We start from the raw sequence: 127,621 nt of genomic DNA, 5'->3' as shown, positions 1-127,621 counted from the left end.
TAATTTAATTTAATTTAATTTATATACCGCCCTTCTCCCGAAGAACTCAGGGCGGTTTACAGTGTAGGAATTTAGCACCCACCCCCCTCCTAGAAGAATGAAATATTTTAGAAAATATTTAAAAAGGCAGAATATATTTCCCTGGATGAGAAATGGAGAAACATGTTTTAAAGACAAAGCAGTTCCCTGCAACTTCCTGCCACCCCCACCTTTGTCAATGGGCCATTAAAGCCTCAACCAAGCTCACTCATTTCCCCCCACCTTTGTCAATAGGTCAGAGGTAGAAACTCATTCTCCCCACCTTTGTCAATGGGCCATCATCTGCAACATAATAGGACCCATCTAGCAACAGAAACTCACCACATGACACCTGGGAAGATTACATCAGCCAGCAAGGCTAGCTAAGACCCCCACCCTCTGGGAGTCTGACAGCCAATCAGGGTACTCTTCTTGTGCCTCAGGAAATTCAAAGCTCAGAAAAAGCATAAAGCTAGGGAGTGCACAGGATCTCGCCCCTTTTCTGTTCAGGAACTCAAGCCATGTGATCCTGACCACCATTAAACCATCTTTCCAAGCAGTCTCCATTTTTCCAGTGTCTTTGTCCTCACTTGGAACTGAACCCAGATGGATATTTCTTCCAATAACAGCCAGGGTAAAAGCACAATTCAGAAAAGTTTAAAAAAAACATTTAAAAACTACTTAAATTAAAGGCTAAAGAAATATAAAACTATAATAAAACCCCAATAAAAACTTCATTAAGCCAGCCCTGCACGATGAAATAGAAAAGTCTTTAGCTCGCAGCGGAAGGTCTGGAGGTCAGGAAGTTGACGTATCCTCAGAGGCAACTCATTCCAGAGGGCAGGAGCCCCCACAGAGAAGGCTCTCCCCCTGGAGGTTGCCAGTCTACATTGTTTGACCGACGGCACCCTGAGGAGACCCTCTCTATGGGAGCGCACGGGTTGATGGGAGGCTATTGGTAGCAGCTGGTGGTCTCATAAATAACCCGGTCCTATAAAATATAGGTCCTATATAAATACCACAATAACAGCATCATGACTCCAACAACAATCTAACCTAATCCACACAACCGCTGTTATCTTACAAAAAGCCCCATCAAAGGGGTTAATCTACCTACCAGATACATCCTCCAAGACTTGCAAAATTCAGGGTCCAACCAATTGGGGAGAGGGGAGTTTTTGATGTTCCCGGGTGGAGGAGGGGGCTATTATTTTATGTTAGATTATCTTTTGGAAACACACATGCCTATCTGATCATGCCGGGAAAAGCTGAATAAATTTAATTGATGGTATCTCTCTGTGTATGTGTGTCTGTCTGTTTGTGCAACTCATTATTTGGCTGTTCCGAAAGAAAGGGAAACCTGCCTGTTAAACCTCAAATCATAACTATGCTTATCCGTTTCCTGTAACGTGCCTTTCTGCCTGATGCAAGTTTTTTTTTTTGCCAAGAGGTAAGTGGACTGAAATAATATTTGCTCTTAGGTTTGGCACTAAAGAGAACCAGCCGTAAATGAGATTACACAGAGGAGGGAAGGAACAAGTATTTCGCTAGCAATTATGAGGAGGAGAGACGCAGGGATGGGCTGCTCGGGGTTTACAGGGGTTCGGGAGAACCTCTAGCTAAGATTCTGTGCAGTTCAGAGAACCCCCAAATCCCACTCCTGGCTGGCCCCGCATGCCCTATCCTGCTCCTCCCAGGAGTCCCCATGTGGCCAGTTTTGGATGCAGGTAAGTGCAGGGTGTACGTGGAGGCTTGGGGAGGGCGAAACATGGGCCTAGCTTCCAGAGGGCCTCCGGAGCCTGGGGAGGCTGCTTTCCACCCTCCCGGAGGCTCGAGAAAAGCCTCCAGAGGCGGGGAGGGCAAAAACACCCCTCCCCCTGCCGTGGTCCAGGAGGCCGACTAGGCCACACCCACCATGGCCACGCCCACCCATCAACCAGGCAGAGAACCTCTTGCTAAAATTTTTGAAGCCCATCCCTGGCGAGAAGGATAGCACAGGTGCAGTAATCCTCGACTTACGACCAGCATTGAGCCCAAGAGTTCTGTCGCTAACAGTTATTAAGTGAATTCTGTCCCATTTTACCACCTTTCTTGCCACAGTTTTAAGCGAATACTGCAGTTGCTATTTATTTTATTTATTTATTTATTTTATTTAATCACATTTATATACCGCCCTATCTCCCAGGGGACTCAGGGCGGTTTACAGCCTAATAAAAACATGCATATAAATACAGAATAAAACACCAATTTAAAAAACTTATTTAAATAAGGCCGAATGTTAAAAATTGCAATAAAAATAATAAAACCCCATTAAAACCAAATTAAAATTTAAAATTCTAGCCCAGTCCTGCGCAAATAAATAGATGTGTCTTAAGCTCGCGGCGAAAGGTTCGAAGGTCGGAAAGTTGATGAAGACCTGGAGGGAGTTCGTTCCAGAGGGTGGGAGCCCCCACAGAAAAGGCCCTCCCTCTCGGCGTCGCCAGTCGGCACTGCCTGGCTGACGGCACCCTGAGGAGTCCCTCCCTGTGAGAGCGAACGGGTCGGTGGGAGGCAATCGGTGGCAGCAGACGGTCCCGTAGATAGCCCGGCCCTATGCCATGGAGCGCTTTGAAGATAGTTACCAAAACCTTGAAGCGCACCCGGAAGGCCACAGGCAGCCAGTGCAGTCTGCGCAGGAGAGGTGTCACATGGGAGCCACGAGGGGCTCCCTCTATCACCTAACTTGTTAAGTTAGTAACATGGTTGTTAAGTGAATCTGGCTTACCCACTGACTTTTTGCCTATCAGAAGGTCGCAAAAGGGGATCCCGTGACCCCAGGACACTGCAACGGTCATAAAAATGAGCCAGTTGCCAAGCGTCTGAATTTCGTGACCGTGGGGATGCTACAACGGTCATAAGCGTGAAAAACGATCATAAGCAAAGGTGGGGTTCAAATAATTTAACAACCGGTTCTCTGCTCTAATGACTGGGTGGGTGGGCGGGGCAATGGTGGGCGTGGTCAGGGGGTGTGACAGGCATTACTCGGCCTCCTGCACCCCCTGGGAACAAAAATGGTCAATGGAGGAGACGCAACACCCCCCCCCCCGTTTCGGGTCTAGGAGGCCTTCCTAAAGCCTCTTAGACTCGAAAACGGGGTGTGGGGCCCTCCCTGCACTTACCTAGGAGCCGAAACGGGGCAGGTGACGACTCCTGAAAGGGGTGAGGTGGGAAGCGGCAGGGCCAGCTAGCAATTTAACTACTGGTTCGCTCGAACGATCCCGAACGGGCTGAATCCTACCACTGGTCATAAGTCACTTTTTCAACGCCGCTGAACCTCTGAACGGTCACTAAGTGACTACCTGCATTAAAGATAGGAAGCAGGGAGGGAGGGGGGCAGCAGGGTCTAGGGGAGGAAAGGTCAAAAAAAAAGTCAAGGTTGTCGCAACCGTATAATGAAAGCCTGTAATGGGTTGTGGGAATGGCCTTGGGAGACAGGAGGAAGAGCTGCAGTTTAGACAATTAACATAACATAACATAACATAACATAACATAACATAACATAACATAACATAACATAACATAACATAACATAACATAACATAACATAACATAACATAACATAACATAACATAACATAACATAACATAACATAACATAACAACAGAGTTGGAAGGGACCTTGGAGGCCTTCTAGTCCAACCCCCTGCCCAGGCAGGAAACCCTACACCATCTCAGTCAGACGGTTATCCAACATTTTCTTAAAAATTTCCAGTGTTGGAGCATTCACAACTTCTGCAGGCAAGTCGTTCCACTTATTAATTGTTCTAACTATCAGGAAATTTCTCCTTAGTTCTAAGTTGATTCTTTCTTTGATCAGTTTCCACCCATTGCTTCTTGTTCTACCCTCAGGTGCTTTGGAGAACAGCCCGACTCCCTCTTCTTTGTGGCAACCCCTGAGATATTGGAACACAGCTATCATGTCTCCCCTAGTGCTTCTTTTTATTAAACTAGACATACCCAGTTCCTGCAACCGTTCTTCATATGTTTTATCCTCCAGTCCCCTAATCATCTTTGTTGCTCTTCTCTGCACTCTTTCTAGAGTCTCAACATCCTTTTTACATTGTGGTGACCAAAACTGGATGCAGTATTCCAAGTGTGGCCTTACCAAGGCATTATAAAGTGGCACTAACACTTCACGTGATCTTGATTCTATCCCTCTGTTTATGCAGCCCAGAACTGTGTTGGCTTTTTTAGCAGCTGCTGCACACTGCTGGCTCATATCTAAATGGTTATCCACTAGGACTCCAAGATCCCTCTCACAGGTACTACTTTGTCGTGCAAAACATTGTCTCAGCCCATGGAAGGAGGGGGAGGCGTGGGAAGTGTTCCACAAGGGACCCTCCCTAGTTTTCCAGAGTGCATACAAAGAGGGAAAGGGAAAAAATACTGTCAGACTTGCACTATTTTATTCGTGAAACCTTGCAATAAAAACAGAGCTAGGATTTATAATTGGTGCTCGGACGACCTCGCAGGGCTAACAATGCCCCCAGCTCTATTTCATGGATGTTGCAGCAACTGCATAGTTGTGGGTGGCATCTTGATTTTTTTTTATCTCCTCCTTCCTCAGAGGCAGACCTGGGAGGGGGTCCACTTTAGTTCTCCAAACCTGAAGGAAAACAGCTGGAATAAGAAAAGCGGGGTGTGTGTGTGTGTGGAGTAATGCAAGTAACGCTGGTAGAGAAACAGAAGCCGGTTTTGGATGCCGGCTTCTAACAGTGCATTCGTTGGGCAAAGTGTTTGCTTTATATCCGTATTCTTGTCTGCTCCGTTTGTTTGGCTAATTATCTTATCTTCGGTCAATAAGGCCAAAGGCTGCAGTATGAAACTATAAAGTGAATTCAAGAGACTCTCTTTCTTTCTTTCTTTCTTTCTTTCTTTCTTTCTTTCTTTCTTTCTTTCTTTCTTTCTTTCTTTCTTTCTTTCTTTTTCTTTTCCTTCCTTTCCTTTCTTCCATTTCCTTTCCCTTTATTCCTCTCCCTTACCCTCCCTCCTTCCCTCCCTCCCTCCCTCCCTTTCTTTTTCTTTCTTTCCTTTCCTTTCCTTTCTTTCCTTCTTTCTTTCCTTTCCTTCTTTTCCTTTCTTCTTTCTTTCCTTCTTTTCTTCTTTCCTTTCTTCCATTTCCTTTCCCTTTATTCCTCTCCCTTACCCTCCCTCCTTCCCTCCCTCCCTCTTTCCCTCCCTCCCTTTCTTTTCTTTCTTTCCTTTCCTTTCCTTTCTTTCCTTCTTTCTTTCCTTTCCTTCTTTTCCTTTCTTCTTTCTTTCCTTCTTTTCTTCTTTCCTTTCTTCCATTTCCTTTCCCTTTATTCCTCTCCCTTACCCTCCCTCCTTCCCTCCCTTCCTCCCTTCCTCCCTTTCTCCCTTCTTTCCTTCCTTTTTCTTTCTTTTCTTTCCTTCCTTCCTTCTTTCTTTCCTTTCCTTCCTTCCTTCCTTCCTTTCTTTCTTTCTTTCCTTCTTTCCTTTCTTCCATTTCCTTTCCCTTTATTCCTCTCCCTTACTCACCCTTCCTTCCTTCCTTCCTTCCTTCCTTCCTTCCTTCCTTCCTTCCTTCCTTCCTTCCTTCCTTCCTTCCTTCCTTTTTCTTTCTTCCCTTCATTCCTTTCCTTTCTTCTTTCCTTCCTTCTTTCCTTCCTTCCTTCCTTCCTTTCTCTCTCTATCTTTCCATTTGGTGAATATTTTCTTGCGCTGCAGACAGATGCCCTGAGGGACGGTGATAAGAATAAAATGCAGAACTGCCTGTCTGGTTCCAACTGGAAGAGCAGCCACTCCTTCCTGTCACAATAATTCATTCTATCACTTCCAAATCTCAGGGCAACTCTGCCCCCCTTCCCCCGCCCCGTTATGAACACTCCTAGAACCCAGGCAGAAAATTCCCACAAATCGGGGGAACAACCGAACCCACCTTTGTGTACAGTTGCCTTCTGGGACAGTTGCTTTTTACAGGTCCTCCTTGACTGATGACCATTTGTTTAGTGGCTGTTCAAAGTTTCAATGGCAAAAAGTGCCTTACACCTGGTCCTCACAATTATGAGGATCGTAGCAAAATGCAGGCAACGGACATCTAGTTACGACAGTTGCAGCATGCTGGGGTCGTGTGATTGCCATTTGACACTTTCCCAGCAAGTTCCCGACAAACAATGTCTATAAGAAAAAATAATTGCTACCAACCTGCCTTCCATTGAGGACCTGTATACTGCACGAATCAAGAAGAGGGCCGTGAAAATATTTGCAGATCCCTCACATCCTGGACATAAACTGTTTCAACTCCTACCCTCAAAACGACGCTATAGAGCACTGCACACCAGAACAACTAGACACAAGAACAGTTTTTTCCCAAAGGCCATCACTCTGCTAAACAAATAATTCCCTCAACACTGTCAGACTAAGTACTGAATCTGCACTACTATTAATCTTCTCATAGTTCCCATCACCAATCTCTTTCCATTTATGACTGTATGACTATAACTTGTTGCTGGCAATCCTTATGATTTATATTGATATATTGACCATCAATTGTGTTGTAAATGTTGTACCTTGATGAAGGTATCTTTTCTTTTATGTACACTGAGAGCATCTGCACCAAGACAAATTCCTTGTGTGTCCAATCACACTTGGGCAATAAAAATTCTATTCTATTCTATTCTAAGGGACGCCGAGTTCACTTAATGACTGCATCATTCACGTAACACCCATGGCAAAAATGGTCATAAAATCAGGTGCAACTCACTTAACAACAGCCTTGTTTAGCGATGGTAACTCTGGTCCCAACCTGCACTCATTGGGTTTGAGACGGTTTAGAACAATGTTTTTCAAACTTGGCAACTTTAAGATGCGTAAGTTTCAACTCCCAAAGCAAATCAATAAATCCCTATAAAACAATTACTATTAAAAACTACACAAAGTATAAAAAAAGGGCACAAAACAAGAGACAATGAAGTTTAACCGCAGTCAGGGAACCGTAGTATGTTAAAACCTAACTTACAATATCAGCAATCAAAATAATTTCGATTCATATTAAAAGATTAGACTCTTCATATCTAGAAGTTTGCAATCTGGCACTGATCTTTGCTGCTGGGTATCACCATCGTAAATCTTTCACCTTCCATCATATACGAACCATCCTGTATTAGTCATTGCTTTAAGTTAGACCGTGTTGTTTGAGAACTGCCTAAAGTCCTTTGAAGCAATCAGATCTCCATAAATTATTATCAAACTGTTGTCTTTAAAGGAACAATAGGGGAAAATTAAATCTGTGGGTAGAGATTAATCAAGTCAATATTAGCAATAGCACTTAGCAAAAGCACTTTTGCTATAACAATATTATAGCAATAACAATAACAATAGCAATAACAATATTAGCAAAAGCACTTAGACTTATATACCGCTTCACAGTGCTTTACAGCCCTCTCTAAGTAGTTTACAGAATCAGCCTGTTGCCCCCAACAATTTGGGTCCTCATTTTACCGACCCCGAAAGGATGGAAAGCTGAGTCAACCTTGAGCCTGGTGAGATTCGGCCTGCCAAATTGCAGGCAGCCGGCAGTCAGCAGAAGTAGCCTGCAGTACTGCATTCTAACCACTGCACCACCGCAGCTCTTTCTTTCCTTTACTTTACTTTTTAATTCATTGGAGGTGTCCCCTGCTTTAACCCATGGCCGGTTCAGTTATGTTTGTTAGCTAAGAGATGACACAATATACTAGTGTTTCTCAACCTGTAACACTACAGGTTGTATAGACTTCAACTCCCAGAATTCCCCAGTCAGTTATGCTGGCTAGGGAAATCTGGGAGTTGAAGTCCACACATCTTAGACTTGCCCAGGTTGACAAAGACTTGAATATACTAACCTCCAAACACGGTTTACAAATGCCGATGGCTGATTTTATGCATCATGCTCACCCGGAACGAGACAAAATGTGCTTTGGCGTAATTTCAGATCAGTATTTTTTCTCAGTTTGCCCTTCTGGTGGTCAGCTTAAAATATATCCAAAAACAACATGGGTGGAAAAAAGACACAGATGGCCACAGGAAGGGCGTTCATCTCCTGTTTTATCCATGGACACCCCCAAATCCCATGTTTTCTGCTTTGATGATATTTTCAGACCTTTTACTGGAGTTTCCCTCCAAAGCTGCTTCACGATAATTGATAACAGTCCTGCAATGGATGCCAGCTGTATCTTCTCCTTTGGTAGCTTAAGATAAGCATTTCTCAGTGGGATCATTTCCTGCCTGATGTACATTATTAATCTACATCTTTGGCCTCCAGCTAACTGGATCTAAAGGCCTTGTGGACATGACCTGTTCTTCTCTTCTAAGATCCCAGCTGAAATCTGACTCACAGTTTGGCATGTATTAAAGTTGTGTTTCCCAATCTTGGCTGGCTGTCTGTCTGTCTGTCTGTCTGTCTGTCTGTCTGTCTGTCTGTCTGTCTATCTATCTATCTATCTATCTATCTATCTATCTATCTCTATCTATCTTCTATATCTATCTCTATCTATCTATTTATCATCTATATCTATCTATCTATCTATCTATCTTCTCTCTCTATCTCTCTCTATCTATCTATCATCTATATCTATCTATCTATCTATCTTCTCTCTCTATCTCTATCTATCTATCTATCTATCTACTATCTCTATCTATCTATCTACCTATCTACCTATCTATCTATCTATCTTCTATCTCTATCTCTATCATTTATTTATTTATCTATCTATCTATCTATCTATCTATCTATCTATCTATCTATCTATCATCTATCTCTATCTATCTATATCATCTATATCTATCTATCTATCTATCTTCTATCTCTATCTATCTATCTATCATCTATATCTATCTATCTATCTATCTATCTATCTATCTATCTATCTTCTATCTCTATCTCTATCTATCTATCTACTATATCTATCTCTATCTATCTATCATCTATATCTATCTATCTATCTATCTATCTAACTATCTATCTATCTATCTTCTATCTCTATCTCTATCTATCTATCTATCATCTATCTATCTATCTATCTATCTATCTATCATCTATCTATCTATCTATCATCTCTACCTACCTACCTACCTATATATCTGCCTGCCTGCCTACCTCTATCTATCTATCTATCTATCTATCTATCTATCTATCTATCTATCTATCTATCTATCTATCATCTATCTAATTTATTTATTTATCAAATTTATTGGCTTCCCATCTTACCACCGGGTAGCCCTGGGTGATTAAAAAAGATAAAATTGTATAACTGTATACAAAAATCTAAAAATACAAAGTGCAATAGCTAAAAGATGGGGCAGGAGGGAGCAGGATGAGTAGGGAGGGGGGCAGGTGGGATCTGATATTAATTTATCAACTGCCCTGCACATGAAGCCTTTCCTTTGGAGTCCCAAGCTAACTGGTAGAGCCAGGTGCTTTGGCTCTTGTGAAGGGTTGGAGAAGATTTCAGCTGCCAGAATTTTATCAATGCCCATGCTGGCAGTGGAATTCTGGGAGTTGAAGTCCTCACACCCAGAAATTGCCACGGTAAGGAAACACTTACACATATTTGAATATTTGTGAAGCTCTTCCTAATAAGAAACCCTCAAAGAGCTGGAATATGCTCTCACCCCACCCTATGAAATTCATTGAGGGCCGAAGTATCTTCTGCTGCATTTTCTAAGGAGCAAATATTGGCCATGGAGGTTCTCCTGCTCATTTTCTCATTTTCTCAACAGTATAGGTGGTACCTTGCTCAATAGTAGTAACTGTGAGAGGGATCTTGGAGTCCTAATGGACAACCATTTAAATATGAGCCACCAGTGTGCAGGAGCTGCCAAAAAAGCCAACACAGTTCTAGGCTGCATAAACAGAGGGATAGAATCAAGATCACGTGAAATGTTAATGCCACTTTATAATGCCTTGATAAGGCCACACTTGGAATGCTGCATCCAGTTTTGGTCACCATGATGTAGAAAAGATGTGGAGACTCTAGAAAGAGTGCAGAGAAGAGCAACAAAGATGATTAGGGGACTGGAGGCTAAAACATATGAAGAACTGTTGCTGGAACTGGGTATGTCTAGTTTAGTGAAAAGAAGGACTAGAGGAGACACGATAGCAGTGTCTGAATATCTCAGGGGCTGCCACAAAGAAGAAGGAGCCAAGCTATTCTCCAAAGCACCTGAGGGTAGAACAAGAAGCAATGGGTGGAAACTAATCAAGGAGAGAAGCAACTTAGAACTAAGGAGGAATTTCCTGACAGTTAGAACAATTAATCAGTGGAACAACTTGCCTGAAGAAGTTGTGAATGCTCCAACACTGGAAGTTTTTAAGAAAATGTTGGATAACCATCTGTCTGAGATGATGTAGGGTTTCCTGCCTGGGCAGTGGGTTGGACTAGAAGACCTCCAAGGTCCCTTTCAACTCTGTTATTCTGTTCTAATGGCCATGGGCACAGAAAGCCAGAGGAGCAGAAGTGGTGCTGAGGGACCAGGCCTGAATGTAGGACAGCACTAATCAACTTTGGCCAATCTAGAAACATTTGATGGGACTTTGATGGGAAATCACCAAGAATCCCAACAAAAACACCCTATTCTTCCTTATTTCTGAGGAAGCTCCCTAAATAAGTATGTAAAGTCCCTAGGAGTTGAACTCAGCTCCAAGGACTTCTCCTTTTACACTTTCCTTCCCCCATAATCACTTTCTGAGATGAGTCACTTTCAGTTTCACGGCTCCGGAGATTTTTAATCATCCAGAGTCATCGTCCCAAAAGTGTTTTTTTCTTCAAAAGGCAACTGGACTTTCTTGGGGGGGGGGTTTCCTCCTTGAAAACGTTTTGCTTCACATTCCAAGAAACATCTTTAGTTTTGACTGAATGGTGGGGAATAGAAGCATGTGTCCTTTCACCAGTCCCAAGAAGTTTCCACACTCATTTGCACGCTAATTTAGAGGATCCTGAAGGTACAGATAAATCCCTGAATGGCCTCAACGACTATAGAGTAGAATAGAGTAGAGTAGGAGTAGGAGTAGAATACAATACAATCCAATGCAATCCAATGCAATGCAATACAATACAATACAGTAGAATAGAGTAGAGTACAGTAGGAGTAGAATAGAATGGAATGGAATGGAATGGAATAGAATAGAATAGAATAGAATAGAATAGAATAGAATAGAATAGAATAGAATAGAATAGAATAGAATAGAATAGGAGAGGAGAGGAGAGGAGAGGAGAGGAGAGGAGAGGAGAGGAGAGGAGAGGAGAGAGGAATAGGTATAGGAATAGGAATAGGAATAAGAATAGGAATAGGAATAGGAATAGGAACAGGAACAGGAACAGGAACAGGAATAGGAATAGGAATAGGAATAGGAATAGGAATAGGAATAGGAATAGAATAGAATAAAATACAGTAGAGTAGAATAGAGTAGAGTAGGAGTAGAATACAATACAATACAAAACAATAGAGTAGAGTAGTGTAGTGTAGGAGTAGAATACAATGTAATAGAATAGAATAATAGAAGAGTAGAGTAGGAGTAGGAGTAGGAGTAGGAGTAGGAGTAGGAGTAGGAGTAGGAATGGAATGGAATGGAATAATAGAAGAGTAGAGTAGAACAGGACAGGACAGGACAGGACAGAAAAGAATAGAACAGAATAGAATTATTTACTGGCCAAGTGTGATTGGATACATAAAGAGTTTGTCTTCAGTGCATTATCTCTCATTGCACTTAAAGCTATAATGACCAGATGACTGTGAAGACTATAAATCTTTCCATTCCCCACCTTTCTCCGGTCAGAACTGAAGAAGCTTCTTAGGTGAGAAGTGAAACATTTTCATTCAACCCTGAAATATTCAAATATTTTTCTTCTCTTGACATTCCCTCTTGGTCGCAGTTAACGTCCAAGTTTGAGGTTGTTGTGGGCATGTATGTAGCGCACATTTTTTGGGTGTCTAGCCTGTTTAGAAGGTTGTGAGGATAATAGAGGTAGAAATTAGGAGCGGGGAAAAAGTATTATTATATAAGAAGAATGAGCCAGACAATACGCTGTTTACTAAGCATCTATGTATCTACCAGTTTGCAAATGTGAGTGCATGGGCCACCTCCACGCATGTGCAGATTGTCAAAAACGGGACATGATGACGTCCGGGGAGGTGGGCGGAGCCTCCTGCAGCTGCTGCTACCAGTTCGTCAGAATCAGATAGAACCAACTGAATATCACCACTGTCACCCATGCTCCATACAACCCACCCTCTCATTTTCCCATAGTAGGAAATGTGGCAGATCCAAGGAAAAAGATGGCTAATAATTTAATTAATAAGTTAATAATTAAAATATATGAGGGGAATTCTGAGAAATACTTTCAATAAATGGGGGAAAGATCGGGGTTGTCTGGACACCAAAGTGAAAAATACTGAATTGAAAATGAATACAGCAATAGAGAGAGATAAGAAGGAGTAGAGAGATGGAAGAAAGGGAGAAGGAGAGAGAAGAATAGAAGAAAGGGAAGAGGGGTGGAAGAAAGGGAGGGGAAATAAGAGTAGGAGAGAAGGTTAGATAGGGAGGAAGAAAGGCGGAGGGGAAGAAAGGAAGGGGAAGTAGAGAAGGAGTAGGAGAAGAGAGAAGAAAGCAGGAAGGTTAAAAGAAGGGAGGGAGAGGAAAGAGAAAGAGAAGAGAGATTGCTGTAAAACAAAAAAGTTGAAATGGAAGAAAGGCAACCCCGAACATGTCTGAATGTATCAGGAAGATTGAATTATTTTTAAAAAATAATAGAAGAGAATATATATTAGTAAAAATGGAGAAATTAGAGCCCAAGGGCGAAAGAAGATGTGTTTTATATAAATATTAAGATACGATTAAAAATATGGAAAAAGAATACCTTGGCAGAAATTGCAACTAAGTAAAATGTATTTGGATATGATAAGTTGTATAAGATATGATATGGCCAATACTCTGTTCATAAAATATGTGGGGGGGGGGCAGTGGTGGGTTTCAATTTTTTTTACTACCGGTTCTGTGGGTGTGGCTTGGTGAGCGTGGCATGGCTTGGTGGGCGTGGCAGGGGAAGAATACTGTAAAATCTCCATTCCCTCCCCACTCCAGGGGAAGGATACTATAAAATCCCCATTTCCTCCCGATCAGCTGGGACTCGGGAGGCAGAGAATAGATGGGGGTGGGGGCCAGTCAGAATTTTTACTGGTTCTGTGGGTGTGGCTTGGTGAGCGTGGCATGGCTTGGTGGGCGTGGCAGGGGAAGAATACTGTAAAATCTCCATTCCCTCCCCACTCCAGGGGAAGGATACTATAAAATCCCCATTTCCTCCCGATCAGCTGGGACTCGGGAGGCAGAGAATAGATGGGGGTGGGGGCCAGTCAGAATTTTTACTACCGGTTCTCTGAACTACTTAAATTTCCGCTACCGATTCTCCAGAAGTGGTCAGAACCTGCTGAAACCCACCTCTGGTGTGTGCGTGGGGGGAAAAATCAATAAAAATTGATTCAAAAAAAGAAAAAAGAAAAAGATGGCTTCCAGGCCAGACACAGGGATGGGAATAATGCCAGTAGGCTGAAAATTAATTATTTATTTTTATTTATTTTGTCACACAGTATATATAAGCGTAAGCATGAAATAACTATACGATATATAAGCATATATATAAGCATGAGTATGAAATAACTATATTAATTGGATATAATGAAAGGAAGCAATAGGACAGGAACGGTAGGCACGCTTGTGCTCTTATGCACGCCCCTTACAGACCTCTCAGGAATGGGGTGAGGTCAATAGTAGACAGTTTTTGGTTGAAGCTTTTGGGATTTTGGGAAGAGACCACAGAGTCAGGTAGTGCCTTCCAGGCATTAACAACTGTTTCTGAAGTCATATTTTCTGCAATCAAGATTGGAGCGGTTCACATTAAGCTTAAATCTATTGTGTGCTCGTGTATCATTGCAATTGAAGCTGAAGTAGTCTTCGACAGGAAGGACGTTATAATAGATGATTCTATGAGTTAAAATTAGGTCATGTCGAAGAAATGAAGAGCTTTGCCCCCTCCCCACTTCAAATGGGGAGACCTCCACGGATGCTTAGCTTCTGCTGAGTGATCACCTGTGGGAACTTCCAGGCCCGTGATAAAAATGAAGTGGTGGGAAAGTATCTTCCCAGCTTTGGCGTGGAGAGACCACCCTTGGCAAGTTGCACAAACGCAGCACCATCTCCCTGTCTGGTCTGTGGGAAAAAGCCGTTTCTCACACGCGCGCCTGGCTGGGCTGCCAATCAAAACATGTCTGATCGTGTCAGATTCCCCTGTGTTTACCTGTCTTCTATCCATTCCCTTGGGAAATTTCAGTCTACGCTGGGAAGAACGGACGGGATAGGATGGGGTACAGGATGTTTCACCCTCTTCGATGTCTAAAAAAAAGGTTTTTTTAAAAAAAAGAGAAGCCGTCCTGAACATACAACCATTCGTTTAGTGACGATTCGAAGTTACAACGGCACCAAAAAAATGTGTCTCGGGACCATTTTTCACACTTAACGACCGTTGCAGCATTTCCTCCCCCCCCATTGGTCATGTGATCAAAATTCGCCCGCTTGGCAATTTGCGGTTCATATTTATGACGGTTGCACAGTCCTGGGTTGAGGCGATCCGCTTTTGTGACCTTCTGACAAACATCACAGAAAAGGGAGCAAGGTGAAAGTTGGAAGTTAAAAGGTGATTAATAATGTATAAACAAATCGTATTTTTTTGTTGTTGATACATTATTTTATACATTATTATTATGTATAATGTAAAAGTGACCCAGACCAGGGGTCTCCAACCTTGGTCCCTTTAAGACTTGTGGACTTCAACTCCCAGAGCAAAGCTGGCTGAGGAACTCTGGGAGTTGGAGTCCACAAGTCTTAAAGGGACCAAGGTTGGAGACCCCTGACCCAGACAATAGAGTTTACTAAGCACTAATGTATGGTATAGAAAAATGTATAAACAAAATAGATATAAAAAAGAAAAGGGAACAAGGATGTGTTTCCCATAAACAGGGCCCTGAACGACAATTGTGTCAGGGACACAATCAAAGGACAAAGGGTAAAACTGGTGATAACAGAAACTTTAGCCTAGCAATGCTCTAAAAAAATTGGGAGGAAAGTCCAAGCATTTGAGGAAAACAAGGATTAGATCTAGTCCAGAGTCAGCACAGGTTTTAAAAAGGTTCGTGTCCAGAGGTGGGTTTCATATAATTTTACCACCGTTTCACCGTGCACCGAAAATGTGAGCTTGCACGCATGCGCGCGGCTTAGAAAATGTGGCTAAATAGGACGGCATAGCACTGGGGCAGGTGGGCCTGTGGTGGGTTTCAAAATTGTTTACTACCAGTTCTGTGGTTGTAGCTTGGTGGGTGTGGCATGGCTTGGTGGGTGTGCTTGATGGGTGTGGCAGGGGAAGGATACCGTTGTCAGACCTGGAAACCATACTAGACTTTAGGGTTCCAGACGCTGCCACATTTTTCCCCTGAGGGGAAGAAGGGGGGTTGAGGGGTATGGTAACATTCTTCAAGCGGTCAAGGTCGGATGGTGTTCACATCTACAGGAGGAGTGGCGAGAAGATATTCGAATGAACTGGGAGAACGTGGGACCATGTGACCAGCAAAGGGGTTAGGGGGGTGGGACTCTTGGGGTTTGTATAACTGGGAAAAGAATCCGGAAGTTCAGTTTTGGAATTTCACTCATCGTGTGCCAGTTTCCTTATGCTAGTAAAGAACTCTGAGAGACAATGGCTTCTGAGTTTTTTTTTATGCAGAAGAGGTTTTTCTGGAACCTTGACAACTGTAAAATCTCCATTCCCTCCCCACTCCAGGGGAAGGATACTGTAAAATCTCCATTCCCTCCCCGCTCCAGGGGAAGGATACTGTAAAATCTCCATTCCCTCCCCGCTCCAGGGGAAGGATACTGTAAAATCTCCATTCCCACACACTCCAGTGGAAGGATAGTATAAAATCTCCATTCCCTCCCCAATCCAGGGGAAGGATACTGCAAAATCCCCATTCCCTCCCTACTCCAGGGAAGGATACCACAAAATCTCCATTTCCTCCCGATCAGCTGGGACTTGGGAGGCAGAGAATAGATGTGGGCGGGGCCAGTCAGAATTTTTACTACTGGTTCTCCAAACTACTCAAAATTTCCGCTACCGGTTCTCCAGAACTGGTCAGAACCTTCTGAAACCCACCTCTGAGGTGGGTGGCCACCCGCAGGTCGCCAGTACCGGTTCACCTGAACCGGTCCGAACTGGCTCAATACCGCCAGTGTTCGTGTCATCTATGAAAAATAGAGAGCAACCACGTACCCTCCAGATATTTGAGGCTACGGCCGCCATTATTCCCAGCCATCATGGCACCACTAGCATACAAGCACTCTTCGACTAACAACCACAATTGAGCCCAAAATTTCCATGGCTAAGCAAGACAATTGAGTTTTGCCCCGTTTTGCAGCCTTTCTTGCTTTGTTGTTAACTGAATTGCTGCAGCTGTTAAGTTAGTAACAACACGGTTGTTAAATGAATCTGGCTTCCCCACTGACTTTGCTTATCGGAAGGTCGCAAAAGGGGATCATGTGACCCCCCCGGATCGTCATAAATACAGGCCAGTTGCCAAGTGTCTGAATTTTAATCACGTGACGATGGAAGGGGCGGGGCCAGTGGTGGGATTCAGCCGGTTCGCACCACTTCGGGAGAACCGGTTGTTAACTTTCTGAGCAGTTTGGCAAACTGGTTGTTGGAAGAAATCATGAGGGCAGAGAACCGGTTGTTAAATTACTTGAATCCCACCACTGGGCGGGGCTACAACGGTCCCAAGTTTGAAAAATGTCACTTTTTCCAGTTTTTTTTTTAATTTACATTTATATCCCGCCCTTCTCCAAAGACTCAGGGCGGCTTACAGTGTGTAAGGCAATAGTCTCATTCTATTTGTATATTTACAAAGTCAACTTATTGCCCCCCCAACAATCTGGGTCCTCATTTTACCTACCTTATAAAGGATGGAAGGCTGAGTCAACCTTGGACCTGGTGGGACTAGAACCTGCAGTAATTGCAGGCTGCTGTGTTTTAATAACAGGCTTCTTACAGCCTGAGCCACACCGCGGCCCACACTTTTTCCAGTGCTCTTGAAACGTCAAACGGTCACTAAACAAACTATTGTTAAGTCGAGAACTATCAGTAAAACTGCTTTTTATAACCTACACATTGAGGCATGGAAGGAAAACTTTGAATTTGAAAGGGTTTTTTGGTGTTTTTTTAAGTGGACTTTGTTTTTCCAAGATGTTTTCTTTGGGGGGGGGCAGAGGGAAAGATGGAGTTATGCAACATACTTGCTTCCAGAAAGGAAAGATTGTTCTGAAAATGAATTTTTTTTAAAAAAAAAAAATTAAAACAAAAATTAAAGATGGATTAAGTTGCTTTCAATTCCAGCGAGAATATGTTCTGTTCACTTGCAAAGAATGGATATAGATGTGGCTGAATTTATTTTTTTATTTATTTATTTTGTCACAACAATATATATAAGTATCATACAAAAAAGATTATATAGTATATAAACATATATATATTATATATATATATATATAATTATATATTATAATATAATTATATATATATACATATATATAATTAAAGCACAAGTTGTTGAGGTTCCTGGAACGTCTTCATATCGGGATCATCTTGAGATTTCTCCTGTAACGTGGAGCTTGGTCTCCTTTCGGCTTTCTTTAGGGCTCTCCACTTGATGTCCCATCATCCTCAGCCATCAAAGAGAATCAAACTTTTGTGAAATGCACACAGCAGCTTTGCTGCCAGTGGATTGAATTTGTAGTGTGCAAATCCTGCCCTCTGGAGGTTAACGCTTGAAACTACAGCTCTTCCAGCAGGTACTACAATGGCCGTTCTTAGCGATTCACACTCTTACACTAAACAAAGGAGGGTATCTTACCCCAGAGAGGACTCATATGGTGTTCATAATTTCCATGAAACCATAACTGGGTTAGTAAACCCAGCTGCAGATAGTCCTCGACTTAACAACCGTTAAGCATAAACAGAGGGATAGAATCAAGATCACGTGAAGTGTTAATACCACTTTATAATGCCTTGGTAAGGCCACACTTGGACTATTGCATTCAGTTTTGGTCGCCACGATGTAAAAAAGATGTTGAGACTATAGAAAGAGTGCAGAGAAGAGCAACGAAGATGATTAGGGGACTGGAGGCTAAAACATATGAAGAACGGTTGCAGGAACTCAGTATGCCTAGTTTAATGAAAAGAAGGATTAGGGGAGACATGATAGCAGTGTTCCGATATCTCAGGGGTTGCCACAAAGAAGAGGGAGTCAAGCTATTCTCCAAAGCCCCTGAAGGTAGGACAAGAAGCAATGGGTGGAAACTAATCAAGGAGAGAAGCAATTTAGAACTAAGGAGAAAATTCCTGACAGAACAATTAATCAGTGGAACAACTTATTATTATTATTATTATTATTATTATTATTATTATTATTATTATTATTATTATTATTATTATTATTTTTTATTGAATTTTTATACCGCCCTTCTCCCGAAGGACTCAGGGCGGTGTACAGCCGGAGATAAAATACAAAATATGTACAATTAAAACAAATTAAAACATATCAAAATTACAAAAACGGCTAATAATTAAAATTAAATTTAAAATATTTAAGAATATTAATAAAACCCCAATTTAAAATCAACTATTATGCCAGTCCTGCTTGAATAAATAAGTATGTTTTTAGCTCACGACGGAAGGTCCGAAGATCAGGCACTTGACGTAGGCCAGGGGGAAGTTCATTCCAGAGCATTGATGCTCCCACAGAGAAGGCCCTCCTCCTGGGGGCCGCCAGCCGACACTGTTTGGCGGACGGCACCCTGAGGAGACCCTCTCTATGAGAGCGTACGGGTCGGTGGGAGGCATAGGGTAACAGCAGGCGGTCTCGTAAGTACCCGGGTCCTAAGCCATGGAGCGCTTTAAAGGTGGTAACCAAAATCTTGAAGCGCACCCGAAAGACCACAGGAAGCCAGTGCAGACTACGGAGCAGTGGTGTTACATGGGAGCCATGAGCGGCTCCCATTACTACTCGCGCAGCCGCATTGTGGACTAACTGCAGCCTCCGGGTGCACCTCAAGGGCAGCCCCATGTAGAGAGCATTGCAGTAATCCAATCGAGACGTAACCAGAGCGTGAGTGACTGTGCATAAGGCATCCCGGTCAAGGAAGGGACGCAACTGGCGGACCAAGCGGACTTGGTAAAAGGCCCTCCTGGAGACGGCCTTGCCTGCAGAAGTTGTAAATGCTCCAACACTGGAAGTTTTTAAGAAAATGTTGGATAGCCATTTGTCTGAAATGGTGAAGGGTTTCCTGCCTAAGGAAGGGATTGGACTAGAAGACTTCCAAGGTCCCTTCCAACTCTGATATTATGATGATGATGATGATGATGATGATGATGATGATGATGATGATGATGATGATGATGATGATGATGATGATGTGACCGCTTAGTGTAAGTAAGTGTAAGTAACAACCGTTAAGTGACTGCTTAGTGACCGTTCAGTTATGAGAGACCTCCCCGGGAACTACTTATGGCCCAGCTTTGAAGCTGAATTGGATGAGAGCGTACATTGCTTAAATGTGTTTGCTATGGAAATAAATAAATACAGGATCAGAAAGTTAAATAAAAAAATAGGAAACGGGCCAGTGACCCCTTCGTCTACCTCTGGATTTTGACCCTCTTCCCAAACTTTACTAAAAGTATTAAATCATGTTCCATTCACTTCCCTCCAGTGGTGAAATCTGAACCGGTTTACTACCGGTTCGCTGGCTGCTCATCCACACTGTGTGCGTGAATGCACAGGTCGCACCACGCACCATATGTGAGGTGTGCGCGCGCAGTACACGCCAAAAGGAGGCATGAGATAAGTAGAACAGCGCGGGGTGTGTGCGTGTGATCAGCTGTGGCGCGTGATCTTTTATTTTACTTTTAAAAGCATTTTTTTTACAACCTATTTGGCCAAATAGGTTGTAAAAAAATGTTTTTAAAAGTTAAAAAAAAAAGGCTCTGACGATCAGGCAGGTCAGCTGGGACCATTTTTTTATCTTTTAAAAGCATTTTTTAAAAGAAGCGGCAAGTGGGCAAGCGGACAAGGGGGTGATTGGGTGGGCAAGGGTGGGGAAGGGCCAGGGATTTTTGTTACCGATTTTCTGAACCACCCGCCACCATCACTACCAGATCGTCCCATCCGATCCGATCCGAACTGGGAGCATTTTACCCTTGTTTCCCTCCTTCACAAAAGCTTAATTTGGACTTGACTGCAACTGCGTGTAGGTGTTGACGTGGGCCTACGTTTGTAAAGAGGTTGGTTGATGGGTTAAAAAGCGTTAGGTGGCAGACCTCCCAAATCTCAACTACGCATTGTGGGGAGATGTGCGACCTGCATGCTGATCGCTTGATCCGACTTCCTGTCGGGAAATTTTCGGTGCTTTGTCGTTTGAGCACACACACACACACACCCAGCCCAGGGGTGTCAACAGGGGTGGGCTTCAAAAATTTTAGCAAGGGGTTGTCTGCCTGGTTGCTGGGCGGGCGTGGCCATGGTGGGCCTCCTGACCATGGGGGGGCATTTTTGCCCTCCCTGGGCTCCGGAGGTTTTCCTTGAGCCTCCAGAAGGGCAAAAATGGCCTCCCCAGGCTCCGGAGGCCCTCTGGAGAATGAACCTCTGGGCCTCTGGTGGCTCAGACTGCTAAGACAGTCTGTTATTAACAGCAGCTGCTTGCAATTACTGCAGGTTCAAGTCCCACCAGGCCCAAGGTTGACTCAGCCTTCCATCCTTTATAAGGTAGGTAAAATGAGGACCCAGATTGTTGGGGGCAATAAGTTGACTTTGTATATAATATACAAATGGATGAAGACTATTGCCTGACATAGTGTAAGCCGCCCTGAGTCTTCGGAGAAGGGCGAGATATAAATGCAAATAATTTTTTTTTAAAAAAAAACTTCTGGTAGGCCTGTTTTTCGTCCTCCCCGAGCCTCCACACATGCCCTACACTTACCTGCGTGGGGTCTCCTGAGAGGGGCAGGGCGGGGTGGGCGGGGCCAGTCAGGAGTGGGATTTGGGGGTTCTTCGAACTGCACAGAATCTTAGCTAGAGGTTCTCCCGAACCCCTAGCAGCCCACCCATGCATGTCACATTCAAGGCCCGCAGGTCCTGGTCTACCCGGTGAAAAGAGGAAAGATCAGGCCAGCTTAGCTTCGGCCCGGCCTACCCAGTGGGAAGAGGAAACATGGCAGGAGTTTGGGGAGTGGCGTCAAGCTAGCCATGCCCATGCAGTTGGCCACACACACACACACACACACACACACAAGGTCAACTACAACCCTGATGCAGCCCACAATAAAATTGAGTCTGACACCCCGTCCTAGCCAAAACATTAACATTTGCAGAAGTACCTTCCAAACAAGAGATACCTGCGTATCAATAAAGGAGAATATTTGTAGCTCAGGGTTGAAATGAGAAGTCCTTGGTGCTCTCTGAGCTTGGTTGTTTTCTTGCAAACATTTCATTACCAAGCTAGGTAACGTCATCCGTGCTACTGACAAGATATGTTCCCCAACATGCAGTGCTCAAGTCTAACCCAGGCTTAACAATTATGGTCCCTCCTCCCAGCCTCCCTGCCCCAATGTTGACTTCCAGAAGGTTAAGAAACAAAAGTGTTTTATTTTGTTTGACACAGAAGGCCAGCTCTGTTGAGTTTCAGTCATTCACGGCCCAAGAACGGCCGTCAGATGTTGGAGGAAAAGACAGCTTCAAGTCTCCAAACAGAACAGCCTTGAGAGCCAGGCGCAGTGCAGATCTGAGGTGAGGCCAGGAGTGCCAGCCGTTCTATTCGCTAATGAAGATATAACTAAATTAAAGCGAGGAAACTGGAGTTATAAGGCGGGTCCATCTTCATTTTGGAATCAGTTCAAGAACTGGAAGCGAACAGTTGCATTTTGGCTGTTATCGTCTTGCACTTGCCGTCTTGCACAAGAGTGCAGAAGTGACATTGGGGGGCTTTCTAGTTGCCCTGAATGATTGTTGATCCTGAGAAAGGAGACATGCCTTAAACAGGTACATCCTGGATTCCGCATTTGAGGTTCGCAGGAACTGCAACATCTGGGAAAAAGAAGAGAATGGAAGCATTAGCACGAGCCGCGGTGGCGCAGTGCTTAGAGTGCAGTACGGCAGTACTACTTCTGGGAGTTTATTTTATTATTTTATTTTATTATTTTTATTATTTGCATTTATATCCCGCCCTTCTCCGAAGACTCAGGACGGCTTACACTATGTTAAGCAATAGTCTTCATCCATTTGTATATTATATACAAAGTCAACTTATTGCCCCCAACAATCTGGGCCCTCATTTTACCTACCTTATAAAGGATGGAAGGCTGAGTCAACCTTGGGCCTGGTGGGACTTGAACCTGCAGTAATTGCAAGCAGCTGCTGTTAATAACAGACTGTCTTAGCAGTCTGAACCACCAGAGGCCCTTCAGCTTTGTTTGAAGTCCACAAGTCTTAAAAGAGCCAAGTTTGCAGACCCCTGCTCTAGAGGTTCTTCCAGAAGACCCATTAATATGGAGCAGATAGCAGTCCGGAAGTGACACCCCCCACTTCCCACTCCTGCTCCTCGAATAACAGAAGCCAGTCTCACCGATCTTTTTGGGTTTGGGTAGGTTCAGATTGTTCATAAGCTCAACGAAACCCTCCTTAGACAAGATCAGACGAGGATTCAGAGTTCGCTCTTCCTCCACCGTAGATACCGTCTGTCCTGGAACGGAAGGAAGAGGAAAGAGAACGGATGTTATCACGCACGGAATACGGCACTCATTTTACGTTTTTTTAGTTCACGAGGCATGACGCCGTAATAAACCTGGCGCATCTACGTCCCAATTCAGAATGTTGATCGTAAAGAGTAAAATCTAATGCAAACTAAAGATTTTTTTTAAAAAAAAGAAGAATAAAGAGTTAAAAAGCGCTCACCAACTCACCTGTGTAGTCGTGGGCAGGATAGATCAGGCAGTCACCTGGAAGGGTGAAGATTTTCTTGTGGACGGAGTCGTAAAGAGTTTCCGCAGAACCTGGAGAGGAGAACGGAGGCTGTAACCATCACGCAGATTATTATTTTTTCTAATACAGAGGTTGGAGCAGTGGGGAGGGTCTATCCCCAACTCCTATCCTGATAAACCACCTCTTGTAACCTTGTAGCATAAGTCTCCTTCACACAATCAGAATCTCTAGGCCAGGGGTCTCCAACCTTGGCAACTTTAAAACTTGTGGACTTCAACTCCCAGATATCCTCAGCCAGCTTTGCTGGCTGAGGAACTCTGGGTGTTGAAGTCTACAAGTCTTAAAGTTGCCAAGGTTGGAGACCTCTGCTCTAGACCAGGGCTGTCAAACTTCCATTTCACTGAGGGCCGCATCAGGGTTGTGTTTGACCTTGGTGGAAGGGTGAGGGGGTGGCCAAGGGGCGTGGCCAGCATGACATCACTTCTGTTGGGAGGTGCCTGTGGTGGCCCGAGTGCTCTGTCACCAAAAACGGGCTCCCAAGCTCCGTTTTCGGCTGCGATGGCCTCCTGCAATTCACCGTCAGCAAAAACGAAGCTCAGGGGGACCACATGCGGTCCGCATGAGCTCCGTTTTCGGCTGCGATGGCCTCGTGCAACCCTCTGCCAGCAAAAATGGAACTCAGGGGGGGGGCCATATTCGGTCCTCGCGAGCTCCGTTTTCGACTGCGACAGCCTCCTGCTACCCTCTACCAGTGAAAACGGAACTCAGGGAAGCCACATGCAGTCCTCATGAGCTCCGTTTTCAACTACGACAGCCTCCTGCAACCCTCTGCCAGTAAAAACGGAGCTCTGTGGGGGGCCCACATGTGGTCCTCACACACTCCGTTTTTGGCTGTGACGGCCTTCTACAATCCACTGCCAACGAAAACAGACCTCGGGAGAGCTCCGTTTTTTCTTGCAGAGGCCATTGTGGGCCAGTCCTTCGCTATTTCCAGGGCAGCCCCGCGAGCCAGATCTAAGCACCCTGCGGGCCAGATGCGGTCCTCAGGCCTTGAGTTTGACACCTCCTGGTCTAGAGCAAGTAGTGTTTTGGGTCATCTGGAAGAAATAGGTATGCATAAATCCAGTTTCAAAGCGCATCAGAGGGAAAAGGTTCCTCTTCAAGTGGAAAATGACTTTTTCTTTAAAAAAAAAAAAAGAGTGGACTTTGCTCACCCTTCGGGAGGCCTACGATGTTTACACGTTGTGCAGAATAAGGAAGTCAAAGCCAAAGGGGAAGAATTCTGAAGTCTCCTTAGAGATTCCGACCAGAACAAAAAAAAGCTTTGTCCTACTACAGGTAATCCACAATTTTACGACCACATTTGAGCCCCAAAATTTTATGTCGCTAAGTGAGAAATCCATTCTGCCTTCATTTTACGACTTTTCTTGCCACTTTGGTTAAGGGGATCGCCGCAGTTGTTCAATCCGTAACAATCCGGTCGTTAAGTGAAGCTGCTTTCCACGTGGACTTTGCTCGTCGGAAGGTCGCCAAAGGGGATCACACGTGACCCCGGGAGACTGCAAACCATCGTATCTGCGAATTGGCTGTCAAGCATCCGAATGCAAATCACGCGAACGTGGGGACGCTGAGACGGTCGGTGAGTGTGAAAAATGACCCAAAGTCACTATTTTCCGTGGCGTTGTGACTTTGAATAGTCACTAAGCGAACTGTTCTAAGTCGAGGACTACCTGTATAAAAATCTCCACTCTCTCATGAGCTGCAAAGCTGAAATAGGGTTCATAACCAGATCCCAAAGGGTTGTTGTAGTCCGCCAGCAGCCTGCAGAGCTGGCAAACGGAGTCGGACAGCGATGAGGCTGAGGAAGAAAATGGGCCAGTCCTGGAGGCTGGGGAAGGCCCAGATGAGGGCTCTGCGTCGGAGGCTGAGGTGAGCCAAGGGCCATTGGGGAGTCAGGTGCGGACTCCAGAGCCTCCAGAGCCTGATAGTAGTGAGACAGAGGAACAGGAGGAGCCTGTTCCTAATGCATGCATAAGAAGAGTTGCCAGAAGGCAAGAGAAGCTCAAGCAGAGAGGACAACTCGGGAGTAGGGCCAAGAGATGATTGGCCCCACCCATAATTCTTAAAACAGACCAGCCACGGCGTTTCAGCTTTGCCGGAAAACAATGTTGTAGCTGCGTCTTCTGCTTCGTATACGTCTTTGTTTTTGTGGCTTCTGGGTGTTTGCCAGGAAGGGCCTTTGGCAGTTTGCCCTAATTGGACCAAGGTTTGCGATAGGACCGAGGAATTTGTGTTGGGAGGAATTTGCTTTAATTTGAGTTGAACGACGCTGGGAATGAAGTAATTCTCAGCTGTTCGAATAAGGTTTGTTTGTTTTTTCATGGACTGAGTTTCCTACTACCTACTTGGGCCTGAGGTCACAACAAGTGTTCCATACCTTGTTGGAAGTCTGTCCTGCCACATCCCCGGATCAGCAAAGCATCGCCCGTAAAAGCCATACTGTGGTCATTCAGCACATAGGTCAGGCAGCCATCCGTATGGCCAGGGGTGGCACGGGCATGTAATACCTGAAACCATAACAACATGTCACTAATATTCCTAGAGCCTGTCTCACATTTTATATTAGCATTCTATTCTTCTTCCCCTCGCTAAAGTAAGTAAAGTAATGGAGGCAGCAGGGTGGAGTGCAGGAAGTGATAAACACGTTATTTCTAAATGAGAGGAACTAGCAGCTTCACTCCGTTGTATGCTGGGCAGGCTCCCTCTCACATATCGTGTCTACAATTTATGAAGGAGTCAGAAAAAAACCGGACAAATTCAGAGAAAGGGAACAAGCATCAAGAAAGAACAGGCCCACTTAACAATTGCGGCATTCGCTTCACCACCACCACAACAAAGGTCATAAAATCGTGTCGGTCATATGACCAACATTCCACGCTTATCTCCCTCAAGGCTGTCTCCCAGGGATACCTGCAGCAGTCGAAAGGGAGTTGACCTCTACAACCCTCAAAATTGCTCTGTTGGCGAATGTGATTGATGACACACCCTGGGGGGAGGGGGGGAAACAGGGTCATAATTGGAGTGTAAATTAAATAGGGTCAGAGCTGGCTTCACTTGGGAACGTGCAGACGTGAAGCTCCTAATAAATACCTGGATTTCTTTTGAAGCTCGGCTCAAGACTCATGATTTAATTAGAGGTATCCGTTGGATCCCTGACAGACAGTCCATTACAACCATAAGTCAAGAGCTATCAATAGCCAAGGTGAAGGAACCTTAATCCAGTTCCTGTTTATGCTACTTATTCACCAGGAATCCGTTCACAGACTTACAAAAGCTCCAAATTTGAGGTGATGGCCTTCCTGGATCAGGAGATCAGCAGTGGCCCCGCTGTCCTTGGAGATGACACTGCGGCAGCCCGGAAGGAGCTGCTTCAGGAATCCCGTGCCAGAGATATGATCAGCGTGGCAATGGGTGTTGACTAAGAAGAAGGAGGAGAAATGCATGGTTGTTTCCTTAAAGACACAAGATCAAGGATCTAACCCAGGTTTTTACAAAATGGCCACCTTTCAGATGAGTGTATTTCAATACCAGTAGTCTTTAACTTACGACCATTCGTTCAGCGTTACAATGGCACGGGAGAAAAGTGACTTATGGCCAGTACTCCTACACTGTACAGTAGTGGCCAAAATTGCAGAGACCTTTTGGAAAAAGTGTATTCTTGAGGTTTGATGGCACCGGGTGCGCTTCAAGGTATTGGTGACTACCTTCAAAGCACTCCATGGCTTAGGACCGGGATATTTACGGGACCGTCTACTGCCACCTTCTATCTCCCAGCGACCGGTGCGTTCTCACAGAGAGGGACTCCTTAGGGTGCCGTCAGCCAAGCAATGTCGACTGGTAGCCCCCAGGGGGAGAGCCTTCTCTGTGGGGGCTCCTACCCTGTGGAACGAACTTCCCCCTGGACTTCGTCAACTATCCGACCTTCGGACCTTTCGCCGCGAACTTAAAACCTATTTATTCCGTCTAGCTGGACTGGCTTGATTTTAAAAATTTTTATTTGCTTTTATGGGTTTTAAATTTTTGTAAATTTTTATAGGGTGTTACTGTATTTTAAAATTTTTGGCCAATCGAATAAGTTTTTTAAGGGGTTGTTCTTAATATTATATGTACTGTTTTCTTTGTATTTTATTCTGGCTGTGCACCGCCCTGAGTCCTTTGGGAGAAGGGTGGTATACAAATTAAAATATTATTATTATTATTATTATTATTATTATTATTATTATTATTATTATTATTATTAATAATAATAATAATAATAATAACACCACTTTTTTGGGGGAGAGTTTCAAGATAATCATAGTCCACTGCTGAAATGGCCTGGGAATAGCCCAGACCAGGGGTCTGCAAACTTGGCTTCTTTTAAGACTTGTGGACTTCAACTCCAAGAGATCCTCAGCCAGCTGGCTGAGGATCTCTTGGAGTTGAAGTCCAGAAGTCTTAAAAGAAGCCAAGTTTGCAGACCCCTGGCCCAGACCAATTGAAAATCGATGGAGCCGACTAAAGAAACTTGTTAGTCAGAAGCGACCCAGCAATAAAACCTAGTGAATAGAAGCCATCATTCAATCTTGGTTTCACATTATAACAGCTGCAGAACTCAAAAACTTGGCTCACTCCATGGGAAGACGTGGTAAGGCCGTAATTCATGCTAAAGGTTACCCAACTAAGTATTAACTGACATATGGTGATCATTTTTGTATATCTCATTTTTTTCTACGTGTTTCACTTTTCTTCTTTATACTGTAACTGCTATTCTAGTAGCAAAACCTTCACAAAAGTTATTGCATTACATTCTTGATTAAATTATTTTTCCACTGATATAGAATTTTATGGTATTGCTCCAGAAAAAAGTGGTGTTATTAGCTAGTTTTAGAAAACACACATTCCCCAAAAGATTTCTACCATTTTGGCCACTACTGTACTGTACATATGACCATCATAGCATCTCCAAGGTTATGTGATCAAAACTTGGATTTTGGGCAACCGGTATTTATTTACGACAGTTGCAGGGTTCCAGGGTCATGTGATCTCCATTCGCGATCTTCCCAGCTGGCTTCTAATCAGCCAAGTCAATGGGGGAAGCTGGTTTCACTTAATGACGGTGTGATTCACTTTAAGAACGGCGGTGAGTTGCTTAAGAACTGTGGCAGCAAAAGTCATAAAATCAGGCGCACCTCATTGCTTAAACCAGAGGTCTTCAAACTTGGTCCCTTTAAGACTTTTGGACTTCCAACTCCCAGAGTTCCTCAGCCAGGACTCTGGGAGTTGAAGTCCACAAGTCTTAAAGGGACCAAGGTTGGAGACCCCTGGCTTAAGCAACCGCCTTGCTTAGCAACAGAAATTCTGGCCCTAATTTTGGGCATAAATCGAGGACTATCTCTACCCAAGCTCCAAAGTCAGCATGGTTGGTACGGAACATCCTTGGAACTGAGGCTCCCACCCATCCGGAGGGCGGTCCTAACCTAACCCATCCTCTAACCCATACCTGAGACTGGGGGTGGGGGGGAGGGGGATATACAGAAAATTGTTCCCCCCCTAAATGTCCCAAATGTGCTTTTTTTCAAGAGGCAACTGGACTTTCTAGGTTTTTTCTTTGAAGACATTTCGCTTCTCATCCAAGAAGCTTCTTCAGCTGTGACTGGATGGTAGGCAATGGAAGGATTTATACTCCTTGTAGACAGCTGGACATCTGCATTTTTTTAGCGTTTGCTCCACCTAGAACAGTGATGGCTAACCTTCTTCTGCCGTGTCCCAAAAGTGCACAAGCGCACACGCACGACAGCACATGCGTGTGCTGGCACCCATAATCCAATGCATGCGCCCCCCACGCATGTAAGCATGACCCCCCCATGCTCCTCTGCATGTGACACCCCCCCCCGTTCTTGGTCTAATAGGCCTCTCTGCACCTCCTGGGCCCAAAAATGGGCTGGGGGGGCAGACTGCACCCCCCTGTTCTGTCCCCCCTTGCTTCCATCCGAGCAATGGCTTAATTAGCCAGCACTATCAGCTCTGGCAGCAAACTAGCGAGTGTCTGGCAAGTGACTCTGTTATCTCCCTTGAGGCCGATGAGTCACCCAGGAACAAACAGTACTTTAGCTCTAGTTAAGCAGCTGATTTGCCTGCTACGAAGAGGCATAGCAGCCCTCACTGGTTTTATATCCTGTGGGATGTGGCTCCATGACTCAGCACTTCCTAGGCCTCCCCCACCCTTGCTTCTGTTGTTCCCTCGTCTCCTGCCTACGAAACCTAGGGTCCAGCCAGGCCTGATTGCCATCAGCTGGGTCTGGAGGCATGGCCTGGGTGGGGAAAAGAGTCAGGGGACGGAGGCCTCGTTATCTCTTCCACCTGGCCTGCCTCTGGCTCCTGAAGCTGAGCCAGGGAAGCCGGTGCTCCCTAGGTAAGTCCTGATGGCCCTTCCCCCTCACTTTCCAAGTCACTTTCTGGCAGGAGGCCCGGCTCAAGGGGCGCAGACACAACACTCCCTGCCCCCCGCTTTTGGCCTAGCAGGCCTCCCTGCAGCTTCCTGGACCCAAAAACAGACTGGGGGGGCCCCCGGCCCCCCGCACATGGGCGTGCGTCTTCTGCATGCGCCCTGCCTCCCGTGCGTCCCGAAAATCAGCTGGCTGGCGGCAGGTGCGCGCACATGCGCGGTGGAGCTGAGCTGGGCGACGGCTCATACCGGCCCTTAAATTTATTTTCAGTCTAAAATCTGTTTTGTTAAAAAGGAAAGACATTCCTTTAAAAGGAGATCAATCGTCTTTCGGCTGATAACATCCAGAGAGGTTATACCTCGCTGAGACCTCCATTCAGTTATCCATCTCCACTTATATCATGGCTACTTTCTGAAGATCCTGACAGACCATGATTCCTGTGTGGTTTTCCTTTCCTTGGCTTGTTTTTTTTTTTTTTTTTTAGAATAGAAGAATAGAATAGAATAGAATTTTTATTGGCCAAGTGTGATTGGACACACAAGGAATTTGTGTTGGTGCAGATGCTCTCAGTGTTCATAAAAGAAAATATACATTCATCAAGGTACAACATTTACAACACAATTGATGATCAATATATCAATATAAATCATAAGGATTGCCAGCAACAAGTTATAGTCATACAGTCATAAGTGGAAAAAGATTGGTGATGGGAATTTAAAGAAGAAACAACTCACCTGCATATAGCAAATTAAGTCCAAGTTGCTTCACCAATGTTGAATCGCGTTTGGCCGTTTCCAAAACAGGGTCTATTAGAACGGCTTCTTTTGTCTTTATATCCGCCAGCAGGTAAGTGTAAGTATAACTTTCTGACTCAAAGAGCTGGTAGGTGAAGGGAGGAAAAAAAACAACAACAAGAACTTAGTCCATGGAAAGGGCAAGCGAAACAGTCCAATTGTATCCAGACATGCTGGCTGGGGAATTCTGGGAATCAAAGTCCAAAAGTTGCCAAATTTGGAGACCCCCTGTGAATTTGGGGTTTTCATGAGCTGTCAGCCATAATCATCAAAATTATGACAAATCAAGGCGTGAACTATCTCGCTTTGCATGTCATGAGTCTATCTCATATATTCGTTTCACCTTTTAAGTTGCATTACTGAAATAAATGATCTTTTGCATGATATCCTAATTTTTTGAATTTCACCTGTATATGTTTAAATGTTACGTTTACACTTATACTTGTTTTCTCATACATGCTTGACAAACAAAATATATAAAATAAAATACTTACGGGACCGCCTGCTGTTACCTTATCCCTCCCACCGACCCGTATGCTCACACAGAGAAGGTCTTCTTAGGGTGCCGTCCACCAAGCAATGTCGGCTGGCGGCCCCCAGGGGAAGGGCCTTCTCTGTTGGAGCACCTACCCTCTGGAACGAACTTCCCCCTGGTTTGCGTCAATTACCTGACCTTTGGACCTTTCGCCGTGAATTGAAAACGTACCTGTTTATCCAAGCGGGACTGGCTTAATTTTTAAAAATTTTTAAATTTTTCAAATTTTAATAATTTTAACTGGGGTATTTTATTTATGGGTCAAATTTGACGGTTTTAATTTTCGGCCATTTATAGAATAGATTATTTTAACTGTGGTTTTAATTTGTATATTGTACTGTTTTAATCTGGCTGTACACCGCCCTGAGTCCTTCGGGAGAAGGGCGGTATAAAAATCTAATAAATAAATAAATAAATAAATAAATAAAATAAATTAAAAAAAAAAGCCGATCCCCAAATATTTGAATTTCCTATTATGCCACACTTAAAAGGTGGGGGAGGTCTTTTCAGAGAGAAAACGTTGATACCCCCCCCACTCTCACCCCGACCCCCAAAACCAGGCAACATTTCCTATCCTCCCTCTTTCCCCAGGCCCATCATGCCTTTCTCCACCTGCCTTGGATTACAATACCCATCCTCCCCACCCTCGGCCGGGCCAGATCCAAGTCCAAAGTGAAAGCAAGAACAGACGGAAGTCGTATCCTCGAAAGAGTTCCTGGAAATCCGGCCAAGTTGGCAGCGCCTGGCCCGTTAAGGAGCTGCGAAGCACCTGGGGTGCCTGACGGGGCGGCTCAGTGGCTAAAGACACTGAGCTTGTCAGCACTTCGGCGGTTTGAATCCCTAGCCGGCGTGAGCAGGGGGTTGGACTATATGGTAATATATTTCAACCTGCAATCTGGAAGCAACATTCACATTTAAGATGTACTTCCTCTTGTGCCTATGGATGTAAAAAGGCCATAGTTCTTTTTCAGGTTGAGTGTGGATTTACAGATTTGTTTCCTTTTTTTCTGTTTAACTCAAAATAAAACTACCAGCAAGAAGAACAAATGGCAGGATCAGCGCTCTACAAATCAGCACTAATTTGCTATTAAGATTCATTGAGAAGGCAAAATGTCGATTAAAATGACCCTCTATTGCATTTTTAAAATATAAAACAGATGTTCCATCAATGTAATCAAAATACCCCCAACTCCATGACATATATTTTATCAAAAACAATCCACAAACTACCCCTATTTTTTTTCTCCATGCCCTTATTCTTTCCATCTCAGTTTCCCTTTTCCAGTTTTGTCTCTTGTTTATTTGATTATGGTCTTTTCCAGATGATCAGTTTATAGAGCAGTGGTGGTCAACCTGGTCCCTACCGCCCACTAGTGGGTGTTCCAGCTTTCATGGTGGGCGGTAGGGGTTTTGTCCGATATTGAAGCACTTTCCTTTTTTTAAATTTAATTGACTTTTTTTTTTAAAAAAAATCATAGCGTTATTTAAAAACATTTTCATTAGGTTTTCATACAATTCCCGGTGACAATTTAAATTTCTGAAAATATCCTCTTTGTATCGCCCATGCATAAGTTTGGTTCACGTTACGTAAGTGAAACTAAAAGTCGCTATAGTGCGACTGCAAACAAAAGAGCCTCGTCCCAGAATAGCTCGCGCATCTCCCCCCACACCACCCAGCTGTAACAGACAAGCAGAGCTGGTAGCCAGCGCCGCCCCCAAACCCAATCCACAATGCACGAGAGGCATGTGCAGACCACGATGCACGGCGCATTACTGTGGAACCGGTGGGCAGTTAGAAAATTTTACTACTAACAGAGATACAAAAGTGGGCGGTAGGCATAAAAAGGTGGACTACCCCTGGGATAGAGCAACATAAATGCAGCTGCATCCAAGTCATTTCAGGGGATCCACTAGATCAGGGGCTCTCCAACTTTGGCAACTTTAAGCCTGGAGGACTTCAACTCTCAACGTGCGCTCTCACAGAGAGGGACTCCTCAGGGTGCCATCGGCCAGCCAGTGCCGGCTGGCGACACCCAGGGGAAGGGCCTTCTCTGTGGGGGCTCCCACCCTCTGGAACGAACTTCCCCCAGGACTCCGCCAACTTCCTGACCTTCGAACCTTTCGCCACGAGCTTAAGACACATCTATTTATTTGCGCAGGACTGGACTAGATTTTAAATTCGAATTGGTTTTAATGGGGATTTTATTATTTGTATTGTCATTTTTAATTATTCAGCCATCTGTAATAAGTTTTTTAATGGATGTTTTATTTTGTATTTATATGTATATTTTTATCTGGCTGTGAACCGCCCTGAGTCCCTAGGGAGATAGGGCGGTATAAAAATATGAAAAATAAATAAATAAAAATAAAACTCCCAGAATCCCCCAGCCAGCTTTGCATCCAAGTCATTTCAGGGGATCCACTAGATCAGGGGGTCTCCAACCTTGGCAACTTTAAGCCTGGAGGACTTCAACTCCCAGAATCTCCCAGCCAGCTTTGCATCCAAGTCATTTCAGGGGATCCACTAGATCAGGGGGTCTCCAACCTTGGCAACTTTAAGCCTGGAGGACTTCAACTCCCAGAATCTCCCAGCCAGCTTTGCTGGGTGGGGAATTCTGGGAGTTGAAGTCCACCAGACTTAAAGTTGCCAAGGTTGGAGACCCTTGCACTAACTCCCGTTACTGTGAAAGACCTTTTCGGAGGAGCTCACCTGTCGGAAGAGCAGCCCCCGACGCTGGGCAGAGCCGGTGCAGTAGCATCGCTGCGGGAAGCTGGTGCGGGGAAGCGGCTGGTTCAAGAGCCGCAGGGCAGCCGCAGGGCATCTCCCGAGCAGCAGCAGCCGCTTCATGGTCGGGTTGGTGCCTCTCTTGACGCCGTGCCAACCTTCGAGGAACCGGAGGCGAAGGGCGAAGCGACGCCCTTTAACATTGACTCAGCTGGGCTGGGCTGGAGAGGAGGGGAGGGGACGAGCCTCCTTAAAGGGCCAGAGCCCTTCCAGATTGCGACCGGACTACAACTCCCGGCAGCCTCTGCCGGCAAGGGCCATACGGAGGAACGCTGGGACTTTTAGGAACCAACTCTAACAGCAACAGCACTTAAAAGCCTGCAGAGCAAGGGGAGTCTCCAACCTTGGAAACTTTAAGACTTGTGGACTTCAACTGGCATAATAGTTTTACTATTTTAAACTGGGTTTTTATTGTTTTAGGGTTTTAAATTTTTAAATTCTAAATTTAAATTTTAATTGTCGGCCTTTTTTGTAATTTGCTTTGTTTTAAATTCAGGTTTTAATTGTATATATATTGAGTTTTATCCTTGGCTGTACACAGCCATGAGTCCTTTGGGAGAAGGGCGGTATAAAAATGTAATAAATAAATAAATAAATAAAAATAAATAAATAAACTCCCAGAATTCTTCAGACAGCTTTGGTGGCTGAGGAATTCTGGGAGTTGAAGTCCACAAGTCTTACGGGGCCAAGGTTGGAGACCCCTGCTGTAGAGGTTCTCAAGTCATCCAGGACAGAAGTCTCCAACCTTGGTAACTTTAAGACTTGTGGACTTCAATTCCCAGAATTCCTCAGCCAGCAAAGCTGTCGAAGAATTCTGGGAGTTGAAGTCCACAAGTCTTAAAGTTACCAAGGTTGGAGACCCCTGCTGTAGAGATTCTCAAGTCATCCAGGTCAGAACCTTTAGAGGTTCTCAAGTCATCCAACCTTGGCCACTTTAAGCCTGGAGGACTTCAACTCCCAGAATTTGCTGGCTGGGGCATTCTGGGAGTTGAAGTCTTCCAGGCTTAAAGTTACCAAGGTTGGAGACCCCCGGATCCAGGTCACGGTTGTCCCCAAAGGTGCTTTTTTGCAGGAGGCAACTGGACTTTTTTTTTTTTTTTACTTTTGAAGACGTTTCCTTTCTCATCCAAGAAGCTTCTTCAGCTCTGACAGGATGGTGGGGAATGGCAGGATTTATATTTCTTTCAGGCAGCTGGGTCATTTGCATCCTTTTAGAGGGTGGTTGAAGCACAAGAATGCAAATGACCCAGCCAGTCTGCAAGGAATATAAATCCTGCCATTTCCCCACCATCCTGTCAGAGCTGAAGAAGCTTCTTGGCTGAGAAGCGAAACGTCTTCAAAGGAAAAAAAACAAGAAAGTCCAGTTGCCTCCTGAAAAAGAAGAGGGCCGTGAAAATATTTACAGACCCCTCACATCCTGGACATAAACTGTTTCAACTCCTACCCTCAAAACGACGCTATAGAGCACTGCATACCAGAACAACTAGACACAAGAACAGTTTTTTCCCGAAGGCCATCACTCTGCTAAACAAATAATTCCATCAACACTGTCAAACTATTTACTGAATCTGCACTACTATTAATCTTCTCATAGTTCCCATCACCAATCTCTTTCCATTTATGACTGTATGACTATAACTTGTTGCTGGCAATCCTTATGATTTATATTGATATATTGACCATCAATTGTGTTGTAAATGTTGTACCTTGATGAACGTATCTTCTTTTATGTACACTGAGAGCATATGCACCAAGACAAATTCCTTGTGTGTCCAATCACACTTGGCCAATAAAAATTCTATTCTATTCTATTCTATTCTATTCTATTCTATTCTATTCTATTCTATTCTATTCTATTCTATTCTATTCTATTCTATTCTATTCTAAAAAGCACATTTGGGACTTAGACTAAGTACCACCACCACCTCTGTTCACTTATCCATCTCCTGTTATATCATGCCGTCTTTCTTAAGAGCCTGACAGTCCCTGCCTTACAAACGTTTATTTAGGGACCATTCCAAGTTACAACGGCACGGAAAAAAAGTGGCTTACGTCACACTTACGACCTATGCAGCATCCCACAAAACCGTGTGATCAAAATTCAGATATGTGGCAAAGGGTTCGTATTTATGACCATGGCTGTGTCCCAAGGTCATGTGATTGCCTTTTGTGACCTTCTGGCAAAGTAATTTAGGGTTTCTTAATTTGAGGGATTTTTAAGACTTCATCTCCCAGAATTCCCCGGCCAGCATAGAACCTCTTAAAATTTTGAGAACCTCTTAAAGTTTCCAAACTTGAGAAACACTGAATTACTTTGTGATTCTGAGCAGCCTGGGGTGAGATTGCAAGAAAACTTTTTTTTTTCCTTCCACGATGGCATAACACAATCAAGTCAGCCATCGCCAGTGTCTTTCCCATCCGCTTCACCAAACATGCTGAAGTCTGTTATCGGGGGGAAGAAAGAGACGCTTCATTAATATTGTTTGGAAATATTTTGTAGTTCCGAGAAATGAATTGTAGGCCAGAAGTGGATTTGCTATGGATGGAAGGCAGTTGGCTGGCTCAACAGAAAACCTTTGCACATTAACTTTTGTTTGTACCCAGCCTTAACCAATAGCATTTTCCAGCTATTGGTTAGGAAAAACAGCCTCAAGAATGACCTGGTTCGCCCTGGTTTATGATTTATGGTTTATGGTTTATCATGACTTGAGTTTAACTCATAGAATCATCTATTACAATGTCCTTCCTGTCGAAGACTACTTCAGCTTCAATTGCAACAATACACGAGCACACAATAGATTTAAGCTTAATGTGAACCGCTCCAATCTTGATTGCAGAAAATATGACTCTGATCAGTAACAGAGTTGTTAATGCTTGGAATACACTACCTGACTCTGTAGTCTCTTCCCAAAATCCCCAAAGCTTCAACCAAAAACTGTCTACTATTGACCTCACCCCATTCCTAAGAGGTCTGTAAGGGGCATGCATAAGAGCACAAACGTGCCTACCGTTCCTGTCCTAATGTCCCCTTTGATAGTATCCAATTTCATATAGTTATTACATATTTATGGTTATATATATGCTTATATACTGTATAGTTATTTCATGCTTATGCTTATATATAATGTTGTGACAAATAAAATAAATAAATAAATAAAAAATTCAGATATTCCACACGACTATATTGTCTACGTTTTGTCTTTGATTTTTCTGCTTCTGCCAATGTTGTGACAAATAAAATAAATAAAATAAATAAAGTAATTTTCACCCCCATGAAGTTGCTTCTTCAGATGTGCCAGTGGAAAGCAAACAAAACAAGGCCCTTTCCTTAAAATCAAGGGCAATTCAGCAGTAATTATTGTCCCATCTTTCCTTAGCAATTGGAAAATCTTTTTTTTCTCTCCTGTAGTTGTAAGAGCAAGGGTTAACATGTGACTTTCTTAAGTCAGTGTTGCCATCATAAATTATTCTGACAGGCCTTGATTTAAACCGACTGCCATAGAACTCTTGCCTAGAGTCACGTAACTGCCTTCTTTGAATAAAGTTATCAATTTTCTTCTTTTTTAAACTGCCTTCTTTGAATAAACATATCAGTTCACACGTACCCGATTGCATAAAGTCTTCAGATTCCCCCGCCCCACACTTTAAATTCTCTTTAATCTACTGGTTGACTCATATGACATTCTGAATTAGAAACTAGTCAACTGAATTGAATTGAGTGTACTGTATGAACCCAAGATAGCATATGTGATAAGAAGTGTTGTTCTGTTGACCTCAGAAATCACGTGAAGCCTGAAAATTCACGTTGCTGGAGTAAAACCCTGGATAATAAACATGGGTGTGACTTTTACGAGTTCATGAATTACCGTAAGTTATTTATTCACCCATATGCTCCATCTCTCTTCAAACTATTTTATCAATGGCTTTTGCTCCAAAGTATGTTTGAAAAGCAGGGCGAAGCACAAAAAATTAGAAATCTATTCTGCTCTATATGGTCTAATTTTTTTAGCTATACTTCTTCAAGTCATGGGGAATAGAATAGAATAGAATAGAATAGAATAGAATAGAATAGAATAGAATAGAATAGAATAGAATAGAATAGAATTCTTTATTGGTCAAGTGTGATTGGACACAGAAGAAATTTGTCTTGGTGCATATGCTCTCAGTGTACATAAAAGAAAAGATACATTTGTCAAGAATCATAAGGCACAACACTTAATGATAATCGCGGGGTACAAATAAGCAATCAAATCATATTAGGAAACATTCAATCAAGAAATCATAAGGATACCAGCAACAAAGTTACAGTCATACAGTCATAAGTGGGAGGAGATGGGTGATAGGAACGATGACAATTATTCTATAAGAATACGGAATTTTCTGTTCTCTCTAGAGATTTTTGATGACGGGTATCTTTCAGTAGGAAAGATACATAAATTGATGCAAAGAATATGCAGAAGGGAGCTTAACTGTCAATCTGAGTAGAGTTGGAAGGGATCTTGAAGGTCTTGCAGTCCAACCCGCAATATCAAGCAGGAGACCCAATATCATTTCAGACAGGTGAGTATCCAGTCTTTTCTTAAAACCTCAAAAAACCTTCAGTGATGAAACACCCATAATTTCTGAAGGCCAGCTATTCCACTGGTTAATCGTTCATTGTTAGGAAGTTTCTCCTTAATTCTCTCCTTAATTAGTTTCTATCCATTGCTTCTTGTCCTGACTTCTTGTGCTTTGGAGAAGAAGTTAACACCCCCCCACTTCTTTGTGACAGCCCCTCAAACACTGGAAGACTACTATCATGTCTCCCCTAGTCCTTCTTTTCTCCAGACTAGCCATATCCAGTTCCTGCAACTGTTCTTCGTATGTTTTAGTTTCCAGGCTTTTCATCATCGTAATTGCTCTAAGGTACAACCAACTCTTGCATTTCTCTGAATATCAAAACATAGCAGCTACCACTGTGCCTTCCCGCTCATTCCCACTGCTTCCCACATTTCAATATCGATGTTAGCTAAGTCAGGGGAGTCAGCGTTACCTATAAACATGTCTTGGCATCTGGGCAATGCAACGACATTGAAAAAGTCAATATGCTTGTTGCAACTGTACAATTGAAGTCCTACCTTGTCATGCTGACACATTTATTATTTATTTTAAGAGTTACAAGGTCATTCAACTCAGGCTGTGTGACACTGGGGGACCGTACAACGTAAATGCATATTATTATTAAAAAGTGCGTAATATTAATTTTAAAAAAAGTTGTAAAAATTAGCAACTAAAAATACAAAAGCTAAAATGTACAATGGTAACACAGCACCAAACAAAACCAACAAAACCTCCGTAGGGGGCTGCCTCACCTGCCCTCTAGTGCTTGGAGAATTAAAAAGATTCATATCACAAGATCTAAAATGGACAGCCAACATCAAAAACATCATTAAAAAAGGACAACAAAGAATGTTCTTTCTGCGCCAACTCAGTAAGCTCAAACTGCCCAAGGAGCTGCTGATTCAGTTCTATAGAGGAATTATTGAGTCTGTCATTTGCACCTCCATAACTGTCTGGTTTGGTTCTGCAACCCAACAAGAAAGACACAGACTTCAGAGAATAATTAGAACTGCAGAAAAAATAATTGCTATCAACCTGCCTTCCATTGAGGACCTGTATACTGCACGAATCAAGAAGAGGGCCGTGAAAATATTTACAGATCCCTCACATCCTGGATATAAACTGTTTCAACTCCTACCCTCAAAACGACGCTATAGAGCACTGCACACTAGAACAACTAGACACAAGAACAGTTTTTTTCCGAAGGCCATCACTCTGCTAAATAAATAATTCCATCAACACTGTCAAACTATTTACTGAATCTGCACTACTATTAATCTTCTCATAGTTCCCATCACCAATCTCTTTCCACTTATGACTGTATGACTGTAACTTGTTGCTGGCAATCCTTATGATTTATATTGATATATTGACCATCAATTGTGTTGTAAATGTTGTACCTTGATGAACGTATCTTTTCTTTTATGTACACTGAGAGCATATGCACCAAGACAAATTCCTTGTGTGTCCAATCACACTTGGCCAGTAAAAATTCTATTCTATTCTATTCTATTCTAAGAGTTGGGGCTTTGATTATGTGGTTGTGGCTTGTCTTTGGGTGGGTGAGGAGCAGTGAGGGGTTGCCCCCCGGTTCGGGCCGGTTCTATAGAACCAGTAGTTAAACCTGTGGAAGGCTCCGCCCACTGACCCAAACGTCATCAAAACTCTTCTGCGCATGTGCGGGCACGATGCAAACCAGTAGTAAAGATAAGTAGAACCCACCCCTGGTGAGAAAAATGTCAAAATGGCAGCGATTAGCACTTAATTATGACTACCCTCCAATAAACCTAAGGACAATTTTATTTAATTTTTTTTAAATTTCACCTTTATTTCTTTATAAGCAAGGTAGCAAACACACACAATACTCCTTCCTCCTCCTGTTTTTCCCCAACAACCATGCTGTGAGATGGGCTTGCCTGGGAGTGATTGGCCCAAAGCCACACAGTTGGTTTTCATGCCCATTGTCTCCTGATGATGCTTGGCCCAAAGTCACCCAGCTGATTCTTCGAGCTAAGGTGGAACTAGAACTCACCATCTCCTGGTTTTCTAGCATGGTCCCTTCGCCACCAGACCAAGTTGGCTTTTACAAGTTGTTGAGTTGCTACATACATGCAGCTTCTTTGTACAAACCTCATTCTTCTGTAGGACAAAGAGCTGCCAACTTCAACTGTGTGGTATTACAACAGTTTGTCTTTATTACAACAGTTTGTCTTTTTCTCAGAGAATTCCAGCGAGCAAGCAGCCCATTAAGGTGGGCAGAGTGCTGTAGCAAGTACAACGTGCAACTGATATTTTGCACTGTCATGAGACAGGTGATGTAAGAGTCCCTAACTTCAACAATTGCTCCATTTTAATGTGACGTCAGCCAAATGTCAAAAAAAAATATTCTTTTTTACAGCAAATGTTCAGAAAAGCACCCAAGCATAATTTGCATCGTTTCTGTGATTCATACAGAGGGAAATTGGGGAAAGATTGAGTACATGATGCAATCCCACAATCAGATTTTGTTGGGTTTTGAGAGATACTGTTGTGAGATTTAAACACCCCCCCAAAACACCCACCAGGCCCAAGGTTGACTCAGCCTTCCATCCTTTATAAGGTAGGTAAAATGAGGACCCAGATTGTTGGGGGCAATAAGTTGACTTTGTATATAATATACAAAATGGATGAAGACTATTGCTTAACATAGTGTAAGCCGCCCTGAGTCTTCGGAGAAGGGCGGGATATAAATGCAAATTTAAAAAAAAAATTATACTAATTCAATAGACAACTCTGATGTACAAAGAGAATTTATTGGAATGCGTTTGCAAATGCAGGCCTCCACGTCACTTCCCAAGTTGGATTGAGATCGTGAAGCACGCTTTTCAAAGTTTCAAACAATGCTTTTATACCTTTCCCCCAATATACATAGCTCCTTCCCCCTCAGTTCCTGCCTGTTTATTATCCTGCGTACGTGTCCAACATGATTCCTTTTGGTTATGTCTGGAACCCATACCACATTTCAGACATCAATATAATTGAACGTGTCCAGAAATATTTTACAAGAAGAGTTCTCCACTCCTCTGAATACAACAAAATACCTTATGCCACCAGACTTGAAATCTTGGGTTTAGAAAACTTAGAACTCCGCCACCTTCGACAGGACCTGTGTTTAAATCATAGAATCATCTATTGCAATGTCCTTCCTGTTAAAGACTACTTCAGCTTCAATCACACAAGCACACAATAGATTTAAACTTAATGTTAACCGCTTCAATCTTGATTGCAGAAAATATGACTTTTGTAACAGAGTTGTTAATGCTTGGAACACACTACCTGGCTCTGTGGTCTCTTCTCAAAATCCTCAAAGCTTTAACCAAAACTGTCTACTATTGACCTCACCCCATTCCTAAGAGGTCCGTAAGGGCGTGCATAAGAGCACAAACATGCCTACCGCTCCTGTCCTATTGTTTTCTTTCATTATATCCAATTAATATAGTTATTGCATGCTTATGCTTATATATATATGCTTATATATTATATAGTTACTTTCATGCTTATGCTTATATATACTGTTGTGACAAAATAAATAAAAAAATAAAAAAAATATTTATCAATTTCCAATTTCCTGTATTTTGCAGCAATTGCTTTTGCTAATTTACAACGGGATGCATCTTATTTCTCTCACCCTTTGTGGGTGAATTTTCTTGAACATTTTGGTCAAGCTGACACATCCTAATTAACCTTTTTCCTGTGGCTTTTCCTTTGCCTTGTTACTGAGGCTTTGCAATAGAGCCTTTATAATTTCTTTTATGCAATTAATACATTCTATAAAAGAGTAACTTTTTATCTTTTCTTACAATGTGAAAAGTTACTTTTTCCTTTTTTTAAAAAAAATACCCCTCTGTTTTGCAGAGGAAACCTATATGAGCGTGACCAAAGAGAATCCAGCCAAGCTTACCAGTAAAAAATTGAAAAAATTTTGCTACTAGATCCTTCCAAAGCAGTGGTCACCAACCACTGATGGTCCGCAAGAATATTTTGATGGTCTGTAGAAAAATTATTTGCATTTTGCACTAATACTAAATACTATTTATCTTTTTAAAAAATTCGTATTGGTGGTCCGCAGGATTTAAAATTATGAATTTATTGGTCCCCGAGGTCCGAAAGGTTGGTGACCCCTGCTCCAAAGGGTCTCCTGCTTAGAAGGAGGGGTTGAACTAGATCAGGGGTCTCCAACCTTGGCAACTTTAAGCCTGGAGGACTTCAACTCCCAGAATTCCCCAGCCAGCTTTGAATTCTGGGAGTTGAAGTCCTCCAGGCTTAAAGTTGCCAAGGTTGGAGACCCCTGGACTAGATGACCTACAAGGTCCCTTCCAACTCTGTTAATCTGTTAGAAAGGAAAAGTGACAAAGTCTTCATCAAACGCTCTTGGATCCCCTGTGGGCATCAATGATTTTTTTTTTAAAAAAAAATTAATCCAGTACCCTCATCCTCATTTTAACTAGCAAACTATTCACTAAAATTGCTGAAAGGGTGCAACTTCGCTTTTTCCAAATGCCCGATTAGAACTAAAACTCGGGGTCCGTGGAAAAAAAAAACAACCGGGATCGGGACACTCATATAACTCGCCCTGCCAAGTTTCCAAAAAAGTTCCGGAGGCGCGTCTTAAAAAAAACAAAAACAAATGAGATTAAAGTTTGTCCCTCACCGGCCGCCGTTGGACGTCATTTTTCTTTTGCCCTCTTTCCTCGGGCGAAACCATTAAGGCCAAGGGACGGAGGGGGGGATCATCCCGGAAGGTGGTTGTGTCCAGGCGAACATTTTCTCAGCGCGGTTTGGCTCACTTGATTCCCCTGCAGGTAGAATCGATGCGTTCGTTTCGCTCGCGGGGCTTCGGCGGGTTTGCGGAACGTTTCGTTCCGTCCTCGGTTTTTTTTAAAAACAGGCATGCATTTTAAAAAAAAAAAAAAACATAACTTGAAATGAGTTTTTTTTTTCTTCCCCTCCCTCCCTTTCTTCCGCTTGCTTTGCTAGCTTAAGTAAAGCTCACGTGGACAAATTGCAGGCGACCTTTGGTTGGGTTATAAGTGTTTGTTAGGATCGGGTGCAAACTCCCCTTCCCTTTTCCTCCCGGAGCTGCATTCACACAACCTGGATAAGCAAACCCGGAGGTTGCATTAGCAACCGGCTGCAAACTTTCGAGGGCAGATTTTGCCTGCTGGGTGTGAATGCAATCCAGCTAGTTTGGTTAGTTTTTTGAGTGTTGTTTTTTTAATGGTTCTGGATTCTTGCGCAAATCCCCAGAAAGGGATTTTTTTTCCTTCTTCTTCTTTGAACTGGGCCCGAGTTGCGTGATCCTGATTGCTTAAAAGGCGGAGGGGGTCGGGAGAAAATCCAGGGCTGCGTGATCACAAAAACGGATTGCAAAATCCTCATGACATTATGCTCCTCTGATTTTGCAACCCCAGTATCCTATTGTGTCCCATTCCCCTTCCCCTTTCTGGTTTCCTAGCATGTGGGACTACAACTCCCAGTATTCCCAACCAGCGAGTGGGAAAGCCATGAACCCCAAAAAACATACATGATTGGTAAAAAAAAAGCATGTTTGATCTAATTTTGCAATCATCCAAAGGATTTTGGTTGCATTGAGAGTGAGGTGGGAGGGGGGATGAAAAATAGAGAGCGGAAGAAAAGTAGAATTAGCCAGCTTTGGCTTTCTTGGAAGAGAAAACTAAGATAGGAATTAAGAGTCGTCTGGAGTGGGAACTGGGGAAAAAGAGGCTGTGATTACAAGTTATAACGTGGCTTGTTGATCCAGCCACCAGGGGTTTTGACATGATGGTTTGGGAGAGTTACTTGGCTGTAATTGAACAAACCTAGGTTTAGCAGGATGCAGGTTTAGCAGGATGCAGGTTTAGCATGATGCATAAGCTTTACTTATCTGTAATTGAACTAATCAAGGTTTAGCAGGTTGCATAATCTTTACCTGGCTGTAATTGAACAAACCTAGGTTTAGTGAATGTATAAGCTCTTCCACAGACTGTACACACAACTGACGGGGGAGGCCAAGAGTAAGACTTATACAGGGATGGGTTACCTTGCTGCTTCTGGCTGCGTTCACACAACACCTTCATTTAGTTTCTGGACCATCTCTTGCTGACCAAACAGCACAGCAGGCTAAAAACCACGAAACTGGTGAGTTTCACCTTAGGCATGAAAAGTAGCTGAGGGAACCTTCCTCTTTTTTTGTGCCCAACCCACCTCGCAGGGTTGGTGTAGGGAAAAGAGTAGGAAGGAGCATTCGGTATACAGGTAATCCTCGACGTACGACCACAATTGAGCCCATAATATAGGTTGCTAGGTGAGACATTTGCTAAGTGAATTTCGCCCCGTTTGATGACCTTTCTTGCCACAGTTGTTAAGCGAATCACAGAAGTTCTTAACGTTAGTCGTCACATTGGTCCTTAAGTGAATCTGGCTTTCCCCCCCCCTACCCTTGACTTTGCTGGTGAGAAGGTCGCAAAAGGGGACCACGTCTTTGGTTGTTCGGGTTTTCTCCCGTGTAAAATTGGAAGTGTCTTGGCGACGTTTCGACAAAGTCTCATTCGTCATCTTCAGGCTTCAGCTTCGTGCTTCTGGGAGCAATATATATATATATATATATATATTTAATCAAATTTTTATACCGCCCTATCTCCCGAAGGACTCAGGGCGGTTTACAGCCAGATAAAAATACAGAAAATCATACACAATAAAAACTAATTAAGAAACTTATTTAAATAGGCCAAAATTTAAAATATATATCCCATGACCACGGACGGGGTCATGCTGCAACGGTCATCAATTTGAAAAAGGGCCACAAGTCGCTTTTTTTTCAGTGCTGTTGCAACTTCCAACGGCCGGTCCCTAACTGTAAATCGAGGACCAGCTGTATTGAATGTAAATATTAATATAAATATATGAAATGCTAATATAAATATAGTTATTTATATTTAAAAAAAACACACACACACAAGAAAGAGGTTAGTCCAATATATATATTGGACTAGAAAGAAAGAAAGAAAGAAAGAAAGAAAGAAAGAAAGAAAGAAAGAAAGAAAGAAAGAAAGAAAGAAAGAAAGAAAGAAAGAGGTTAGTCCAATATATATATTGGACTAGAAAGAAAGAAAGAAAGAAAGAAAGAAAGAAAGAAAGAGTCCAATATATATATATATATATTGGACTAACCTCTTTCTTTCTTTCTTTCTTTCTTTCAAACCCAAGGAGAGAGCAGCACCTTCCCCCAGACGCGCAGAAGCGGCTGACCCGGGTTCAGGCAGGTTGTGTGAACGCAGCCTTGGGGGAAAAAAGGCTGCCTCCGTCACCGGCTACCTCATCGCACCGCCTGCCTGCCTGCCTGCCTGCCTGCCTCTCTCGGCGGAGAGAGAGAAAATAACGGGAAGGTGCCTATTGGCCGAGCGCGGCGGCGGCGGGAGCCTCCCCGCGGCTTGCCGGGCTTTTACGCCTCGCCTTCTCCGGGCTCCGGCTCTGGAAGGGATGCGGTGGGGCGCTGCGGCCGGCTCCCCGCGGGGACAGCATGACCCGACGCGATCGGCTCATGAAGGGAAGACCGCAGAGGCAGCCTGAAGCCGGCAAAGATTCCCGGCCGGGTGAGTTTTTGGAAAGGCAGGAAGGATGCTCGGGCGAGAGAGATGCAGGGAGGAGGATGCCCGTTGCAGGCGATGCTGGGGAAGGGAGGGGATGATGGTGGGAAGCATCCCTCTCTCTATCCAGCTGGGCTTTGCGGGGTGGGTGGGGGCCTTGGCCGGCAAAAACGGAGGAGGAGAGGAGGGGAGGTCTGTCCTTCTCCCACCCCTTGCAAGCAAGCAAGCAAGGCAAGCCAGCTTCTCCTTTTTAAAAAACACACACACACAAGAAAGAGGTTAGTCCAATATATATATTGGACTAGAAAGAAAGAAAGAAAGAAAGAAAGAAAGAAAGAAAGAAAGAAAGAAAGAAAGAAAGAAAGAAAGAAAGAAGTTAGTCCAATATATATATTGGACTAGAAAGAAAGAAAGAAAGAAAGAAAGAAAGAAAGAAAGAAAGAAAGAAAGAAAGAAAGAAAGAAAGAAAGAAAGAGGTTAGTCCAATATAAATATATATATATTGGACTAACCTCTTTCTTTCTTTCTTTCAAACCCAAGGAGAGAGCAGCACCTTCCCCCAGACGCGCAGAAGCGGCTGACCCGGGTTCAGGCAGGTTGTGTGAACGCAGCCTTGGGGGAAAAAAGGCTGCTTCCGTCACCGGCTACCTCATCGCACTGCCTGCCTGCCTCTCTCGGCCGAGAGAGAGAAAATAACGGGAAGGTGCCGATTGGCCGAGCGCGGCGGCGGCGGGAGCCTCCCCGCGGCTTGCCGGGCTTTTACGCCTCGCCTTCTCCGGGCTCCGGCTCTGGAAGGGATGCGGTGGGGCGCTGCGTCCGGCTCCCCGCGGGGACAGCATGACCCGACGCGATCGGCTCATGAAGGGAAGACCGCAGAGGCAGCCTGAAGCCGGCAAAGATTCCCGGCCGGGTGAGTTTTTGGAAAGGCAGGAAGGATGCTCGGGCGAGAGAGATGCAGGGAGGAGGATGCCCGTTGCAGGCGATGCTGGGGAAGGGAGGGGATGATGGTGGGAAGCATCCCTCTCTCTCTATCCAGCTGGGCTTTGCGTGGGGTGGGGTGGGGGGCCTTGGCCGGCAAAAAAACGGAGGAGGAGAGGGGAGGGGGAGGTCTGTCCTTCTCCCACCCCCCTTGCAAGCAAGCAAGCAAGGCAAGCCAGCTTCTCTCCTTTTTTTAAAAAAAAACAACTCGGGTGCATTGCAGCAAAATCTGCTTTGGGTTGGGGGGCAATTTGATCACCGCGGGCAGGCAATTTCCAGCCGTATTGATGCAGGGGTGGGTGGGCGAGAATAGCGGCCTGTTGGAGGAGGGAAGGGTCAGCCTGACAGATCAAATAGGAGGGGGAAGGGTCAGATTGACAGATCAAATAGTTGATTTGGGGGTGGGCGGGTGGGGGAAAGGCCTGTTGGAGAGGTGGGGGAAGGGTCAGCCTGACAGATCCAGAGGGGATCTCTTCTTCCCCCCCCCCCCACTCCATTCCCCACCCGGCGTTGTTCATTACAATACACCAGCAACCCTGGGAAGTGAAATCGTCTTGTTTTATTGGGTTTTGGCAAAGGGAGGGTTGGGAAGGAAGAGGCTCAGCGGACAAACCCAGGGTTTTAAACTAAACCAGGCTTCCTTCCTCCTTGGTGAGAATGTCACCCGTGTGTTAACACACGTCTGTGGGGGTCTCCTGCTCGTGCAGGGAGTTGGACTAGATGACCTCCCCGAGGTCCCTGCCAACTTTGTTAGTCTATGATTCACAGTTGCGTAGACCTGGTTGGGGGCATGCGTGCAGGCTGTTGTTTTATAGGGCCTTGATTTCATGGGGTGGAAGCCTTTTTTAGGTGCAAAATGATGCTGGGTGGAGAAACTACAATTGGAAACAGACGATGACGTCCCAGTGATGTCATCACACCCCAAAGCACCGCTTTTATTTTATTATGTTATTTGTTCAACGTAGATGCCTCTTGTCTCGTTAGCCAAAGCTGCTCGGCATACAATAACTTGGGGTGTTGTTTTTGCACCATCGGGGTTTGCGACAGCAGCCGCTGATCAGAATGCATCAGAATTTGAATACAGAACCCTTCCAGGCAGGCTAAGGGGTGTGTGTGTTAATGCTCGCATGAGCTGGGTTGCAGTATCTCTGATCACCCCTATTTACAGACACCCTTTTTCTGAATTCAGCCCCGCCAACCTTCACCATGCTATCCCAATTCCTGGCAGATTTGCTGAGAAATAAATTCTAATAGTGCATGCTGGATTCCCAACAAACAGCATTTGAAGGGGGCAGACTGACTTCTTAGATGTGAGTCAACAATTCCAATCGCTTCTCATTGGCTATAATGGGCTGCCTTGAGTGTTATATAACAGGGGTCTCCAACCTTGGCAAATTTAAGCCTGGCGGACTTCCAACTCCCAGAATTGTGGGAGTTGAAGTCTGACAGGAGAGTTTTGTTGGCTAGGGAATTCTGGGAATGGAAGTCCGACAGGCTTAAAGTTGCCAGGGTTGGAGACCCCTGTTATACAGGACACGTGGTCCTCAATTTATGACCACAACTGGGAACAGAATTTCCAGTGCTAAGCAAGGAATTTGTTAAGCGAGACATGCCCAATTTTGCCACCTGTTTTTTTTTTTTTTTTGGCCACAGTTGTTAAGCAAGTTGCTGCAATTATTAAGGGAATCATGAGCTCTGTTAAGCCAATTTAACTCCCCTCGTTGACTATTCGTTGGGAGCCAGTTAGGAAGGTTGCAAATGGAATTCATATAATCCTAGGATTCTGTAACTGTTTAAAGTACATGCCAGTTGCCAAGTGCCCAAATTTAAAGACCTACCTAGTAGCTCCATTGGACGCTGTATTAAAATCCGCATGAATGCTAAACTGAGTGTTTCTCAACTTTGACAGTTTGAAGACAGGTGGACTTCGACTCCTGCAATGCCCCCGACAGGAGTGTATGTGACTTTCCGATTCTGGGAATTGAAGTCCACCCAGTGAAATGGTATAGGGTCATGATGGCGAACCTATGGCAAGCGTGCCAGAGGTGGCACACAGATCCCTCTCACCCGACAGGTGCACTGTTGCCTGCTGCTCTTGGTTTCTGTCTCACCAGCCAGCTGGTCCTCGCGGGCACCAGTGCGCTGGAGAACGGCCCCCAAAACTGCCAAAAACAGCCTGAAAATGGCCAAAAAACCCAGTCTTCAGGTTTCCAGCGCATGCACATACACACGCATGCGCATTCCAGTTTGGGCACTTGGTGCTGAAAAGGTTCGCCATCATTGGTATTGGGTTTCCTGCCTGAGCAGGGGGTTGGACTAGATTTCCAAGGTCCCATCCAGCTCTATTCTGATTGAGTGACATTTCATTCCATTTCATTCCATTCCATTCCACATTCTATATTTTCTCCTCTCCTCTATTCCATTCCACATTTTTTTTCTATTCTATTCTATTCTATTCTATTCTATTCCATTCCATTCCATATTTTCTCTATTCTATTCTATTGTATTCCATTCCATTCCATTCCATTCTACATTCTATATTCTCTCCTCTCCTCTATTCCACTCCATATTTTCTTTATTGTATTCTATTCCATTCCATTCCATATTTTCTATTCTATTCTATTCTATTCTATTCTATTCTATTCTATTCTATTCCATTCCATTCCATTCCATTCCACTATTCTGCTGTCTTCAAGTTGCCAAGGTTGAGAAACGCTGCCTTAGTAAGTTATACATATTAAGGCCCTTAGCTTATGGATCAGTGTATTGTGCACAGAGACAATGTTATGTGGAGACAGTAATAGAGAGATTCAGAAGTTACTTACTTCAGTAAACTTCTGTGGAATCGAAGATATGCCATGAACTACTCTCAGTTTGATATTTGGCATCTTTAAAAGCCTTCCTCGCAGTTCTAGACTAGTTCTAGAAACAGCAATTCTTATTATCTGCAGTTTTCTCCAGACACCTCAAACAATCTAGTTCCAAGAGCAGGCTTCCAGATGTTTTGGGTTTCAGCATCCTTTGGTCTCCACCAGCTTGGCCACCAGGAAGGCCTTTTGGGGGTTGTAGTCCACATTCCGTGGCTTTCTGTATGTGGACGCCGGGGTAGAAATGCACCCACATTTCCCAAGTACGCATTTTCCAATGCTCCTAATTTTGACTTGGAAAAATGGGGGTCCCTCCAGTTCCAGAGAATCTTTCATCTCTGGTTGTTCAAACCCCCCCCCATTTTTCTTGTTGACCACCACCCCCCTCCCTCCTCCCACTTTGCTCAGAGCAGCTGAACTCTTGGTAGCACATCTCATTTCTCCGTCAATATACTAGTTTCTCTTCTCTGGACTGTGTTCTGAGCATGTTGCCATAGCAACTCCACACTTACGCCAAGTTGAGCAATAGCAGAACCACGCCGTAATTGGATCCCAGGGCCTTGTGAGATACAGGGAGAGCTCCTAAAGGGAACCAAGCTATTGAAATGCTGCTGGATAATGGAGGTCTAATCTATATACCCCCCCCAAAAAAAACTACTCCATACCAAATCTAAGCTAAATATCAGCAAGTTCAACAAGTTCTCTTGCTTCCTCTTCAGTTTTAGTTATAATGGCAATATCGTCTGTAAACAAGAATAAAAATGAAAACAAACCATCTTTCTCTCGTTTAAAGAGACATTTGTCCGCTATACTTGCTTTAAAACCTATGGCATTTAATTCTTTTCCCAAGTAACATACCCAACGAAAGGGAAAATCCAAGGCTAGAAGTTCCTCAAAGTTCCAGTTTATTAGAGAGGTCATATTATCCACATCTACCTTAAAGAAGGCTGAGAGACAAAGAATTGAATACTTTGAACTCTGGTGCTGGAGAAGACTCCTGTGAGTCCCTTGGACCAGGGGTCTCCAACCTTGGTCCCTTTAAGACTTGACTTTGCTGGCTTTGCTGGCTGAGGGACTCTGGGAATTGAAGTCCACAAGTCTTAAAGGGACCAAGGTTGGAGACCCCTGCCTTGGACTGTGTAGCCTAAATTGGAAACCTGAAAATATTTATACAATAAGCAAAATTAAATTTAAAAATCAACTTCCGTCTATTAAATACAAGGGACCCAAAGTATTTAAAGGGTATTTTATTCTCCAGAGCTTTATTCTCCAGCATGGTTCTTCTTTAGTGACCACAACTGGGAACCAGCAATTTGGCTCTTAGCAAAATAGTCGCTAAGTAAAACTACAACTATGCTTAAGTTTTGCTCTGCAGGTAATCCTCAACTTGTGACTGTAATTGAGCCCACCATTTCAATTGAAAGTCACAGCAGTCATAAAGTGAATAATGCCTGATTTTACAAGCATTTTTTGCAGTGGCCATTTAGCAAATCTGGCAGTCATTAAGCAAACCCGTTGTTTGGGTGATAACATTTTGGCCGGAAACTAGAAGTAAACACCAGTTTCTAACAAAAACATCGTAAGACTGAGTTATGTGTTTTTTCCCGAAGGCCATCACTCTGCTAAACAAATAATTCCCTCAACACTGTCAGACTATTTACTGAATCTGCACTACTATTAATCGTTTCATAGTTCCCATCACCAATCTCTTTCCACTTATGACTGTATGACTATAAGTTGTTGCTGGCAATCCTTATGATTTATATTGATATATTGATCATCAATTGTGTTGTAAATGTTGTACCTTGATGAACATATCTTTTCTTTTATGTACACTGAGAGCATATGCACCAAGACAAATTCCTTGTGTGTCCAATCACACTTGGCCAATAAAATTCTATTCTATTCTATTCTATGTGATGCAAATGCCACAAACAGCCATAAATGAAGGCCATTTTGTCAAGTGCCCAAAATGTGGTCACATGACCGCAGGGAATGGATGAGCGGGCAGATGTCAGATCTTCAAATCCATGTCACAAGTCCCATTTTCAGGCTCCGTCGTAACTTGGAACGGCCGCTAAGCAGCCCGTTATAAGTCAAGGACTACCTGTACAGACCTGAGCAGGCGGGTGGGTGGGTTGGGGGTAAATAGGAAGACTGGTCCCAAAGTTACTTTTTCACCCGTGATGAAACTTGCAAACAGACACTAAAAGAGGCAGTCGCTAAATGAAGACCCGTCTCTCTCTGCTGGATTTCTAGTAGTCGGCAAGATAATTTTTCAGGCACGGATCGTTCTCTGGTAAGCAGAAGCAGGATTGGTAAAAACAAGCCCTGTTTTGTTGAGGGTATATTTCTTTTCTGAAAGGATGCACAAAGCTTGTTTAAAACTTAACCCGAATCCTCTCCAACTCCCCTTCCCCACTTTATTCTCTCCCCATCCACTCCCCAACTCCCATGCCTGCAGGTTATATTCTCACCCGACCAACCCTTGTCCTCATGCTGGAAAGGGGGGAAGAGCCCTGCATGAGCAATAGCAAGAACGGAGTGGGGAGTAACCCGCTGAGTAGCAGTGTCACAGGTAAGGAAGGGCTGGGCGAGGGAGGTGGGTCGTTTTACAGTGTTTCCCCAAAAATACAACCTATTCCAAAAGTAAGTCCTAGCTTGATTTTTTTTACATGTGCACCCAATATAAGTCCTAATTAAGATCCCACCCACTCCAGGGTGTGCACTAGGGGTGAAATCCAGCAGGTTCTGGAAAACCGGTAGCGGAAATTTTGAGTAGTTCGGAGAACCAAGAAATACCACCTCTGGCTGGCCCCAGAGTGGGGTGGAAATGAGGATTTTGCAGTATCCTTCCCCTGGAGTGGGGTGGGAATGGGGATTTTGCAATATCCTTCCCTTGGAGTGGGGTGGGAATGGAGATTTTGCAATATCCTTCCCCTGCCATGCCCACCACACCCACAGAACCGGTAGTAAAAACATTTGAATTTCACCACTGGCTGGAAGGGAGTGTTTGGGAAGGAATCCTCTATCTTCTTTTTTTTTTTTTTTGCACTTATATCCCGCCCTTCTCCGAAGACTCAGGGCGGCTTACACTATGTCGAGCAATAGTCTTCATCCTATTTGTATATTTATATACAAAGTCAACTTATTGCGCCCCCCCACAACAATCTGGGTCCTCATTTTACCTACCTTATAAAGGATGGAAGGCTGAGTCAACCTTGGGCCTGGTGGGACTAGAACCTGCAGTAATTGCAGGCAGCTGTGTTTAATAACAGACTGTCTTACCAGTCTGAGCCACAGAGGCCCTTTCTATCTATTTCTTATTTTATTTTTTTCTCCCTTCCTTCCAGATTCTCAAGCCTTGAAGGAGAACGCCAAATCACCTTCGCCCTCGGCTCTGTCTTCCCCACCCGCCACGGAGTCTCCCAAGCCACCTCGTTCCCGGCGGCGGCGGCCTCCCGCTGTCCTGCCTTCCGATCGTCCCTATCAATGCAAAGACTGTGGCAAGCGCTTCGTGTACCGCTCCAAACTGGCCACCCACCAATGGACTCATTGCGCCGAGCGCCCCTATAAATGCCCCGACTGTCCCAAGAGTTTTAGTTATCCATCCAAGTTGGCTGCCCACCGACGTACCCACACTGGGGAGCGCCCCTTCCCCTGCTCTCTGTGCCCCAAGCGTTTCGGACATCGCTCCAAGCTGGCCGCCCACCAGTGGATTCACACGCCGGAGCGCCCGTATAAATGTGCCGATTGTCCCAAGAGCTTCTGCTACCCTTCCAAGCTGGCCGCCCACCGCCGCACGCATACGGGGCAGCGGCCGTACCCCTGCAGCCGTTGCGGGAAGAGTTTTTGCTACCCTTCCAAACTGGCTGCTCACCAACAGATCCACGCGGCCACCGCAGCGGGGAGGCCTTACCCATGCATGCGCTGCAGCAAGAGTTTCCGGCAGCTGCGCAATCTCACCCTTCACCAACGGGTGCACGAGGATGGAGAAGCGGACGACAACTTAGCCCAGGACAAAAGCCACAGCAGTGGCGACAGGCCCTAAGCTGAAACCGCTGGGCTCTGTGAGGGCGCAGGGAGAAACTCGGATAATTTGAAAACTTGGTTGCTGTAGGGATCGTTGTAAATAATGGAAAGTTATGGTGGAGCTCAGGGTTGCACTGTAACCTCCAGCAACCCATAACTTCTCTGTTCTTGGCTTCAATGGCGAAAACGCCAGAGGACCGGCTCCCCCTCAAGAGACCAAATGCTGAAAACTGTTCCGGTAACCTTGTTTCTGCAGTGACCAATGGCCTACTCTACCACCTCGTTTAAGTTATGCAGACTTCTGCACCTTCACGATTTGTTTTGCTTCAGTTTTAACCTTCCAGTTCTCCCCAAACACAATCCTGGTCATTCCATAGTCCAGGATTGTTCCATGCCAATGAAACAAACAAAAAAAAAAACACCGTTGAGATTCCTACACTAATCTTATTTAGAGAAGTGAATGCCTGTACCAAACCTCACTTGTCAGCAGAGCAGAATCTGTTGTGTGCTTTGCACAATAGGAGAAAGCTGTGTCTGTGGCCGTGTATAGTTTTGTTTTACGCTCAACTGGTGCATGCTTGTGTCGGAATGTGGAACTCTGCATACCTGTAATCCAAGGGTCTATAAACTTCTATCTTCACTGTGCATTATACAGGGGCTACGTTGCAGCTGCCTTGACCAGTCAACCTTTGGCCGTGGAAATCGGAGGTGTTTAATATGCATGAACTAGCACATCGCATTGGACAGGAGTTGGGTCTGCTTTTAAGAAGAAATCTCTTGATTATTATTTTTTTTTACAAAACAAAAGCGGAGTCTGACAACGTGGCAATTGGTGAAATCCACCAGTGGGATCGCTTAAGACACAAATTCCAGGAAAGAGTGGGCAACATTTATGTTTCCAAAGGGTTGTAGAAACAGGGAAAAAGAAAAATCATTTGGCAAATTCACGCCACCCTCCAGGTTTGTCGTTGACACGTTGCATCAAAAAATGCCTCAGGCCACTTCAGGATTCGCTTGGGTAGTCTATGAAGGCTGAAGGAAGTGCGTCGGTAGCACGCATAGAAAGCAGATTTTACACATGAATTTCTCGAGCTAAAAGGGGCTGCATAATTTTATTTTCACCATGTAGTACACACAATTTTATAGCCTGCTTCCTTCTTAACTCCTATGTGTTTGGTTTACTCGTACCACACCGAAAGTTTCCATTTTGCCCCTCATTATTGAATATTAAATTCCCACTCGGATTTTTCTCTCCACCCGTTTCTCTCCCATGCTCTTCTAGACCCAAGTCCGCTTTTCACTATGATCCACAATTAATACACACGTGTTTTTTTTTCTTGATAGCTGGTAAAACCTAATATAAGTAGCCCTCGGCTTACGAACACAACTGAGCCCAAAGGTTCAGTTGCTAAGCAAGACGTTTGTTAAGTGAGTTTTGCTCCATTTTACAACCTTTCTTGCCAATCGCTGTTAAGCGAATCACTGCAGTTGTTAAGTTAGCAACACGGTTGTTAAGTGAATCTGGCTTCCCCCATTGACTGCTGGGTCAGAAGATAAATCACATGAGCCCGGGGGACTCTGCCACCGTCATAAATATGAGTCAGCTGCCCAGCGTTTGAATTCTGATCACGTGGGATGCTGGAACTTCTCGTTCAGTGTGAAAACGGGCGTGTGTCACGTTTTTCCAGTGCTGTTGTAACTTTGAACGGTCACAAAATGGGCTGTTGTAAGTCAAGGGCTACCTGCAGTGCATCTTTCCACTTCCCCACAAACTAGCACGCACGGACTTCCCTATAATTCAGATTTGGGTGAAAGGCAGGTGGAAGGTTATGTGTGATTGGTTCCTAGTCTGTTTGTAGCTGTAGTCAAACAAAAAGGAAAGCTCCATTAGATGCTGGAGTTTTTGTCTTATTTTTCTTGAAATAAAATAAAATATAAAAGCAAAACGCCTTTTTGAAATTAAGGTATGTGTCGTGTCCCACTCCTCCTCTGATGGCCGGGTCGGGGAAGTCCGTATCAAGCGTGGCTGCAAAGCCTCTGCAGCTTTGCCAAAGTTCTGTCAGAGTTCTCAGGGCAGGCAGGAGACCAGGATGTGACTTCAGCAATTCAATTTAGACTTTGCCTGACTCAAAGAATGCCAGAAAGCAGATCCTTTATATAGGCCATGGGGTGTGGCTCCATGACTCAGCACTTATCCAGGCCTGCCCCTCCCTTCCTTTTGCTGACGTCGCCTCTCCACTCTCCGGAAGCGTGGGTCCCTCCAGCCTCCAGCTGTTGGCAATTCACATTCCTCAGGCTCACATGCTGTGGGGGAGGGGGAGGGGTCTAGTTGCTCCGTTTGCCTGGGCATGGTGCCAGGACTGGGGGCTGAAGGCACGTCAGGCCCTTCGTCTTGCTCGGCCTGTCTGGGCATGGTGCCAGGGCTGGGGCCTGGAGGCATGCCAGGACATTCCTCAGAGTTCGGCAGAAGATAACCCGGCTGCGGGGGAAGCGAGCGAAACACAACAGTATGCTTGGTGCGTGTGAGAAAAAGGTTGCGGGTTTTAAGGTAAGTCGGTCACAGAGGGAAGGTCCAGCATGTGAGCTAGAACAGGGGGTCTCCAACCTTGGCAACTTTTAAGCCTGGTGGACTTCAACTCCCAGAATTCAGCTTTGCTGGCTGGGGAATTCTGGGGAGTTGAAGTCCGCCAGGCTTAAAAGTTGCCAAGGTTGGAGATCCCTGAGCTAGAAAGAAATCTGTGTACTGGTAGTCCTCAAATTAATGACTAGAAGGGACCCTGCCTATTCATTAAGTTGTGATGATCATAAAACCAAGGTCATCACGTAACCAGAGCCGTTATCTTTTTTGTAGCCGTTATAAAATGAATCCATTGTTCGCTATGAGCTGTTTTTGACCAAAAAAAGGGGGGGGAGGGGGAGTAAAATGTGGTCATGTGATCATGAGATGCTACAAATGGTCATAAATGAGGGTCAATTGTCAAACATCCAACGAAGAGGCCTTGTGACCCTGGGGGGAGGGGAAGGTGGCCATTGGAGCTTCAGAACTGGGTCTTAAGTTCCTTTGGGTGCGTCTGTCATAACTTTGAATGGTCCCTAAGCAACTGGTTGTAAATCAAGGACTGCCTGTATTCCCAAAAGCCCCATTTCTGCATCTCGGATGGCAAAGACAGAGACAGGTTAGAATTAGAATGACAAGAGTTGGAAGGGACCTTGGAGGTCTTCTAGTCCAACCCCCTGCTCAGGCAGGAAACCCTATAGTATTTCACTCAAATGGCTGTCCAATCTTTTCTTAAAAACTTCCAGTATTGGAGCATTTACATCTTCTGAAGGCAAGTAGTTCCACTGATTAATGGTTCTGACTGTCAGGAAATTTCTCCTTAGTTCTAAGTTGCTTCTTTCCTTGATTAGTTTCCACCCATTGCTTCTTGTCCTGCCTTCTGGTTCTTTGAAGAATAGCTTGACTCCCTCTTCTTTGTGGCAGCCCCTTCAAATATTGGAAGACTGCTATCATGTCTCCCCTGGTCCTTCTCTTCACTAGACTAGCCATGCCCAGTTCCAGCAACCCGTTCATTGTATGTTTTAGTCTCCAGTCCCCTAATCATTTTGGTTGCTCTTCTCTGCACTCTTTCTAGAGTCTCCACATCTTTTTTACATTGTGGCAACCAAAACTGAATGCCGTATTCCAAGCGTGGCCTTATCGAAGCATCTAAAAGCTTATCTTCTGAGTGAAGGAACAGGAGTCCTACTTGAGGTGACAGAGGGATATTATCTTTCCCTGGCAGTGTCGACAAGTTTTTAAAAGATACCGCTTGGAGACTTGCATCTTGTTTTATTAAAACCATAACATGATATAGGAAAAGAGAACAAGAATACACCCCCGTGAAGTTTTGTCGCTGGAACCTCAAAACAACTGCTAAACCAAGGTGTAAATTTATAGAAAACAAAGCAAGCCCTTCGGTCTTTTGTGAAACATGGACTGTACAATAGTAAAACATTTCAGCTAGTTTAGCTGCCACGGTGAACTCCTTTCTCCTTACAATTTAGCATCCTTAAAAGAGACACATGCAAATTCCTTTTGTGCTCTTTTTAATGTGCTCTGAAAAGCTAATTTCTTGAAACAAGCCTCCCTTGCAAATATTCCATCTTCCGAGACCAGGAATATGAACCTTCTCCAATCCTGGCCCCTTCGAGACATGCACATTTTCATTCCCAGAATTCTCTGTTAACTATTAGAATGGCTAGGGAATTCTGGGAACTGAAGTCCACAAACTGCAAGTGTCCTTTGTTGGGGGAAGACATCGTCTGTACCAAGGAAATCCACTCAAGTTGAAAAGAACTGAGCAAACTCCAGCCAGAATGGAACGTATTTTAGCCGCTCCTTATCTGGACAAGTTCTGAATTGCCAGGATAAAGGATGAGAAGGGATGTGAAAGTACAGCCAAAATTATTCTACGTCTTGATTTCTTTTTTTAAAAAAAACGAAACAAGTGGTAGGAAGGAGAACTCTCTCCTCAAGTATCTCACTCCTAAGTATATGATTGAGAGTTCCAGCACATAAAACAAAATTCAGGCTTCAGGGAAAAATCTCTGGCTTCCAACTTAGTATCTTTATATATATAAAAAAAATCTGCTTGAGAATAATTAATACACTACAATTGAAGGATGTCTCAATGGGAGACGGACCTCCAATTCTGCAGTGCCCATCACAAGTATAACACTCCGCACATCCGATTAACGTTTTTTTCCCTGGGAAAGCAAAGAAGTAAGAACGAAGAGTAGAATGGCTGGTTTGATTGCAAATACAGAACTGGGAAATAAGAAATCAGCTGTAAAAATGAGGTAGATTATTCAAGACCTCCCAGCCCAGTTTATAGCAACTGAAAAGTGGGGAGGAACGTGAATTTTTGGGGAACGGGAAATCGCCTTAACCTTGAGAGCTTTAAAATGCATGGACTTCCAACTCCCAGAGTTCCCCAAACCAGAATTCTGGCTGGGGAATTCTGCTGGCTAGGGTATTCTGGGAGTTGAATTTCACTCGTTTTAAAGTTGCCAAGGTTAAGAAACGTTACTCTGAAAAAGAACGCATAAAAATGGTCCAATATTTTTCGTTCCGAAGAAGCAGGAGGGGGCAAAACAATTCATAGTGAAACCGACAATGCTCTGCGGAAATGAACAATTCCATCATGAAATTAACTAAAGCAGTTTCTTATTTTCCGACAGAGGAACTTAGAAAAATTCATTGAAAATGAAAAGACAGACTTCAGCCACACGAACCTACCCCAGAAATTGTGATAACGGTTTAAGCAATCAGGAATTCTTCTAATACTTCCGTTCTCAACTTTGCTACCATCGTATATCTAGGCCGGGGGGTTCTCCAACCTTGGCAACTTTAAGCCTGGTAGACTTCAACTCCCAGAATTCAGCTTTGTTGGCTGGGGAATTCTGGGAGTTGAAGTCCGCCAGGCTTAAAGTTGCCAAGGTTGGAGACCCTTGGTCTAGGCCAAACACCCTCCTCTTAGAATAATTGGTCAGGGAAAAGTGTTCACTTAATTTAACAGAGCCCATACATAACACTTCTAATCAGTGTTGCATTTGTCAACACAAGCCAGGATTGGGCGGGGATTATGGGATGCCATTTTTTTTCCTTTCCTGGGTGTTTTGTTCTTTCTTTCTGAAAAACGTGCATGTGGAAGGCATGAATGCGATTTGTCGAACTTGGCATTTTAAATACGAGCTTGGTTTTGTCTGCAAATGGTACGACCCACAGAGGTTTACCTACACCAGGGGTCTGCAAACTTGGCTCTTTTAAGACTTGTGGACTTCAACTCCCAGAGCAAAGCTGGCTGAGGAACTCTGGGAGTTGAAGTCCACAAGTCTTAAAAGAGCCAAGTTTGCAGACCCCTGACCTACACCAACAATGGGGACAAGCCGCATTTCTACTATCGTGAAATTGGAACTAACCTGGGTGAAAAACAGGACAAGTTTTTCCTTCTGTGAAACCCCCAAACTCCCTGCTAGGAAAATCAAGGTTTGCTGCTGTCGGGGTTCGGTGTACGTAGAAAGACATTTCCACAGGGAGAGGCCAAAAGATGCTCAGCCAGAACACATCCCCACAATGCCCTGGGAAGACGAAGGAGAGAAAGAGGAGTACCAATACTAAGTGGGTAGCGAGAAGGGCAAGAAATACAAAGGCGCGCGAAGAGATCTGTGAATTTGGCTCTGTACATTAACTTTTGTCATTGGTGAACCCTGGGCTCTTAATTTTAAGGGAGCGCCTTCTCCGTCCTGGAAGATGACCATAGCTCTGTTCCAGAGCAGCCCGCAGCAAGCGTTGCTTTCCGAAAGCAGACTGGCTTCTGACATGATAAGTGGGGGAAGAACTGGGTGGGGAAAGGGAAAAAAAAAAAATGCAACCAAAGACCATCCAAACCACCCTATGGTTGGAGGGCTTCAGAGAAAGGCAATTTCTCCCAACGGGAGTGCCCTGTTTCAACTAGTCAGGAAGCTAAGGATCTTCCCCCAAAAGAGACGAATATACATTATATACAAACTCCGGCAGGTAATCCTCCTACGCTCGCGGCACCACGACGTACGGCTGGTGGGGAATCAGCTTCTGCCGGTCATTGCAGTTGTAGATCCAACGGGGACGCACGAAGGAAAGGTTGGGGTTGTCATTCAGAGCCTGAAGCCAAAATTAAGGAAAGAGACCATTAAACAGTCTTGGAGCTGCTCATAGTGACATTTATAAATGTAAACAAACAAAACCCAGCCTATTTGTAGACAGAGACTGTCGAAGCTGGCTAATACTCATCATCATCTTTTAATGACCCCATAATCCCTTGCGGGGTGGAGTCCCTCCTTCTGGGCTAGTTTCCCCGAAGCTCTGAAAATCCCAGCTCACCTCATCAAATGTGTCATCCCATTCTTGAGCCGTGATCACATAGTTTACACGCTCATTCATGTAGTCCTCCAGTTCTCTGCAAGAAGTCAAAATGAGCGCTCTTTAGAGAGTGTTTTCTGCTTCTCTAGAGACAAGAAAGGACGAGTCCCCCCCAACTCCTGGTCCATAGACTGGTACCAGTCCGCAGCCCGTTGGGAATCAAGAGTGTGCAAAGCTGCATATATATTATATACACACGAGTTTGGGTGAAGAGTTGATTCTCTCTTTCTCTCTCTCTCCTTTTCTCTCTCTCTCTCCCCTTCTCACTCTCTTGCTTTCTCTCTCTCTCTCTCTCTCTCATCAACTCTTCACCCAAACTGTCAAAGCAGATGAATATATATATCAGAGTAATATCAGAGGCTGCAGTGATCCTCCAGAAATGAATCACATAATTTAGATAGAGTTGTAATAAAAGAAAACAAAATTGAAATTCTCTAATTACAGCTTGAAAATCGTTGACAGCAAATTTAAGTAACATGCAGTGAGATACTTGAGATGACAGTTTGATTTTCTGAATAGACTATAGATTAGGAGTAATAAATGCAGCATCATATTTAGGCACTGGGAGAGCCCTACAGCAGGCGTCTCCAACCATGGCAACTTTAAGCCTGGAGGACTTCAACTCCTTCAATTCTGGGAGTTGAAGTCCTCCAGGCTTAAAGTTGCCAAGGTTGGAGACCCCTGCCCTACAGTTATATTCTGGCAAAAACTCACCCATTAAAAGCTATAATGTAGCGATTCAAGAGGCGTCGTTCCTGAGAAGGGAATTCACCATAAAGGAAGAAGCATTTGCCCACAAACAGATCTGGGAAGGAAAAGCAAAGATCCTGTAAAAGTGGAAGGAAGAACAGGACAACCCAAACATAGCCATTCGTTCTCTAATCATTCAGCCAGTTTCATCTAGTGGTTTAAGGCAGCAGGCTAGAGACCAGGAAATGGTGAGTTCTAGTCCTGCCTCAGGCATGAAAGCCAACTGGGTGACTTTGGGCCAGTCACACACTCTCTCTCTCAGAACCTCACTTAAAAACTGCACCCCTTAGCAATTTGTGTGCAGTGCTCTATAGCGTCGTTTTGAGGGCAGGAGTTGAAAGAGTTTATATCCAGGATGCGAGGGGTCTGTAAATATTTTCACAGCCCTCTTTTTGACTCGTGCAATATACAGGCCCTCAATGGAAGGCAGGTTGGTAGCAATTGTCTTTTTATGTACACTGAGAGCATCTGCACCAAAGACAAATTCCTTGTGTGTCCAATCATACTTGGCCAATAAAAATTCTATTCTATTCTGTTTTCTATGGATGTTACGGTTCCAACTATGGTCGTAAGTCAGGGGCTACCTGTCAGCTTTGGAAGCCGTATCAGGCCGGAAGCTTCCGTGCTGCCACTTTCTTATGTGTGGGAAAGTAGGAGGGGGGAATTTAGTAGGGGGAATGTATTTAGACAAAATAGCATTCTTCCTGTCGGTCAAGGTCAGGCCAATCCTGCATCTGGAGAAGGAGTGGTCGGAGTGCTGTCTCGAGATGGGACAGTTGGCGATTGGAGTATGTGATCGACTGAGGAGTGAGGGGATGGTTTTGGGGGGTTTTGATTTACTAAGGGAAAACCTGGACCTCTCAAGATTCGGGTTTTCCCAGATGTGCCACTTTAGATCGGGTCTGGACAAACCTGGAAGTTCTGGGATAGGCTGATCTGGCTCCGCCTGTTCCTCAACATCTGTGTTCTCGTCAGTGGAACCCGCGTAGGGGTCGCTGTCTGGTTCCGGAACGATCCTCCGTCCGCCTTGCTGCTTTTTGCGGTGTTCCTCTTCAACTCTGAAGCCAGAGGAGAGACGGAATCAGATCCACTCACAAACCCCAAAAGGGCCTCCAGGCTTCAACCCACAGAATTTACAACGGCAAGCCCTGTTTCAGTTATTAAGTGATACAGCCAGCGCAGGATGGGTTAACTATGGCAGGGATCACTCGGACCAACCTCCTTAACTCGTCATCGGTGTCACCAGACCCTTCGTCTCCGTTGTCTTGAAGACCTAAGAGGCAACAGAGAAGGCAGAGAGGAAACATCAGCGATCTCTTTTATGTCCCCACTGTTCAAATTGCTGGGTCCTGATGACTGGTAGAAAGAGGATGGCTGATGAGCTGTCCCAGAGAAGCAAGAATTCTTCATTAACACACTTCATTAAGTGTGGCAAGGCCAGACTTGGAATACTGCATCGGGTTTTGGTCACCACGATGTAAAAAAAGATGCGGAGACTCTAGAAAGAGTGCCGAGAAAGAGCAACAAAGATGATTAGGGGACTGGAGGCTAAAACATGTGAAGAACAGTTGCAGGAACTGGGTATGTCTAGTTTAGTGAAGAGAAGGACTAGGGGAGACATGATAGCAGTGTTCCAATATCTGAGGGGCTGCTCCAAAGAAGAGGGGGTCAACTCATTCTCCAAAGCAACTGAGGGCAGGACAAGAAGCAATGGGTGGAAACTCATCAAGGAGAGAAGCAACTTAGAACTAAGAAGAAATTTCCTGACAGTGAGAACAATTAATAAGTGGAACAACTTGCCTCCAGAAGTTGTGAATGCTCCAACACTCAAAGATTTTAAGAAGATGTTGGATAACCATTTGTCTGAAGTGGTGTAGGGTTTCCTGCCTAGGCAGGGGGTTGGACTAGAAGGCCTCCAAGGTCTCTTCCAATAGAATTCATTCTATTCTATTCTATTCTATTCTATTCTATTCTATTCTATTCTATTCTATTCTATTCTATTCTATTCTATTCTATTCTATTCTCAACAATCTCCACAAGGTTATTCAGTTGAGTCAGAGCCATGAGTCTGGAAGGTGGTTAGATGTGAAATAAATTAACCTCAAGGACATATGTGACAGAAGTAGGACAAAAGGCAACTGAATATAAATCTGAAAACCTTTTTCCAAAAGCCCCTGTATCTGGAAGAGTGCATCCAAGGATTCTTTTTGTTCGTTTGTTTTGCGTATGCCCTAACACGGAGGAAGGAAACACTCGGTATTCAACTTAAATTGAAATTGCAGAAGTTGACACTGTATTATTCTTGTTTTATTCTTTCTATAATCCATTCCTTTACTGATATGAGTAAATGTTGACTATTTTATTTTATTTATTTATTTTAAAAAAACCCAATCTCTACAAGATGGATAGAGAGCCACCTGATTCTTGGTTTCAACCACCCATGCCCCACTCGCCCCCCCACCAGCTCCACTCCTGCCAACGAAGGATTCTGCGGGAGCCACATTCCCTTGCATTCCCACATTATGGCCCACTCTACCTGCCAATTTCTCGTCGCCGCTGGATGCCCTTGAATGGTTGTGGATGTTGCTGTTGTGAGAGGTGGTGGGCTCCTCCTCTTCCTCCCCGGAAGACACTCTGGGTGGCACCGCCTGCTTTACTTTGGGGCTGGTGGCAGGCTTAACTTGGTGGTTGGGGCTGGGCACGCTTGTTTTCTGGCACAGAAAAGACAGGACTCCATTAAAGGGGAAGGCAAACTCAACTGCAGCCAAGTTTTTGAACATTTCTCGGTCATCGAATTCTGATCATTTATAAATTTTTTAATTAAATTTTAATTGAGTTATACTCCGCTGTAATTATTTCTATAGTTAACTCGAGACAGTGAATATAGCCAGCACACTTTCCTCCCCCTATATTCCCCAGAATAACAACTCTGTTGGTCAACTGGGCTGAGAGGAAGTGACTGGCCCAAAGTCACCCAGCTGGCTTTCATGGCTAAAGCGAGACTAGAACTCACAGTCTCCGGGTGACTGGCCCAAAGTCACCCAGCTGGCTTTCATGGATAAGGGAGGACTAGAACTCACGGTTCCTTGCTTTCTAGCCTGGTGCCTTAACCACTAGACTAAACTGGCTCTCCCCACAAAGGTTCCCGATATATTCCTGACAAAGGCAAAACACTCTTAAAGGATTAGAATCGCATGACTTACACTAATGTCCAGGTTGCAAAATAACAGGCAATTCAGGTAATAAAAACCTACAATGGAACGCACTATATACCGCAGTAATGGAAAGGTCCCCCAAACAAAACGCATCTCACCTACCTGTTGAGGAGTCAAAGGTCTGCGAGGTGGAGCTGGGGTCTCCTCCTCACTCTCCTCTTCCTTTTCACTGCTGGACGAGTCTGGGCCACCCATCACGTACCTAAGAAAGGAAGCCTGCCAGTTATAGTCTGAAATGGAAACGGAGCAGAAACCCACCTAGCTCCTGTTCCCCTTGACAACTCACCTTTTGCAGGGTAAGCACCGACGGGTACGGTGGCAGTCCAGGATCCATTCTTTCCGTACAATGATGCCCCCGAGCCCTTTCACCTGGCTGTATTTGGGGGTGTTGGCAAAGGCACAGCTAGACGGAGAAAGAGAGTCATTTAGCATTGAAGGAGCCATTGCAATCTATCAGGCACCAGTATGAAACCAGCCAGCTTTGTCTAGTGATAAAGGCAGCAGGAAAAAAAACCAGGAGACTGGGATTTCTAGTCCTACTTTAGGCATGAAAGCACACTGGGCCAATCCCCAGGTGACTATGAGATCTAGTCTCGCCTTAGGCATGAAAGCACACTGGGTGACTTTGGGCCAATCCCCAGGTGACTGAGTTCTAGTCCCGCCTTAGGCGTGAAAGCACACTGGGTGACTTTGGGCCAATCCTCAGGTGACTATGAGTTCTAGTCCCGCCTTGGGCGTGAAAGCACACTGGGTGATTTTGGGCCAATCCCCAGGTGACTATGAGTTCTAGTCCCGCCTTAGGTGTGAAAGCACACTGGGTGACTTTGGGCCAATCCCCAGGTGACTATGAGTTCTAGTCCCGCCTTAGGCGTGAAAGCACACTGAGTGACTTTGGGCCAATCCCAATCCCTATTCATTCACATTTCATTTTGACCCTCCTTCGGCATTTTTTAAAAATCCTTTTTTAAAATTATTCTATTCCACTATTTCCTCGATATTAGTGTAACTTGATATTAGAGTTGGCCATGGTGAATTGGCCGAGGCAAATTGTTACAGACCCTAGCAAAATTGGGAGTCTCTTTAAGTTCTTCTTTTACCAAAAAGGAAGCTGAGGTCTTGGGCTCCCTAAGTAGAGCATTTGAGGTTGAAATGGCTTAACTTTTCTGGAATTGGGAGTTGCGGGTGGGGGTGGGGGGGAACCATGCATGTTTTAGGAAGGTAGTACCAGACACCTACATGAGGTGAGTGCTGTCAGGGGACCAGTCTGGACGGTACTTGGCCCCCATCTCCAAGGCCTTGTCCCTTAATTCAGAGCGAAAGGGGTTCTGGAAGCCGCTCAGCACGAAGACGGTACCCTGTAGGAGTTGTTGGAAAGACCCGTTTGCTGCCGTCTCCTCTGAAGACTGTGTGGGAAGAGCTTTTTTGAAAGGCAGCGTCTTCTGGGGAGGAGACGTGGAGAGAGAAACTGCAAATCAACAAAGACAAAATGCAAAGGTTAGGTAAGAGGCAAGTCCGAACTGTTGCTCATTCTTTTGATGTAAATTACCCAGCCTACAGTAAGAGTAACAGTCAGTGCTTAGAAATCCAACATCAAAAAACGAGTGACGTGCTCAAAAACATTTACATCAAACGAATTTGCTTGATGTATTTTTTGGGTCATTTGTTTTGCTGCTTCCTTTTGTGTTAGTTTGCATTTTAATATTTGACTCTGGAACTTAATAAAGATATAATAGTAATAATAGCAATAGCACCCAAGACTTATATACCGTGGCAGGCCTAGATCCTGAAGGCACAAAGGGTCTTCACAGTGCTTTTACAGCCCTCTCTAAGCAGTTTACAGAGTCAGCCTGTTGCCCCCAACAATCTGGGTCCTCATTTTACCCACCTCGGAAGGACGGAAGGCTCGAGTCAACCTTGAGCCTGGTGAGATTCGAACTGCCAAATTGCAGGCAGCCAGCAGTCAGCAGAATTAGCCTGCAGGACTGCACTCTAACCACTGCGCCACCGTGGCTCATAATAATAAAGTAACCAGCTGAAAACCTTTGGGTTCAGGGCTACCGCTTGTACAACTGCTTATAATTTTATCTTAATATTGTTTGCCATTCAGGGACACTTGTTGAGACAGTTGGCCACGCAAATAGACTATTCATTAAATAAATAGATTAATTTTTTTTAAAAATGTTCTGTACTGCATGGAGTTTTCAACTTGCAAGTTTCCCCCTTTCTTCACACACCTTTGTGTTTTTTGGAAGGTGGGTGTGTAACACGGGCCTTATCAGGGTTAGCTTTCTTGGTTGCTGATGAAAGGCCAGCATTTTCTTTGCTGAACTCAAACTTCCTTTTGACTGGGGTGGGTTCCTGCAAAGACAAGAAAACTTCAGGCTGCAACTAATCCTAAAATACTTGGGACAGAAGCTTCTCCCAACTTCATTGGATTTACTTCTAAGACAAATATGGGCTTACGGATCCTTTTTAAGATTGGCTGTAAATAATTCTAGGACCTGTGCTGCTGCTCTGGCCCACGAATGAACTATGCTCATGTGCCTAGAGAGGCAACACAGTAAGACTGCGGAACAGAAGTACAAATAGTCCTTTCTTAACAACAGTTAACTGGGAACGGAATTCCGGTCGCTAAGTGACAACGGTCATAAAAACGCATTATGATAAGACCATACCAATTTAGGACAGCAGTTCCAGCACTTCTAGTTGCCATGATTAAACAAGGCATACAACATTTGCGACCACCTGCCGGGTTCCTCATGGACTCCGCTTGTGAAAAGCCGATGGTGAAGGTTGCAAATAGAGATCACGTGAGCATAGGATGCCGCAAGGACATGACCAGGGGTGAAATCCAGCAGGTTCTGACAGGTTCTGGAGAACCGGTAGCAGAAATTTTGAGCAGTTCGGAGAACTGGCAAATACCACCTCTGGCTGGCCCCAGGGTGGGGTGGGAATGGAGATTTTGCAATATCTTTTCCCCAGGGAGTGGGGAGGGAATGGGGATTTTGCAGTATCCTTCCCCTGCCGCGCCCACCAAGCCACACCACACCCACCAAGCCACGCCCACAGAACCGGTAGTAAAAAAAAATTGGATTTCACCACTGGGACATGACTCTCCCAAGCCAAGTCAGATCACAATCACATGAATGTGGCAATGCTGTTAATGGTTGCAGCTACGAGGCCCAGTCATAAGTACTACTTGGCTAAAGAAGGAATTTATTTTCGTTTCTTGGACAGCAAATTAGAGAAAGGAAAAAGGTTGGAATGTGGCCACTTTTGCCCCCCACCCCCCGCCCCCCACATGGCTTCTATTTCCTCTTCTTTACCTTGGGTGGCATTTTGGTGGTGGGTTTGTCCACCGCTGATGCTGAAGAGTCAGGAGAAAGAGATCTGTTGGTCTGTAGTGAGGCGGCAGCATAACTGGGTGAAGGCTGGTCATTCTGAGATGCTGCAAGAATAGTAATTATTATCAGCATCATGTTTCCAGTCTCGATGTGGATACCTTATACATACATGCAGAAAACACCACAAATGCTAAAGAGCAGATAAAGCGTTAGAACGGACACTTTCAGCTGGGAAAAAAAAAGTTTGAAGAATGGCCAAACGAAGAAAGAAACCGATTACACTTTTAGTCTTCTCATCGTTCCCAGCACCCATCTCCTTCCACTTATGACTGCATGGCTGTAACTTGGTTGCTTGCATCCTTACGATTTATATTGATATTGTTTCCTAGTACGATTTGATTGTTCATTTGTACCCAATGACTATCATTAAGTGTTGTACCTTATGATTCTTGACAAATGTATCTTGTCTTTTATGTACACTGAGAGCATCTGCACCAAAGACAAATTCCTTGTGTGTCCAATCACACTTGGCCAATAAAGAATTCTAATCTAATCTAATCTAATCTATTTGATCAGATTCTATTTGGTAATAGCGATTAGTATTATTAATAGACCCTGCATTCCAAGGGCAAACCTCACATTATCAGCTTCTAAGTTACAGCAGAGAAAGACTACTGCCTCCTATTGGCTGGATGATAACTAATAACTGTGATCTGTGGCTTTTAGGTAGGATTAAAAAGAACGTGTGAGAATTACCTTTAGGAGGGGAGACCAGGGGTTTACTGGCACGGCTGAAAAAGAGAGCACCGGGTTTCAGAGAGCTGGAGTTGCTGTCGTCCTCCTTCACCTTAAACTGGCCCAATTTGGTGACCTTCTGATGCAGGTGGAACAAAAAGAGAACGAGATACCCAGATTTTAAAGAAGCATTGTAGTGTTGTGGCCCGCCAGCAGAGCGGGCAGCAGATTCGGACAGTGAGGAGGTTGGGGAGGAACATGGGCCAGTCCTGGAGTCTGGGAAAGGCTCTGTGTCCGAGGCAGAGAGGGGGTCAGGGCCAGATGCCAGTTATCAGCTGCCTTTGGAGTCAGACATCAGAGAGGCAGACGAACAGCTAGAGCCTGTTCCCAGTGTGCGCATGCGCAGTTGCCAGACGAAGGGAACAGCTAAAGAACAAAGGTCGACTCAGGAGTAAGGCCACAGGTGGACGATGAATGGCCCCTCCCAGAGGGAATAAAAGAGGAGCGAAAGGGGAGTGGAGTTTGCAGGAGGCAATTAGTTTGCCTAATCGGTTTGTGACTCTCTGAGACTCTTTGCCAAGTTTTGAAGATATTGGCATGGCAACTCTCCGAGCCAGATAAGGTCTGTGACTGTAAATTCTCCCTTGAAAGACTTTGCTGGATGGGAATGAGAGGAATTCACAGTAACTTAATAAAAAGGGGTTTTTTGTCAGGACAAAGAGTCTGCTCCATGCTCTTGGGAAGCCTAGATCAGAACACACAGATGTTGGAAGGGATCACGTGACTCAAGGTGATGCTCACCGGTGAAGCCGCTTTGGAATGTGTCTCGCTGCTGTCTGGAGGAGAATGGAACCTCACGAAGGAAAGGCCATAAGCCAGAGACTGAAGAGAGAAGGAAGAGGATTCAGATTTCGGCAAATCGGGCAGCCATAAGCAATTGTCGTTCTGTGCGTGCAACTGCCTTCTCTAATGACAGACATCATTCCCTCCAGAGTTGGGACACAAACCAGCTTTGTAACAGAAGGCAGATAAATCTACGAGTGGCTAAAAAAAATATGTTAGAAACAAACTAGCATTACGATAGCCTTCTCGGGGGACATATGCAAGGGTGGAGGCTTCAGCTTCTACAAGTCCCAACTCCAAAGAAATCTGAAAACTGAAATCGGGAAGGTTCCCTGGTGGGCTTAATAAATCAACAGGATGGTTCGACCTATTGAGAGCTTGCAATTTTCTCTTCCTATCAACCCTTAGGGCACGGGCTCAATCCAGGGATGAAATGCTCCCGGTTCGGACCGGATCGCCTGAGCCGGTAGCGATGGCGGCGGGTGGTTCAGAGAACCAGTAGCAAAAATCCCTGCCCCCCCCCCAATGCCTAGCTGAGCTGCACGATCATCAGAGGGTTGTTGTTGTTTTTTACTTTTAAAAGCAGTTTGTCTTCGGCCGAAAAAAATGCTTTTAAAAGTAAAAAAAAAAGCCTCTGATGATCGCGCGCTCAGCTGGGATCGTCAGAACCTTTTAAAAGCTTCAGTCAAAAATGTTGTAGAAAAAATGCTTTTAAAAGTTAAAAAAAAAAAAAGTTGGCCACGTCCACCCAGTCACATTACCCCCACCCCCACCAAGCCACACCCACAGAAAGGGTAGTAACAAATTTTACAAAGCTAGCTGAGGAATTCTGGGAGTTGAAGTCCACAAGTCTTAAAGGGACCAAGGTTGGAGATCCCTGCCTTAGCAAGCCTCTGAGGAAGAAATAAATGCAGGAGTCCAAGGCAAACTCCGGCCAGCATCCCCTATATTTCGTTTCCAGAATATAAACCTTGGTATACGGCTGGGTACAAACAATCTTAACTCGGTCCCACTTCTTCTCAGCTGTTGCCTTCACCAGTTTATCTGGCCCAAACATACGGACTCTGTTCACGTTGGTGCTACTCTTGCTCTCTGAGGGGGACATGAAGGAGGATGTAACCAACAGCACCTGAGATGGAATGGAAAGCACAACAGTGGAGATCAAGAGAGACAGGTTTTTTTGAAAATACATTGCTCACTAAATTCCAGTCTTAATCCAGAAGTAAAGGTAAAAAGGTAAAGGTTCCTCTAGCACAGGGGTCTGCAAACTTGGCTCTTTTAAGACTTGTGGACTTCTACTCCCAGAGATCTGGGAGTTGAAGTCTACAAGTCTTAAAAGAGCCAAGTTTGCAGAGCCCTGCCGTAGCACATATGTGCTAGCTGTTCCCGACTCTAGGGGGCGGTGCTCATCTCCGTTTCAAAGCTGAAGAGCCAGCGCTGTCCGAAGACGTCTCCATGGTCATATGGCCGGCATGATTCAACGCCAAAGGCGCATGGAATGCTGTTCCCTTCCCACCAAAGGTGGTCCCTATTTTTCTACTTGCATTTTTTACCTGCTTTCGAACTGCTAGGTTGGCAGAAATTGGGACAAGTCACGAGAGCTCACCCCGTTACGCGGCGCTTGGGATTCGAACCGCCGAACTGCCGACCTTTCGATCGACAAGCTCAGAGTCTTAGCCGCTGAGCCATCGCATCCCTTTTAATCCTTATAATCCAGAAGAGTCCTCCCCAAACTGCCTTGAGAGCAAAGTCACAGAACATCAATTCAGAATTGGGGCTCTTGAGGGAAAAGGATCTCTTACACACAGGAAAAATCACGACATGGATAATAAACACAGTGTTGTGACCCCCTCCCCCTCCGACGACCGGGTCAAGGAAGTCCGTATCAAACGTGGCAACGAAGCCTCTGCAGCTTTCCAAATTCCTTCGAGGTTTATCAGGGCAGGCAGGAGTCCAAGTTGTGACTCCGATATCAGCAAACTAGATGAGACTTTGCTTGACTCAAGGTTGGAATGCCAAAAGCAGGTCCTTTATATAGGCTCCAAGACTCAGCATTTATCCAGGCCTGCCCCTCCCTTCCTTTTGCTGGCATCACCTCTCAGATCTCCGGAAGCGAGGATCCTCCCACTTTGAATTCTCTTCAGCTGGATCTGCTGTCAGTAATTCCAGCACGTGGCTGGCTTCCTGCTCACATGCTGTAGGAGTGAAGTTTATCGGGCTTGTCTGTTCACTCCTGACATCCTCTCTGGGCATGGGGCCAGGGCCGGGGGCTGGAAGCATGACAGGCCGTTCATCTTCATTATCAGACTCGGAGTCTGATAACAGGCCCGGATGGAGACGGGAGGGGCCCGGCTGAGGAGGGAGGACGAGGCACAACACACAGGGAGGAAAAGCAGGGTCCCTCTTGTGCCTCTAGTGCAGGGATGTCAAACTCGCGACATGTTGTCGTCACATGACGTATCGCAATATTTCCCTCCCCCCTTCGCTAAAATGGGGGTGGGCATGGCCAGCACATGACGCATCCGGCCTGTGGGCCGCAAGTTTGACACCCCTGCTCTAGTGTTTTGCCGAAACTGCTAAGCAATCAGCCTGTGTGGAGCCACACACACCTGTATTCAAATGATGTTTGGTTGACATTGCTGGAATTCGTGACTGTAGATATTCAAATGGGACAAAGGAAATAATACCAAACCCCCTTCACTGAAGCCACAAAAAGTACTACTTCCATGCTGCGATGGCAACTTTCGGACGACACCAAATTCACTCACCTCATAATTCTGCTCACTGGAGGAGGCAGAGCTGCCAGCCAGCACTTCCACAAAGGCAGAGCCTTCATTGCCAATATCGATGCTGTGAATCTGCTCCTCTTTTTCAAACTGTCAGGGGAGGAGAGTACAGTAGGAGAAATGTGGAAAATGCAGGAAAGGAATCCTACAGGCCCAGGTCTTAACGCAGGGGACTTCAACCTTGGCAACTTTAAGCCTGGCGGACTTCAACTCCCAGAATTCCCCAGCCAGCAAAGCTGGCTGTGGAATTCTAGGAGTTGAAGTCCGCCAGGCTTAAAGTTGCCAAGGTTGAAGACCCCTGTCTTAACGATTAATTATTGATTTAACCAACTATGCCCCAACCATGTAGATGAGCCATGCTAACAGCAAATAAAACTACCCTATACTAAATCAGGATCGAGCTCGTTATGATCCAATTTGACTGACAGCGATTATTTAAGACAGACAAGTTGTCTTTTTGCAGTTTTTTCTAAGATCTTAACAGTAGATAATTTTAAGGAGACTGGTGGACGGCTGAGCATATAGTGATACACGGCAAAACCATGATGAACTAAATAAGAGAATTATGAAGAAATTCCAAACACTACCTGAAAGGCATTTATTTCTGTTATATACATATACATATACATGTATGTATACGTAAAGGTAAAGGTTCCCCTTGCACATATGTGCTAGTCATTCCCGACTCTAGGGGCTGGTGCTCATCTCCGTTTCAAAGCCGAAGAGCCAGCGCTGTCCGAAGACGTCTCCATGGTCATGTGGCCGGCATGACTCAACGCCAAAGGCGCATGGAACGCTGTTACCTTCCCACCAAAAGGTGGGCCCTATTTTTTCTACTTGCATTTTTTACGTGCTTTCGCACTGCTAGGTTGGCAGAAGCTGGGACGGGTAACAGGAGCTCACCCCGTTACGCGGCACCAGGGATTCGAACCGCTGAACTGCCGACCTTTCGATCGACAAGCTCAGCGCCTAACTACTAAGCCACCGCGTCCCTACACATGTATGTATACATATACACATACATATACATATACATATATATATATATATATATATATATATATATATATAGGTCTTTGGTTGTTCGGGTTTTCTCCCGTGTAAAATTGGAAGTGTCTTGGCGACGTTTCGAAGTCTCATTCGTCATCTTCAGGCTTCAACCGTGCTTCTGGGAGCAATGTGTGATCGCAGCTGTTTCTTCCTTTTAACTGCTAGTGGGATTTGAACTGATTGGGTGGGAGCTTGGCTGTGCTCTGATTGGATGGGGGGTTTGTGCTCTGATTGGCTGGGGGTGTGTCCTGTGTTGGTGGGGGCTTGTTTGTGCTCAGTTTAGTCTGTGTTGCAGGGGGATTTGAGCTGGTGAGCTGCATAGCTGTTGTTTGGCTTTGTGGTCGTGCTACATCTTCATAGTGGGTGTCAGTCTGCTGCATGTATGGATTGGAGGGGTTTGAAATGGCTAATGTTGCAGCTGCGGTCTGGCTTCTGGTCCTTGGTCGTGCTTCATGATCAGTGTGGGTTTGGGTCTGCTTTCTGGGTGGATGTGCGGTGGTGACATCCTGTGTGGACCTCGTGAGTGTGGGTCTGGTGTCATTCCTCGTGTTAGGGACTCGTTTGTCAATAAGGGCGGGTTTCCAAATGGCTGGTAGGCGGGAGGTGTATATATATATATATATATATATATATATATATAGAGAGAGAGAGAGAGAGAGAGAGAGAGAGAGAGAGAAATTGGGCTTGAAGAACTATAATTTATACGGACATGGCTCTAACAGTATTAATATGCTTACAGCAAGTTATCGTAGTGCAAGTTATTCCAACAACTGCAGAAACTGTTGGGGACTTGATCTCACCAAGGGAGTAGCGGTAACTCACTTGTAATATGACCGAGACTTGCTTTTCCCCAGCCTGGGCAGCCTTCCACTTGCGATAGGTGTCAGCCTTGAGCAGGTTCTCAGCACAATGAGTCTGGGGACAGGAGAAGAGGCCAAATGAAGGGCAAGAAAACAATCCTACTATCCATACACCCCTTCTTTACTCCTCCTTAGCCACTTTTCCATTCCTCCTCCCCAATGGTCTTAGACTGGGTTTACCCAGCACATTTCAACTTTAAATCCATCAGAAAGCACCATGGCTTTGTTCTCTTTCTCTTCTTGTTTCTCTTTCTTTTTTTTTCTTTTTTTAGGTAGGTGACAGGATTAGAAGCTAGATAGGAAAGGAAGATAAAGTCGTTTAATAAAGGGTGACATGATTAAAAGCTGGAATAAGAGATAGATATAAGAGGAAACTTTAACGTATATATATATTTATATAACAAAATGAAAGCAACAAGAGAAAATGTGGAATGATTGAACAATGATAGACTGCAACATAATATGTGTATTATTATTAGAATTACATAAGCTGATAGAATGTAATAATTATGATTAACTTGATTAGTTTAATTTGCATTAGAATGTAGGACACCCAGGTGCCACACTGTTCATGAATTGATTTTGAGGTATTTATTTAAAAAAAAAACTTGTAGAATTTTTTTTAAAAAAAGTATTGTTTGCTCTCTTCTGGCATTTTTCAATCTCGGCAGCATTAAGTTGTGTGGATTTCAATTCCCAGAATTCCTTAGCTAGCTTGTGGGAAATTGAAACCACATATCTTAAAAGTGTTGTGACCCCCTCCCCCTCCGACGACCGGGTCAAGGAAGTCCGTATCAAACGTGGCAACGAAGCCTCTGCAGCTTTCCAAATTCCTTCGAGGTTTATCAGGGCAGGCAGGAGTCCAAGTTGTGACTCCGATATCAGCAAACTAGATGAGACTTTGCTTGACTCAAGGTTGGAATGCCAAAAGCAGGTCCTTTATAGGCTCCATGACTCAGCATTTATCCAGGCCTGCCCCTCCCTTCCTTCTGCTGGCGTCACCTCTCAGATCTCCGGAAGCGAGGATCCTCCCACTTTGATTTCTCTTCAGCTGGATCTGCTGTCAGTAATTCCAGCACGTGGCTGGCTTCCTGCTCACACGCTGTAGGAGTGCAGTTTATCGGGCTTGTCTGTTCACTCCTCTCTGGGCATGGGGCCAGGGCCGGGGGCTGGAGGCATGACAGGCCGTTCATCTTCATTATCAGACTCGGAATCTGATAACAGGCCCGGGTGGAGACGGGGGGGGGGGGGCCCGGCTGAGGAGAGGAGGGAGGACGAGGCACAACACAGGAGGAAAAGCAGGGTCCCTCTTGTGCCTCTAGTGCAGGGATGTCAAACTCGCGACATGTTGTCGCCACATGACGATCGCAATATTTCCTCCCCTTCTCTAAAATGGGGTGGGCATGGCCAGAACATGACGCATCCGCCTGTGGGCCGCAAGTTTGACACCCTGCTCTAGTGTTTTGCCGAAACTGCTAAGCAATCAGCCTGTGTGAGCCACACACACCTGTATTCAAATGATGTTTGGTTGACATTGCTGGAATTCGTGACTGTAGATATTCAAATGGGACAAAGGAAATAATACCAAACCCCCTTCACTGAAGCCACAAAAAGTACTACTTCCATGCTGCGATGGCAACTTTCGGACGACACCAAATTCACTCACCTCATAATTCTGCTCACTGGAGGAGGCAGAGCTGCCAGCCAGCACTTCCACAAAGGCAGAGCCTTCATTGCCAATATCGATGCTGTGAATCTGCTCCTCTTTTTCAAACTGTCAGGGGAGGAGAGTACAGTAGGAGAAATGTGGAAAATGCAGGAAAGGAATCCTACAGGCCCAGGTCTTAACGCAGGGGACTTCAACCTTGGCAACTTTAAGCCTGGCGGACTTCAACTCCCAGAATTCCCCAGCCAGCAAAGCTGGCTGTGGAATTCTAGGAGTTGAAGTCCGCCAGGCTTAAAGTTGCCAAGGTTGAAGACCCCTGTCTTAACGATTAATTATTGATTTAACCAACTATGCCCCAACCATGTAGATGAGCCATGCTAACAGCAAATAAAACTACCCTATACTAAATCAGGATCGAGCTCGTTATGATCCAATTTGACTGACAGCGATTATTTAAGACAGACAAGTTGTCTTTTTGCAGTTTTTTCTAAGATCTTAACAGTAGATAATTTTAAGGAGACTGGTGGACGGCTGAGCATATAGTGATACACGGCAAAACCATGATGAACTAAATAAGAGAATTATGAAGAAATTCCAAACACTACCTGAAAGGCATTTATTTCTGTTATATACATATACATATACATATACATGTATGTATACGTAAAGGTAAAGGTTCCCCTTGCACATATGTGCTAGTCATTCCCGACTCTAGGGGCTGGTGCTCATCTCCGTTTCAAAGCCGAAGAGCCAGCGCTGTCCGAAGACGTCTCCATGGTCATGTGGCCGGCATGACTCAACGCCAAAGGCGCATGGAACGCTGTTACCTTCCCACCAAAAGGTGGGCCCTATTTTTTCTACTTGCATTTTTTACGTGCTTTCGCACTGCTAGGTTGGCAGAAGCTGGGACGGGTAACAGGAGCTCACCCCGTTACGCGGCACCAGGGATTCGAACCGCTGAACTGCCGACCTTTCGATCGACAAGCTCAGCGCCTAACTACTAAGCCACCGCGTCCCTACACATGTATGTATACATATACACATACATATACATATACATATATATATATATATATATATATATATATAGGTCTTTGGTTGTTCGGGTTTTCTCCCGTGTAAAATTGGAAGTGTCTTGGCGACGTTTCGACGAAGTCTCATTCGTCATCTTCAGGCTTCAGCTTCGTGCTTCTGGGAGCAATGTGTGATCGCAGCTGTTTCTTCCTTTTAACTGCTAGTGGGGATTTGAACTGATTGGGTGGGAGCTTGGCTGTGCTCTGATTGGATGGGGGGGGTTTTGTGCTCTGATTGGCTGGGGGTGTGTCCTGTGTTGGTGGGGGCTTGTTTGTGCTCAGTTTAGTCTGTGTTGCAGGGGGATTTGAGCTGGTGAGCTGCATAGCTGTTGTTTGGCTTTGTGGTCGTGCTACATCTTCATAGTGGGTGTCAGTCTGCTGCATGTATGGATTGGAGGGGTTTGAAATGGCTAATGTTGCAGCTGCGGTCTGGCTTCTGGTCCTTGGTCGTGCTTCATGATCAGTGTGGGTTTGGGTCTGCTTTCTGGGTGGATGTGCGGTGGTGACATCCTGTGTGGACCTCGTGAGTGTGGGTCTGGTGTCATTCCTCGTGTTAGGGACTCGTTTGTCAATAAGGGCGGGTTTCCAAATGGCTGGTAGGCGGGAGGTGTATATATATATATATATATATATATATATATATATATATATATAGAGAGAGAGAGAGAGAGAGAGAGAGAGAAATTGGGCTTGAAGAACTATAATTTATACGGACATGGCTCTAACAGTATTAATATGCTTACAGCAAGTTATCGTAGTGCAAGTTATTCCAACAACTGCAGAAACTGTTGGGGACTTGATCTCACCAAGGGAGTAGCGGTAACTCACTTGTAATATGACCGAGACTTGCTTTTCCCCAGCCTGGGCAGCCTTCCACTTGCGATAGGTGTCAGCCTTGAGCAGGTTCTCAGCACAATGAGTCTGGGGACAGGAGAAGAGGCCAAATGAAGGGCAAGAAAACAATCCTACTATCCATACACCCCTTCTTTACTCCTCCTTAGCCACTTTTCCATTCCTCCTCCCCAATGGTCTTAGACTGGGTTTACCCAGCACATTTCAACTTTAAATCCATCAGAAAGCACCATGGCTTTGTTCTCTTCTCTTCTTGTTTCTCTTCTTTTTTTTTTCTTTTTAGGTAGGTGACAGGATTAGAAGCTAGATAGGAAAGGAAGATAAAGTCGTTTAATAAAGGGTGACATGATTAAAAGCTGGAATAAGAGATAGATATAAGAGGAAACTTTAACGTATATATATATTTATATAACAAAATGAAAGCAACAAGAGAAAATGTGGAATGATTGAACAATGATAGACTGCAACATAATATGTGTATTATTATTAGAATTACATAAGCTGATAGAATGTAATAATTATGATTAACTTGATTAGTTTAATTTGCATTAGAATGTAGGACACCCAGGTGCCACACTGTTCATGAATTGATTTTGAGGTATTTATTTAAAAAAAAAACTTGTAGAATTTTTTTTAAAAAAAGTATTGTTTGCTCTCTTCTGGCATTTTTCAATCTCGGCAGCATTAAGTTGTGTGGATTTCAATTCCCAGAATTCCTTAGCTAGCTTGTGGGAAATTGAAACCCACATATCTTAAAAGTGTTGTGACCTACACAAGACTCACTTAGGCATAGAAAGCACACTTAGTCTTAAACAAACCTATTTTATTATAACAGCTGGGAATTACTTCATTCCCAGATTAGTCCAAATTAATTCCAAAACAAAAGTCCTTCAGAAAGTGTCTTTCGGCCTTATCACAAACCTTTGTCTTCTTTGGCACCCTGCCAAAGGCTTTTCTTGGCAAAGCCCCACAAACTTCAGAAACAAGAGACGCAGAATCAAAATAGATGTAGCAACGTTGCTTTTCTACAAAGAGCCCAAGAGCCGATGCTGCTTTTTTAAGCCTTATGGGAGGGGCCAATCATCTCCTGGCCTTACTCCTGAGTCGTCCTTTTTGCTTTAGCTGCTCTTGCCTTCTTGCATGCAGCTCTTCGTATGCATGCACTAGGAACAGGCTCCGGAGTCCATGCATCGCTCCCAGATGGCCCTGGCCCCACCTCTGCCTCCGACACAGACCCCTCATCTGGGCCTTTCCCTGACTCCAAGACTGACCCATTGTCCTCCCCAGCTCCTCACTGTCCGACTCCACTGCTAGCTGCATGGGCTGCTGGCGGACCACAACAAAAAGTTGCTGAGGTTGAGCAACCCAACTGAGCTCTAATCTGGCTTTCAGTAATGCAATGGCCTAACTTCACAAAACAGGCAAAACAAACCATTCCAAACCCAGTTCAGTCAAGGGTGTTATGCTAACCCAGCATAATTGGGTTCAATTGCGATAGTAAGTCGAGGACTACCTATACTATCACAATCATAAGCCATCTATTCCCCAAGAGGCAAGCTGGTAATGGTAGACTCGCAGACATCCCTTTTTTCGCCCCCTTTCTTTTTCTTCCCCTCTCTGTCTCTTTTTGGTTAGGTTCACCCAACACACCAAGCCCTAAAATGAGGGTATCACAATGGTTTGTTCCTATTATATCCCAGATGCTCAATGTCTATGGAGATTCTCAGTCTATCCAGTTCACGGTTGTTCCCAAAGGTTCTTTTTCAAGAGGTAACTGGACTTGTTTTTTTTTCTTTTGAAGACGTTTGGTTTCTCAGTCCAAGAAGCTTCTTCGGCTCTGCCTGGATAGTGGGGAATGGAAGGATTTATACACCTTGCAGACAGCTGGTCATTTGCATCCTTTTAGCGAGTCATTAAGGTCACCTGGGGATTTATCTGGGTCATTAGGTTGCAAATGGCTGTGGAGCCTTCTTGGAACTGCGAAAAGGACTGTGTTGAAGACAGGAGATAGATGATGTCGTATCCTCCCCCTCTGTCAAGAGATGGCCATTTTGACATCCATGGCCTCTTTGACCCTCTTTTTCAAAACCAGTGATCCTCTCTGTCCAAAATGTGGGCTTTGCTGCCTTCAAAAGAGCAGCCTGGGTCTTTTTAATTGCAGATGGGACTGCTGAATCTTCTCCTGATGGGTTTGTTCTACAATTTATATTGATATTGATTGTTTCCTAGTATGATTTGATTGCTTATTTGTACCCTATGACTATCATTAAGTGTTGTACCTTATGATTCTTGACAAATGTATCTTGTCTTTTTATCTACACTGAGAGCATATGGACCAAAGACAAATTCCTTATGTCACACTTGGCCAATAAAGAATAGAATGAATAAAATAGAAGAATAGAAGAACAGAACAGGAATAGGAATAGGAATAGAATAGCATTGCATTCAATTCCTACTCTACTCTACTCTACTCTATTCTGCCATGCACTTATGAAGTGGCTGTTTTGTTTCCCCCATCGCTTCTCATCCAAGAAGCTTTAGAAGTCGAGCACCCTTGAGATCCCAGATGTTGAAACCAGTCATCCAGGTTAGGGCTTAATAGGGCAATAGTTGGTTTTCCCCATTCATCCTGACGACCACTGCTGGATTCCTTCCAACACGTTGGAGCCCAAAGTAGCCATTCTGGCTTTTGTCTGGTCTAGGTCCTCCACTCCTCCATTCGCAGCAGAATACCTTATGCCACCAGACTTGAAATTTTGGCCTTAGACAACTTAGAACTTCGCCGCCTTCGGTCAACGCTAAGCGTAGTACATAAAATCATCTGCTACAATGTCCTCCTACCTATCAATGACTTCAACTTCAACCACAACAATAAGTGAGCACACAATAGATACAAACTTAAGATAAATCACTCCAAACTCGATTGCAGAAAATACGACTTCAGCAACAGAGTGGTCAATGCCTGGAAGGCACTACCTGACTCTGTGGTTTCATCCCCAAACCCCCAAAATTTTAGACCAGGGGGGTCTCCAAACTTGGAATCTTTTAAGACTTGTGGACTTCAACTCCCAGAATTTCCCAGAATTCCAGACATGCTGGCTGGGGAATTCTGGGAGTTGAAGTCCACAAGTCTTCAAAGTTTTCAAGTTTGGAGACCTCTGCCTTAAAAGACTGTCTACTGTTGAGCTCAGCCTATTCCTTAGAGGTCTGTAAGGGGGCGTGCCTAAGCGCAGCAGCGTGCCTACCGTCCTTGTCCAACCGTCCCCCTTTTATTCGTAACCACCCCATGTATTCATAATCACGTTGATACACTTCACGTATTCACAATCATGCTTATGCTTTTATATGGAATCTTATATATGCTTGATAAAATAAATAAGTAATAAATAAAGGTATCGTTAAGGAACACAACCGTGGCCTTGTCCAGTGTAGAGCTGCATTGCCTGTACCAGGGGTCTCCAACTTTGGCCACTTTAAGCCTGGAGGATTTCAACTCCCAGAATTCCAGACATGCTGGCTGGGGAATTCTGGGAGTTGAAGTCCACAAGTCTTAAAAGTGTTCAAGTTTGGAGACCTCTGCCTTAAAGACTGTCTACTGTTGAGCTCAGTCTATTCCAAAGAGGTCTGTAAGGGGCGTGCCTAAGCGTCCCCCTTTTATTCGTAACCACCCCATGTATTCATAATCATATTGATACGCTTCATGTATTCATGTTTAGGCTTTTATATGGAATCTTATAGATGCTTGACGAAATAAAATAAAATAAATAAATAAATAAATAAAGGTATCGTTAAGGAACAAAGCAACCGTGGCTTTGTCCAGTGTAGGGCTGCATTGCCTGCACCAGAGTTCTCCAAGCTTGGCCACTTTAAGCCTGGAGGACTTCAACTCCCAGAATCCCCCAGCCAGCAAAGCTGGCTGGGGGATTCTGGGAGTTGAAGTCCTCCAGGCTTAAAGTGGCCAAGCTTGGAGAACCCTGGCTTGTACGGTTTCTCTCCACCTCAGAATCCACCGGGAGGCTCTTCCAGGGCCCACCGCCCTCATATCCGACTCCCCGCCCCCCACACTTCCACGCCGCCTCACAATGGCTGCCTCCACCCCCACAACTTAACAGGCCCATCTCCCCGCTGCCTTGCTCCCCGAGCGGAAGCCGCCGCCGCCGACCCCCGTTGGAAGCCGCGCTACCGTGTCGGAGCTGCTCGCGGAGACCACATGTCGGATCTCGATCTCCGGCATCGCCCCGCCACTTTCTGTCACCCGCCGCCGTCACCCGGCAGCAAAACTCCGCCAAGTGCCGGAAACGGCCGCTCTTCCCCCCAACCCGACGCTCGTCTCTATGATCCCTCCCCGCTTTTTGTCCCAGGCATCTCTCCGCGCGCAAACTCAAATCGACCGACTTTTCTAGGGCGAGCGGAGGGACTTGGGGGAGGGAAATGAAACTCGTGGCGCATGCTCAGATTCGCGCTTTTCCGGTCGTGACGCTATGGCGCCGAAGCGCGGTCTTCGCTTCTGCGCATGCGGTTTCCTTTCTGCGGGGGGGGGGTTGTTAGATTTTTTTTTTCCTCCAAAAATTTGGACGTTTTTGAGGCGCGTTTGGAACTTCACTTCCCAGAATTCCTCAGCCAGCATTGTCTTTTTTGAGGAATTCTGGGAATTTGAAGGCCGTACAAAGTGACCAAGTTTGATGAAAAGTTATGGAGGAAGTAAAATAGCCTAGGCTTATCTCTGAAAGGGCAAATTAGTAACATTTCTTTTAAAAAAAGGAATGAGCCATGTCCCTTTTTATTTGTATCCATTTCATGTATTCATAATCATGTTTATACTTTTATCTGTAATCTTGTACATGCTTGACAAAAATAAATAAATAAAAATTTCTTTCTTTCTTTCTTTCTTTCTTTCTTTCTTTCTTTCTTTATTTATTTATTTATTTATTTATTTATTTATTTATTTATCGTATTTGTATACCGCCCTATCTCCCTAGGGACTCAGGGCGGTTCACAGGCAAATAAAAAGGTACATATAAATACAAGATAAAATATCAATTAAAAACTTATTCTACACAGCCAAATAATTAAAAAAGAACAATATAAATAATAAAACCCATTAAAACCAATATAAATTTAAAATCTAGTCCAGTCCTGCGCAGATGAATAGATATGTTTTAAGCTCGCAGCTTAAAAAATAAAGCATCCACAAAAGTAGCAATGCATTATTTCTATGAGTCAGGTTATTAATCTACTATTGACATGCTTGCTATTCAGTAGTTTTAAAAAAATACTCTCTGGGAAAAAAAAAATAGAGCAACACTTCCCAACCTTGGCAACTTTTAAGATGGATGGACGTCAACTCCCAGAATTGCCCAGCTAGCAGCAAAGATGGAGAGAAACTGCCACTGGGACAGAAAATTGATTTATTATATATGCTTCACCATCCATGATCCTGGCAATGTATTTAAAAAGTGATGTTGGTTGCTACGGAAGTTGGAATCCAACGTATCTGAAGGTTGCCTGATTTGGAAAAGGATGGCAGACACCATAGTTTTACATCAGCTGGTTGTCAGTGTTTTAAAACCTGACCCTTCCCTCCCATTCCAAGTATCCAGACAAGATAGATTTAGCCAGAGTTGTGGGGCAGTGCCCCCTAGAAGAATCCAAGTCATAGCTTGGAAGTTCTAAATTTTTACATTCTTGATGTACCCAAGAATGCCTTTAAAATGGTTATAGCAGAATAGAATAGAATAGAATAGAATAGAATAGAATAGAATAGAATAGAATAGAATAGAATAGAATAGAATAGAATAGAATAGAATTTTTTATTGGCCAAGTGTGATTGGACACACAAGGAATTTGTCTTTGGTGCATATGCTCTCAGTGTACATAAAAGAAAAGATACCTCCATCAAGGTACAACATTTACAACACAAATAATGGTCAATATATCAATATAAATCATAAAGATTACCAGCAACAAAGTTACAGTCATACAGTCATAAGTGGAAAGAGATTGGTGATGGGAACTATGAGAAGATTAATAGTAGTGCAGATTTAGTAAATAGTTTGATAGTGTTGAGGGAATTATTTGTTTAACAGTGTGATGGCCTTCGGAAAAAAAACTGTTCTTGTGTCTAGAGTTTCTGTTGTGCAGTGCTCTATAGCGTCGTTTTGGGGATAGGAGTTGAAACAGTTTATGTCCAGTATGTGAGGGATCTGTAAATATTTTCATGGCCCTCTTCTTGATTTGTGCAGTATACAGGTCTTCAATGGAACGCAGGTTGGTAGCAATTATTTTTTCTGCAGTACTAATTATCCTCTGAAGTCTGTGTTTTTCTTGTTGGGTTGCAGAACCGAATCAGACAGTTATAGAGGTGCAAATGACAGACTCAATAATTCCTCTGTAGAACTGAATCAGCAGCTCCTTGGGCAGTTTGAGCTTACTGAGTTGGCGCAGAAAGAACATTCTTTGTTGACCTTTTTTGATGATGTTTTTGATGTTAGCTGTCCATTTTAGATCTTGCAGTATGATAGACCCTAGAAATTTAAAGGTTTCTACTGTTGATACTGTGTTGTCTAGTATTGTGAGAGGTGGAAGTATGGAAGGGTTTCTTCTATAACAATCCTATAACAATCCATAACGTGGTTTATTTCACTTGGGTTGAGCATATTGGGTGAATTAGTTGCCTAGCTGTAAATCATTAGTGCTCAAGTCTGAGAGGATCACCCTATTTAATTGTTTGGTGTGGCTACAAGTAGTAATATTATTTCTTCTCCAAAACTGGTCCGGAAACACACATCTTTTTTTCAGGAGTCACATCTCTTTGGATTCAGACACTCTTGGAATTTCTTTGGCTACCATGTTTAAGAACTGGGTTTGTTCGAATCCCTATGTTAGCTGTTGAGCTGTTTCAGGGTTGGTTAACAGCACAGTAAAGTCTTATATACCCAGAAGTCCTTTTTAGACTGAAATTCTTCACCCCATGCAAAAAATGACGATCATGCTGTGGTTATACAGAGGATAATTAAAAGTAAAGGTAAAGGTTCCCCTCGTACTTACGTGCTAGTCGTTGCCGACTCTAGGGAGCGGTACTCATCTCTGTTTCAAAGCCGAAGAGCCAGCGCTTTCCGAAGACATCTCCGTGGTCATGTGGCCGGCATGACTCAACGCCAAAAGCGCACGGAACACTGTTACCTTCCCACCAAAGGTGGTCCCTATTTCTCTACTTGCATTTTTACATGCTTTCGAAACTGCTAGGTTGGCAGAAGCTGGGACTAGTAACGGGAGCTCACCCCGTTACACGGCAACACTAGGGATTTGAACCGCCGAACTACCGACCTTTCGATTGATAAGCTTAGCTGTCCTAGCCCCGAGCCACTGCGTCCCTTCAGAGGATAATTAGAACTGCAGAAAAAACAATGGCTACCAACCTGCCTTCCATTGAGGACCTGTATACCGCACGAGTGAAAAAGAGGGTTGTGAAAATATCTACAGACCCCTCATATCCTGAACATAAACTGTTTCAACTCCTACCCTCAAAACAACACTACAGAGCACTGCACACCAGAACAACTAGACACAAGAACAGTTTTTTCCCGAATGCCATCACTCTGCTAAACAATTCTCTCAACACTGTCAAACTATTTACTAAATCTGCACTATTAATCTTCTCATCGTTCCTATCACCCATCTCCTTCCACTTACGACTGTAATTTTGTTGCTTGTATCCTTACAATTTATATTGATATTGATTGTTTGTTTCCTGACTGCTTATTTGTACCCTATGACTATCATTAAATGTTGTACTTTAGAATTCTTGATGAACATACCTTTCCTTTTATGTACACTGAGAGCATATGCACCAAGACCAATTCCTTCTGTGTCCTATCACACTTGGCCAATAAAAAAATTCTATTCTATTCTATACTGGCCATTTCCAACTGGAAATAACCATAGCCACAAACCCTAGTGTTATGTATTTATGTTTGTACCTTTAAATATTTGAGCGGGAAATCAGCACGTTGCTGATTGGACGAAGCCTCCAAGAGAACTGTATAAAAGGAGAGGTTTTTCCCCCAGCCTGTTGCTGGGTTCACCCTATATTAAAGAGCTGTTGTCACTACCCTGGTCTCCAGCCTCGTTACTTCCCGAACTTAACATTGGCGACGAAGGTGGGATCTCGAGGCTAAGGAGAACCAGAACCGAGCTGAAGCACGATAGTTCCGAACCCAGCAAACTCAGGGCAGAAACACGGAAATGGCAAACACGCCACCCGCACCGTACAACCCGGGCAAGGAGAAATGGGGAACGTATATGACCCGTTTCGAAAGCTTTCTAGAAGCCAACGAACTACAGGGGATCCCTGATAACCGCAAACGGGCTTACTTCTTAAGCCATTGCGGGCCGGAGGTAATCGAGATTGCGGAAGCCCTGGCAGAGCCAACGCCGATACAATCGGTATCGTGGCCGACTCTGCAGACTTTGCTGAAGAACCATTTCGCGCCGACGCCGTCCAAATACGTGCAGCGGTTTGAATTCGGAGAACGTCAAATGATCTAAGTGCCAAAGCCCACTGCAACTACATAGCAAAAAAAGCTCTAAGAGTTGTAAACCTAATTTTGCGCAGCTTCTTTTCCAAAAACACCACACTACTAACCAGAGCATATAAAACATTTGCTAGACCAATTCTAGAATACAGCTCACCTGTTTGGAACCCTCACCACATCTCTGACATCAATACAATTGAACGTGTCCAGAAATATTTTACAAGAAGAGTTCTCCATTCCTCTGAAAACAACAAAATACCTTATCCCACCAGACTTGAAATCCTAGGCTTAGAAAACTTGGAACTCCGTCGCCTTCGACAAGACCTAAGTTTAGCTCACAGAATCATCTATTGTAATGTCCTTCCTGTCAAAGACTACTTCAGCTTTAATTGCAATAATACAAGGGCAACCAATAGATTTAAACTTAATGTAAACCGCTTTAATCTAGATTGCAGAAAATACGACTTCTGCAACAGAATCATCAGTGCTTGGAATACTTTACCTGACTCTGTGGTCTCTTCCCATAATCCTAACAGCTTTAACCAAAAACTTTCTACTATTGACCTCACCCCATTCCTAAGAGGACCATAAGGGGCGTGCATAAGCGCACAAACGTGCCTACCGTTCCTGTCCTATTGTTTTTCTTTTCTTCTTCCTATATATGTTTATATGTGTATATACTATATAATCTTTTTGTATGATGTTGTGACAAAATAAATAAATAAAAATAAATAAATAAATAAAATAAATAAACGTAGGCAGATGGAGGGCGAGTCCATCGGTGACTACATGGCCGCTTTAAGAAGAGCGTCCAAGGACTGCGGATACCGAGACCTAGACGAAGTGCTACTCGAGCAACTCATCCGAGGGGTCAAGGACATCCGCCTACGGCGACGGCTGCTAGCCAAGAGCAACCTGACACTAGCCACCGCGCTGGACGAAGCCAGAGCACACGAAATGTCTACTAAAGCAGCAGAGACCCTGCAAAAGCCTCTTCAATCCAAGGCGAGCGCAAAGCCAACGCCAGTACACCAGGAGGAGATTCAGTCCGAATCCGAAGGTGAGGGCGAGGATGAGGAAGGGGTCTGCCGGAGCGAGAAACGCGGCATTGAGGACCGTGACGAAAAGCGGAAGCTGCGGAGGGCAGCACCAGCGCCAACGCTGCAGGTTTAAAGACGCAACATGCCGGCGGTGTGGGAAGAAAGGACACTTAGCTCAGGTCTGCAGAGCGGCCCAACCTTCCCGCCGAAAATTCAAATCGGCCAATCAAAACGCGGAACCGGAAAGGCGGCCCGCGATTGGTTCAAACAAGAAAGGCGCGAAGTCTAACCAAACGACTGTCATTATAGGCCGCACCTCAACCAAAGTGGAAAAGAAGATTTTCACAAAGCCCAAGATAGAGGGAGTATGGTGCAGGCTTGAAGTAGACACGGGATCAGCGATCACCATCATGTCCTGGGACACTTTGGCGAAGTCGCTGCCGTCCGTCGCAAAGCGCCACCTGCAAGCACAACGACTACGAGTCCACGACTACCAGGGGAATCGCATCCCTGTTCGAGGGACCACCTCCGTCCGAGTCGAGTACGGCCCTCACAAAAAGACCCTGCCCATCACGATCGTCGAAGGAACTCTGCCCAGCCTGTTAGGGCTAGACTGGTTTCGTGCCCTGGGCATGGGAGTGACTGGCATCTACCAAAGTGACTGTAACCTGAAAGACATTCTCTTTAACGAGTTCGAAGATGTCTTCAAGGACTGCCTGGGCAAGTACAAGGGGACCCCTATTTCCTTCAACTTAGACCCCCAGGTAGCCCCCATTAGGCTTAAGGCGAGGAGAGTCCCTTTTGCCCTAAAACCAAAAATTGATAAGGAGCTGGATAAGCTCATTAATCAGGGGATCTTGGTGCCAGTCGACCACGCAAAGTGGGAGACGCCAATCGTCACCCCCATCAAACCGGACGGGTCAATTAGAATTTGCGCTGACTACAAGGCGACGCTTAACAAAGCCTTACAGAAAAGCGCTTACCCGGTTCCCGTGGTGCAACACTTATTGCACTCTTTGGGGCAAGGGCAAGTCTTTGCAAAGTTAGACTTGGCCCAAGCCTACCAACAACTGCCAGTAGACGCCCGCACAGCCGAAGCCCAAACGATTGTGACGCACAGGGGGCCTTCAAGTGCACCGATTGCAATTTGGGGTCAGTGTGGCACCAGGGCTGTTCCAAAACCTGATGGAACGACTACTGCAGGGCTCCCAGGGTAGTTCCTACTCGATGATGTCCTAATTTCAGGGAAAACATGGAGGAATTGGGGAGCGGTTAAGAAAGGTCTTGAGCATTTTCCGGACAGCCGGATTAAAAGTCAAGACAAACAAATGTCAGATAGGGGTTGAAGCCGTCGATTTCTTGGGCTACCAAATAGACAAGAAAGGAATTCACCCCACTGAGAGCAAGATTAAGGCAATTAGGAAGGCTCCAGCGCCCAGAAACAAAGCAGAGCTGCAGGCATTCCTGGGATTGGTTAATTTTACGGTCTTTTAAAGAACAAAGCAACTGCTATGGAACCGCTGCATAGGCTCTTAGGGAAAAATACTGTTTGGTCTTGGGGAAAGTCAGAGAATAGGGCTTTTGAAGCAGTAAAGAACCTGCTCTCAAGTGATAGTCTGCTCATCCAATATCACGACTCATTACCCCTAGTACTGGTTTGCGATGCCTCCTTATGGGGTGGGGGCTGTGCTCAGCCATAGACTTCCAAACGGCACAGAAGCCCCCATAGCGTTCTACTCTAGAACGATGTCCTCCCCAGAGAGAAACTACAGCCAATTAGACAAAGAAGCACTAGCCATTGTATCAGGGGTCAAAAAATTCCACGAGTATGTCTTTGGACGGAATTTTGAAATCGTGACTGACCACAGACCGCTACTAGGGATACTGGCTGGCGATCACCAACGCCTGTGGCACTTTCGCCACGCTTGACCCGTTGGACTATATTTCAGCCGCTTACTCGTACAAGCTGCAGCATCGACCAGGAAAAGAAGTGGGGCATGCGGACGCGTTAAGCCGATGCCCACTACCGGGCGCATCAAGACCCCACTCCGGGACGCCCATCCTACTTATTGACTGTTGACTCTGGCCCAGTCACATCAAAGGAAGTGGCTCGGCATCATACCGACATTGTGTTAAGGACTGTACCGGTTGGGTACAGAGAGGGTGGCTGCGCCGCTTAACGGTTCAAAGAATTTGTCAAAAACGAGATGAGCTCTCGGCTCAAGGGGTGCCTGTTATGGGGTGATCGTGTAATAATTCCTGAAAGTTAAGGAAAAGGTGTTGGACCTCCTCCACGAGGGTCACCCAGGGATCGTAAGGATGAAGGGTTAGCTAGAAGCTACGTATGGTGGCCACTCATGGACGCAGAGATTGCTGAGAGGGTAGGGAAATGCCAAGCTTGCCAAGAGTCCAGACCTCTACCCCAACGGCCCCAGTCAGAGAATGGGAAAAGCCCCAAGGGCCCTGGTCAAGAATCCACATTGATTTTGCTGGCCCTTTCACGGCCAAACATTCCTAGTGGTTGTGGATGCATTTTCCAAATGGTTAGAAATCATAATCATGAAATCCACTACGGCCAAGCAGTAATCGCAACTCTGCGCCACCTATTCGCAACTCACGGGTTGCCGGACACTCTGGTGTCCGACAATGGGCCCCAATTCACGGCAGCCCAGTTTGAAGAATACCTGGCAGAGGAAGGCATCCGACATGCCCTCTCTGCACCTTTCCACCCTGCGCCGAATGGCCTTGCAGAGCGCTCCGTCCGGAGCGCTTAAGGAGGCATTGTCCAGGCTCAAGCCAGGTGACTGGCAAACAAAATAGACTTTTTCCTAGCCGTCCAGCACAGAACCCCAAGCACGGCCACCGGAAAAGCCCAGCCGAATTACTAATGGGACGAAACTCCGTGCCCACTTGACAGACTAAATCCCCATTACACGCCAGAGGGTTATAAGGGGAAACTAGAAAAACAAGGAATTGAGCATAGGTGACCAGGTGTGGGCCCGAAACTATGGGGACGGCCCTAGTTGGTTCAGGACAAATAATAAAGATAACCGCCCAAAATCGTATGTGGTAGAGCTACCGACAACCGAGTGTGGCGCCACATAGATCAGTTAAGGAAACGCATAACTGACCAAATCGAACCAAACGAAACAAATCATGACCAATGCCAATTTGAATTCACAGCTGACAATGACCCGGGGGAGGCGCAAGACTTAGCTGAGGTCCCAGAGTTCCAGCGACGCCATCAGGTCCCCGAGGAGAACAACAGGGCAAGCTTTAAAAGTAATCCAAGGCCGGATGGCCAAGAAAAAGAGTCGGCCAATAATCCAGAGCCCGTTGGCCCAGAGACAGAGCTGGGAGGAGAAAAAAGCCCCTCCGATCAGCTCAAAACTCCACCCAGAACTGAACCGCGCAGGTCAGAACGAACTAGGAGACGCCCAGGTTATTTGCGTGACTACGTCGAAAAATAACATGTAAATAGATATGTAAATAGGAACTAGTGTTTTCTGGGAGGGGAGGAGTGTTATGTATTTATGTTTGTACCTTTAAATATTTGAGCGGGAAATCAGCACGTTGCTGATTGGACGAAGCCTCCAAGAGAACTGTATAAAAGGAGAGGTTTTTCCCCCAGCCTGTTGCTGGGTTCACCCTATATTAAAGAGCTGTTGTCACTACCCTGGTCTCCAGCCTCGTTACTTCCCGAACTTAACACCTAGGATTATCCAGTCATCAGGATGCAAAACAGTGGCCAAAATCTTGAAAACTAAACCGTTCAAGGCAGGCTCTCAGCACCTGGAACTGCTGCTAAGAAGCCTGCTTGCCCCCGGATTCACAATGAACCTCCACCCACTTATACATAGACAACAAACACACATTTTGTTACTCTTGGAAATAATGGCAATCTGAAGAGGTTGTTCTGTATGATTGCAATCTTGACATCCAGATGGCTGTGTGTCCCGTCCCCCACCCTTTCCCCCCACTTCCCGGTGCCAAGCTACAGTGAAAATGTAGATGACCGGGACTTGGTCCCAACGCAAATGGAGTCATTTGTTCTGGACAAAATGTGAAGTGGCTTTTAGATTTCAGATAAGGAAGCATTCCTCCTTGCTCCGGCTTTCTTTTTATATTCCATGAATTGAAACGCAACACCTTGGCTCCCTCCCTTGCCAAGCACAAGAGACATTTCAGAAAATGAAGTTGCTTGTGCTCCTTTTGGCGAAGGGAGTACAGCCACCTGGCGCACAAAGGGGCCTCTTGAGGCCATCAGCAGACAAGGAAATCAGCTGTGAAGAGAGCCGAGGGGGGCTGCCCAGGTTATAAGTGCCTCTTAAGCCAATCCTATTTACTCACTCCCTCACCCTTATGTAACTGGTCCAGTATATATTCCCCCGCTCAGGATGCTTACACCTCAGAATCTACGGATCTGCAGATTACGGGACTGACCAACATGGCATCTTTGTCCAGCCTCAGCTTTCTTCTGGCCACACTTCTAACACAAGGTAGGTTTGCTTTCAGCTAGTTATGGACACTGCAGTCTTTCTGCTTTACAGCTAGGTTAAAGGCCAGGTGGATGCGTCCATTCTTGGAGATGTGCTTGTATCCTTGAACATTTTTACCTTGCTCTAAGGACCGTAGGTTAGAAGAAGGGGTAAACCTATTTTCCAAAGCACCAGAAGGCAAGACAAGAAGCAATGGACGGAAACTAATTTTATTTTATTTATTTATTTTATTTGTCATAACAGCATACGTAAGCATAAGCATGAAGCAACAGTAGGACAGGAACGGTAGGCACATTTGTGCTCTTATGCACACCCCTTATAGACCTCTTAGGAAAGGGGTGAGGTCAATAGTAGATAGTTTTTGGTTGAAGCTTTGGGGACTTTGAGAAGAGACCACAGAGTCAGGTAGTATATTCCAAGCATTAACAACTCTGTTACTGAAGTCATATTTTCTCAATCAAGATTGGAGCGGTTAACATTAAGTTTAAATCTATTGTTTGCTCTTGTATTGTTGTGATTGAAGCTGAAGTAGTCTTCGACAGATAGTTGAAGCTGAAGTAGTCTTCAACAGAATCGTCTATGAGTTAAACACAGGTCCTGTCTGAGGCGGCGGAGTTCTAAGTTTTCTAAACGCAGGATTTCAAGTCTGGTGGCATAAGGTATTTTGTTGTATTCAGAGGAGTGGAGAACTCTTCTTGTAAAATATTTCAGGACACGTTCAATTGTGTTGATGTCTGAAATGTGGTATGGGTTCCAGACAGGTGAGCTGTATTCCAGAATTGGTCTAGCAAATGTTTTGTAAGCTCTGGTTAGTAGTATCATGTTTCTGGAGAAGAAGCTACGTTTCTGGAGAAGAAGCTACGTAAGATCAAGGAGAGGCGCAGCCTAGAACTAAGGAGAAATTTCCTGACAGTAAGAACAATTAACTAGTGGAATGGCTTGCCTTCAGAAGTGGGTGCTCCATCACTGGAGGCTTTTAAAAAGAGCCTGGACACTTGTCTAGAGTGGTATAGAGTCTCCTGCTTATTATTATTATTATTTTTTATTATTATTTACATTTATATCCTGCCCTTCTCCGAAGACTCAGGGCGGCTTACAGTGTGTAAGGCAATAGTCTCATTCTATTTGTATATTTACAAAGTCAACTTATTGCCCCCCCAACAATCTGGGTCCTCATTTTACCTACCTTATAAAGGCTGGAAGGCTGAGTCAACCTTGGGCCTGGTGGGATTCGAGCCTGCAGTAATTGCAGGCTGCTGTGGTTTAATAACAGGCTATCTTACAGCCTGAGCCACCACGGCCCTGCTTGAGCAGGGGGTTGGACTAGAAGACCTCTAAGGTCCTTTCCAACTCTGTTACTCTGTTATTCTGAGTGTGGCTACCAAAGACAGGCAACCTCATTTGATGAAGGCCAGGAACTCTAGTTGGATTTCCTACATCTTCTCATTCTGATGAAATTCTGACCTACGTTTTTGCCACACCGATGTTTCTTACAGTGTGGTCCGATGATCCCCGAGGGCCCCTCAAACTCATCTCAGGGGTCTCCCAAATCAAAATTATTTACTAAATAGGGAAGATATTGACAAAATTTTAAAACAATGTTACTCTTTTCTTCTCTCTCTTTTTTTAAATATCTGTTTTTTTCATGAAAAAATATTATTTATTTAAAATCACATGGGTTTAGAATAGAATAGAATAGAATCCTTTATTGGCCAAGTGTGATTGGACACACAAGGAATTTGTCTTGGTGCATATGCTCTCAGTGTACGTAAAAGAAAAGATACCTTCATCAAGGTACAACATTTACAACACAATTGATGGTCAATATATCAATATAAATCATAAGGATTGCCAGCAACAAAGTTACAGTCATACAGTCATAAGTGGAAAGAGATTGGTGATGGGAACTATGAGAAGATTAATAGTATTGCAGATTTAGTAAATAGTCTGACAGTGTTGATGGAATTATTTGTTTAGCAGAGTGATGGCCTTCGGGAAAAAACTGTTCTTGTGTCTAGTTGTTCTGTTGTGCAGTGCTCTATAGCGTCGTTTTGAGGGTAGGAGTTGAAACAGTTTATGTCCAGGATGTGAGGGATCTGTAAATATTTTCACGGCCCTCTTCTTGTTATTTATTTATTTATTAGTTATTTCTAATTATTTAGTTAATATCGCTGCTTTTAAATGCTTCAATAAATATTCTGAAAATGCATCAATTTTCATATGGTAAATATCAATAAAGGTAACCCATGCAAAACAAAAGCTCCTTGTGGGGGTCTTCATCGTTTTTAAAACTGGGAAGAACACAAAGTTTAAGAAATGCTACTCTGCACCATGAGATGTATTCAGCGAAACCTAGTTTCTCCATAAAAACTTATCGAATAAGCCACGTCTCATCTGTGTTGTTTTCTCCAGGTTCCTGTTTGATTTGTGAGACCTGTCGAGATCCGGGTAAAGACTGCACTGGATTGAGCCGCACCTGTGGAGAGACTGAAGATACCTGCCTTACCTTTGTAGGAATAAATTCCTTGTGTGAGTAAAAGACAGACTTGCTTTGAACCAGCAGAGGGAGTTAAGAGATTTAAGTTCCCAGAAGAGCACATAGAACAAACCATGGTTACCAAACTACTTTCAACTGGGCAACCTTATCACTAAAACGTTGGAGACGGTCTTCCCAATATGTTGACTTATTGATACATGTCTGCTTACTCGTATAGTATGGACGTTAGAGAACATAATAAACTGTTTAACCATTATAAAACATACCGCATACCTTTTGAAGGTCCAGTTGGCCCCATAACACTGTTTGGCCTTCCATAAAGTCTTTGACACCTGGTTCTATCGCCAAACTTTGCGGGTCGGGGCAGGTGTGTGTCAGGAGATGAGGTTGAGCTGTCTAGTTTTTTATGGGTGTTCTTTATTTGGGAGGGTGAGGGTCTTTCTGTTTTATATATATACTTTTCATTATAGTGACCAGAGGTCCCGCTTTTGGCGGGACAGTCCCGCTTTTTAATAATTTGTCCCGCGTCCCGCTGCAATTCCAAAAAGTCCCGGTTTTTTTGTTGTTTCACTCCCTTTCTGAAAATGGGAGGTGGCAACGCAAGAGGAGGAGGCGGAGAAGTGGGAGTGGCGGAGAAGGGGGCGCGAGAGGGAGGGGAGACGCCGCTTGACTTCACCCGAGAGGAAGAGAAGAGCCGAGAGGAGAGCCGAGGAGAACCGAGCCTGCCTGGAAGAGCCAAGAGGAGAGCCGAGCCTGCCTGGAAGAGCGGAGAAGCAGCAGCCGCTCCTCCTCCTTCAGGCAGGTGGCAAGACTCAGCACGCATGCGCAGCCCCCCCCCCAACCCCCCCGTCAATGGTGTCCCGCTTTGCCATCGCTGAAATCTGGTCACTTTACTTTTAATATATATATATTTGGGGGGGGGGAATTATTTTATAAACAAACATACAGTACATAATCATTCATTCAGTGTATCATCTGAGTACATCTTTTGTGTCGTCTTCTTGTTCCTCCATTAGACATCTCTATGGAGATTCTCAGTCATCCAGGTTATGGTTATCCCAAAGGTGCTTTTCTTTTCTTTTTTTTCAAGAGGCAACTGGACTTTCTGGTTTTATCTTGAAGACTTTTTGCTTCTCATCCAAGAAGCTACTTCAGCTCTGACTGAAATCCTTCCACTCCCCACCATCCAGTCAGAGCTGAAAAAGCTTCTTGGATGAGAAGCGAAACGTCTTTGAAGAAAAACCAGAAAGTCCAGTTGCCTCTTGAACAAATAAAAAATAAAAGCAACTTGGGTGTCACCGTCTAGGTTAGCTTCCAGTGGAAATTATCTACCGTATTTTTTGGAGTATAAGACACACTTTTTTCCCTCCTAAAAGAGGCTAAAAATTTGGGTGCGTCTTATACTCTGAATGTAACCCTGCACGGTGCCCAAAATGGCTACCAGCTGCTGCCTTCTCTTACCCCTTCCGTGCTTTGCCTGCTTTAGCCACTGGAACTCCCTCTGAGGATCAGCTGTGCTTTTGAAGTTGTTTTTCAGCTCGAACGTGAGCAAAGCGATCTTCCGTGCTTTGCCTGCTTTTCTAATTGCTGCTCCCCCCCCCCCGACGATCAGCTGTACTTTAGAAACACAGCCCCAACCAGCCCCAACCTCAAAACCAGCGAGCGAACTAATGTGCTGGGACTAGCCGGATGAATACCTGGTAGGCAAAATTCCCCCACACACCCCTATTTTCCTCCCCAAAAACAAAGGTGCGTCTTATACTCCAGTGCATCTTATACTCCAAAAAGTACGAGTACCTCGATGGTACTGTAAGGTTTTTGAGTGTAGATCAGAATCTGATAAAATCTAATGAAACTCTGAACATGAGGCAACTGATAATCAGTTTTATTTTTGATCAAAGCAAAAACTGGGCAACCTTTTATCTCCCACCTTAAACAGCAAGGTAGAGAGAAAAGCAGGCATGCGCAGTAACTAAATTTTTTTTCTTTTTATAGTCTACACATATTGCTTGCATAGGTCATTATTGCTATAGAAACATTATTTCATATCCATGGCTCATGCAAACCTCGTGATTTTCTCAACGCTCTGAAAACAATGGACCTCAGAAAGGGGGGAAAAATACATTTTCTGGCATATAGCCCAGAGCTTTGTTAAGGGGTGCTATCTCACATTAGGTTGCTGAAAATACACATTTTAAGTTACAAGCAAGGCTATTTGGCAATTAGCCTGGAGGCTTTATCTTTGCAGGTAGTACATTATGGAGCTCAGCGCTGCAGGGAATCAAAAGCTGAGTTAGGTTACACTCTGTACATGCTCCGATCCTTTCGGTCCTTTCAGTTATTTTACCAAACAAATTTTCAGCAAGGTGTTACCAAATTTAACCAAACCTCTCTTATCTACTTCTTCTTCACCAGGGTCTGACAAAATCATCGAGACTACCAAAGTCTGCTCTGTTCGCAGCAGCTGCCAGCCTGAACCGATCAGTGTCACCATCAACTCTGAGATCCATTTCTGGAGCACCTCCAGCTGTTGCCAAGAAGACCTGTGCAACAAAAAAGAGTTAGAGAGTAAGGAACCGTTTGTCTTCTCCCCGACCAAACGTCCTGAAGTTGGTATCCTTACTCCCCCAAATTTTCACTGGGGTTGCCTATTTCCAAGTATTCTTTTTTCTACATCCAGTTAGAGCAGCCAGAAGGTCCAACTCTGCTCAAAGTTTAAGCCTTTTAAAAAAAATAATTTTGCATAGTTTATAAATCCTTCCAGTCAAAGCTGGCTCGGAGTGGCACAGCAGCCCTGTCTTTGTAAACACCAGATTAAAACCTGGGTTGGGCTTCAAATATTTTAGCAAGGGGTTCTCTGCCCGGTTGTTGAGTGAGCATGGCCATGGTGGGTGGGGCCTAGTCGGCCTCCTGCATCATGGGTGTGTTTGTGTGTGTGTTTGCCCTCCCCGGGCTCCAGAGGCTTTCCTTGAGCCTCCGGGAGGGCAAAAACGGCCTCCCCAGGCTCCGGAGGCCTTCTGGAGGCCAGAAACGGGCCCATTTCTGGCCTTCCCAAACTTCCAGCAGACCCGTTTTTCGCCCTCCCCGAGCTTCTGCACACACCCTGCACTTACCTGCATCCAAAACAGGTAAGTGCAGTCCCCACGTGGGGACTCCTGGGAGGGGCAGGATGGAGTGGGCGGGGCAGGGCCAGCCAGGAGTGGGATTTAGGGGTTCTCCGAACTGCACAGAATCTTAGCTAGAGGTTCTCCCAAACCCCCGTGAACCCCCAGCAGCCCACCCCTGATTAAAACAAGCCATGGACATAAAAAAATTAAAACCATTGCATGCTACAAGTCATAGGAAAAAGTATGAAGGAAACCAGGAATGCAGACACTCCATAGTCTAAAATTCAAACTTCATTCCTCAACTTTCCTAACGTGCCAGCCATCCTTTGCTTAAAATTAAGAGGGAAGATCCAAGATTTGGATCTCCAAGGGGGACGTCCCCTTTTCAAACTGAACATCAGTTTCGCTGATGAACAGCAAGAAACACATGGAGAAAAGCATTTGGATGCATTTCAAAGGACATCCTCCCTCTTGATGAATTCACTATGAAGGAGGCTGAGAAATTCCAGAGACATAAGACATAGAATTTTTTTATTAGCCAAGTGTGATTGGACACACAAGGAATTTGCATATGCTCTCAGTGTACATAAACGAACAAGATACATTAGTCATGCACCATAAGGTACAACACTTAATGATAGTCATAGGGTACAAATAAGCAATCAGGAAACAATCAAAATTATAAGGATACAAGCAGCAATGTTACAGTCATACAGTCATAATGGGAGGAGATGGGGGATAGGAACAGTGAGAAGACTAATAGTAATAGCAATGCAGCCTTAGTGAATAGTTTGACAGTGTTAAGTCCACTTGCAATTTCCAAGATTCTGTATCTTCCCTAGAATAACAATCAGGATATTTTTGTGAAAAAGTCTGGAAGAACTTCTGCATTTTTAATGAAAGATATGAGTTCTTTTGCTACCCTAGATTAATTCCACTCTCCTGCGGTGCTGTCTAATGAAATATGCATTGTTCAAATTTCCTTGGTCTTACCTAGCTGAGTGGCTCATCCCTGCTATCAATGTTTCTCCACCTCGACCACTTGAAGATCTGTGGACTTCAACTCCCAGAATTCATAGGCATGCTGGCCGGGAAATTCTAGGAGTTGAAGTCCATACATGGTGGCTGGGGAATTCTGGGAGTTGAAATCCACACATCTTCAAGCTGCCGAGGTTGAGAAACACAGTCTCTTATCATCTCTTTATGGTGTTCCTTCTAGTTCTCCCTGCATCATCATCCTCCAGAGCAGGGGTCTCCAAACTTAGCAACTTTAAGACTTGTGGACTTCAACTCCCAGAGTTCCTCAGCCAGCAAAGCTGGCTGAGGAACTCTGGGAGTTGAAGCCCACAAGTCTTAAAAGTTGCTAAGGTTGGAAACCCCTGCTCCAGAGAGCCTTTCCATTACATCTTTGGGGGATTTTCAGTAAGTTCCTCTTGCACGAAAACCAAACAGGGAGAAATATTTCATCTTATCTACTTCCCCAGCTCCATTAGGTTCCTGGCAGCTTCCTAGATCGTTATGTTAAGGCTTCTTTGTTAGGTTTTCTCCTGCCTCTTCTCATTTTTTTCAAATCAAGGGTTGTTGGAACGCCTTGGAAGCCGCCTTGCAAGACTGTCTGACTGCAGGCGATTAAGGCACTGCAGTCTTCCATGGAATAATGACCTCGGCTTACAGTTCCTTCTCTTTGCCTCAAGGAGAAATTGCCTTGCCTGCTACCCACAAAACGATAAAACTGTAATTGACAGTGTATCATTAGCTGAAATTGAAATAATCCACTAGGTGTTTTTGAACCAGCTTGGAATGAAACCATGCCGTGCCTCCCCTGTAATTCCCAAATTTGATTGGAAGTAGTAACTCATTCAGAATTCCAGTAGGACAATGGGCTTTTCCTGGAATTCTATGAGAAATATGTCAGTTTAATGTCAGGGTTCCAAGTAATACACCCATCGCAAGCAAAACTCAGAGGCAGTTGGGTTTCCTCAAAGTTTTATTGGGTATATCATATTGGCACAGTTCTGGTGAAAACCGACTCTGAAGGTTCCCGCTGTTTTCACCTAATTAAAAGTTTTTCCCCTTTCCCAAACAGTCAGTCACATGGTCCAATCGAGGTGCAATCCGGTTGCCTGGTACCGTCATTCCTCCTCTCTCAAGACCAGGTGCGAGAATGTCCTTGGTTCCCAAGAGAAAGTATCTTGTTTTGGCTACAAAACCCCAGCTATCTCTATTCCTCCCCTCCCTATCCCTCAGCTCCAGTGTGGCAAGACTAAAGCTTCAAAATGGCCTCGGTCAGGTCAGCTTCGGGGTTGACACCCAGTGCAGTAAATCCATGCCTGCGAATGCTTTATTTATATGTGGGGGTGTATCATTAAGGGCCGCTGAACTAAGGCTTCCATATGGCATAATCTTTGTAGTGCCCCCTGAGAATACCACCCTCAATGGACTGACCTGCCCAGCTTGCTTTAACCTTGGCTCGGACCAGTGCAAAGTAATCGAGTCTCTGAACTGCGTAGGAGAAGACAATCATTGTATAACCACATCTGGAACCTTGTCTGCTGGTAAGTTTCATTTGCATTTGCATTCTCATGTTGTGGGGTCAACACCAGGTCACGCATGCAGAAGTCAACAAGACGGTATAAGTGTCCTATGTGAACCCAGTCAAAAGACAGGTTTATGGCCAGTATGCAAGATACTATCTCTGTAGGTTCCACAAAACTGCTGAGAGACTGTTCTTCAGAACATGAACCACAGGGTTGGAAGGGACCTTGGAGGTCCTCCAGCCCAACCCCTGCTCAAGCAGCAAAACCCTATATCATTTCAGACAACTGGCTGTCCAGGGTCTTCTTAAAAACCTCCAGTGTTGGAGCATCTGCAACTTCTGGAGGCAAATTGTCCCACGGATTGTTTTCACTGTCAGGAATTTTCTCCTTAGTTCTAGATTGATTCTCTCCTTGATTAGTTTCCATCCGTTGCTTCTTGTCTTGTCTTCAGGTGCTTCGGAGAACAGGTTGACTCTCTCTTCTTTGTGGCAGCCCCTTAGATCAGGGGTCTCCAACCTTGGCAACTGTACGACGTGTGGACTTCAACTCCCAGAATTCCTCAGCCAGCATGCGCTGGCTGAGGAATTCTGGGACTTGAAGTCCACACGTCGTACAGTTGCCAAGGTTGGAGACCCCTGCCTTAGATAGTGGAAGACTGCTATCATGTTACCCCCTAGTCCAGTGATGGTTAACCTTTTTGCCGTCAGGGGAACGGGGGGGGGGGGGTCACGCGCGCATGTGCCCGCACCCATAATTCAATGCCCCTCCATTTATTTATTTATTTATTTATTTATTTTATTTATTTATTTGCATTTATATCCCGCCCTTCTCCGAAGACTCAGGGCGGCTTACACTATGTTAGCAATAGTCTTCATTCTATTTGTATATTTATATACAAAGTCAACTTATTGCCCCAAACAATCTGGGTCCTCATTTTACCTACCTTATAAAGGATGGAAGGCTGAGTCAACCTTGGGCCTGGTGGGACTTGAACCTGCAGTAATTGCAGGCAGCTGTGTGTTAATAACAGACTGCATTAGCAGCCTGAGCCACAGAGGCCCATGCCCCTCCCCCTTGCACGCCCCTCCTGCGCTCCTCCCGCTTTTGGCGCGTGACAGCAAAAAAGTTACCGGTGGGCCCGATAGGCCCGTTTTTTGCCTTCCACAGGCTCCAGAGGCATTCTTGGAGCCTGGGGAGGGCGAAAACAGCCTCCCCCCCCCCGGAGGCCCTCTGGAGGCCGGAAACAGCCTGTTTCCCAACTTCAGGTGGGCCCAGAAGGTCTGAAAATCAGCTGGCCGGCACGTGCATGCGCAATGGAGCTGAGCTAGGGCAACGCTCGCATGCCCACATTTACGGCTCCATGTGGCACCTGTGGCACGCCTGCCATAGGTTCGCCGTCACGGCCCTAGTCCTTCTTTTCATCAAACTAGATCTACCCAATTCCTGCAACCGAACCATTTGGAGTGGGATAGCAGTGGTAGGATTCGAACAGGCACCCTGGCAGCTTTCTCCTTTCAGATGCCACAAGGAGCCCTTAACGGACTGAATTTTTGGCCCCCCAGGAGATAATCCTACGGTGTTCGCTTCCAGAGGCTGCAGCTCTGCCTCAGCATGCGCCCTGCCCGTGGATACCAGCATTTACTCTGCAGGAATCACTTTTTACCTCAAGAAAATTGGGTGCAGCCCAGCTGTGAGAGCCAACAGCACCTAAGGGACATCTCCCCTCCGAAGATTCCCCCGCCCACCGTCTTGCAACTTGGGAATGTGGTCCTGATAATTATCTCCTTTTACTGAACGTAATGAATAAACAGCATGAAAAACCAGCACAAACGTGTATTGATTTTTTTTTTAAAAAAAAAACCTCACCTTTTTAATTTTTCTAAAAAAACAACAACAACCCTTTAAGGCATACCTAATAATCCTTCCTCCTCTTCTGATTCTGATTATAAAATTATAAAAGGGAAGAGATGGGGGGGGGACTGTATTCCTATATTTGTTTATTTATTTGCCTTTATTTACAGAACAAAAAATAAGGGGGGACACAGTGGCTCAGGGGCTAGGACGCTGAGCTTGTCGATCGAAAGGTCGGCAGCTCGGCGGTTCGAATCCCTAGTGCTGCCGTGTAATGGGGTGAGTTCCCGTTACTTGTCCCAGCTTCTGCCAACCTAGCAGTTTCGAAAGCACCTAAAAATGCAAGTAGAAAAAATAGGGACCACCTTGATGGGAAGGTAACAGCGTTCCGTGCGCCTTTGGCATTGAGTCATGGCGGCCCCATGATCACGGAGACGTCTTCGGACAGCGCTGGCTCTTCGGCTTTGAAACGGAGATGAGCACCGCCCCCTAGAGGAGGGAACGACTAGCACGTATGTGCGAGGGGAACCTTTACTTTTACCTTTATAGAACAAAACAAAAATAAAAAAGAAGCAAAACTACCCCCAAAAAATCACACAAATGCATCACGCACAGTATATAATTGTTGTTCTTTTCCTCCCTTTTATGTAAATATGTACATATACGAGAAGCCTAGATAAGCCATACATCATAGTTTATAATGTCTATATAAAGTTTTGTGTAACGATTTCAAAGAGTTGGTAGTCGGAAGGGACCTTGGAACTCTTCTAGTTCAATCCCTTGCCCAGAGCAGGAATCCTCATATAGGTTATCCTCATTTAGTGACTACCTCATTTAACAACCGTTCACAGTTACGATAGTAATAAAAAAAAGTAACTTTATGACTGGACCGCATATCTTCATAGGTTTATAAAGCAAAGGAAAGCTGAAATACAATTCTAAGCACAGTTGTGTTTTCACTTAGCAACTGTTTTACTTAAGATTGAGTTGCCAGTCCATTTGTGGTCACTAAATGAGGACTACCTATACCATTCTGGACAAATGACTATTCAGTCTTTTCTGAACATATCTTGAAAGCCTTAAATAATTTTAAATGAAGAAAAGTACTTCCTTCATTTCATTGAGGTTATGCTTAACCAACAAGAAACCGTTTCAAAAGCCCTAATAATATTATTATCTTCCATCCTGAAGGGGACATAAATATATCTTTCCAATGTTTAATTAGTCTCTTAGCAATAAGAACGGTACAGTCTGTTGTGCAAACATCAGTTTCCATGTAGTGGTTATGAAGCTCAAGAAAATACAGGTGTACAAAAGTATTAAACCAGGGTTATCCAACTTTAACACCTGTGGACTTCAACTCCCAGAATCCCCCAGCCAGCCATAAATTCTTAAGTCTTAAAGTTGCCAAGGTTGGACGCTTCTGTATTAAACTTTGTCTCAAAATCAAATTAATTAATATATGTAATTGCTTCTTCCCAGAACCTCAGGATCTGGGAAGTCATACATTTTAATGAAGTATTATTCTCATTTATCTAATACAATGTTTCTCAAACTTGACAAATTTAAGATTCCTGGACTTCAACTCCCAAAATTCCTCAGCTAGCATGCTTGTTAGCTAATCTATGGTATAATATACCAGTGTTTCTCAACCTTAGCAACTCTTAAGATGTGTGCTGGTTGGGGAATTCTGGAAGTTGAAGATTAAAATGTCTTAAAAGTTGCCAAATGTTAAACACTGGTCAAAAATTAAGAGCCGTTCCAACTAATGACCCAGATACACAAAGATATCACAGCAGAATTTAGCTTGCCTGCTCAACCACGTTGCTTTAGAAAATTTAGCTTGCCTGCTCAACTTTAGCAGAATTTAGCTTGCCTGCTCAACTACGTTGTTTTAGAAAAGCCACAAAATTCTTTTTCATAACCACAAAGCTGGCACCTTTGCATGACCCTCATTGTCCTGTACAATAAACAGGCGTATTCCTTGCCAAAAGGCACGAGGTACATTGTTAGGTACACATTAATTCTTTCTCTTCCTTATAAAGTTAGAGGGAATTTCCCCATATCCAATGAAGTTTCGCTGAGAATGCATGAGGATTGGGTCTCAGGCTGGATGGACAATCCAATAGGTCAAAAGATGAACCAACATTTCATTTTGTTCTGGGAAAAAGTGGGAGGACCAGATGGATGTATCCTATCTCCATTTGCACCCTTAAAATCTTTTACCGATAGCCCAAAAATTCATCGGAGAAAAATTTACCCAAGCATTTTCACCCAATATAAATTCAGGACAAGGTAATCCATGGGAATGTGTGTGGCATGGCAAGAGATGTCAAAGGCAAGAATAGAATAGAATAGAATAGAATAGAATAGAATTTTATTGGCCAAGTGTGATTGGACACACAAGGAATTTGTCTTGGTGCATATGCTCTCAGTGTACATAAAAGAAAAGATACGTTCATCAAGGTACAACATTTACAACACAATTGATGATCAATATATCAATATAAATCATAAGGATTGCCAGCAACAAGTTATAGTCATACAGTCATAAGTGGAAAGAGATTGGTGATGGGAACTATGAAACGATTAATAGTAGTGCAGATTCAGTAAATAGTCTGACAGTGTTGAGGGAATTATTTGTTTAGCAGAGTGATGGCCTTGGAAAAACTGTTCTTGTGTCTAGTTGTTCTGGTGTGCAGTGCTCTATAGCGTCGTTTTGAGGGTAGGAGTTGAAACAGTTTATGTCCAGGATGCGAGGGATCTGCAAATATTTTCACGGCTCTCTTCTTGATTCGTGCAGTATACAGGTCCTCAATGGAAGGCAAGTTGGTAGCAATTATTTTTCTGCAGTTCTAATTATCCTCTGAAGTCTGTGTTTTCTTGTTGGGTTGCAGAACCGAACCAGACAGTTATAGAGGTGCAAATGACAGACTCAATAATTCCTCTGTAGAACTGGATCAGCAGCTCCTTGGGCAGTTTGAGCTTACTGAGTTGGCGCAGAAAGAACATTCTTTGTTGTCCTTTTTAATGATGTTTTGATGTTAGCTGTCCATTTGAGATCTTGCGATATGATAGAACCCAGAAATTTGAAGGTTTCTACTGTTGATACTGTGTTGTCAAGTATTGTGAGAGGTGGAAGTATGGAAGGGTTTTCCTAAAATCTACCACCATTTCTACGGTTTTGAGTGTGTTCAGTTCCAGATTGTTTTGGTTGCACCACAAGGCTAGTCGTTCGACCTCTCGTCTATATGCGGATTCGTCATTGTCTCGAATGAGACCAATCACTGTTGTGTCATCTGCGAACTTCAGTAGCTTAACAAATGGATCATTGGAGATGCAGTCATTGGTATACAGAGAGAAGAGAAGTGGGAGAGCACACAGCCTTGGGGGCCCTGTGCTAATTGTACAGGTATTTGATGTGATCTTGCTTAGCTTCACCTGCTGCTTCCTGTTTGTTAGGAAGCTTGTGATCCACTTACAAGTCTGTTCCGGTACCTGTAGCTGGTTTAGCTTAGTTAGAAGAATGTCTGGAATGATGGTATTGAATGCTGAACTAAAGTCTACAAAAGGACCCTTGCATAGGTCTTTGGAGACTCAAGATGTTGTAGGATGTAGTGCAGAGCCATATTAACAGCATCATCTGTTGATCTATTTGCTCGGTATGCAAATTGCAAGGGTCTAAAAGCGGATTCGTGATGGTTTTCAGGTAGGAAAGCACTAGCCTTTCAAAGGTTTTCATGACTACAGATGTTAGAGCAACTGGTCTGTAGTCATTCAGTTCCTTGATGGTGGGCTTCTTCGGCACTGGGATGATGGTAGGGCGTTTGAAGCAAGAAGGAACATAACACATCTCTAGTGATTTATTGAAAATATGGGTGAAGATGGGGCCAATTGGTCAGCACAGACTTTTAAGCAAGAAGGAGTTATCTTGTCTGGGCCTGGAGCTTTTCCTGGCTTTTGTCTGTGAAATAGGTCCTGCACTTCCTTTTCTGTGATCACTAGGGGTTGTGAACCCAATGAAATGGGGTCAGTTGTAGGAGGCTTGGCTGTTGTTGGTGTGTCTGAGATGGGGTTGTGGAGATAGGTGGCTGTAGTTTCCTTTCAAACCTGCAGTAAAACTCATTCAGGTCATCTGCCAGTTGTTGATTACCTTCAGCCTGGGAAGGAGGTTTGCCATAGCCGGTGATATTTTTAAGAGTTTTCCACATGTTTGCTGGTTCATTTGCTGAAAATTGATTCTTTAGCTTTTCAGAGTAGCTTCTTTTTGCTGCTCTTATCTCCCTTGTTAGTGCATTTCTGGCCTGATTGTACAGCATTTTATCACCTTTTCTGTAGGCTTCCTCTTTGGAATGTCGTAGCTGCTTAAGTTTAGGTGTAAACCAAGGTTTGTTATTACTGTGTATTCGCAAGTTCCTTGTAGGTACACATAGGTCTTCACAGAAGCTGACATATGATGTTACAGTATCTGTGAGTTCATCCAGGTCTGCAGAGGTATCTTTAAAAATATTCCAATCAGTGCAGTCAAAACATGCCTGTAGCTTTAATTCTGATTCCTCCGTCCAGGTTTTCACTGATTTAATTATTGGTTTTATGGCTTTAAGTCTTTGCCTGTAAGCAGGTACAAGGTGAATCATGCAATGATCAGAGTGTCCTACAGCTGCACGTGGTAAAGACCGATAGGCATCTTTTAGTGTTGTGTAGCAGTGGTCTAGAGTATTCTTGCCTCTGGTGGGACAATTGACATGCTGAAAGTATTTTGGTAGTTCTTTCCTTAAGTTTGCCTTGTTTAGATCTCCCAAAACAATGGCCAGTGAATCAGGGTGTTTGGCTTCAGCCTCCATGATTTGGTCAGCTAGAGTTCGTAATGCCTCGTTTACACAGGCTTGTGGTGGGACATAAACAGCAATTAGAAGAAATGAGGAAAATTCACGAGGCGAATAGTAAGGTTTGCAGTTGATAATTAGAGTCTCTAAATTGTTGTCACAGAATTTGTAAATTATGTTAAAATCTTGACACCAGGTTGAATTAATATATAGGCATAAGCCTCCTCCTTTCTTTTTACCAGATGTTTCTGGAACCCTGTCTGATCGTTCAATTTGAAATCCTGGAATGTTCAGGCTGCTATTTTCAATGGATTCATTTAACCAGGTTTCAGAGAAGCATAGGACTGCTGAATTGCGAAAATCAGAATAGTATTTGTTTAAGAGGAGTATTTCATCCATCTTAGGAACTCAAGTGGCGTGATTGGAGTCCCACTCTTTATATATGTAAGGGTTTGCACCCTCCAAGAAGGGCAGATGAAGCTGTCCATTCTGCACCTCCATCCTAGCAGCTCCATTTCCACTTCTTGTTAACATTTGTTTTAGGCTTTCTCACAAGAATGCTAGGGGAACTAATTCCTGACTCAATATATTGTGTGAATCCAGATAATGAGTAACAGTGATGTGTGTTGGGCAGACACCATCTATAGCAAATCTTTTTGGAGGGAGGGAGGGAGACTGGTGGGTAGGTAAGAAGGGAGGATGGATGGATGGATGCAGTGGTGGGATTCAAGTAATTTAACAACCGGTTCTCTGCCCTAATGATTTCTTCCAACAACCAGTTTGCCAAACTGCTCAGAAAGTTAACAACCGGTTCTCCCGAAGTGGTACGAACTGGCTGAATCCCACCACTGGATGGATGGATGGATGGATGGATGGAAGGAAGGAAGGAAGGAAGGAAGGAAGGAAGGAAGGAAGGAAGGAAGGAGACAGGAAGGAGAGGAGGAAGGGAGAGAATGAAGGACAAGAGAACAGGAAAGAAAAAGAGAAAAGAAAAGATAGGGAGAGAGGAGAGAGATGGGAGAGAAGAAGAGAAGAGATTAAGGAAAAAGGAAAGGAAAGGAAAGGAAAGGAAAGGAAAGGAAAGGAAAGGAAAGGAAAGGGCCTCTGTGGCTCAGACTGGTAAAGACAGTCTGTTATTAACACAGCTGCTTGCAATTACTGCAGGTTCAAGCCCCACCAGGCCCAAGGTTGACTCAGCCTTCCATCCTTTATAAGGTAGGTAAAATGAGGACCCAGATTGTTGGGGGCAATAAGTTGACTTTGTATATAATATACAAATGGATGAAGACTATTGCTTGACATAGTGTAAGCCGCCCTGAGTCTTCGGAGAAGGGCGGGATATAAATGCAAATAAAGAAAGAAAGAAAGAAAGGAAAGGAAAAGAAAAGAAAGGAAAGGGGAGAGGGAAGGGGAGGGGAGGGGAGGGGAGGAAGGAAGGAAGGAAGGAAAGGAAGGAGGAAGGAAGGAAGGAAGGAAGGAAGGAAGGAAGGAAGGGTTTCAAACTACCCAGTCAAGGCTAATCACATCATGCCAAATGCTTTTTAAGAAAAAGTCAACCGCCATAATCCTAACCTCTTTTTCACAACTCTTTTAACACAGTAATCTAATACATGTTGGTCAGCTGAGCACATGGGAGAGACCAGTGTTTCCAGTTACACACCCCTGCATCATTGTACGTCTTTGCTTCAGTTAACAATTGTGGGCGAGGGAAATTATTTTGACCAGCAAGCGGGTAAACACTTAGTGTTTGATTTCCACAAAAACTGGCCAAGTCTAAAGTCCAATTAAAAAAAAAATTACAGGGACAAATATTTATACATTCTGTATGTCCAAGGGAACAAAGGTTTGATTTCCTTCATATGACGAGCAGAATATTACTGTCCCATGTAATCCCCTGTTGCTCTGTTTCTCCACAATGGCTGCTTTAAGACGCGTGGAAGTCCACACGTCTTAAAGCGGCCAAGATTGAGAAACATTGCTTTATTGTGTGCCTCTGGGAAACAAAAATATAAATGAAAAGCCTTGGATTTGCAAGATGGAAACAGAACATCTTGTAAGATCCCCCGACTTACACAAGCAATCACATTCAATGCTTTTTCCATCCGGTTTCGGCAATCTGGAATTGCGGGCAGGGTTAAAGGAAGTGAATTAATGCCTCTTTATCCCAGCCTGTGAAATGGGGCCAAAGTTCCTTCTTATCTCTTCCTTCCCTGGAGAAACGGCTACAGAAGCTTTCCCATGGTTGCCTCCAGCATTATTCACCTACATCTTGCTTAATGCATGAGACCCCACAACTGTGGGAGATAAAACAAGAGCTCCACCTAGGTCAGGGGTCTGCAAACTTGGCTCTTTTAAGACTTGTGGACTTCAACTCCCAGAGTTCCTCATCCAGCAAAGGCTGAGGAACTCTGGGAGTTGAAGTCCACAAGTCTTAAAAAAGCCAAGTTTGCAGACCCCTGACCTAGGTCATTTCAGAAGTGGTTGGCCCTCGCCTTCTTTCTAAGGGCTGAGAGAAAGTGAATGGCTCAAATAAACCCAAACTGGATTCATACCTAGGATAGAAGAACTCATAGCGCCCCATTTTCAGAACTTGTGCCTTACACACTGCACCAAACTGGGTCTTTTGTTTCTCTCCGCCAGATGCATATCAACCAAAGTTTATGCTTTAAAACAGTGGTTCCCCTCAACTTTTTCAGCTTTATGGACTGGCGGCAGGTGGGGTGGGGGTTGAGACAGGATGGAATGAGTAGCGGGTCAGCGGTTGCACAGTGGGAGCGCACACGCATGCTTCAAGTGTACACATGTTCGCCCACCACTCACAAAAGTGGAGCTGTGTGTCAGGATTCCAAGCAATCTAAACCCAAAGCAATCAAAACTCTGAGGCAGGGGTGAAATCCAACAGGTCCTGACAGGTTCTGGAGAACCGGTAGCGAAAATTTTGAGTAGTTCGGAGAACCAGCAAATACCACCTCTGGAGATTTTGCAATATCCTTCCCTCAGGAGTGGGGAGGGAATGGGGATTTTGCAATATCCTTCCCCTGGAATGGGGTGGGAATGGAGATTTTGCAGTATCTTTCCCCTGCCACGCCCGCCACGCCGCGCCCACAGAACCGGTAATAAAACAATTTGGATTGCACCCTGCTCTAAGGCCTAGTATAAATTTATTAGGAATGTCATATTGGTGGTGAAAACCCGACTCTGAAGGACCAGGAGTTTTCCCCACCCAAATCAAAACCCCAAGTTTCTATTTCTATCTCCCCCCTCACGTTCCCACAGCTCCAATCGGCCTTGCTGTGGCAGCCCTGGAGAGGCTCCCAAAATGGCTTTAGGGCTGACAGTGTGTAATGTGTGCACTTTCGCCTACCACTTGTGTGGCCCGGTTCTGAATGGGCCACGGCCTGGGAGTTGAGGGGACCCCTTCTTTAAAACATCATGGTTGTTTTAAAAACGCACCGTCCGAATCGCAGGCAACAATTTCTAAAGGATGGAATGGATCATTTTCAAAGCCGGTAGCAATTAATCCCAAAAGGAAATTATATGAAAGTATGTGCGAGTAACACATCTGTTTTGTGAAGGCAAAGCAGTCTGCACCAGTTGATTGCTACAGAAAGGATTGTTAGAGTTTTTTAATCTAGAGAGAACCAGCCTGTATAGGTTTAGTTTGTCATGAAAATTACCGGGAGGGGTTTAGTTTACTCAGATTTCAAAAGAACAATTACACGCATAGTTATGAAACTTCTTAATCCCTGAGACTATGACCAATGCTTCAAGCTGTAATGTACATAGTTCATCATTCTAAAGTCATTGTTCGGGAATAAAAGATATTGGCTTTATCCCAACTATCAGACACTGGATGGCTAAAAACATAGATGCCAAAGAAGGAGGACTCATAAGTGGTAACTTATAATGGACAAGGAGAAAAGTTATTTGTTTTTTTTTATAGTTCCTCATAGCCTCTTTGCCAGTGGTGGGATTCAGCCGGTTCTGTCCGGTTCGAGTGAACCGGTAGCGCCGACTGCGGTAGGCCCAGCCCCGCCCACCCACTTGGATGTAATGACGATAGGATGAAACTGCAGAGTATGTGAAGAAACCTTTATTGATAGCAGTTCTGAAAAGTTCTGTTGTTGCCCTTATCAAAAACAGCAACAACTCCAGGCTGGGTCCTAATGCTGAAATAATCCAGCTGAGAAACAACTTTCAACTTTTCCTCACAACCATCATCTCACATGTGGCACTATCCTCTGAAAAACACAATTTTCACTCTTGTCACAGGAGTATGACATGTCCTGGTGTGTGGCTTTCTGGATTTGCATCCACAGAGCGAGAAATGGCTGAGGATCTTTTCCTTCTAATTGATCCAATATCTCAACATTTCTGTAGATTAGCTTGTGAGTCATTTAAGGTCTCTTGTGATGCAAGGACTTCAATTCTCAGAAGAATTCTCAGCAACGGGCCAGGTCAGCTTCTGAATTTTGGGAATGGTTAAGGTTAGGGACCAGCAATATGCCTTTTCTCAATTCCCACTTGGGCATGATTATGGAGGACCAGGGTTCTTCATGGATCAGTCACCCGGTACACAATACTTCAGAGCAGAGACATCATTTAATTGGGGGGAAGTGGCATTTTAAGGAAGGGAAAAATACTGCAAATTCTTATTTCACTTCGGTTCAAGCAAACTGTAGCAGTTCCTCCGCCCGAGCTGCAATTTGTATATTTAAAGCAGCGTTTCTCAGTCTTGGCAACTTTAAAATATGTAGACTCTGAGGCAGGATTCTGACCAACAACAAGGTAGACCCGTGATGGTGAACCTGTGGCACGCAGAGCCATCTCTGTCACGCATGTGAGCTGTCACCCGTTGCTCTTCCGGGTTACGGCGCACCGGAAAGCTGGTCTACACGTGCACAGGAGCACCGGAAAGTGGAAGAGCAGCGTGTGTGCATGTGCGCCAGAAACCGGAAGAACAGGTGGCCAGTGCGCCTGCGCCTACTGGAAACCAGAAGATCATCTTCCTGGTGAGCGCATCAGCACCGGGTGGCTGCTCTTCCGGTGTCCAGCACGCACATGCGCACCGGCCAGCTGGTCTTAATTGTGCATGCGCGCCAGGAACCGGAAGACCAGGTGGCGGGGGCGCATGTGCCCTGGACGGCTGCTTTTCCGGTTTCCGGTATGCATGAATGCGGGCGTGTGCACTCCCATTTTGGCACTTGGTGCCGAAAAGGTTCGCCAACACTGGGGTAGACCAACAACAATTCACTGTATTGTTGCTGGATTCTCTAAACCAGTGATTCTCTGCCTTAGCAACTTTAAGAGATATGGACTTCAACGCCCAGAATTCCTCAGCCAGCCCGTTTAATGAAGGATTTTGTGAGTTTTAGTGTGACATTTCATTTCTACTTTCTTCCATGGATGGGGTAGTTAATCATCTGGGGGAGGAAATTATGACACAATAGAGAGCAAAACGATTTTTACTTCCTTATGCCTGAGGGCGTAACAAAAGGCGTCCTTACTACTCCTAGAAAATACAAGAAGGAAATAATTACCATGCTTTGGAGGAGGAGAAATGAAGAAAGGTGTCAATTTCTCTCTGCCACGTCCTCTTCCTGGCTGGTGGTGCATTTTACCCACGAATTCATGGCGTGTATGTGTCTAAGGGAGTTTACTGTTAGGGCTCTCCTGCTATACGTTGCAGAGGTGAAAAACAATATCTTCAGGGCATTTGTCACAAGATGGGGAATCTGGCCAAAGCTTGCCTCCAGCCTTCCTTTTCTTGGAAAGCAAGGATGCTGCCCAAGCGGCCGATGAATTGGCTACTGGCTACTGATACCCTGATCAGAATAACAGAAAAGTTGGAAGGGACCTTGGCTGTCCTCCAATCCAATCCCCTGCTCAAGCCGGAAACCCTGTAACATTTCAGACAAACGGCTGTCCAATCTCTTCTTAAAAAAACTTCCAGTGTTCGAGCACCCACAACTTCTGGGGACAAACCGTTCCACTGATTAATTGTTCCATCTATTTATTTATTTTTATTTTTATTTTATTTGCATTTATATCCTGCCCTTCTCCAAAGACTCAGGGCGGCTTACACTATGTTAGCAATAGTCTTCATCCTATTTGTATATTTATATACAAAGTCAACTTATTGCCCCCAACAATCTGGGTCTTCATTTTACCTACCTTATAAAGGATGGAAGGCTGAGTCAACCTTGGGCCTGGTGGGACTAGAACCTGCAGTAATTGCAAGCAGCTGCTGTTAATAACAGACTGTCTTACCAGTCTGAGCCACCAGAGGCCCTATCAGGAAGTTTCTCCTTAGTTTTACGTTGCTTCTCTGCTTGATTAGTTTCCATCCATTGCTTCTTCTCCAGCATTCAGGTGCTTTGAATAGGTTGACTCTCTCTTCTTTGTGGCAGCCCCTGAGATATTGGAATGCTGCTATCATGTTATCCCTAGTCCTTCTTTTCATTAAACTAGACATATCCAGTTCCTGCCATCGTTCTTCATATGTTTTAATCTCCAGTCTCCAGGTGAAAAAGTTCTTCAGGGTATTTGTCACAAGATGGGGAAGTTACCTCCACCCATTCCCTTTCCTGGAGAGTCAGCTGTCTACCAATGCAGCTCATGAATTGGCTAGTGATACCTTGATCCATCTACCTTGTAAGGTGTCTAACTGCCTTACCCAATCTGGGTGTCTTTGGGATGTGTGGTCCAACATCCATAATTTCCCAGCAAGTAAGGCCATTGTTGAATCTTCCCTGGGAGTTGGAATCTATTTGTCTGGATAAAAGACTTGATCTTAACTTGGCCTCAAACAAGGCATCTTTGCTCAAACTCAGACAGGCAGGATCTGATATGTTTATATCTATTTATTTGATTCCTATCCTGCCTATCATTCAGCTCAAGAGGCATCTTCAAGGGTGGAATTCAGCTGGTTCGGACCGGTTCGCCTGAACTGGTAGTGGAAATCGTGGGTGCCTGCCCATCCGTATGAGGTAGGCCGAAAAACTCGCTGTATCTCTTCTGAATCTTCTTCTGGTCCTTTTAATGATCTGCACAAACAGAAGCTTCAAGACTAAGGAGAGATGGCCACATGCTAGCCGGGGAATTCTAGGAGTTGAAGTCCACACATTTTTAAAGATGCTAAGGTTAAGAAACACTGGTTAAGGTTAAGATGAGCTGAGATTTTCTGCTCCGGGCAGGAGTTTGGCCTGTGATTCCATTCTTTTCATTATTAGAACACAGAAACTTTTCCATATTTTTGCAATGGCAGGAGTACAGATAGATAGATAGATAGATAGATAGATAGATAGATAGATAGATAGATAGATAGATAGATAGATAGATAGATAGATAGATAGATAGATAGATACAATGATGGGATTCAAATAATGTAACAACCGGTTCTCTGCCCTAATGAATTCTTTCAACAACCAGTTCACCAAACTGCTCCAAAATTTAACAACTGGGTCTCCCGAAGTGGTGCGAACTGGCTGAATCCCATCACTGGATAGATAGATAGATGATAGATAGATAGATAGATAGATAGATAGATAGATAGATAGATAGATAGATAGATAGATAGATTTAATTCTTTAATGGCCAAATGTGATTGGAAACACAAGGAATTTGTCTTTGGTGCATATGCTCTCAGTATACATAAAAAGAGAAGATACATCAAGAATCATAAGGTACAACATTTAATGATGGTCATAGGGTACAAATCAGCAAGCAAATCGTATTAGGAAACAATCAATATAAATCGTAAGGATACAGCAACGTTACAGTCAAACAGTCGTAAATAGGAGGAGATGGGTGATAGGAACGATGAGAAGATTAATAGTAATAGCAATGCAGATTTAGTGAATAGTTTGACAGTGTTGAGGGGATTATTTGTTTGCTAAACAAATGAGTGATGGCGTTCGGGGAAAAACTGTTCTTGTGTCTACTTGTTCTAGTAGACCAGAGAGTAGTGCTGATCAATACTTAGAAAACTAGTGCGTTTACCAATGCCTGTGCCTTTTGGATCTTCTCTATCTGGCTTTTAAGAAGTACATCGCCCAGTCCTGCACGTAAACCAGAAGTACATCTCAAAATGAATCATTCGTTTGCCCCACTATGTTACCGTGTTTATTTTAATCTCATATCCGCTCCGCCCATCCAAATATAAAGAGGCAACAGAAGGACGGTATCCTTGTTTTGCCTATAAGCATCGTACCACAAAAGTTATCAAGGAGCCAGAGAGAAAAACAAACAGGTAAGGGAGGAATTTATATATTCACAGTGTTAAATCTTTTCAATTTTGCGCCTGGGATTGCTTGAGTGGAGCTATGCTTATGAAAGAAAATGATTCGATTCAGCTCTTCTCTGTTGTGTAGACAAAGTTTGGTGTTTTTCTTGGGAGGGGAGAGAAACACTGTTTGTGGGGGTTTTTTTGGGCTACCTTGGCCTGAGTATTCCTGTATCACTATGGATGAGGCCAGGAAATAGAAAAAGTTTACCAATAGTACCCTAGTAGTGACCGATGGGGATTTCGAAGTCCTAGGTATTTTAGAGAGCTTCATTTTCTTCCATCATTCCACACGGACTTCTTTGAGGAAGGATTGCAAAAGTTGTGGACTCGCCCAAGGTGCCAAGTTGTACTTCAACCCCGCAGTGAAATAAGTTTTAAGCATTTTCAGGTTTACTTACTGCTTTGGGTATTTATTTCGTTTCTCACAAGCTATCTCCATCTCGTGAAAGTTCTGCATTTTGGGGAAACGAGGCAACCGGGACGTTACATGAAGTGCTATAATACTGGGTCTGGCTCACTTCATACATTTGCAACTGTTGCTTTCATTCCTTATGATTTATATTGATATACTGACCATCAATTGTGTTGTAAATGTTGTACCTTGATGAACGTATCTTTTCTTTTATGTACACTGAGAGCATATGCACCAAGACAAATTCCTTGTGTGTCCAATCACACCTGGCCAATAAAATTCTATTCTATTCTATTCTATATTTTTCTCTAATTTGCATAGGGAAAAAAGGTACACCTGCCTAGGGAACAAAGAGCCATCTCTCATCTCCTCAAAGACACCCCTCTTTTTCAACCTGTAGGCATAGCTACTACCTTAGCGCTCATTCTAATTGCTTCCTGCGAGCTATGATCTATCCTTTTAAATTTGCATGTTGTGGACCTTCGCAGCACAGAGTGTTTGTTCTAGTTAAAGATATCTTGAAACAAGATATAGTCACTGAGTGTGTTAATTGTTTAAAAGATCCATCAGCTGCTGTTTTATGTGGGGGGGGGAAAAAGCCCAGCACTGGGCCTGATGCACCCAAATCCTCATTTGTGCAAAATAGTCCAAACTTTAAAGAGAAGAATTAAAACTAAACACCGACACCATTTGAATAATTCATAATGGCACAAAATGGCTGTCTATAGCCAAATGCGAGATACCTCCATTCTAGACTAGAATTAAAGGAAGGTGCAAGAAGTTTAAAAAACAACAACACCCCTGCTTTGCTCCCTGTTAGGGGTCTTTAAAAATGTATTTGAAAATATTACAAGCAAGGTATTAAAAACGGCAGTACCAATAGGAAAAAAATATTGATAAATGGCAGTTATATAGAGAAGAGCCTCTGGTGGCCTCTGGTGGCTCAGCAGACTAAGTCTGTATGTTATTAACACAGCTGCTTGCAATTACTGCAAGTTCTAGTCCCACAAGGCCCAAGGTTGACTCAGCCTTCCATCCTTTATAAGGTAGGTAAAATGAGGACCCAGATTGTTGGGGGCAATAAAAGTTGACTTTGTATATAATATACAAATGGTTGAAGACTATTGCTTGACATAGTGTAAGCCGCCCTGAGTCTTCGGAGAAGGGCGGGATATAAATGCAAAAAAACCCAAAAAAAACCTCCCAGAATTCTGTGAGTTGAAGTCCTCCAGGCATAAAGTTGCCAAGGTTGGAGACCCCTGTTCTAGATACACTATGATGACTCAAAGAAAGCTAACCAATGAAAAAAGATTATACCAGGGGTCTCCAACCTTGGTCCCTTTAAGACTTGTGGACTTCAACTCCCAGAGCAAAGCTGGCTGAAGGACTCTGGGAGTTGAAGTCCACAAGTCTTAAAGGGACCAAGATTGGAGACCTCTGGATTATACAATAGTACCGTGTTTCCCCAAAAATAAAACCTATCCTGAAAATAAGCCCTAGCTTGATTTGTACAGGTGTGCCCAATATAAGCCCTACCCCCCTAAATAAGCCCTAGTTAAGACCCCGCCCACTCCATTGCACCTGGTTGCATAAGGTGGGGCAAGGCACACAGGTAAAAATCAAGCTAGGTTGGGGATGGGGGAGGAACTGCTTACCTTCAGTTGCAGCCAGGCCTTGCACACCAAGACACATGCCTTGCCTTGCCAGCCCACTTCTTCTGTGGCCGCTTGCCGCTGCTTGCATGCGTCACCCCCCGACCTTCGTTTCGCCATCAGAGTTCATTTCTCAGCTGCAGAAGCCTTCCCTGAAGGCCCCTGATTGTGATACGACAGTTGGGGGCACCGCCCACGAGCAGTAGCAAGTGGCAACAGAAGTGGGCCAGCAGTAGCCACACGGGCTCGTGCTGGGTGGGACTGTCGGTGCCACCACCTTGAGGTGAGACAGTGGAAGGCATTCCCCGAAAATAAGACCTAATGCCTCTTTTGGAGGGGGAAAAAAAAAAAAAGACCGGGTCTTATTTGCAAGGAAACATGAGTACTGATGGGATTATAAAATTTATTGAGTCTTTAGGTTCATCGTAAAATTCAGCATTCCTTTCAATTCTTGAAGGATCCTATGAAAAAAAGAAAAACCGCTAGCCAACTCACGATTCACCAGTTTCACGAGCTGGCCTCCAAGTTTCCCGTTGTTCATTTGCCATATTAATTCTCTCTTGCTTTTTCTTCCTAACAAATTTCTAACCTGAAGAAATTCGTTGTTGGAACATTTATTTCTGTGCAAACCACAAAAAGGTCTCTACTCACAGAAAAAAAAAAATGAAGTATCTTCTGTTTTTCACTGCTTTGATCGCAACAGGTAAGTCCAATAAATACTTGGAACATAGCCTCTGGGCCGGGTGGGCAGAAGGCAAAGTATGATGAAATTGTAATCTGCTGTAATTTGGAGATTATTGATTGATTAACATTAAAATGATGTGGGGATCCTTGGTGTTCTCTGAGCTTGCTGGTTTTCTTACAGATGTTTCATTACCCTGATAAAGTGCCTGATGGTGTTACCTAGCTGGGTAATGAGCGACCAGTGTATTAGCAATAGCAGTAGCACTTAGACTAATATCCCGCTTCTCAGTGCTTTTCAGCCCTCTCTTAGTGGTTTACAGAGTCAGCCTCTTGCCCCCAACAATCTGGGTCCTCATTTTACCCACCTCGGAAGGATGGAAGGCTGAGTCAACCTTGACCCTGGTGAGATTCGATCTGCCAAACTGCTGGCAGCCGGTGATCAGCAGAAGTAGCCTGCAGTACTGCACTCTAACCACTGCGCCACAGCAGCTCATTGATGCATAATTGATGCATAAACCATGATTAGGACAAGTTTTTACAGGGTCAGAGAGGGTGCAACTGGTCACCATTCCTTGGAAAAAAGAATTAGATCAGAAAGCATAAATAAATAAATAGACAGACAGACAGACAGATAGTGATGCTGTCCAATTCAAAATTATTGCTATTTTCTTCTTCTTTTTTTCCCCCACCCCAAAAACAGCAAATGCCCTGACCTGCCAGTGTTCTACGTGTGAGAAAGAAACTTGTACAGTTGAAACAGGGAAATGTTATTCAATCGAGAAGGAAATCGTTACTGGTAAATGCTGATACTTCCTATTTGCTTTTCTGAATAACTACTTCTAGGAACTTTCTCAACTGAAAGAGAGGGAAAGAGGGAGGGAAAGAGGAAGAAAGGAGAGGAGAGGAGAGAAAGAGAAAAAGGAAAAGAGAGGGAGAGGGAGAGGAGAGGAGAGGAGTGGAGAGGAGAGAGGGAGGGAGGGAGGAAGGAAGGAAGATGGGAAACAGAAGAGAAAGGAAGAGAGGAGAAGGAAAGGCGTTTGGCCAGTCTCCTGGAAAAGTCTCGTTTTGGATGGTGTTTAAGCATCATGGCCAGAAAAATGTGGCTGAAAATGTCCTTGAGCTTGCCTTTCCATAATGCCAGGAGATTGTGAAAATTTATAGCACGTTTAATTGTTGGGGAACTCATCCCGGTCTCTTTAGACCTAAAAGAGGAAGAAGTCACAGGATTCTAACCCCACACTGGGACTCTACTGAGAAGTATCAATTGTGGGAAGCCCCCACCACGCTCCTAGGAGAATGGAATATTTTGGGGAATATTAAAAGAGGAGAATGCTATATTTCCCCAAAGGAGAAATGGAACTTCCTACATAGTAAAACAGCCTCCAGCAGATGGAAGGAAGTCTTTAGAAATGGATATTTGTGCCCATTAAGAAATCCAGGCCAATCCATTCATAAACAAAATACCTTTAGCTCAAATGAAGGGATTAAAGAAGGACAAGATATGATCTTAACCTCATTCATTGAGAAAAACTGGAAACAATTCTGGCCCATTAAGAAAAGCAAGCTAGAGGCAGCAGATAAGGGGATAAAATTAATTACATCTCTTTGACAGGATTAAGCCAAAGGAAGCTGGTGCTTTAGACCCATTTACTAGCCTTTTAAGGGAAGCTCAGTGGCTAAGACACTGAGCTTGTCGATCTTCAGCGGTTCAAATCCCTAGCGCCGTGTAACAGGGTGAGCTCCCATTCCTTGTCCCAGCTTCTGCCAACCTAGCAATTTGAAAGCACGTAAAAATGCAAGTAAAAAATAGGAACCGCCTTTGGTGGGAAGGGAACAGCGTTCCGTGTGCCTTTGGTGTTGAGTCATGCCGGCCACGTGACCATGGAGACATCTTCGGACAGCGCTGGCTTTTCGGCTTTGAAACGGAGATGAGCACCGCCCCCTAGAGTCCAGAATGACTAGCACTGTGATGGAGAACCTATGGCACACATGCCACAGGTGGCACATGTAGCCATATCAGTGGGCACGCGAGCTCAGCTCCAGCATATGCATACTGAGTTTCAGGCCTTCTGGGCCCACCAGAAGTAGGGAAACAGGTCACGGTTGTCCCAAAGGTACTTTTCAAAAGTTAATTGGCTTTTCTTGGCTTTTCTCCCTGAAAACATTTTTTATTATTATTTGCATTTATATCCCGCCCTTCTCCGAAGACTCAGGGCGGCTTACACTATGTCAAGCAATAGTCTTCATCCTATTTATATATTATATACAAAGTCAACTTATTGCCCCCAACAATCTGGGTCCTCATTTTACCTACCTTATAAAGGATGGAAGGCTGAGTCAACCTTGGGCCTGGTGGGACTAGAACTTACAGTAATTGCAAGCAGCTGTGTTAATAACAGACTGTCTTACCAGTCTGAGCCACAGAGGCCCTTCTTTCCCTCCTTCCCTCCCTCCCTCCCGCCATTCACCTACCTTTCCCGCTCCCTCCCTGACCCTCCCTTCCTCCTTCCTTCCTCTTCCTTCCTCCCTCCTCCCTTCACCCACCTCCTTCCTTCCTTCCCTCCCTCCTCCTTCCTCCTTCCTTCCTTCCCTCCCTCCTCCCTCCTCCCTCCTCCCTCCCTTCCTCCTTCCTTCCTCCTCCCTGACCTTCCTTCCTCCTTCCTTCCTTGCTCCCTCTCTCCTCCCTTCACCCACCTCCTTCCTTCCTCCTCCCTGACCTTCCCTCCCTTCCTCGTTCCTGCCCTCCATCCTCCCTCCTCCTCCCTCCCTCCCTCCCTTCACCCACCTCCTTCCTTTTTTTAAAATTTGAATTTATATCCCGCCCTTCTCCGAAGACTCAGGGCGGCTTACACTATGTCAAGCAATAGTCTTCATCCATTTGTATATTATATACAAAGTCAACTTATTGCCCCCAACAATCTGGGTCCTCATTTTACCTACCTTATAAAGGATGGAAGGCTGAGTCAACCTTGGGCCTGGTGGGACTAGAACCTGCAGTAATTGCAAGCAGCTGCTGTTAATAACAGACTGTCTTAGCAGTCTGAGCCACCAGAGCTTCTCATCCAAGGAGCTTTTTCGAGAAACGTTTTCAAGGGGGAAAAAACCCAAGAAAGTCCAGTGGCCATTTGTAAAAGACCCTGGGGATTGCTGAGCGGTGCTTTTAACGAACGCCAACAGTTGTCTTTTCCGCTCCTTTGTAACGCAGTTTTCCTCCCCTTTCTCTGCAGGGAAAGTCAAGCCACCTAAAGTAACAATTAAAGGCTGCCAGGACGACAAAAAGGATCCAAATTTCTGCAAACAAGGGTTTATCCTCATGTCCTCTGATCAGGATTTTTATCTGATGAGCAACATTACATGCTGTGACAAAGATTCGTGCAATAAAGATATCAATGCAAGTAGGTGGCATTGTTGTTGGTTTGTTTTTTAAAAATCTGCTTTTATTTGCATTCCCCCCCTCCCCACCGATTCTTTTTTTTAAAAAATAAATAATTTTTATTGTAGTTTTTCTTTTCCATAACTCTAATACATAGTCAAACGATTCCCATTTTATCCTGCCCACATTTTCATAGCAATCTTTCTGGATAGAATTCTTACTGCCTAGTTAGGTGACTGTATTTATAACAGGTAAACTCCCAAGGGACATCAGGCTTAAATGTCTAAATTGCCCATTAAAATGTCTGAACACAAGGGCCATCAATAGATTCAAATTCAATGTATTTATTATTATTTTATTTATTATTTATTATTTATTTATTTATTTATTTACATTTATATCCCGCCCTTCTCCGAAGACTCAGGGTGGCTTACAGTGTGTAAGGCAATAGTCTCATTCTATTTGTTCTATTTACAAAGTCAACTTATTGCCCCCCCCCAACAATCTGGGTCCTCATTTTACCTACCTTATAAAGGATGGAAGGCTGAGTCAACCTTGGACCTGGTGGGATTAGAACCTGCAGTAATTGCAGGCAGCTGTGTTTTAATAACAGGCTTCTTACAGCCTGAGCCACACCGCGGCCCTATAGCTAATGTAATTAGCTATAATCTTGAATGTAGGAAATATGACTTCTGCAATAGAGTAGTAAATGTCTGGAACACTCTACCTGATCCTGTTGTTAGTCACTCTAATCCTCAAACCTTTTACCTTAAACTGTCTACCGTGGACCTTTCCTGTTTCTTAAGAGGTCCCTAAGGGGGCGTGCATAAGCGCACCAGCGTGCCTACCATCCCTGTCCTACTGTTCCCGTTTATATGTAATCATTCTATGTGTTTATGGCTATGTTTTGCCTATTTATATCCTTTTATTAGTAGGGGCGCGGTGGCTCAGTGACTCGGGCGTGGTGGCTAAGACGCTGATCTTGTCGATCGAAAGGTTGACAGTTCAGCGGTTCGAATCCCTAGTGCCGCGTAACGGGGTGAGCTCCCGTGACTTGTCCCAGCTTCTGCCAACCTAGCAGTTTGAAAGCACGTAAAAAAAGTGCAAGTAGAAAAAATAGGGACCACCTTTGGTGGGAAGATAACAGCGTTCCGTGCATGTTTGGCGTTGAGTCATGCCGGCCACATGACCACGGAGACGTCTTCGGACAGCGCTGGCTCTTCGGCTTTGAAACGGAGATGAGCACCGCCCCCTATAGTCGGGAACGACTAGCACATATGTGCGAAGGGAACCTTTACCTTTATCTTATCCTTTTATTTGTGCCAATTTTTTCATGTGTCCATGTCTATGTCTTGTTGGAAGAAAACATCCATCTGGGTTCAGTTCCAAGTGGGGACAAAGACACTGGAAACATGGAGGCTGCTTGGACAGATGGTTTAATGGTGGTCAGGATCACATGGCTTGAGTTCCTGAACAGAAAAAGGGCTGAGATCCTGTGTGCTCCCTGGCTTTATGCTTTTTCTGAGCTTTGAACTTTCTGGGGCACAGGAAGAGTATCCTGATTGGTTGTCAAACTCTTAGCTAACATTGTAGGTTGTCCCTCAAGCTTGCCTGAGCCTTGCCATGTGGTGACTTTCTGTTCTATTGTGTTGCAAATGATGGTCATTGACAAAGGTGGGGGGGATTGAGTGAGCTTGGCTGAAGCCTTAATTGCCCATTGACAAAGGTGGGGAGAATGAGTGAGCTTAGCTGAGGCTTTTAATGGCCCATTGACAAAGGTGGGGGGGAGTCAGGAAGCTGCTTTGTCTTTAAAACATGTTTCTCCATTTCTCATCCAGGGAAATATATTCTGCCTTTTTAAATATTTTCTAAAATATTTCATTCTTCTAGGAGGGGAGTGGGTGCTAAATTCCTACAGTCTATACTGCTACTTGTTTCCTTGTACTTGTTGACACATAAATAAATTAATAACAACAACAGCAACAACCACCTCAGGAAATTAGACCTAAATGTCCATTCCATCCAAACCAGAGGTCACATCTCCAGCTGTTGATTCAGATTCAGAATAGGCACGGCTCCATTGTGCATGGAATGAATATCTGCCCTTCTACAAATTGTGGAGAGAGGTATCCCCAAAAACAGAACCGGATAAGTTTTCCCCTCTCAAATACCCCTGGGATAATTTTGCTCATGGAAGTAGCGCAGAAGGTTCAGCTCCATGCTAACGCATTGATATTTTAATTCTTCCAGCACTTAACAGGAATCTTCCCGTCAGTAATCTGGTGTGCCCATCATGCTTTGCTTTTGATAAGAAAATATGTGATGGCAAAACAATGAAGTGCAACAATCTCCAGAAGAAATGCTTCAATATCACCGGGACAGTCAAAACAGGTAAATCCGAAACATCACATAGATTCATTACACTTTAATCCAGACTCTCATCCCAAAAGCTTTACCTGCTTCTAACGGACTCGACTTAACCACAGTTGCGAGCAGAATTTCTATTGCCAAGCAAGCTGGTCGTTAAATGAGGCGCGCCCAATTTTATGACTGTGTTTGCCACAGCTGTTAAGGGCTCTGGGCCTCTGTGGCTCAGACTGCTAGTGCAGTCTGTTATTAACAGCAGCTGCCTGCAATTACTGCAGGTTCAAATCCCACCAGGCCCAAGGTTGACTCAGCCTTTCATCCTTTATAAGGTAGGTAAAATGAGGACCCAGACTGTTGGGGGCAATAAGTTGACTTTGTATATAAATATACAAATAGAATGAGACTATTGCCTTACACACTGTATAAGCCGCCCTGAGTCTTCGGAGAAGGGCGGGATATAAATGCAATTTTAAAAAAAAAAGGGATTTCACTGCAGTTGTGAAGTAAATCAAATGGTCATTCAGTGACACTGGCGTCCCCCATTGACTTGGCTTGTCGGACGCCTTCGGGGGGAAGGTCGCAAGTGGCCCTCATGTGACCGCACGACACTGCAACTCTCCTAAATATTTGCCCGTTGCCACGCACCCAAATCGTGCCCATGGAGACGCTGTGACAGGAGTTATGTCCCTTTTTTACGGTGCCGCTGTAGCTTTGAACGGTCTCTAAGCGAATGGTTGTAAGTTGAGAACTGCCTGTCGGAGAAGGAGAAACGATCCCTTAGTCTAAGCCAGGGGTGTCAAACTATTTATTTATTTATTTATCGTTTAAATTTCTATACCGCCCTTCTCCCAAAGGACTCGGGGCGGTTTACAGCCAAAGATAAAACAATTGATACAAAAATTAAAACCAGTTTAAAAAGAGAAAAACCCATAAAAACCCCATTTAAAAAAAACCATTAGGCCAGTCCTGCAGGATGGAACAGAAATGTTTTCAGCTCACGTCGAAAGGTCCGGAGATCAGGGAGTTGGCGGATACCTGGTGGTAGCTCGTTCCAGAGGGCTGGTGCCCCCACAGAGAAGGCCCTCCCCCTGGGTGTCGCCAGCCAACATTGTCTGGCTGACAGCACCCTGAGGAGACCCTCCCTATGGGAGCGCACTGGTCGATGGGAGGTCGCTGGTAGCAGCAGGCGGTCCCGTAAATAACCCGGTCCTATGCCATGGAGCGCTTTAAAGGTGGTAACCAACACCTTGAATCGCACCCGATTTAGATGTCTTCGAGGGCCGGATCAGCAATGTAGTTCTCCGCGGGCTGGGGTGGGGGTGGGGGGGAGCGGGAAGGGAAAATGGGACAGATGCAGCACCCTGCTGGCTGGGGGATTCTGGGAGTTGAAGTCCCCAAAGTCTTAAAGTGGCCAAAGTTGGAGAGTCCCCTGGTTTACAGAGTCAGCATATTGCCTGCAATAATCTGGGCCGTTATTTTACCAACCACGGAAGGATGGAAGGCTGAGTCAACCTTGAGCCGGTGAGAATCGAACTGCCGGCAGTTGGCAGAATCAGCCTGCAATACTGCTTTCTAACCACTGCGCCACCAAGGCTCAGATAAAATGTGCAGACATCCCGTTGGTTTTACTATCCATTCATTGATTTAGATAGGTGCCAAATCAAACAAGTCAAGCTCTGAGGCTAATAATAATAATAATAATAATAATAATAATAATAATAATAATAATAATAATAATAATAATAATAATAATAATAATAATAATAATAATAATAATAATAACACATTCGCTCAGTGAATGCCAGTGAAAATGGCAGGGGATGTGGGAGAGGGGATGTGGGACAGTTGAGCCAAATTCAGCATCGCTCCTGGGGAGAAAAACATGCTAATCCTAGTCCCCACCACCCCATATCCTTTCGTTTCACAGGTTCTGATAAAGTTCAAGATTTTAATGCCAGGGGATGTGCGGTTGAAAACACCATCTACAAAAAAAATATCACCCTATCCTTTGACGGCGCATCTTACGAACTTGAAAATGTCCAAGTTGGTGAAGCCAAAAGTGGTGCCAGCCAGATTTCCAGTTGCCTATCTTTTGCTATCCTTCTGCCCAGTGTCTTTTGGTTCCTACTGGACAGCTCCCTGTATTAACCCCCAACCTGCCAATGTCCTCTCTACTCAAATGGGGGAAATCTCCCATTGAATTCTACCAAAGAAGACATGAATCCGAGAAGTTTTGGCTTCAGCTATTGCTGGGGTCCATGTGTCTCTCAATTGCTGGCTTTGAGTGTCTTTCTCTCTCTCTCTCTCTCTCTCTCTCTCTCTCTCTCTCTCTCTCTCTCTCTCTCTCTCTCTCGTCTTTGTTCAGTAAAAAGGGATTTTAATGTATCTAATTAATGCATATCTTAAATAAGAATAGAAATGAATATTGGTGTTAAGGATACCACGCAAGTAAAGGCATCCCAACGATACAGATATTGTTTCGTTTAATGAGCTTAAGATTGGAGTAGATTAATTGGTTTAAATAATTAAGCTTCCAACGATTGAGGTAAGGCTACAGTCATCATACTGAAGAACAAAAATACATATTGATGTGGATTTTTTTTGTCTGATGATGTATGATTCCCATCTAAGGGGCACCCTTGTGTGTGTGTGTGTGTGACAGTGTAATGGAATGCCTCTTGTAAGACAATGCCTGCCGTCTTTCATTGTTTCTTACATTTAAAAAAAAACACAACTCAAAATAAATGTGTCTGGCAATTATTATTATTTTTTTCAAAAACAAATTAGCAAACTGTTCAGAAGTAAATATTGCTAAATCAATGGGATCTATTTTCATATACCGTATATACTCGAATATAAGCCGATCCGAGTATAAGCCGAGGTCCCCAATTTTACCCCAAAAACTGGGGTAAACTGGGGACTCGAGTATAAGCCGAGGGTGGGAAATGAGGCACCTAGGTTGGGGAAACCTCCTCCCTCAGCTGAGAAGGCTGGCGGCTCCCCGCCCGCCTCTCACTGCACCGCAAAATGTGAAAAAGAAAAAAAACTCACAGGTTCTGGAGAACCGGTAGCGGAAATTTTGAGTAGTTCGGCGAACCGGCAAATACCACCTCTGGCTGGTCCCAGAGTGGGGTGGGAATGGAGATTTTGCAGTATCCTTCCCCTGTTTTCCGTGGCCTGTTCGCCGTAGCCCATTTGGCGCTGCCCATTGGCCGTGGCCTGTTCAGCGTGGCCTATTCGGCATGGCCCATTCGCCACCGCCTGTTCGGCGCGGCCCATTCACCGCCGCCAATCCCCGCTGCCTGGAACCGGCCAAAAATGCAACATGTGGAGGCCAGAAATGCGACGTGCGGAGGCCGAAAAGAGCTGAAGGGTGGGAGCCGGTGGGTGGGCGGGGCTTTGGCAACGTTCGGTATATAAGATGCACCGCAATTTTCACCCACTTTTAGGGAGAGAAAAAGTGCATCTTATACTCCAAAAAGTACAGTAACTTTTACAACACATATACCTTTCAAGGTCAAACTCACCTTTATTACTGACTAAGCCCAACCACATTAACTCTTACAAACAAAACTTACCATTAATTAATGCCATCCTATTCAAAAAAGATTAACATGCAGTAAACAATATTACAAATTAGGTCATTAAATTTTGCCATCCTAACCCACTCATTCTTATCTAACAAAACACTCTCTCTCTCTCCCTCCTTCCCTCCCTCCCTCTATAGATAGATGATAGATAGATAGATAGATAGATAGATAGATAGATAGATAGATAGATAGATAGATAGATAGATATAGATGTTTTTGTAGGTTTTCATGGGTATAGGTATGTAGGCAGTGGTGGGATTCAAGGAATTTAACAACCGGTTCTCTGCCCTAATGATTTCTTCCAAGAACCAGTTTGCCAAACTGTTCAGACAGTTAACAATCAGTTCTCCCGAAGTGGTGCGAACTGGCTGAATCCCACCACTGTATGTAGGTCTTGGCATTTTCGGGTCTTTTCCCGCGTAAGGTTACCT

The 127,621-nt window shown here is 44.4% G+C and overlaps 5 protein-coding genes across 9 annotated transcripts; 3 read left to right on the top strand and 2 right to left on the bottom strand.

Moving 5' to 3' along the window:
• Positions 1-21,765: 21,765 nt before the first annotated feature.
• On the bottom strand, positions 21,766-33,872 carry ETHE1 (ETHE1 persulfide dioxygenase). Its single transcript, XM_058195025.1, has 7 exons — positions 33,645-33,872; positions 30,340-30,484; positions 26,447-26,595; positions 25,555-25,684; positions 23,099-23,188; positions 22,762-22,878; positions 21,766-22,223 (listed from the first exon to the last, which is right to left on the bottom strand). Exons 1-7 carry the CDS (start codon positions 33,780-33,782, stop codon positions 22,171-22,173), a joined length of 822 nt encoding a protein of 273 aa, XP_058051008.1. The 5' UTR covers positions 33,783-33,872; the 3' UTR covers positions 21,766-22,170.
• A 9,194-nt stretch (positions 33,873-43,066) lies between these two features.
• On the top strand, positions 43,067-56,415 carry ZNF575 (zinc finger protein 575). Of its 5 annotated transcripts, none has more exons than XM_058195023.1 (4): positions 43,101-43,159; positions 51,727-52,087; positions 52,253-52,366; positions 53,142-56,415. In XM_058195023.1, exons 3-4 carry the CDS (start codon positions 52,285-52,287, stop codon positions 53,837-53,839), a joined length of 780 nt encoding a protein of 259 aa, XP_058051006.1. In that variant the 5' UTR covers positions 43,101-43,159; positions 51,727-52,087; positions 52,253-52,284; the 3' UTR covers positions 53,840-56,415. The 5 variants fall into 5 exon arrangements, with proteins under 5 accessions (XP_058051005.1, XP_058051006.1, XP_058051007.1 ...); XM_058195024.1 differs by having other exon boundaries at positions 43,120-43,159; positions 51,992-52,087; XM_058195022.1 differs by lacking the exon at positions 51,727-52,087 and having other exon boundaries at positions 43,067-43,159.
• A 1,219-nt stretch (positions 56,416-57,634) lies between these two features.
• Positions 57,635-82,246, bottom strand: XRCC1 (X-ray repair cross complementing 1). Its single transcript, XM_058195037.1, has 17 exons — positions 82,118-82,246; positions 77,911-78,003; positions 76,010-76,117; positions 70,618-70,776; positions 69,606-69,686; positions 68,826-68,943; positions 68,052-68,173; positions 66,960-67,083; positions 65,962-66,190; positions 65,012-65,128; positions 64,828-64,927; positions 64,047-64,221; positions 62,729-62,783; positions 62,423-62,568; positions 61,475-61,565; positions 60,722-60,797; positions 57,635-60,502 (listed from the first exon to the last, which is right to left on the bottom strand). Exons 1-17 carry the CDS (start codon positions 82,166-82,168, stop codon positions 60,389-60,391), a joined length of 1,959 nt encoding a protein of 652 aa, XP_058051020.1. The 5' UTR covers positions 82,169-82,246; the 3' UTR covers positions 57,635-60,388.
• A 9,692-nt stretch (positions 82,247-91,938) lies between these two features.
• On the top strand, positions 91,939-101,961 carry LOC131204135 (phospholipase A2 inhibitor and Ly6/PLAUR domain-containing protein-like). Its single transcript, XM_058195035.1, has 5 exons — positions 91,939-92,007; positions 94,420-94,536; positions 96,920-97,072; positions 100,023-100,166; positions 101,711-101,961. The coding sequence occupies exons 1-5, from the start codon at positions 91,956-91,958 to the stop codon at positions 101,857-101,859; spliced, it is 615 nt and encodes a 204-aa protein (XP_058051018.1). The 5' UTR covers positions 91,939-91,955; the 3' UTR covers positions 101,860-101,961.
• A 13,007-nt stretch (positions 101,962-114,968) lies between these two features.
• Positions 114,969-126,068, top strand: LOC131204132 (phospholipase A2 inhibitor and Ly6/PLAUR domain-containing protein-like). Its single transcript, XM_058195031.1, has 6 exons — positions 114,969-115,076; positions 117,772-117,879; positions 118,561-118,656; positions 121,088-121,255; positions 123,484-123,624; positions 125,528-126,068. The coding sequence occupies exons 2-6, from the start codon at positions 117,840-117,842 to the stop codon at positions 125,746-125,748; spliced, it is 666 nt and encodes a 221-aa protein (XP_058051014.1). The 5' UTR covers positions 114,969-115,076; positions 117,772-117,839; the 3' UTR covers positions 125,749-126,068.
• Positions 126,069-127,621: the final 1,553 nt, after the last annotated feature.

The sequence above is a fragment of the Ahaetulla prasina genome, chromosome 10, assembly GCF_028640845.1.
Source record: "Ahaetulla prasina isolate Xishuangbanna chromosome 10, ASM2864084v1, whole genome shotgun sequence".
In the NCBI taxonomy this organism is placed as follows: domain Eukaryota; kingdom Metazoa; phylum Chordata; class Lepidosauria; order Squamata; family Colubridae; genus Ahaetulla; species Ahaetulla prasina.
The sequence above is the reverse complement of the archived record's forward strand: the minus strand, read 5'-3'. Positions and strand labels throughout refer to the sequence as shown.

Coding starts and splice junctions, on each gene's coding strand:
- ETHE1 (XM_058195025.1), bottom strand. CDS start 33,782: ATGAAGCGGCTGCTGCTGCTCGGGAGATGCCCTGCGGCTGCCCTGCGG. Junction 30,485..33,644: donor GGGGGCTGCTCTTCCGACAG/GTGAGCTCCTCC, acceptor TTCACCTACCAG/CTCTTTGAGTCAGAAAGTTA. Junction 22,879..23,098: donor TCCTGCCCACGACTACACAG/GTGAGTTGGTGA, acceptor CTTCCGTTCCAG/GACAGACGGTATCTACGGTG.
- ZNF575 (XM_058195020.1), top strand. CDS start 46,781: ATGACCCGACGCGATCGGCTCATGAAGGGAAGACCGCAGAGGCAGCCT. Junction 46,854..52,252: donor CGGCAAAGATTCCCGGCCGG/GTGAGTTTTTGG, acceptor CCATGCCTGCAG/GTTATATTCTCACCCGACCA. Junction 52,367..53,141: donor GCTGAGTAGCAGTGTCACAG/GTAAGGAAGGGC, acceptor CCTTCCTTCCAG/ATTCTCAAGCCTTGAAGGAG.
- XRCC1 (XM_058195037.1), bottom strand. CDS start 82,168: ATGCCGGAGATCGAGATCCGACATGTGGTCTCCGCGAGCAGCTCCGAC. Junction 68,944..69,605: donor ATTCCAAAGCGGCTTCACCG/GTGAGCATCACC, acceptor CACCTGCATCAG/AAGGTCACCAAATTGGGCCA. Junction 62,569..62,728: donor ACCGATGACGAGTTAAGGAG/GTTGGTCCGAGT, acceptor CTCTGGCTTCAG/AGTTGAAGAGGAACACCGCA.
- LOC131204135 (XM_058195035.1), top strand. CDS start 91,956: ATGGCATCTTTGTCCAGCCTCAGCTTTCTTCTGGCCACACTTCTAACA. Junction 94,537..96,919: donor TGTAGGAATAAATTCCTTGT/GTGAGTAAAAGA, acceptor CTTCTTCACCAG/GGTCTGACAAAATCATCGAG. Junction 97,073..100,022: donor CAACAAAAAAGAGTTAGAGA/GTAAGGAACCGT, acceptor TAATCTTTGTAG/TGCCCCCTGAGAATACCACC.
- LOC131204132 (XM_058195031.1), top strand. CDS start 117,840: ATGAAGTATCTTCTGTTTTTCACTGCTTTGATCGCAACAG. Junction 117,880..118,560: donor CACTGCTTTGATCGCAACAG/GTAAGTCCAATA, acceptor CCCCAAAAACAG/CAAATGCCCTGACCTGCCAG. Junction 123,625..125,527: donor CACCGGGACAGTCAAAACAG/GTAAATCCGAAA, acceptor TTCGTTTCACAG/GTTCTGATAAAGTTCAAGAT.